At 38.8% G+C, this 144,179-nt stretch overlaps 1 protein-coding gene across 5 annotated transcripts; it reads right to left on the bottom strand.

The window, feature by feature from the left end:
- Nucleotides 1-54,412: 54,412 nt before the first annotated feature.
- Nucleotides 54,413-132,502, bottom strand: PIK3C3 (phosphatidylinositol 3-kinase catalytic subunit type 3). 5 transcript variants are annotated; one of them, XM_074812421.1, is made up of 26 exons: nucleotides 132,347-132,502; nucleotides 130,320-130,508; nucleotides 129,674-129,817; nucleotides 127,346-127,475; nucleotides 121,336-121,422; nucleotides 119,159-119,254; nucleotides 112,183-112,254; nucleotides 111,648-111,737; nucleotides 110,973-111,077; nucleotides 110,399-110,491; nucleotides 109,571-109,756; nucleotides 108,128-108,282; nucleotides 106,790-106,877; nucleotides 105,523-105,590; nucleotides 102,370-102,475; nucleotides 101,403-101,519; nucleotides 99,706-99,837; nucleotides 97,325-97,453; nucleotides 97,026-97,095; nucleotides 96,292-96,356; nucleotides 93,511-93,595; nucleotides 92,377-92,451; nucleotides 81,932-82,100; nucleotides 77,779-77,869; nucleotides 61,475-61,600; nucleotides 54,413-55,199 (listed from the first exon to the last, which is right to left on the bottom strand). In XM_074812421.1, the coding sequence occupies exons 1-26, from the start codon at nucleotides 132,412-132,414 to the stop codon at nucleotides 55,185-55,187; spliced, it is 2,751 nt and encodes a 916-aa protein (XP_074668522.1). In that variant the 5' UTR covers nucleotides 132,415-132,502; the 3' UTR covers nucleotides 54,413-55,184. The 5 variants fall into 5 exon arrangements, 4 of the variants coding, with proteins under 4 accessions (XP_074668522.1, XP_074668525.1, XP_074668526.1 ...); XM_074812423.1 differs by lacking the exon at nucleotides 54,413-55,199 and adding an exon at nucleotides 58,128-61,015; XM_074812424.1 differs by lacking the exon at nucleotides 111,648-111,737.
- Nucleotides 132,503-144,179: the final 11,677 nt, after the last annotated feature.

Raw genomic sequence — 144,179 nt, 5'->3', positions numbered from 1 at the left:
ATAGCCTACAAAAAGAAAATATGAATAGTAAGAGTTGCTTTATTTACCTTACATCTCACTTATGGCTCTGCTCTGGGTTAAGAAGAAAGAACTAAGGAAGGGCCTGAGATCGAGAATTATGTCCTTTCTCTCCATCAGCTAGTCAGCTGGTATGGGAATAGATCCTCAACTGTGGGGATTTAGGGAACTAACAGTTTTTGACAACCTAGATCTTGGTTTCCAAAGCTCCATTTATGTTGCAGATAACTGTACACTAGAGAGCAGTCCAACTCAGTAGGCAAATTTAAGGTTTTCCCTCCATTTGCACCAGGTGGTCATCTGAAAGCTAACCACTAGCGCCCAAGTAACAGTAGACATTGAGGACAGCTGGCAAATTAGGCCTTAGAGCTGCTTTTGAAACAGTGTGGGTGTAACCTTATGCCATAAATTTATTAAGAAGACAAAAGCAGCTCCCTATAGAGGACAATTATTGTCAGGATATCTCTAGCAACGATTCTTAGAGGCTGAAATCCAAATGAATAATTAAATACAGCTTGGTTTATGAAACAATAAAAAGCACATTCAATTTTTCAAAATCCTTTAACACTAAGATGCTAATGAATTCACAAACTACCTATTGTTTTCAAAGACCAATTCTAATCTGCATGAGATTCAAGATTAAGACACCTAAAAGCAGATTTTCACAGGTCAATGGACACCTGCTTAGTACAGTCAGTGGAGCTTGAGCTATTCAGCAAACTAGTCACTGGGGTCAGACTTCAGTTACCTACATGCAGGTCTCTGGTGACATGAAACATTTTTGGAGCATGGTGTCTGTCATATGGGACCTGTGGGAGGCTCCACCATTTTTCAGCAGCACTTGAAAGTCAGATAGACAACACCTGAATACATCTCAGATAACTCTGGATACCTATGTGTGAAAAACAGCTCTAAATCTCCACTGACCCTAACAGGAGCTACATGTGCACATCTACATGTACATTGGCTTTTTAAATCTGGAGCTAACTCTCATGTTAGCTTGCTCTTTAAAGTTAATCAAGTAAGAAAACACTTAGTTTCCCTGTTAAAACTGCCCTTAGTTAAACATCCTAACTCAACCAGGTGTCTTCTGAAATATAAAGAACAGTGATTTTGTTTCCTTGGCTATATCTGTGCTCTATTGAGAGCACACAGCTCAAGTACATCAAGACTGGATCAAATACCTCAGGGCTAGCTGACTCAAGTCATTGCATCTTTATTGTGTGCAGAAGCAGAGCAAGAGCAGGAGTTGATATTTACCTTTTTCTAAGTCTCCTTCTACTTTCTCACCATCCAAAGCAGAACATGAGTAGAATTTAGGTAGCTCAGACCATCTGAGCGTTCATGTTGAATTCATGACCAAGCCCAAGAAAACACTGGAATCTAGGTGTCACCAACTGTTTTTCAGTTCCTCAAACATAAAGTAGAGATTCTGAGGGTTTGGTTTTTTAATTTCAACACTGTAATCTTTGTGAGGCTGTCTTGGCTTTGCACTATGTGTTTGTGCAACATCAATTGAGAAGAACCCCAAGCACTGCTATAAAGCTTCCTCCCCTGTCCTACAGATAAATGAGGCTCACAAATTCTACCAGCACCACAGTGAGCTGCTCTTTGTGCTTTGACAGTCTGGGAGGAGATAGTCAATGAGCTGCTGCATCACATAGACATACCAAGTCTATTGGACCAGATGGGATATACCCGAGGGTGCTGAAGGAGCTGGCTGGGGTGCTCGTCAAGCCGCTTTCCATCACTTACCAGCAGTCCTGGCTGACCGGGGAGGTCCTGACAGATTGGAAACTGGCCAATGTGACGCCCATCCATAAGAAGGGTTGGAAGGATGATCCGGGAAATTACAGGCCTGTCAGCTTGACTTCGGTGCCCGGGAAGCTGATGGAGCAGCTCATCCTGAGTACCATCACACAACATGTGTGGGACAACCAGATGATCAGGCCCAGTCAGCATGGGTTTATGAAAGGCAGGTCCTGCTTGACAAACCTGATCTCCTTCTATGACAGGGCGACCTGCTTATTGGATGAGGGAAAGGCTGTGGATGTTGTTTACCTTGACTTTAGTAAGGCCTTTGACACCATTTCCCACAATATTCTCCTCGTGAAACTGGCTGCTCGTGGCTTGGATGGGCATGCACTTTGCTGGGTAAAAAACTGTCTGGATGGCCGGGTCTGAAGGAGTGGTGGTGAATGGAGTTAAATCCAGATGGTGGCTGGTCATGGGTAGTGTTCCCCAGGGCTTGATTTTGGGGCCACTCTTGTTTAACATCTTTATTGATGATCTGGACGAGGGGATGGAGTGCACCCTCAGTAAGTTTGCAGATAACACCAAGCTGGGTGGGAGTGTTGATCTGCTCGAGGGTAGGGAGGCTCTGCAGAGAGACCTGGACAGGCTGGAGCAATGGGCTGAGGCCAGCTGGAGGAGTTTCACTAAGGCCAAATGCCGGGTGCTGCACTTGGGCCACAACAACCCCCAGCAGCGCTACAGGCTTGGGGAGGAGTGGCTGGAGAGCTGCCAGTCAGAGAGGGACCTGGGGGTGTTGATTGACAGCTGGCTGAACAGGAGCCAGCAGTGTGCCCAGGTGGCCAAGAAGGCCAATGGTATCCTGGCTTGTATCAGCAATAACATGGCCAGAAGGGACAGGGAAGGGATCTTACCCCTGTACTCGGCACTGGTGAGGCCACACCTCGATGACTGTGTTCAGTTTTGGGCCCCTCACTACAAAAAGACATTGAATGACTCGAGCGTGTCCAGAGAAGGGCAACAGAGCTGGGGCAGGGTCTGGAGCACATGTCGTACGAGGAGTGGCTGAGGGAACTGGGGTTGTTTAGTCTGGAGAAGAGGAGGCTGAGGGGAGACCTCATTGCCCTCTACAACTCCCTGAAAGGAGGGTGCAGAGAGGGGGGATGAGTCTCTTTAATGAAGTAACAAGCAATATAACAACAGGTAATGGCCTCAAGTTGCACCAGGGAAGGTTTAGACTAGATTTTAAGAAGTATTTCTTTACGGAAAGGGTTGTTAGGCGTTGGAATGGGCTGCTCAGGGCAGGGGGGGAGTCCCCATCCCTGCAGGGGTTGGAGAGTCGGGTTGACCCAGCGCTGAGGGATCTGGTGGAGTTGAGAATTGTCAGTGTGAGGTTAATGGTTGGACTGGAGGATCTTCAAAGTCTTTTCCAACTTAGATGATTCTGTTATTCTGTGACATACAGTATCTTTACATTCATGTTTTTTTTCTGGTTTATGACTGAGCTGATTTCTCCATAGTGACTGCTGCCTCTTCTCAGGCCAAAAGGCAGTCTTTAACAGCTAGTCATCTTTTACACAGCAGATGTGTCTGAACAGCTGGAACTCCCTTCTTATTTCCACATCAGTGACTCTTCCTTTTAACACATCTTTTTGCTCATTGCCTCTTTTCTGATACACTTTTGCCAGGTCACCACATGAAGCTGATGGTAACATTTCATTTCAAAGGGCAGATGTTTGTGTGCCAGCTTATTCAAAGGTCTGTGTTTCTACCACATGCAATACAATGAAGAACCTCCATATTTCAAAATGCTTTGTATTTTTGTGTATATGTATAGAAAGATCACCTTGCCTCTGCATTGCTGTAATACAACAAATAAATAACAGAATCCAGAGATGGGAGGAGAAGTAAAATGTTTATTCAAATTGTGTGCTTATTATAGGAAAATACTTCTAAATCATATTTCTTAAAATCAGGAAAGAGAAGTAAGATGGCACAGTATTTTTACACTTACCTAGCATCTTATTTTGTTAGTAATGCCTCAGTTATTGAATTCCATTCAGTGCATAATCAGGTCTTAAGCTGTTTCTCCAAGTCATGGTTGGGGCACCAGACACTTAAAGAGGACACAGTTGGTTAATCGTGCCTTCCAGCTGTATCTAAAATCACAGAAGGTGTGATCTATTTGCTTATATTAGCACATCAATGAACTGTTAGTTCTTTGAAGAGTTCTGCAGACATCAGAATTAGCTATCAGCCACTTTAATGGGCTAATGGAAGCTGACTGTTTCCTTCTAAACCAAGCAATAATAAGAGTAGCATTTTTGCTCCTAGAAGCTTATGCTCACAGCAGAAATGAAATAGCTGGGCACATCAATTTGCCTGCACACTTCTTAACACACAGTAATGATATCCTGTATTGAAAAAAATAAGCCAAAGCTGTGCTCGCATTTGCTTCAGCTGAATAAACTCTAAAAGTGTTACAATATTCACAACTAAATATGAGGGAAAAAAAATCAAAACCCAGGGAACAAAAAGAGATTGCAAGATCATAACAAAAAAGAACACAACCAGTTACAGGAGTTGTAAAAACCTAAGGTATAAAAACCATAAGCTTAGTCCTTTGTATTTGTGTACAGTGGGACTTTTTGACAGGTTATCACAATGACACAAAGTATATTGGAAATTAGTTGTATTGTATAACTCTGGTCCTTCAGAAAAAAAGCCCTGATAGGCATCTTTAATCTATAAAGGCATGCAACAGCCTTCTTTACTCACCAGTGCCTTGGTTTGAGTTAAACCTGCATCTGCAGCTGTGTTTCCTCTGAGATCCTAGGTAAGGGTCAGGCTTTTGCTTTTTGACAGTCTGAATTTTGTGCTTGATTTTCAATGAAAAATAGAATTCTGAAGTCACTTCCTTATCCATGAACTTGGAGCATTTTAAAATAACCCAGCACTGATATCCAAGATAAAACTGTGAGTGTTGGCAACAGGATATTTACACAGGTCACAGTTCAGAGCTTCAGTCTGCTATGAGGAGGCTTTACTCACGTAAGTATCCTTAGAGACATCAATATAATGGATCACATTGTATAAAGGTTACAAAACCATGAGTGAAAAGACATTAATTTGGATAGTAGGAACAGAAATATTTTTTCTGATTTGTAGTTTTAGTATCTTTTTTTTTTTTTTCTAGCTACAAATGAAAAGTTACATGTTCATGAAGAAAATAACAGAGGTTCAATTAAATTCTTGGACTTCCCCATAATACTGTTCAAAGGTAGCATAAATAAGGACAAAGCCTAGTTTATTTAAAACATATATAGTTTCACTGAGTCCAGTGAAAAGCCAGTTTGCACCAATAAGTATCTAAACTATGCCAAGAAATAGTTATGTTCTTTCACACTAATAGCTCTTGCCTTGCAGACCCACCTGCAAAACACCCTTTACCCTTTCATTTTACACTATGGTAAGGAGTACAAATCTCAGCAGGAACTTCCTTGCATCAAAACTGTAATGCCTAAACTGTCCTTTTTTTGCAGTTAACTCAGTTTAATGAACAGTTTTTGTTATCATAGGACTGGCAGGAAGGAAACCAACCTGACAAAAGACAACCAGAGCAAAAAGGTTAAATTATGGCTAAGTGGAATGAAAGTGAAACCTCGTATTTGCTTCAGAAAGGGTATGATTTCACACTGAAGCATTATGAGAGAGTGAGGGAACAGAGATAAAACTTGCCAAGACTTAGGAGATGGGGTGAGCCTCATGGGTAACTTTTGTTCTCCTTCATGTAGTGAAATCTCTGTTCACTTAGGATACTTGATTTATTTTAGAGCTGCTTTCAGCTGCACTTGCAGGTTGAGCATGCTTCAGAAGATAACAAGGTTGCCGATGCTCAAAAACTGAGTGTAACATGTGGGAGACACGTGCCTTCATACATACAAAGACACAATGAGGTATGATATGGACTTTTCAAGGGATCAAAGTGCCCATCAAGTCAAGAGCATTCATTTTCTACAAAAACCCCAAAGACTTATTTGCTACTTAACCTGTTAAAAGCCCTTAACCTTCTGTCCCACAGTCTCCTAGAGTTTCCTTCACATTTGAAGGTCTCTAACTACTGCTCTTACTCCAAGGAGGTTTTTCAGTGAAATTACCTCTCAATCTCTTAGCTTAACTCCACCTCCCTCTTGCCAAAAATTGTGGATGTTTGAGTGGTGGTAGACCACCTCCTCCTGCCCGCAGGGCAACCACACGCATCTTCCCAGTGATTATAACAACAAATCTCTGGTGATAGACATGTCCCCTGAATTTATCAAGCCTGCAAAAAATTATATAGCATGCATCCCGTTAAACTTGTAAGACTTCAGCCACTGACACTTGAGAAATCATTAGCTCCTGATCTACACAGTAAGTCAAAGGATGCTGGATGGTTAATCAGCTATCTCTTTAAACATGTTGAAGATATTTAGATATCAGTTAATGGAGACCCTGCTCTCCTGACAGTTAGATAGTGAGCTGTGTGCCTTAAAATCACTGGTGTCTCCGAAATGTGTTTTACTTTGTCAGTGAAAGAACCATATTGTATTGACTTTTTAAGCATTGAAAATCATTACTTCTATTAATATTGGTTTGCATGCTACTTCTTAACATTGGAATGTAACCTTAGCAATTGTCAAATCTATTGCAACATTCTTACACAGAATACAGAAAAATAACAATTATCAACACCATCATATTTTCTTGACAAAATCTGTTCAACTGACGAGACTTGTTAAGATCAATCTTTATATTCTTCACATTAAATTTCTCCATCAGTAGCTGGGATGTCCAATATTGTAATAACATAAATGGCTATTTTTGCCATTCTTTTGTTACTCTAAAATAAATAATGTCTTTAGGACATACCGGTAAAAATCACAAGTAATCAGGTAAGTTTGTGGAAACAAAGGTAGTGGTTCAGCTTTTTAGCTTCCTTTCTTAATAGTCTTAGTACTTGCCTATACTATCTTCCAGGTCAGCTGTATCCCAGTTCAGTCATAGCAGTTTATTATTCATTATTTGCTTTCTCAGATCTTCAAAGACACATTCTTACCCCAGAGTCCTTTAACTCTTAGCTCCTTCAGTATGAACAACACTTAGTTCTTGTATGACAAATATTTTCCCTCTTCTTGTCATTGAATTTGTAGCAAATGTGTGCACTCCTCTGCAAATATTCAAGCACACTCTTGAAAGCCCATTACTGAAATGAGCAGTACTATCAGCACACACTCCTTCCCGTATTTATATCCCTTAGAGGTTCTGCCTGCAAAATAAACTGGAGACCCACCATGGCATTAGCTTACTTTATTTTTGACTCAAAAACTTTGACTGTTTTTAGGAAAATATCGGTGGAATCATCACTGTACTGGGGCTTTTTCCTAGTGACTTGCTGATGCATTGAACTTAATGTAAAACAAACTGATAATTTTGAGACAAAGGGAATAATACACAGAGTAAAACCTCTCTTAAAGAGCTGAAATTCACACTGACATCAGCAGAGGTAGGCAAGGATTATGATTACAGTACATTTGTAAGTAATTACACTCTAAATAACTGAAAGATTCAGGCTAAATGGTTAACAAGTATCAGTGACAGTCTTTACTTCTCTAGTACATTCTAGCTCAGAAATGCACAATTAACCTTCATAATGTCTTGAAAAAAAAATGTTTGGATTAATGAAAAAATTATTAGCTCCTGAGAAGTAAACAACTTTCAGTTGTAATTTTGAAGAGTGAGATATCATCCTTCATTTAAGATGGATTCTTTCCTACCTGCTGTTTTGACCTTATATCTATTTGAATTCTCTGTTAGAAGCCCTGAAACAGAGAAGCTTTACTTGGGCTTCTTACAGCAATTTTATTTTATTTTGTTTTATTTTATTTTAAAAAAGACAACCTTGGAACTAGAATTAGAAAATTCTTCAAGGAAAGTGTTGGAAATGCACAGACCATTTGCTTATCAATTCCCCTAAATTAAGGAGAATTTTATTACTGATTGCAATGAAAACATCCTGTCATTAGAGAGCTATTTTGAAGTTATTGAATTTAAGAAAAGTGTTTCACAAATATGATATGCAGTAAATCAGGAAAGGTGCACCCTGGAGCTGAGTATCAATAAAAATTTTAAGCAATTAACAAAATAAATATTGTAAATCTTTTCAGCTCTGATATTTCTCTTTTTTAAAAAAGAACAAAAACTGATTAAGGGCAAATAACATAACTGGTGTTTATGACATTTAGAGCATGTTGCCTCAGGTTACCTTCCAGTCAAGCTGGCAGTTTGCAATTTCCCAACCTGTTGTGCAATCCTTAGGCAACTTGCTCTGGGGGCTTCTAAAAGAGCTGCCTAAAAATTCGGGAGCTTGACACTGGACCAACTGATGGGCACTTTTTCCAGTGGCAGGGCTGTCGTTCAGTGTTGCAGATACAGCTTTCTAATCTGATGGAGAGGTAGATGACCTTGCATTAGCCTAGTAAAGAGCCGTGTTCCTCCTGGCATCCCCAGGAGCTCAGCCACCACCCTACAGCAGTGCCACTCTCCAAAGCCCTAAGCACTGTGATTCAATTCACTCTCATTTGAGGATTAATTAGCTGTTACTACAGCTTGCTCTTATAACTCCTCTGTCCTAATTAATTTTTGTAACTGTTTTGGAAATGACTGGATTCATCCAGGGAACTTGTAGGGGAGAGGCAAGTATGCCTCCTCCATGGGTTGGTAAGTTCATCTCTTTTGGCTCTGACTCTTATCTGATCTTTCTACCTGAGCCCCTGAGATTTTACAGTGGCTAAAAAAACCCAAAATAAATAAAAGAATAAATAGTTTAGAATCACACTATGTTTTGATTTCTTGAGTTTTTGCTTTGGGTTTCTTCAGTCTTTTTTTTTTTTTTTTTCTTTTTTACTGAAAAAATTGTCAATTTACAACATATGTCTTATAAAATAACTGATGTTTCCTTGCAAATGTTTATTAATATTCATTTGTGAACACAGTACTTAGCTCCATCCTCAGACATGTTGATTATTGCTCTAACTAGTGTTTCATTTTTCTGCTCTCTTCATAGCTAATAGCCTTTTAGATGAAGATAAGTTTCACTAAGGAAACTTTCTCCTAAAGGACTCACAAATGTGTTAATCTGTGAGCAACACAGCATCTGCAATGTGGTACAGTATAGGCACATATTCCCACAAAAGACTCTGAGAACCACTGATGGACAGGAAGATCATAGCCCAAATCCCTGACCAGCTGGGGAGGGAGGACGAAGCAGGCAGCAGTGAGAACAATACAGGACTCAGGAGAGTCTTGACTATCCTTTGGTAAATCCAGGCCTGTAATAGTCTGTGGAAGTGAGAACAGCAGGTCAGGAAATAGTTTTACAACTCATGTTTGGTCAGGTCAGACTGACAATGGGAGCTGCTCTGTCAACGAAATGTGAGGGGGTGAGAGACTGTGTGTGAGTATCAGCAGTTCTTAAGCAACTGGTTGTAATGGGGCATTCAGTAAGAGAACGAAAATGAATATTTTTTAAGCCTTAACTTTTTACCATTAGAATAAGGTTTCAGAGAAGATTATCCTTGTTGACCTGTACTCCACGTGTGTACAGCTTAAGGTTTAGCACCTCGGGAACTGTGCTACAGAAGTATAGGTAGATTGCATGTGGCTCAAGCAACTCATATCCAGCTAGCTGAAATGTACCTAGGCTACACTAGGAACAATGTAAATATAATTTTTGGCCTAGGTTTTTTCTACCCTAAAGCGCAAAAAGTGGTGAAAGAGGTCACTGCTTGTGAGCATTTGGATATTATGGTGAGGGTGAAATGTTTACATACTCTAATCAAGGTTTTGTGTGATTAGCGTTTGTAAAAGGAATAGAGGAAAATTAAAAGTGCTTCCACGATTTTTAAAGGAAGTCAACTATCAAATTCAGTAACTCCAAAATGGGGCGTGCTTGTCTTCTTTCACAGGACTGTGCCACGTAAGATACTTTAGGTAGAGGAATAACTGGCAGAAATAAACCACCATCTTATCTTTTTGGATATATCCACATGAGAGAGAGATTTTTTTTTTTTCTGACAACAGGTGACAAGACTCAGGAACTTGACTTCACCTTTAAGGTTCTGGAAATCCCTATCATCTGGAGGACTCTCTTGATTCTACTTTTTTTTTTTTTCCAAAGTTGATGTTTTAGTCTCTCTTCCTCTACCCATCTTTTGTCTGCCATTCCTCTTGGATAGCTAATCTGAGATAGCTAATCTGAGATGCATTGAGATAGCAGTGTATCACTTTTTATCCCATCTCTGTATCTTTGTACAACTTGTTCCAGTTCCCCTTCAGCTGCACTCTCAGCAGACATGTTCCCCATCAAATTTCTTTTCCCACATCTCCTAGTTCACATTCTCCAAATGCAAGTGACCCAGTACAGGAACAACCCTTGTGACATTTCAGTCCAAAGTTGTGCTGTTAAACTGCCCTGTCTGTACTCAGCTTGGAGCAGATGTGAGTCCAGGTAATTGTATCTACAAGCACAGACACCAAGCTGAAACCACTAATGGAATTAGTTATTTCACCAGGCTGTGACTGCAAAGTGGGGAATAAAATCTTCTTTCACCAAACAAAATTATATGCAGTGGCATGGAAAAAATTTTATTACGTCTGGTTGTGAAAAGCCTAAACTGAGGGATAAAGAGTTGTGATGCAGAGGGCAGCGGAGCTTCCAGAAAGACAGTCAACCACATAGGTTCTAAATCACTGAGGGATGCTCAATTTCCAGGATGCTTAGCCTTGCTCCTACCACTCTTGACTTATTAATAAACACCTCCCTCTCCGTATTTCTCAACGAACAAAACAAGATCTGAATAGCGGAGTCCATTATCACTCCATATGGTGAAGCGAGGCAAGATGGATGGGATCCAAAACACAGAGCAGTCACTTTGTTTTGTTCTTCTTCCACCAGCTGCAATAAACAAAGTGTGAAGGGAAAAAAAAAAAAATCTGCAGTAGAGAAAAACTATTTGTTAGAAGACAGACAAAAGAGATGTTAGCCAAGCCTATGTTATGATTTGGTTTTCTGATACTGAAGGCCTAGTTTTATTGCAACTTCCACTTCCCAACTAAATAACATTAACTCTGCTCCCTGGCCAAAGCAAGTAATGGCAATAAAACAATCTCTCTCTCCAGTTACAATGAACTTTGAGGGCAACTGGACTGTCATGTCTACCAACGTGCAAGTTCGGAGAATCTTAAAGCTTCTTGAATAAAACTTTTTCCCATTTCTTTTGAAATGAAAAAGTTTCATTTCTTAGGAGTAATGGCTTTGCACAGTGAGGTTTCCAAAGAAAATCTTATAAAGCCACAAACAGTGGAAGACATTTCAATTCCTAGACAAGATCAAAAAGAAGGTATCAGTTTAGAGAAGTAGTCAGTCCCAGTGGACACAGAATTTTCTTTGGGACTGTTTATTTTTCACTTGTTTTTTAATCAGAAAGTTGATGTTTTCTATTGCAGTGATAGATGAAAAAAAAAAAAAATTCCATGTTGAAGAATAGCCAATTGCACAGTCAGAAGCCAACAAGATACCGTATTGAAAGTTAGAGGCATTTTCTGGCTGTCAGATGAAGTACTGCACTCCAGTGCAGAGATGACAAAGGGACACATGTGCCACCAGAAGTGACTGATAGGCTCAGAGACACTGAAGCGGTCACCTTTTCCAGATACACAATTCACAGAACAGAAATATTACACAACATGTTCTTCAATCTCACTGGCAATGGATATTGACCCTGTATCAACCCTGTTCTAGTGGGTTTTTGTTTTGGGGGTTTCTTTAGTGAAAACATTAGGGGAAAAAATAAGTAAAATTAGGTGATTGGAAAGGTTTCACAAATTTGTCTCCTATGAACAATAAAATCTGTGCTTCTTAGACCAGGATACCATGCTGTTGAAACAATGGGCAATGAGGCCATGATGAGAGCTTTGTTCTTTTATTTCAATGTGTGAAGAAAGGAGTAGTTTTCTACCATTATTCTAGCTAATTCTAGCAATACCCAAACTTTTTATAAGTTTTTGTACATATTATTATTCCATGTGAGACAAGTCACATGTGTCTCTTAAGTCATGCCATAAACTCTACAGAAACACATACGACACAGCCCAGCATCATAGAATATGTCATCATGAGTCTACAGATTTAATTGCATGATTGCATCTAAATTAATCTCCATAATTTCCTTACTAAACTCCCCAAGCGTCCTCTAAGGTAGGCACTGTGCAATCCAGACTTACCTAGACTGATGGTGTAGCATGCTGTGATTGACTGAAGCTTTCACCTACTCACTGAGCATTACCTGTTGAACCTTGGTTTAAAGAGGGGTAAAGAAAAAGTAAATAAGCCATAAATAACATTCCCAGTGCTGTGGGAAATGCTGCCCCTTTAATGATCCAGCAGCTGGAACAAATGATTGCTCACTCATAACACACACATTGCAGTTGTCATAGAAACGCACTTAGCAACAAAGAATCCTTGACCTTTTCCCCATCTGTTTTGAATCTTCACAAAGGCACATTAATTTCTATATATTGATTTTTCCTTTTTCTGTTCTTTTTTTTTTTTTTCCCAAGAAGGAAATGCCACATTTTGTGTGGCTCCCAGATACCAGGAGAAGCCTTCAGTACCTTCAAGGGAGACTACTGCAGAGGAGCTGCCTCTCCTTACTCCTGCTCAGAGTGGGGCACCAGCTAGTCCCTGACAGAAAGATAACTGCAAAGGAAGCCGTATAACTGGAAACTACACCTCAGCCTGTAAACTTGAAAACCAATCTGTTTCACTTTGGGAGAAGTGAGGGAAGCTCAGAGCTCTGTGGTTTTGGACATAACCACCCAGGGTATGTACGGTCACAGTCTGTAATTAAATCAGAATGTCCCCTTCAAATGGATGCAGACCGTCCAGGAAACAAGATTGTATTATCAAAGGCCAATATGTATATAGCAACATCACTGAGATGAAAACAGCCTTGCTACAAAGGGCATTGCTAAATTCCCAGAAGAAAGAGAAATAGATGAAATTAATCCAGATTCTGAGTAATGGTGAAATCACTGCATGTTCTGAAGGCACAAAGATTTTAGATGAAGCTTGACTGACCTAACTGTATTAGCCATCAGATTAGATCCCTGGGGTTTGGGTTTTTTTCAACAGGTATGACCCCATGTTTATCATTTGGGATAAATAGTATAAACTTAATCACATATTCTCTTAAACTAAAGATAATAAAAGGGAAAACAAACATTTCTACAAACTATTTTTGAAACATTTTTGAAAGATTCTAGCTTTTGTTTTACATTTCATTATTTTACACCTTCTCTCAAATCGATGATGTTTTCAGTAGGATATTTTCTCTCCTCTCACAAAAAATTATATGAGGAAAAGAAAAAAAGAATGCACACACACACAAATGCACACACATAACCTAGATATCTGCAAGAAAAAAAAATAACAACTTTGAACACCTAGTACTGCTCATGGAAAATTATTAAATGTATCCTTTTCCTATTAAAACAGCTCTTTGAAATAATTTCAAATAACACTTATCACCCATCTTAAATATTTTGTGAATTATACAACAGAGAAGGGATTGCATAACAGAGCACAGGATGTGACAAGGCACTGGCCGCTTTACCAAAGCTTCCAAATTGGTGGATTACTGCTAAGGCTCAAAATTTTTCCTTCAAATAAATAAACATAAATAAATAAATAAATAATAAATAAATGTAAATAAATAAAGCCGATAAACTTTATATATAAAGCCAAGAGTTTGTTGTTAATATAACTGAAATCTTAAAGGTCTAGCCTTAGAATCATTATTAGTCTAGATCTAACTATTACAGAAAGAGAAATTCTACACAGAAAGAATGTATAATAATAATAATATACTAATAATCAAGTTGAAATTGTTATATGTGCACTTCTTTGGTTTTTACCCTTTTTCCTGCTGTTGCACTCACATTTCTCCTGCAGCTTTGGGTCACAAGGTCGGTAGTTTCTCTCTGGTGTTGGTGGTGTGTTATCAGGGTCTAGAGTCCTTCACTGGAAGGAATACGTTGTTCATGTAGATAATTTCTTCTTCCTCATTCTAGGCTCCACTTGGGGTCATTTTATGTTTCCTAGCACACTTCTACAACTTCCTCTTCATTGTTTTGCAGCTCCACATCTGAATTTATTACATATGCTACGTTGTCCATATGTCAAATATTATTTCTTTGTTCTCTTTGTTAGTCCTAGATCCATCTTTGCCCATCTGCAGATCTGCATTTCTTTAACCATTGGTGAGTTGTTTATACATGTGGGGGGTCCAGTGCCTGACCATGCAATGTCACACCCTGTGTCCCCACCTCTATTTCCTAACAAGTTAGAGTCTTAAAACCATGGTGGCACCACACAAAGATAAACAAAAGTAAAACTTAGAAAAATTGCAGTTTCAGCTAAACCAATTAAAACAACGCTGCAGGCAGGTCAAGAAAAGCTCAAACAGAGCAGGTTGGACAAGCCTGGACTGTGCAAACTCAACCCACAGCCTGTCCTAGCAATGGCAGCGTTGTACATACTTACAGTGTTATGGGCATTTGTGATGTCCGGATCTTTCTGCTGACTGGTTCATGTCTCTTCTTCATGCTCTCAGAGCTGAACCAGGCATCATATTTACAGCAGAACACTGTCCTATGACAAAACTGGTAGAAACTCCTTCCTTTCCTCCTTCCCTTTTTCCTTCCTTCCTACCTGGGGATATGACACACTCCCTATCGCCAGCTCACAGTTTAAACTGGCAAACTCCATAGTGTTACAGGCTCCTGACATACTCACCTCTCCTGCTATCTTATCTAATATCTGGATTAAGGTTTTTGAGATCTTATTACAAATTCCAGATGTCCTGGAGCATGCTGTACATTGTGTGCATGCGTGCTAGTGAGGTGTTTTCACATCCTGCTCGGATGAGGGAGACAAGTGACTCAGATTTGTAAATCCCCAGCTGAGCAGACAACAGTGAGACAAGTCTCAAAGTCCAAACATTTATTAACTTCCCACAATGTGCTAATTGGACACATGATAATTGGCTAAGTATATAACGAGTTGTGGCAAGCAATACAGTATGCCTTGTATTGCTTAATGGTAGTGAAGGAAAAAGGGAAAAAGGAAAGGAAGGAGATGAAGAGAATAGAGACATAGAGAAGACTGGTTTGGGTTCCTGCATCGATCCCACCAGCAAGGGTTCAAGGAGGCATCCATCTTCTTCACTTCACTTCACTCTCCAGGCTCCCCCCTCCCCCACCTCCACTTCATCCCCCCTCGATTTATACCCACTGTCCTTGGGTCTGTCCCCTAGGTCAACCCACATACCTACATATCCCATGTATGGGGAGGCATAAAGTGTTTCATGGGATGATGTAATTAGCATGATCTTGTTAGTCTTCATTAGCATAGTCAGGGGTGTTAACTTTAATATGCATTTCATGGATAATGAAGCAAAGGTCATTCACCGGACAGATGGCCCTTGAAGCTTGACCAGGTGCACCAGATCAGAGCTGTCCTGTCTCCACAGGGCTCCCCCCTCCAGCTGCATCCTGTGTTATTGGGGCAGCCTTATCAGCTTCGACCTCCACACTACCCACCCCATGGCTACAGCTTCACTACTTGTGAGTGTTTGAGACCTTCCCTAGCTCAGAGGGCCTCCACTCCCCCTGCTATCCTTTATCTCTTTCTCAGGCTGTTTTTCCCAGTCTTTGTTTCTTGCAGGCCTGTTTCTTTCAGGACCTGTTTTTACAAGTTGTATCTCACAGGTATGTAAGGGAGGGTGGTCAGTTGATTACTCCGGACTATCCTTCTACTGCACAATCGTTTGACATTTCCTGTTCCCTTTATCTGCTCCCATAGTCTATATTTATAAGCTTTCATGAGGTATATGTGTGACAATGTCCTAATAAGTGCAATTTACTTTTCCTGTCTGAAAAACAAGCAGAGCAGGGGAAAGAAAGCATGGTACTGTAGAGAGAGAAATTATGGATTTTCAGAGCTGCTCTTTGCTGATTTTTATACAAGATGGTTTGTGATCAACATTTTTTAAATGTTTGGGTCTGTGTCTGAATGGACATCAGAATCATGACTTAGGTTCCCACCTAAAATTAATCGTAGCTGTACATATTCAAATCAGTACTTAGGTGTTGACTTTGGGCAGCTCTTTCCTAAGAACTCTGAATGCACAATCAGAATCTCAAAAAACATCAGTATTGCTGTTTTGGGGTAGAGCTGGCTTCAGGTCTAGTTCCTTTTGTTAATACAGGTCAGAATCCTCTGAAACAGTTAATTTCCCAAAGAGTGCCAAAAGAAACTATAAACAAGGTACTTTGTAAACCTGCACCCTTGTTAGACAATTATAAGTTATTTTTCTTACAAATATTAATAAAATACAAGAACAAGCAAAAATATTTTTCATCTATGAGTCCCATAGGCATTCCTGAATCAAATTTTTCTGGTACATCGTGATGCCCAGTGTCAGGTTAGGTCATGTCAGTGAGTTCGAGTCCATTCCCCAAATGTTATTTATGTACCCAGGATACTGCCTGGTATCCTGAATTATACAAAAGGATGCAAACAACAACCATCGCAGGCTGTGCTGGTGGAGGAACACCACTGGTGACTCCCAGCATAGCTCAGACACCACATCACTCACTCCTGAACAGGGCCAGAAGAAAAACTTCAGGCACTGAGGAACTGTCTAAAACTTCCCATGGAGATGAGGCTTCTCCAAATATAAGTACCTGCTATTCATGACAGTTCAGTGTCAAAAGTCTTCTGTGTAACTAGTGTGTACGAGCTTGCCCAACTTTACATCAGAAGGGGCTTGAATTGAATTTTTCAAGTCCCTTCAGGGAGCTTGGACCAGCCCTCTGCCCAGACAGCTCAATGAGCCCACATGGATTTTTTCGGTTCCTCAGTTCTACAGCACTTTTAATCTTGCTGGTATTTAAGCTGATGACATGAAAGACAGTTACAGCGATTGCAGATGCTTCTGTTTATAAGGATTTAATAGAAACCCTCAGCATAAAATTCACTGAGCAGCATCTTGCTATTGGAACAGTTATATTTTAAACACCATTAAACTTGACAGAAATCACAGCACACATTCTCACATAAACCTTTCAGTAAACTTCAAATGCAGAGGCAAATTCCTCTCCAGGATGGGTGGGACATAGACACACAGTTTCAGAGAGGCTGTCTCACAGTTAATAAAGCCATTCAGCCTGAAAGACATTGTTTTTCCAGAAGTGTCTCTCCTCCATAATTTTTCTTCCTTCAAAAACCAAGGAGGGATCTACCCCTGAGAAATTAAGTTGCCAAGAGGCTGCTGATTCAGTGGGCTATGGGACACAGGGGAGTTTCTGCCACGCCAGCCCCAGAGAGCTGGGCTGCTGTTGTCTTCTGTCCCCAGCCAACTGGTGACACCTGGACCCTCAATCCCCTGAGACTCATGGTCCTGCACCAGGGTCTGTACTCAGACCTCTTATCTTGCTTCTGGCTAGTCCAGCCTGAAGTTGACTAGGTCACACACGCATGCTCTGAGAGTGTGCCCATACGAAACACAGTCAGAAATAGCATTTGATAAGGGCAGAGGACAAGTACAGGGGTAACGTTGCTAGTCAGTCACTTGTCTGCACTTGAATGGCCCCTTTTATGCCCTTTTCCTTTTATTTTCCCATACTTCGTTCCTGCCAATCTCCCTTGAACCTTGCTTCTCCACCTTTGGTCCTTCCCTAAACATACCATTAGTAAATCATGCCCATAATCCCCTTAAAACATCTCACCATAAATTTTACTCATTCCACAAATTCTTTTCTCCACACACTCTATAATAGGTCTTATACCCTTGTAGTCAATACAGGGCAACACAGAGTCCTGTACCCTTTAGTCTGAAAGGTTTTTGGGGAGAATTTATTTAGTTGTCTCCCTTTGCTGGGGTTCACAGGAGGGACACTGGGCTAATCCTTCTCTTCTGAGGGTCTCAGGCATAACCAGTTTAGTGTCCTCCATTTTCACCAGTTATGGGGGCTTCTTGGGTTCCTTCACCTGACCCTCTGCAGATCTGTTCCCATCATTTGCCTTTAATGAAAGAGAAGTTTTTTCTTCTCACTGCAAATAATATGTGGAAAATATGCAATGGAAAGAGAATATGTGCAGCATGAACAGTGAGTTCACTCTCTGTGAAAATACGAAACGCCAGTCTAGTCTTCAGATGGAAGTGAGTCACATCTACTGCCTGCTGCCCCCCCAGGCACTATTTAACTGTTCAACCTCACCACCTTCTGGTCCAGCACTCCCGATCATGTCCACTGAGCCACCTTGGAACAAAGGTCTTTGTTCCTTTCATCAAGATTTGGCCTGGACTTGAACAGGGAAAGGTAATTTATTAATTTGAAATCACAGTATCAAATAATTGCTTTTAAAATTCTCACCATAACCCTCAGGGCATGAAACACGGGGCTCGGAAGAACTGTCCTAGAACTCTTGTGTGTTGCTAAGGGGTAGGGAGTGCTTAAGGAAAAGTATTATCTGCTAGAGATGGAGAAATAGTCAAGCTTTCCAAAACACAAGCTCTTCTTTTGGTCTGAAAAGGAAGCAGCAACTGTCAGTGTTAAATTCAGGTTGAGAACAATTGTTCTGAATTGAACTTGATATGGTAATTAGTTAAATCATCCAAGAGAAAATGTTGCTGGTGTCTGTAAAGCAAAAATAAGCATTCGCAGGGAAAAGGGTGATGAAGCAATTATCTCCTATGGGAAGAGCAGAACCAGGTGATTTATCATCTCTGGGAAAGGTAGGAGGTAGCAAGGCAAGGGAGGAGGAAACCGAAACATACCTTAAGCCAGCGTCTCTCCTGAGTTCAGGATTTTTCGTATCCAGTGTAGTTTTAAATTCCAGTTCATGGACTCGTTTTTTGAGGGATTTGTGGTGGGGTTTTTTGGAGTGAGTGGGATGTAGAGTAGGTTTCCCTAGAGATTCAGGACTGAGAGGCCAGACTTAGAATGGTTATGCAGTAAGAAATCCCCTCTCCCTGATAACTTGATGTTTCTGTCCCTTACTGATTATCCTTAAAAGCTTGTGCTGGTGCATAATGGTTGTCTATTTCTGCACACACTGTTTCCAGGAGAACACATTTTGCATGAGAGGATGTACATTACATTCAAGTATTATCCAACTAAAACTCAAAAGTTTTGAAAGATGTATCATGAATATAATTTATCATGATGGCTGTGAAAATATGTTTTCAAACTTACACTCTTCAGGAACAGCCTGGCTTCATCCAGAGGGTGTGTCAACTGATGAGGAATTGGCTTTTGGTAAAGAGCTTTGAGAAGCTGGTGAATGCTTTGTAAAGGCTACAGAAATCTAGGAAAATACATGGAAAATCACTGTATATAAAACACAGTTACCACACTAAGCACAATGAAGGAGAGAATAGACTGTTGTTGATCCTAAGAAATTATTTCTACTATCTATATTATAAACACATGCAAACACATATGGGTTTACATGCAATTTTGTTATGCCAGTGACTGCCATCAAGTGGCTCCGAGAGGCAAAGACAATCAAACCAAAACAACTGCAAGCACGTTTCCTGCCCAAATAGGTGAGGTGATCAAGGATCTTGATCAAGTAAAACTGGATACAGATAGTGGTGCAACTTCCCGGAGTAAAGAAACCACATATCTCGAGTCCCCCTGTCTGCTTGAAAACATGGAGAGTAAATCATTAGTTTCCAAAATATGTACTCATGACCCCCTCCATCGTTCAGACTACACTTCTTCCTATTTACACTTCCAGCAATTACTGGAGTAACTGCACTCCTGTCCTCATTTTTGCTGGGATAGTGCTAATTGTTTGGGTTTTTTCACTTTCTTCTTAGTTAGAACAGTGCTGTGTTTTGGGTTCAGTATGGGATTTGAAATGAGAAGAATGTTGATAATACACTGATGTTTTTAGCTGTTGCTAAGAAATCAAGGACTTGTCAACTTCTCATGTCCTGCTAGTACACAGGTACACAAGAAGCTGCAGGGGGAGAATAGGCAAAACAATGGACCCAAACTGGCCAGTGGAATATTCCACATCATCTAACATCATGCTCAGCATAAAGACAAGGGTTGATTGGGGAGCTTCATTTGGGTTTTGGGGATGGTAGTTTCAGGATTCTTTTTCCTCTGGGATGACTATCCAGGAATGGGCTGGGCATTGGTCAGCAGGTGGTGAGCAATCAAATTGTGCATTAACTATTATTATTATTAGTAGTAGTACTACTACTACTAATATTATCATTATTATCATTATTATTTTTATTTTATTTTATCCCAATTATTAAATTGGTTTTATCTCAACCTACGAGTCTCCTTACCCTTACCCCTACAACTCTTTCCCCCATTCCCTGGGAATGGGGGAGTGTGAGCAAGTGGATGCGTGGTTTTTGGCTGCTGGCTGGGTTTAAACCATGACACCCTCTCATGCAGCAACACATGACAAATTAATGATGTAACACATTATAGTCCATCTTCTTAGATGCAACCCATCTAACTTGTGCAAGAGGGAAACAGCCTCCTTATGTCCTTCCCACCCTTCTGATCACAGCTGCACCCTGACCTATGTTGCAGGTGATAAAAACCAAAACAAAACCATGAAAAAAGATCAACATGAGTGGACTTCTGTCCTGTAATACTTTAGAAAGTGTAAGCTCACTATAAAACTGCTTTATAGTGGAAAAGCAAAAGAAGCTTTATAAACTTGAAAATTTCAAACAACAGGTTTTTATGAAAGAGCTAGAAAACCACAGGCTTCAGAGTTCCACAGAGTTTTTCTAGGTTCTCTTTTTCCTTCTTCATGCAAGAAAATAAAAAATGCAGTGGTCATAATTCTGATTTCACCTTATCAGCTTCACTGACTGTTAGAATTACTCCCGTTGACACTAGTACAAAAGGATATCCTGACAGATTCAAGCAAACTCAGACTTATTAAAAGCAATAAATAATTGTTATGATCCCAGAGAAGCAACATCTGCTACTCTATTTGTTTTGTGTATGACTTCAGAGATTAGGGGACCCTGCTACTTAATTGCTCAGAGGGACGCTAATCTTGTAAAGCTCTTTTCCAAGCAGAAGCTATCAAATAGAAGCAGGACTCCTTAATAAAATTAGAGTTGTTAAATTCTCCATTTTGCTGGGGAGTTACTAGGTCTAGAAACAATCACCAAATCATTCTTAGAAGAATAATCAAGCTACAATATCAAGATCTAAAAAATTTCTATAAACTAGGACTGAGGGTTTAGTTCACAGTTTTTTCTGTATGTTTATGTTATCTGATCATATATGCTTTTTCTTTCCCAGAAACTAAATTTTCATACCAAACCACAGTCATGACAGGGAAAATTACTTCTCAGCCTCAGCCATCCCAGGAAGGAGCAGGCACCGTCTCCCTGAAGGACAGCACCAAAGGCAGAGCCAGTCATAGAGCATTCTCTAACCAGATAAGGGGTTTCAGAAACGTGGTTCCCAAAATCTCTTTTGCACATGTGATATTTTTCAGGCCAAACATGCATAACTTCTGATACCACAGTTATTTGCCCACTGGCCCTTTGGCCTCTCTTGGAGAAATTCTGAGTAACTATGGGTTAGTGGTAAGAATGAGTTTTGTCTGTGTAAAAAGGAAATATTTTAAAAATAGTCTCCCTGAGTTTGTTCTGAAACAGTGATGTAGATATCTGGCCTGGAAAACATGAGGTTGAATAAACTTTGAGCAAGTTATAGGTTGCTTGAAACATGGTGGTGTAATATGTACAGGAGTGCATATCATACTTTCACCTCCAGAACTGGCCATTTGCAGATGACTAGAGAATAACAGGACCAGCATTTATGATGCACCTCCCAAATGCTCTCCATCTGCCTTCAATTGAATGGCAGTAACGGTAGCTTTAACTGCTGGAGAGTCCATCTGTGCTACTAATAATAACAGAAATGAAGGAAGGTAGCTCCTTCACCAGGTTGTGGGTTGTGTTTTGCGGGGAACTTTCTTTGAACCTGTTTGTGTAGTACCCAGAACTGGTGCTGTTGGTGCTACCACATTACATGGGATACATCAGCTAGAGATACCTGCCCGTTATCCACTCAGTTTGACAGAGCTTGACACAGCTCACACCACATTTGATCCATCTGTCAAACCTAGACCAAAATACACCATCTGACTGCTCGATCAAGTGGGATTTGCTATGGAAAATGGGACTTCTGGAGTCCCCTCTTTATTAATAATTATAGCATAATAAAAAGCAGACAGCTAATTGCTGTTCCTCTGCTATAACCTGTTAGATTAATAGAAACAGTTCTTCTCAGGAGACTAAGCTCACTTTCACATTACAAAAATAATTAAAATGTAGTCAAGTGCTGAAAAGTCACCCAGGAGGTCTGTACATAATAGCCCACACATACATTTTGCCTTTTGTGCCATAGCTGCTCACCAAGGACTAAATCTGTTCTGCCATCAAGTCCTGATTCCTGCCTTGCACATGAAAAAGAAGCAGAGGGACCACGATAGGACAGCTCTACCCTTTCACAGGGGGTCTGGCCCTATTGCTGGCCCTCCAGCTGCGGGCAGTCCCGATTGCACCAGATCATATAAACAGAAAAGTCTTCCCCTGTTAACCTATACCCTGTAATTGCACACCACTACATTTTGTTTTCAGATTTGAAGCTCTGGAAGGGGCTGCAACAGGAGGGTGTTTGCATGGCTGTCCTTCTGATACTAAATACTGCTACTACTATCCTTACTCAGGAAGCCCAAGCATGGAAGGGACAGAGAAGACACCATCCTCATTCAACAAGGAAGCTCTGGGCATGCTGTCTGCATCCCACAGAGGAAAATTCATCTCACTGAGCCCAGTGCCACGTTACTGTGAAGGCGATCACAGGAACTTGCATGTTCCCTGACCACATTTTTCCCACTCCTGGGTCACTTGAGCACTACCTTCTGTTTTAGTGCAGTTGTTAAAGATGCCTTCCCAGCATTTAAAATAAACCAAAAGATTGCTGCAGCTCCAATAAAAGCAGCACATACCCTGAGCTCTAGTCTCACTGACCAATAAATCTTGTTGGGTTTTTTTTTTTCCTAATTACTCTTTTAATCTCAGAAGTAATTTGCAGACCGAAGATCAGAGGAAAATTTCCACTCACACACATCTACTTCTCACTCTATAACCAATTTGCAGCTTCCTTTCACTCCAGGGTGAAAAAATACTGCAATTCTCATTGTTTCTCTTCCCTGCATCTGTGCATGGAGACAAAACTCCTTTGTAATCACCACAACATATTCACAGGCTTTCAGACTGGAGATATTCACTATCTTAAGCATGAGGTATTAAACATTTAATCACATATTGGTCTTCTTTAAAAAAAAAAAAAAAAATGAAGACCAAATGCATATCTAAAAGTTAAATGTGGTCATTAAATTAGAAAGAGAAACAATTTTCACACCCTTCATTTTTGATGTTCCATTCTGATTTTGGGACAGAGGAAGATATTATAAAAATAATAACTCACCAGAAGTACACAGGTTGAATTTCACAGATTTTTAAACTGAAAAAATGGAACCATTACTTTATCCTACCTGACTTCATATTCTACAGATCATTGTATGTGTTGTTCATATGTTATCTTGATCCCACGCCTCAGAGTCAGGCATTTCAGTCCTTGAGAGTCTAAACTATTGTCTATCCCAAAGAAAAAAAGAAAAACGTAGTTATTAATGCCCGAGGCCCACTGATTACTGAACAGAGATGTGTTCCGTATGTGAGCCATACCATAATGAAGAAAAAAAAAAAAAAAAAAAAAATAGAAAGAACATACTCCCCCCCAAATCTGAACCCAAACCAGTGATTTCCAGAAACAAAGCCTAGGGAAAACTTTTTTCCAGACATGATTCCAGCAGGGGTTTTGTTCTGGATGTGTGGACAACGACCCAGGAGTCTGGAGAAAGAGGATTCACCTTTCCGTTCTTCAATGCTATTCCAATTTGGGCAATGCCCTTGGTCTCCTGCTGTTTCATACTCTGAACCGTCTTCTGTATTTGGTGTTGGGACTCCCAGTTGCACCTGGCTTCTTTTTTGTCTTTACAGATCATTTATCTTTGACATTTTTAAAATGTTTTCATGCCATGCATTCAGTATCCCACTTTCCAAGGTAGCACATAGTCTTCACTATATCAGGCATCTTGTCCCCACTATAACTTGTCCCAAGTATTTTCAATGAACATGAACAGACCTGCTGGGTCAGGCAAAAGAGTGCCCTCTGGTATGAGAATCTCATTTTGATGCCATTAGGAATTTCTTACCAGGCAGAGCTCTGAGCAGGCCATTCATTCTGGCTTGGGTCAACACTCAAATAATTTTTTCCATTCGCACAAATGGGAATTAATACACCCAGGGAAGCTCCTTCAGAAGTCTCTATATGAAGAATGCAAATCCCATGTTTCTGAGATTATCAGTGTGGTCTAAAGAGTGGGCATAGAAGATGGAAGAGGCAGCAGCGTACCTGAATACTTTTAAAAAGTTTGTGCCTACTTGACTTCAATTTCACAGATATTATATCCAATTTTCACCTCTTACATCTGGAGTAAAACAGTAGTGCCACACTTCTCTAAAAGCAATAGAACAAGAAACATGGACAATATGGGGACTTTTCTGTAATCTCTTTTGACATGGATAACATGATGACTTTCACATCTAATTTTTTTTTCAATTACTGTCTGGTTGGTGATTATTTACATGAGATAAAGAATGTTTGAAGGTTTCTACAGTAATTAAGTTTCATCTTTTTAGATTGTTCTTTACATGTAAAGGTAATTGCTTTTAGTTGTTATAAATCTTGTGTAAAATTCCTCAAGCAATAAACACAAGCTATATCCCAGTAATTGTCTATTGACTACACTTTCTAGTATGAATTAATTTTCAATTACAAACTTCCTTCCTTACTGTATTAGGTTGAAACTCTGCATTTTGAACACGTAGATATTCTCATCTTGTGTAGATTTGTCTCACATTATACTGGAAAAAAGAGAGAGAGATTCACTGAGCAAACCATCAGTCTGAATATCAATGCAGCATGACAATAACAGTGTATATCAAAACTCAGATTTCCTCTGCAAATTCCCAGACAGCAACAAAGACACATTTCCAACCCTAATTATTTTTATTGCTGTTACATTATATTCTTCTCTACTGCTTCTTTAAAAGTTAATGGCTTGATTAAGGAGGGGATCTAAACTCAATGAAACTTGCACAGCAACCACAAATTAAATCTATTCCTAGCAACTTTTAGGGGATAAGTTCCTCATTTACCTAAGAGGGGTAAGTAGGTAGTCCTGGGCTGAGTTATCACACTCTTTCTGAAGAAGAAGTTGGAGACTATAGCAAGATTTTCACAAGTGTTGATCTGAAGTTAAGGGTCCAGTTTGTCGTTGTTTTCAGAAATGCCCCAAGGTACCTACCTGCATTTTTAGGTGTAGGATACTTTTTTCATAATAGCATCTAAATCCCACCTTCAAATCTGCGTGGCTTACCCAGCACCATCAAGTTAGCTCCACGGGGGATATACACCATGCTGAGGGAGATGCCAAATATCCTCCCACATCAAATCCGGGAGAGAGCTGCTGGCTTGGGGCCTGAAAACAGCCAGCTGGCCTGGTGGAGAGAGTGCCAAAGCCCTCCAAGGGGAGACACAAGAGATGCTGATTCAAATGTAGGAAAATGTCATAATGCACTTCTGCTGCCAGAAGAGGAAGTCTCCATCCTTCCTTGTCCCTCTCTCAGCACCATGAGGTCCTACCCTCCCTTGAGATGATTCTGGACCTGTGCTGTACCAATTTAATGAAATAAAATATCAAAAAACTACCCACTCTTCTCTTCCCCAAGACATTTGCTGACATTTTAGTCAGGTAAACTGGCTCCTGCAAAGGTCCTAAGAATGTTAAAGGCAGCACCAAACAAATGAGAGGAGACACCCAGGAGGGGAAGGTGGAAGGTGCCACACATAGACACTGATGTGAGCAGCCTGTGCATTCATTCCCTAGAGGACTGAGAGATCCTGAATTTACAAAGGTCTTGTAGCACTGAGGGAGTGATAATAATGCCATGTGGATTCCCACTCGGTGCCCATAAATTTTCCAATGGGATGTGCGTGCCCCATATTTCCTGTGTCTCATCTGCAGCACAGCAGATGTCCTGGATAACCTATGACATCTAAAATGGCCATGGACACCTAAGTTTAGGCACCTGAATCTCTCCATCGGTGACCTCAAGTCATGCCATTAAAAATTCGGTATTATCCATAACTTTAAAGGGGTGTATTTAGTCCAAGAAAAGGGGATGTATTAACTCTTCATTAAAGCATAAAGCATGAAAGAGCAAGGGTGTCTTTACAAGCAGTTCCAAGTAGAAGCATATTGAATTCTTTTTAAGGTATAAAATAAGAACTAATAAATAAAAGATTTCCTCCATACATCTATGAGTTCATTACATCTACATTTCAAATTTCTGAATTTCTGTGTAGGATTGTTAATAAGTTTATCAGGCTCAGCATTACCAAATTTCTGACACTACAGGAAAAAAAGTAGACACACACACACACACATACATCTCTAGATGATCGTACATTTGGGCACTTATTTAACAAGGGACATTTTTTTATTTTCTGGTATTTGCTGTAACTGAAAAAAAGGAAAAGGATACAAAAACTAGATATTCCCACCTGTGGGAATCCTGAGAATGGGACTGAAGAGAATGTGATGGTATAGGCACATAAAGTGAGGCTTGACCACATCACTTGACCACTGCAACATGAATAGCTCCATTAGCCAGAACTGGCCTTTTCCTTCTCTTGTGTAAGTTCTGTCCTTTTGTCTGTGAGATAAAGACTTCAGCTAACAGTGCCACCAGATGGGCCCTTGGTGGTACTGTATTCCCTGAGCAATATTCTAATGGAAAAGAGAAGAAAAAGAAAACTCCAAACTTCAGCATTTCTGTTCATTTCATCCTATCTTTTCATCTCTGCTCTGGAATTCTCTCTCCAGCAAGAAACTGAAGGCTTTATAGTATCTTACATAATAAGGTGAAAAGACCTTGGTTTTACTTTTCAATGCAATAACTTATTGGCTTGCAAATTTCACACTTGAGGTTAATTGTATCTTCAGAATGCGTGACCCACATTTCAGGCAGACAGAATAAAACAGTTCTGTATACTTTTAATGGATTTATTTAAAAGGATGAGCAAGCAAATGTTCACTTAAGAGCACCTATTAGTGAGCCAATATACTACATTTTTACTAGGACAATTAAAGACTGAACAACGCGATGGTCAAATTGAGGTCACAATTAAAATTAAATCAGTAAATCAATAGACTCAGAATGACCAAATCACTGCATTAACACAAAACATAATGAAATTGAATTATGAGGTTGATAGCAGATTAAATTACTAGATGATAGTCTTTGGCTTTGGTTGATTTTAACAGAGGTGGTTTCCTTCCAGGAAGACCCCACTGGTGTTGTACCAACATGGTGTTGACCCAGCAAGTAAAGGAAACAAATATACACACATGTGGTTCTGCTAGTCTCTTGATAATTTTTCCTGGTAGAAATCTAACAGGCAATAATGGAGTCTTGGCTTAGACTAAAAGATATAGCTGCTATTGTGTGATTTTAACAGTCCCTCCTCAACACCACTATTAACATTTTGCTGTGGTTGTTCCTAATTACTACCCTCTGTTTTTGCAGTGTAACATAGAATCTCCCTAAGGACTCAAAACAGAATTGATGATTTAGACATCTCTAACTATCTGTGGCTTTGGGATAACAGTTGTTCTCTAAGACAGAACAATTCACTCACTAAATCACTAAAAGCTTGCCGTTTATTTTAGGGAATTATTGAGGTGTCATCAGCACTACTTTCATAATGGTATTAAAAATACCTGTGCATATGGTCCTTCTTTAAATGAAAAAAAAAAAAAAAAAAAGGAATCCAGTTTCAGTCACTGGCAATATGAAAGAACATGAAAACGATGCTTATGTAAAATACTATATTTCATAAGGGTTATTTTTGTTTGCTCTGCCTTTGCAGTCTACAGGTACATGAAGTCAAGTGCTTTGAATATTCAACATGGTCCAGTACTTCAGTCAGTACACATTAATTTTTAAGGTTTTGTGTCACGGAAGAAAACTCCAGATTCAATTTATCCATTTCTGTCTGCCACATCACCTGAAGAAGAGATAATGTTCCAGAAGAAATGAAAGGTCTTTGATAGAAAGGTGTGGTGCCAAAATTTCAGCCAATACAACAGATGTGAGATCTTGAAAATTAAGTAAATAAATATACACCAATGAGACAAACATATTATTTCTGACTTCTTTTCATGGCTGTTCTCTCAGTATTTTTTAGCAATTCCTACTTTTTTTCTGGATTTTTTTCTTCTCAGATAAAAATCCAGGAGCAGAAATTAATGACTAATTCTAATGGCTTTTGATCTCAAAACACTTAGAAAAGCTTTTATATTTTTATCAGCATATACTGTATATATGATTACAACATTTGGGGTGTTTTTCTTCCCAGTTCAACTTAGACTCCTTACAATGTTAAGGAAAAAAGACAGGGAGTTTCAAAAGTAGTGTTAGTGACCCCAGTCTTCCTCTAAAGGCACCTGTCTCCACTGACTATAGGATGTTGACTACAGTCTAACTTGTCTGTCTCCATTAGCTAAGCCTAAAGTATTTACCCAAAAAGACACAATCAATCTGAATCAAAGCTGAGAGGCTTTACCCTTCCAATATCATCTCTGTTCTGTTAAAAAATATGCCATTCTTTCCATCCTTCATCACTTCAGAGCTCTGGTCCTAACTTCCAAAACTGCTTGACCAGGTAGTCTTCTCTGTTTAACCAGTGACAAAGGTTTCACGAAGAATTAAATAGTGCCATGCTGCCATTCCATCAGCTGACTGAAGAGATTTACCCTATTTTAAGAGAAAATATGGAAATGTTTCAGTAAAAACACTTATAAGTATTTCAAATGTTATTTTTCCCAGTTACTGATCCCATTAATGATCCACTTCATGTGTTCTAATAGGTATTTCTTACTAAAGCACTTTCAGGAAAAAAAAAAAGGAAATGTAATTTATCTTTATAACAATAAAATAATAAATATAAAAAAACAATGAAAATAATTTGTGTCGAAACATGACAGGATTAATGCTTGAATATTATTTCAGTTGTTAAGAAACAGGCTTAAGAAGTCAACTGCTAAAGAGGGGAAACGTATACCCTTCTTTGCATCATGGTATTATTAGACAGAACAGATAGATTATGGTCATAAAATGGGAACACTGACATTATGGACCACTCTTTTGGTGTTTTGTTCTGGGCCTGTCTCTAGTAGCAACACAGCTTTTTGCTATATTCCTGTAAGAAAAGAAAACAAGATTGCCAAATTTTGTTTGACAGTGGCTGCAGCAATTTGTTTTGGAGCTGTAACGATTTTGAGACAAATCCCCAAATGGTCTCTATTTACTCCTCACTAGCTCAGTTATCAGAGCAGTTTAAGATCCCACAGATTTCAGTGGGACAGGGAAGGAGACAATAACATTCTTGGTCAGGCACTGGCAAGGACCTTCAGATTTCTCCAATAAGACATGTATTTACTGTGTAAACATGGGTAGATGGTGCAGATTGCAATTCATCTCACCTAGCTTTGGTACGTATCTAGTCCAAGGCAGTCAAATGGGCTCCTTGTGCTCCTGTCCGACAACTGATTCAAGACCACATGCCTGTTTCTCCAGTGGATGACTGACTAAATTCCTAGCTTTTAAGGAATATTAACATGCACCTCAGTTCCTTGCCCATTTCTCTGTAAAACAGCCCCATCTTTCAGTGGAGAGTTCCACTCCAGAGTTGTTTTGGGTCTGTGCCAGGGTTTTTGTTTCAGGGAGATCACAGCCTAACAAACATGCAGAGAGAGAACTATTCCCAGGCTAAAATGTGCATTGCATGACAGAATTGCTATGGCCTTGGTGTGTCTCACGGGCTCTGTGCACAGCTGTCAAAGAGATTCTCCTTTATCTCTACCAGGATATAAGAAGGCAGAAACCTGAGCTTAAGGAGCAGGATGAGTTTAGTTTAATACCAATGGCCAAAAACATGTCAGATGGCCACCATCGCTGTGAACAGACAACCAGAAATTCCCAAGCTCTATGTGTCTTGAGCGGGTGCGGAGAGGCAGATAAAAAATCGTGAACTTCCTAAACAAACATCAAAACAGATTTGAATGCAAGAAGGTTTTGTACTATTATATTAAATAAAATCCATGATAGATAGCTAAGTCACAGGAGGCCAGTAGCAAGCCTTTGCTGCTGTCAAGTGATTAATTTCAGTAAGAACATCAAAGAGAGGAAACAAGGAAAATGGATGAGAGGTTTGCTGCTTAGGAAGAGACAGCAGTGAGGGATTTTGCCCACATTAGAACTGCAGCCCTATGCCCAGAGCTGCCATAACAGATCATAATTGCCATTGCATTGGATTCACATAATTGTGACAAGTAGTAAAACTCACTTTTCTTCAGAGCAGCAGTAAATAGCAGGACATATAGGCATTTGAGAGAAGCAGGGTAACAATACTGGTCTGCCCTTCCCCACCCCAAAAAAATATGAGATCAAGTTTTAGAATCACAATACTCAAAAAGAAAACAAAATTCTTGTGGTGCTATTTGCAACCTTCAGCTGCTTCTCAGATGGAGATTGGGAACTCTTCTCTGCAACTGAGAGAGAGATATTTTAATCTTTAAAAATAAATCAGATTTTTGCATGAATAAACTGAATCCAGCTGTCAGGGATTTATATACAATGGGACTGAAGAGCATGGCAGCCCTTAATGCTTCTGTCACAATTCTGTGGACAATACACTGTCTAGAAGACCCTCCAATGTTACTAATGTTCATAAGAAGCTCTCAGTATAGTCTAGAGAGGGAGAAAGAGGAATGCACACAATTTCCATGGACCAGTAAAACCTGGGGAAATTGTAGCAGACCAACTTAGCAGACAGAAGAAATTTTGAACCCTGACCCTAGCTTCAAATTGAACTTCTGGGGAAGCTTCAGGAACAGCATAGACTTCAATGAAGACTGAAGATAGTGCAGAAAGATTAGATTTTTAATGGAGGAGATCATGGGTTTTTTGGGTTTGGGGTTTTTTTTTTGTTTTGGTTGGTTGTTTTTTTTCCCTGTGGCAGAGAGTTGGACCTTCATCAGAAAGTGTGGATGTTTTTCTGACAGTGTGGAGAGACTGATAGTTTGGATAAACTTCACCAACCCAGCTAAGTGGAGTTTGAAGTCCCATTCCTGAGTAACGTTATGCAGAGCATCAGCCAAAAGGGTGGAAACTGTCACTTTTGGGGGGTGGAGGGGGGAAGAAAAGAAAAATGGACATACATGCCCACTGCTTTCATCTCACCTGCATTGGGTTCTTGTCTGCTCCACTTAGAGGAGTTGAACCTGTTTTTTTTCAGTCACTGGATTCTCCCTGAGGAGAATCCAGGCTCCCTAATATTGAGGCTGTAGAGCCCATTTGGATGATGGGGGACAAAAGCCTAAATTTGAAAGAGCCTGTGTTCAATTTCTGCTTCCTTCTTGGAAATAGAATTTAACCCTTCGATACTGTAACCTAGGGCTCTAGGAACCTGGGAGTGCCTAGATGACACTGCAATTTGCTACTGTTTGTATTAAGGCATATGTCTTCAAAGGCCAGATAATTTTTGAGAGATTAATATAACTGCAGGCAATTTCACATACAGAGGTCTGGAACTTCACATATTCTGTAAAACACATAGCAAATGGCAACCTTAAAACACCTACCAGCAGAGATTCATAGATCTCAAAAGAGACTTGATCATAGTCCTCTGCAAGCATGACCTTCTGTTTAACACAGGCCATAGGATTTCACCCACCATGGCGAAGGGAATTTTTCTTTCTTTCTTCCTAACTGAACACTATCAAGCCCAATAACTTGCTGGTGGCTGAACTATAGCTTATTGTTAAGTAAGACATCCAGTCTCAGCGTAAATGCTCCACTGTGAATTTACCACCTTCTTTGCTAAGCTTACAACGTGCTTAAACACCTTGACAGAATTCATTCTTTTCCATTTGAATTTATTTGACCTAAACTTCCTGGTATCCAATTCTATTATACTTTAGTGCACTGGATTGAATACCCCTTAATATCATTTCCCTGGTTAAGACTGTTACACAAACCACCACACATAAGACCTCAGGGACTGAAACGGGCAGTTCCAGTGCTAAAATATTCCATGTCAATAGTCTGAGATCATTCAAAGGTGCTACTCCATGGCAGAATAAGCTAAATTTGGACTGCCACAAGCAGACATCCTGCCCCACCCACCTGAGCCTGCTAAGTAAATCTGTTCAGTGAGTTTGGCCATAAGAAATCCAATACTATAAAAGTGATGGATCAGGTGTTTGTTGGCTTGCTCTCTGAACTGGGTAGACACATGACTTACCCAACTCTGGGACAGGGAAAGGCAGCTCTGACAGACTGAGTTAGGCTGTGATGAATTTGCACTTTGGGAGAACCACTGTAGATTTGGACTGTCTGTGTACACCATTTGCACCATGGTCACACAACAGACAATGACTGGTAGGTTAAAGCTGATCTCAAGATCTGAAGATGCAATCCTGAACTTAATGTAGGGCTTCACAAACCAAACCAAAACTCATTGCTCCAACTGGTGATTCCTAAATTAATCTTCATTACTGATCAAGGCATTTACCACCATGTACAGGAATTCAGGTACCAAAAGAGCATGGGAGGAGTGACACTTTATACACAGAGTTTGAAAACCAAGATGGAAGGCCAGCCCCAGAATTCCTCTCGCAGACAGTATATCCTGAACAACCACCAAAAAGGGCTTCTGTGTCTGAAGTAAACTAGTGCAAGACAGATTGATGGACTGGCCTGAATAAAGGCAATCCATTTTTCATATTCTTTTAAAATACTATCTTTTCCCCCTTCCTAAATAAAAGGTTGGAATGTTAAATCAGCTAAGTGCAAATCTTTATATATATAAAGGCACCATTTATAACACTGACAGTTCAGATAAAGGCTTTAGTTTTAGTTTAAAATATAAATTCCCAGTATGGAATGTAAATGCAAACATTTGCTTTATTTTACTTTTTTAAGTACTTTGTATTTTGTACTCTGACAGTTACAAATTGCTTAGATAATTTATTGAATTTTTCCCTCCCCACAAACCCAGTCCTCCCTTCTTGAAAAGACCCCCTAATATTATAGGAGCCTGGCTAGAAATACATAACTTGAGAGACAGTGGGAAGGAAGATAAAAAACACAGAGAAGTGACACAGATTAAAGTAAAATAAATAACAGGCAGCAGTTCAAATTAAAAAGTGCTGGGAGTATTAAAGAGGAATTCTTCATATGTGCCAGGAAAATGCATGCACTATACAGCATTCCTGTGCTGGTTTTTCCCTTCTAGCTTGGGGTCACAGTCCATCTTTTTTACATTTCAAAGGGAACTGGCTTTTATTAATGGGCCCAACTCTAACCCTTGCTTATCAAAAAAGCAAAGAGACGAGCAAGCAAGGATGAAACTACACACCTCCCTTCATTTTCCTTCTCTAAAGACTCTCATTGCCCCCATTTGCCTTGCCTTGCTTTGCCTCGCCTCGCCTCGCCTCCCCTCCCCTCCCCTCCCCTCCCCTCCCCTCCCTTCCCCTCCCCTCTCCTCCCCTCTGCTGTACCAGCACAACAGAGACCAGGATGATGCTTGATAAGGTAAAAATGTACAAAGGTGATAAAATAATTAAGAGAACAAGGTTTTATGCTGTTTGTTTTAACCCATATAATTTCAGAGACCTGATTTATACTGCAACCCCACACAGTTGTATCAACACAGCTGAAGGGATGGCTGCAGAAAAAATGTAGCATGTAACTACTCCCAGTGGAACCATTCAGTCAAATGGTTTGCCATGCCCATTCTGCCTGGGGACAACAGACTTTAGGACAGATTCAGTTCAATGTGATTGCATGGCAGTTAGGACCTTGCTCAATGCCAAAGTGTTGTGTGGTGTTTTTTGTTTTTTTTTTCGCCTGAGCTAATGTACATAAATGATCTTTTAAAACTAAAGTCTCTAAACTAATTTTGACTTTACAGAAGCTAAATGAGGATAAGAGGAAATTATACAGGAAAAATGGAAATACAAAGAGTCACCTAAAGACCCAAAACACTGTGTCATTAGATTGTGAATTAGATAAATACTCAGTTTATTACACACCAGAAACAGCAGAAACAATTTGTGTCTCCCCAAACAATGAAGTAGAAGGCAGGTTAGAAATCTTGCTCTCTAAAGACCACTCATGTATAAACAGCACAAAACTCACCTTTTCCAGGGTCTTCTATAAACTAAAAAATCTGAGCCCAGAGCACTTGACAGGTCTGCAGCCATTCCAGCACCACCAAACGTCTACAGTGAATGAGAAGCCCAATGTATTTCTTGATATTTAGGTGTCTGAAATCACTTAAAGGTCCAATTCAAAGAGAGGGTGTCATCATACCCTCTACAGACCTTTTTTTTAAAAAAAAAAAAAACAAAACCAAACAAACCACTATTCAGAGAAATAGAGCACTCCCTCCCCTGCCTTTTGGATCTTTTTTCAACATTCTTTGAAAAAGATAAAGAGCCATAGAAGAGGCAGCACATAGAGGTCTAAAACACTTCATTAGTTTTTTTCTAGGGCATTACAGAATAGTTATTACTTGATTACTTTAGAGCTTATTCTCCAACTCTAACATAGGATTAGGATTCAACACGTGTGTTTTCACTGGTTTGCCTGAAAAAAGCTGAACATCAGAGAGGTGGCTTGACAAAACTGTCAGTCTTTATCTCACAGCCTACATTTTGAAAGTCAGTAATACAGACAGATGGTGGCAAAACAAGATGAATTCCATGGGAAACTCAGAACTGATACCATTTTCACATCGTTGTTACGTTACATCAGTAAGAGCAAGCAGTAAAATAGTTTAATATGCACAAAGCAAAGACTCAGCCTGCAAACAGCTGAAAATTATAGCGGGTAACCACATGGACTGCAAACAAATTCTCTGGGCAGATATTACAACATCCTACAGCAATGGTACCTTGATGCAGGAGAGCTTTCAGGTTGCTAAACTTACCTGATTAGAAAGAGATGCTACCCCCAGGTCAGGATGTATCTCACCTTAAGTTGGCAAGCCTAAATTGAGACATCTTAGGTGTTTTGGTCCCCCTTTGTAATCAAGGGAGAAAGAGAGCCTCAGACTGCCACTCCATGTGTCCTCAAGTTGGCACTGGAGGTGGGAAGAGCCCAGCCCTTGTTGTGCCCAGCTCTCCACATGCTCCATGGACAACAGGTCTGTACTCCAGATGCACCTCAGAGCAGCTTTCAGACCGGCTTGTACACGGAGGAAAGTTACCTCAGAAGAGGGGCACAAGGAATGCTTTAGAAACCTGCCTCTATCCAAAAGGCAGGAGCGTTATTGCTGCCTGTCTTCTGTGGCTGTGTGCTCCCCACCCCCAACCTGACCTGTATTTCCCATAACCCCATTCAAGTGATAACCACCAGGGGCGGTGGTAACGGATGCGTCTGGTCTCTGTTGTGATGGCTGCATCCGACTCAGAGTGGATTCAGGGGTGACAGACAACATACAATAGCTAAGGGTTAATTTGAACAATGCGTCCACCTAGCCATCCTGCTGGTCAATGTCCGACTCAAGCCAAATTTGGAAGAAATTAACTTTTGTAGTTGGTATGTAAATATGCCTATAGGTCAGTTATCTCACTCCATAAAGAGTGGACAGTCCAGGGCCTGCTGAGCTCTCCTGCATGGCAGCAGGTGGCACACCAGGATCTCCCCTTGAGTAGGGACACCTCTCAAGGTTACACCATGAGGTTGAGACATTCCTTGCTCCAACACATTCTTAATAAGTGATTAATAGCGTGCCACACTTTGAAATCTTAGCTAAATTATAAAAAGGATTGATTGCACATATATAATCCTTTAGACATAAACCGTTGACCAAGTCTGGGACTAGGAGTGGGTCCAGCTGCACCAAGACTCCCCTCTGAGAAGAAGTTTAGAAAGCAAATGAGGTCCTTTCTGAACCTCATGAATCAATGGGAGGGTCTCCCTGACAGTTTTGTCTGACCCTGTCCTCTGTAGTAAATATCAAGTGAACCTTGACATTGAATCTTGTTAAACCACTGTTGCATTTACTATCAAATTTTGTTAAATCACCGTTTTATATCAGTAAATGCATAGCTACTTCTCTCTTGTGAGTGAAGTGCATCACTCCATCCACGTCTTCTCAAGAAAGATTTCAGCTGAGTGTGATGGGGATTGTAGAGCACAGATTCTGGGATCTCCTCAGTCCTTCCCTCCCCTCTCAGACTTCACGTCCAGGCTGTGGCTGGCAGGAAGTCTCTTCCAAACGCTGCCACTGAGCACCTGCAGTAGCAGCACCAACAGCATTGGGGTACCCCAGCGAGAAACAGCCCTCTCTGTGTGTCATCATGGGATTTTCATCAAATCCTACTGACTGCCCCAAAGCGCTGCACTGAGCCACACACTGTGCATTTTTTTTTAGCACTATCCCCCCTCCTCGCTGTAACAAAGTCCTTAATTTAATTATTCTTTTCTTTTGCTTTTCTCCCTCCCAAGCCTCCTTCCTCCTCTGTCAAAGCTTCATCTTGCCTTCACTCCCTGATCTAATTATTTCCCACAGAACACCTGGGTTCTGTACGCTGGACTGACATCTTTTGCGATTCACCAATCTTTTGCTCGATTGCCTCAATTAGCTTCCATTGTACACCTGGGTATGGCATTAATGTGACATCTGTACAGTTCAGGGAATGTCTGCTCCATTATGGAGCTTTTCCATCACTTCTCAGAGAGAAAGTGATTATGTGCCCTTAACTGTATCCCTGCCTTAGCCAGAGGGATCATTCTCTGCCTCCTTGTCTCACAGACAGCCACTCAGACTCTCTGCAGATGTTGAAGGTTGGAATGTCTGTGAGAGATGTGAAATCACAAACCATCAAGGCTTTGAAAACAGTAATTTATTGGAATGCTCAGCACCAGAATTGCAAAGCTGGGTAGAGCTGTCATAACTGTTGCACCGATTGAACTCTGTGTAATCCCAGCCAAGTGTAGCTCTTTGCACTGTTTGGGCTGGCTATAAAGTCAAGGGGTGTCCTGCTTTCAGCTGGGATAGAGATAAGTGCTGTATTCTGGATTCGGTATGGGATTTGGTATGAGAAGAATGCTGCTAATACACTGATGGTTTTAGTTGTTACTAAGAGATCGAGGAATCTCTAACTCCCCATGTCCTGCCCGTGAAGAAGAAGCTGGGAGGGAGCACGGCCAGAGCACCGGACCCAAATTGGCCAGTGGAATATTCCAGATCATCTAACGTCCTGCTCAGTATAGAGATGAGGATTGATCAGGAAGCTGGCTCTTGCTCTCCTGTGATTGCAGTTTGGGGATTTCCTCTCCTCTGGGATCACTAGCCAGGAACAGGCTGGGCATCAGTCATCAGGTGGTGAGCAATCGCATTGTACATTACTCATTTGTATATTTTATTAATATTATTATCATTATGATTTTAATTTTATTTCATTTAAATTATTAAATTGATTTATCTCAACCTATGAGTCTCCTTACCTTTACCCCTCCAACTGTCTCCCCCATCCCCCGGGATGGAGGAGGGTGAGCGAGAGGCTGCCTGGTGTTTGGCTGCCAGCTGGGTTTAAACCACGGCAAGGGACTCCTCAAGCTGCATAGCAGGACTTTAAAACCTTCACTAAGATCCGACTGCTCAAGTTGTTTGCAATAAATTGCAGACCAGGATGTTCAGGGGATAGGTCCAGACTTTATCACACATATTTTACATTTGCATCCATGGAACTGCTGGCCAAATTTGCCCCATGATCTTCAAAAGGACATTGAAGGACACTGGAAAGGGCATCCTCAGAAGGTGAAGCTGCAGACAATGTTCATTATTTTAAATTTGTCATTAACAATAATAAAAGGTGGAACAAAATAGTTTGTTCAGTGCAGGTGAGGAGAAGTGAGGGTTAATGTTTTCTATCAAAGATGAAGGCTTTCTCCCTGGATCCAAAATGATAAAATAGCATTTTTCAACAAGTCACTATGTTGGGTTCATAAATCAAATTTTTATAAAATCCAAGCTCCTAATAGGCCTTATCTTGGGTATTGGTAGTGAAGAAATTAGCTAGTATAATTCTGTTTGACAAACATCAAAGCTATGAATGTTTTTTGTGATGTTATGCTAAAGCTGAAAGGTTTATATTATTACTTTTCATCCATCTGTCCTTTTTTTTTTTTTTTTTGCAGCATAACTGCTGAAGCTGTTGGCCAGTTTCAACTATATGTGGTGGACCAGAGAGGTCTCAAAGATATTATATGAATGTATGTTTCATGGAAATGAATTTTTAATCAAGAAGGGAGACCTTATTAATTTCCCTGCTGATTAAAACAGCTGTAGTGTGAGACCAAGAATCATTAAACAGAGAAGCTGCACCAGAAATTTTTATGAACTTCCTAGCTTTAGGAAAAAAAAACCCAAACCAAAACAACAATCACTGTCATTATTTGCATTTTAACAAGCACAAGAAAATTCAGCTGAGTGACTACTCCATAACAGACTGGTCTCTTCGGTTTTTGAACACTTCTACTGGTCAAAGAAGTTGTTCCAGTGCATTATTTTGGGTGTCCAAGACACACCCCCTTGGATTTGGTTTGCACTGTGAAGAATGTAAAGTTAACACTGTAAGAAAGCAAAGGAGTGATGGGTGATCACTGTGTTGCATTAAACACATTTTTCCCAGTCTATCCATCCACCCAGTCTATGATGAGACATCATAGGAATTGCCATGAATTATGTGCCTCAGAACCTCAGCAACAGCTTCACCAAGAATCAGCATTATACACACAGTAACCCCCTTTCTAAATGGTGACCCCTTTTGCAGGTACCCAACAGGTATCCTACACGTATTTTCTCCTGTTCTTAGGAGAAAAAGATAATGATGCTAGAATAAGATGCCAGGTTTACTGTTGTTGATTGATTTTTGTGTTGTTGCCATCTTCTTCTACTGTGGTTGTTTAATTGCCTCAAGTAAAAAAAAAAAAAAAAAAAAAAAAATTCAACATCGTTTCCCACAGATTACTTCTACAGTAACTGGCTGCTCATGGCTTGGACAGGAATAATTTTTGCTGGGTAAAAAACTGTCTCGATGGCCGAGCCCAAAGAGTGCTGGTGAATGGAGTTAAATCCGGTTGGTGAATGGTTGCAAGTGGTGTTCCCCAGGGCTCAGTATTGAGGCCAGGTCTGTTTAATGTAATTATCAGTGATCCTGATGAGGGGATCAAGTGCACCCTCAGTCAGTTTGCAGATGACACCAAGTTGGGTGGGAGTGTTGGTCTGCTTGAGGGTAGAAAGGCTCCACAGGAGGATCTGGACAGTCTGGATCAACGGGCCAAGGCCAACTCTTAAGAGGTTCAACAAGGCTCAGCGCTGGGTCCTGTACTTGGCTCACAACAACCCCATGCAATGCTACAGGCTTGGGGAGGAGTGGTTGGAGAGCTGCCCGGCGAAAAGGACCTGGACAGGCAGCTGAACATGAGCCAGCAGTGTGCCCAGGTGGCCAAGGACACCTGACTTGTGTCAGAAATACTGTGGTCAGCAGATGAGGGAAGTGATCTTTCCCCTGTACTCAGTACTGGTGAGGCCACACCTCAAATACTGTGTTCAGTTTTGGGCCCCTCACTACAAGAAAGACACTGGGGAAGTGGATCATGTCCAAAGAAGGGCAACGGACTGGTGCAGGGTCTGGAGCACAGGTCTGATGAGAAGTGGCTGAGGGAACTGGTGGGGTTTAGTCTGGAGAAAAGGAGACTCAGGGGAGACCTCATTGCCCTCTACAACTATGTGAAAGGAGGGTGCAGAGAGGTGGGGGTCAGTCTTTTCTCCCAAGTAACAAGAAATAGGACAAGACGAAATGGCCTCAAGTTGCAGCAGGGGAGGTTTAGATCAGATTATTAGGAAAAATGTCTTCACCAAAAGGGTTATCAAGCATTGGAACAGGCTGCCCAGGGCAGTGGTGGAGTCACCATCCCTGTAGGTATTTAAAAGACATGTAGATGTGGCACTTGGGGACGTGGTTTAGTGGTGGACTTGGTAGTGTTAGGTTAACGGTTGGAGTTGATGATCTTAAGGGTCTTTTCCAGCTTAAATGGTTCTATGATACTATGATTCTATGCCTCTTCTTCCACAAAATAGAAACTGAGCAGTAACATGGTTGGTTATGAAAATCAGGCTTACTGAGGCCAGAATTTAACCCAAGATTTCTCTTTGGGTTCTTTGCTCTTTTTCTGTCTTTCTTCTCCTTTTGTAACTGATTGCCTCTGAGTTGTTCCACTGTATGATTATTAAAATTAAATGAGTGTCGAGCTGAATGGGTGCCAATTTTCTAGACCACCTTCAGCCCATGATGAAATTTCTGCAAAGCATCTCAGCCACTGCCAGAAAGCCCTTGGAAGGCAATAGGATAATGGAGAAAGGACAACGGTTGTTTGGAAAAGGAGAGCTCAGCTGCCTTTGGAGGAGGGAAACACCACATTGCTACATTCAATTACATTTGCGCTAGCAGGGAGAACTCCAGCAGTGGAGCTCTTCGGGGACTGGGCAAAACAGACAGCAGATGCTTGCAGGCTGCTGTATGGCAAGAGCAGACACATCCTTATTATTGCTAAGAAGCACATATGTGACCAGGAATAGCTACACGCTTCCAAAGTAGAGAGACAATCCCCAAGGGCTGGGGAAGGAGGAGCTCTGGGGTCTCCCTTTCCTCCCGTAGTACTGCTCAGTGGGTACTCACATTTCTTGTCATGGAGGGAGCCTCCTCCACTCCTATAACAGCTTTTTTTGGGGCCCTAAGCAGTGCACAGGAATTGATTTATGTGCATTTAAATGCTAACAAGGCATATCTTCCTTTTGACTATAAGTACTTTAACTATGTTCCTCACTTCTCTCAGATAAATTCTTCTCTCATCCCCTTTTTAAATTTGGAAGAGTCCTGGATTTTTTACTGTGTTTTGTGTGAGTTCAGATGACTTCATTACATACAATCTTACAGTATCACACGGAGGCAAGAATGAGATCTTAGGACAACGGAAAGAAAAGGCTATCCTAAACTGCTTTTGCTACTAGAGAAAAATCTCACGTGGAAATTCACTATGAGTAAGATCTGAAATAGATCTTCTGAGCCACAGCACAGGTGTCCTCTCCCCATCCTTTAGGAAGAAATAGAATTAAATAAGCCCTTCTTCTTTGGCCCCTGTGCTGAGCCAGTAAATCATTCCTCCTGGAAGTAGCACATCATTTTTCATGTCTCTCAGACCATGTGATCTTCAGACAGTAATTTCCTTTTGACAGAGGTCTATTTTACATACTGAGGGAGCACAGCAGATTGTTATAGTAAAACCCCAGAACGAGATCTGCCACCTTCAGGGGAAAACTATTCCTCCCAGAGAAGCCTCTCATGCAGCACTGTGTCACCCTGGAGTTTTTCCTGCAGCATATGCTATTTCCATATACTGTAGTTAATCTGCTGAACAGGACAGCTCCATCAGTTGAAAACATTGGTCTGAAAACAAACCTGAACTAAATATACGTGTACAAATACATCTCTAGTTTTGACTTTGTTTGGGAAAGGGAGAAAGCCCTGACACCCTCAATTCTGTTTGTCAGCATGGTCAGGTTTGCTCTCATAGCAAGTCCCTGCATGGAAGAATGATTAAAAAGAACAAAATCACTATATGCTCAGTTTTAGGGAAGTCTGTCTAAACTGTATGAGAGGCCATTGACTCAGTGGACTGTAGGCCTGACTTGACTGTTATGGACTGAAAGTGGTTTTTCAAAGCTCTTTGTGTTCATAAATGCTATCTATATCATCTTTCATGGTGCCTTTTCTGCAGTAGACGATAATGTGAGCTCACACACAGTCAATAATTAGCAGCCAATGGGCTAAGAATAATAGAAACAGTTCCCAAGAGGGGATTTTTCTTCTTTTTCTCTTTTGACATTTCAGGTGAGTATTTGAATACTCTCGGGAGGGATTATATCCCAAAGGTAGTTGATACCAATCAGTCATTAAAACTAGCTGGTTTTGTGAGCTTTAATTACCAAGGAGTCCAACAGCTTGGTGGATCATGCCACACAGCAGGGTTCTGGCCATCCCCTTGCTCTAGGTTCTGCAGTAATGGTGGACTTTCACTTAGTCATCCAGTAGAGAGTTCTCCAAGGGAAATCACAGAACACTCTGTGGAAACAAGCAGTGCTCAGGGAAAGGACTTCAGTCTCTGGTTTGCAGCCTAGAACCCAGAAAGGGCACAGACTTTGGCTCTCCTCCTTCTGGAGAAGTTTTATCATTAGCAGACAACTACTGGTGTGGCTGGTGTGACTCTGCGTGATGTCCGAGTTTCCCAAAGGGCACTTTTTTGTATTTCCTCAGAGCAAACCCATCAAATTGAGGATGTCATAAACTAAGAGGGTCACCTGCTCTCAGAGTCCTGATTTAAGTTTCAGTGTTGTACAAACCTAGCAAAACAGGCATAATATTGTGTTCAAACTTTAAGGTCAAAGAGAGCAACTGAGAGATTTGTCAAAGTCTTGCCTGACTCAGTGGGTGGTGTTAGCACCACAGACACTCAAATTCTGCTTAAAAACTATTTCAAGCACTCAGGTTCCTCCTCTTTCTTTCCCTAAGATCTCACTATTTAAAGAAAAGCCTTTTTTTTTTTTTTTTTTTTTTTACTGCAGCCAGTACTGCTTCTTCATGTTTCTTTTGTGCCTGATGCTTTAAATGTTCATCACACATGATGGAAAAATAGTATCAAAGCAATCAAACTATAAACAAAGGGACTTAGAATATTTACAGCTGCGTTCAGCCCTCCAGATGAAGCTCATGACAGCTGGAAGCTCAGCCAGCACCAGGCTCAGCTGCTGTCCACAGCAGGTCAGTACTCACGCAAGGTAGACGTGAAGAAAAAAAAAAAGAAAAAAAAAAAAAAAAAAAAAAAAAAGAAAAATAGTAAGCTGGACTATCCTAAATGAACTTAGAGGAAGTAATAGATGTGATATTACATGGGGTTTTTCCTACCCAAACAAAACTAACAGCCTATCCAGGTTAGTAACCTGGAGTTCCTCCTTTTTACCACCTTATTCCAAAGGCTTGCAATGCAGGCAACAGCAGGAAAAAAGCAGTCTTAAACCCATACCAACATATAATTGATCTGGGTTCCTAATCGCTGCTCCACAGGGATCGGCAACACTTTAAAAACAAGATGTATTTAATCACAGTGTCCCACTGACATCAGTTCAAAGGCAGCTTCCGCTGCTCTCATCTTCAAAATAGAACTTTCTCGCCCAGACTTCAATTAATCCTCATGATGTCGAGTTTTTCAACGTTTTCAACCTTGTACAGATTATTGGCACAAAATCTTGTCACTTCCACTTGTTCTTTCTTCTCAGTTTGAATATACAGGTCTTCAGTCAAAAAATAAATAATAAAACTCTCTTATCCGGACTTTTCCTTCCCTGCATTATAAATCAAGACTGTAGCTACTTTTTGATTTGCTTTATTTGTCATAATCAGCCCCAAAACAACCCCCAGGGCTCAGACTCCTCAATTTTAGTCCATTACAGTCGGTTTTCTGTCTTGTGCAAATCAAGTTCTTCATTATTTTGCCTAAGAATTAATTATGATGAACAATTTCTTCAGCATATGCTCTAGATTTGGCTTTTTAAAATGAGGAACTTCAGTCTCCTAATATAAAACTATACTCCTGTGTTTTGCAAAAGGAACAGATTTCCTAATTCCCATTTGACTGTAAGTAATTTAAGGAATTTTATTTATACTTACATACCTCAGAATTACACCAAGCCTCTGAAAAGCATATTAAATTTTCATTTGTGCTTGAATAGTTTCCGGTATGGAATTTCCTGCATTATACATTAAATATCAGTTTTTAAAAAGTCTCAAAATACAGCATTCATCAAAAGCAGGCATGAGAATGGAACTTGCTTGCTCAAAAAAAATCTGCCCTCTATGCAAATCATTTCTTCGTGGAAGCAATATTTTCTTTTTCTAAGATAATCACCCATTTCTCTCTTATGATCTTTTCACAGAGCATTTGCAATGAAATGGATCACAATGTGCACATGCATTATACTTCTAAACTTAAACTATGTAAGGTGAACTGTATTGTGTCATGTCTTCAACTGTGACCAGTAACAAAAGTCAAAAGAAGAGTGAGGAGAAGGGTAAGAATATATAAATATTTCTCTGCTGTATTCTCTCAGTTTCTAAATACTTGCAGTTTCAGGAAATGCAAGAAGTGTGGGTAATATTGTGTTTAACTGCCCTTGAAGACTGTTTCTTCCATACATTTATCTAATTGCTATTTAGCATCCACAAAACTATGGTAAGGAGCTCCATAGTTCAATTACACACTCTGTTAAAAGCACTTCCTTTTATTTGTTTCAAACCCTTCTCTTGATAATTTCCTTTTGATACTATCTGTTCATTAAGACAGACAAACCCCAATCCTTTCTTGTTCGCTTTTTTCCATATTACTCAGGATTTTCCACAGAATATTTTAGGATAGACAGGGCCTCTTGAGACCACTTAGTCCAACCTTCCTGCTCAAGCAGGGTCACCAGGTGTTGTCCAGGACTGTGCCCAGTTGGGTTTTGTGCATCTCCACTGATGAAGACTTCAAAGCTTCCCTGGGAAAACCTGTCCCCAAGTTCGACCACCCTCACAATAAAAACAAAACAAAAAAGAGAATGTTTTCTTGTGTTCAGATTGGTTTCCTGTGTTTTAGTTTGTGCCCATTGCCTCTTGTCCTGTTCACTGGGCATTACTGAGAAGAGTCTGACACCCTCCTCTTCATTCCCCACTCCCAAGTGTTTATACACATTGATCAGATTCCCCCAGAGCCTTCTCTAATCCAGGCTGAACAGTCCCAGCTCTCAGCACCTCTTCTCACAGGAAAGATGGACCAGTCACTCATCTTTGTGGCCCTTTGTGGACTTACTTCAGTAAGCCTGTATCTATCTTGTACTGGGGAGCCAAGAGCTGGACACAGTACTGCAGATTTTGAAGACCTCTCTCACATCCCTCCTCAGCCATGTCTTTTCCAGACTGATGCTTCCTGGTCCAGCTACTGATCCTAGGTTGGGAGTCATTTTGTTCCCTTGCTTACCCTTTTTACTCATCTTCATATTCTCTAGATCCAATATATCAATTTTGGGATGGGACAAACATAGCTTTGCTCGCATTCAGTGTGTGGATGAACATATATGAACACACACAATGGCATGAGGATGTTTTCTGAACATTCTCTATGCCTCTTCTATCAACTCCTAATGTTCGATTGCTCTTTGTTACTGAGCACGAAAAGATGTTTTCCTAAAACTACATATTAGAGCTCTGTGATCTTTTTCCTGAATAAGCCTTTTAACAGATGGGGTTGTATAACGCCAGCTCTTCTTTATGGTGGTATTATTATTAGAATCACTTTCAGATGATTCCCCTCCTATTCTTCCTTCAGTTTTTGCTTCGTTTTCTTCAACAAAAACTGAGAAAATATTTTGCATTAGCATTTTTGCCCCTGTGGTGGTGTGCTCCCCACCCCCAACCTGACCTGTATTTCCCATAACCCCATTCAAGTGATAACCACCAGGGGCGGTGGTAACGGATGCGTCTGGTCTCTGTTGTGATGGCTGCATCCGACTCAGAGTGGATTCAGGGGTGACAGACAACATACAATAGCCAAGGGTTAATTTGAACAATGCGCCCACCTAGCCATCCTGCTGGTCAATGTCCGACTCAAGCCAAATTTGGAAGAAACTGCAGTGGGTATGTAACATGACTGTAAGTCATAGTAAGTGAAGTGCATCACTTGATCCGCAACAGTCCCCTTTCAGTTATTTTCCTATGGCAAAACAGAAAAGTGAATGAAAGGGGGGAAAAAGAAAAGGATACAAAGTGTAAAAATGTATGTGTAAAGATGGAATATTAAAGTAATATATTGATCCTACAAGTGATTTTCTTTGTGAGATGGTTACATCATAGTTTATAGGAATGCCTTCTACACTCACATGCTGGTCTATGCAATGACAGAATTCGGTCACCTCTATCAACATTATGGTCACAATTTTAGAAGTATGTAAAGTAAGCAGTAAAAGAGGTGAAGACTTCTGGCTTGTGAAACAAAGAAGGAAGCAGAACAGCCATGCTTTCACTACCTACTTCTGCTATGTAACTTGCTTTCCAAAGCCAGATTGGCTACCATGACCCATAGGTCATGCTTGGAAAGGTCTGAAGTAGCTGGATCTCTTCGTACAAGACAGACAGGCATAGAGACTGTTTTACTGTAAATATTTGCATTGTTTTCTTTCTTTTCACATTTCCAGTAAAGTCTTAACTTTTGACGTGCAGATTAGTAGACACAAAACCCCATGGGATCTGATCAGAAAAGGCTGCTTGTTCAGGGGCAGGAGAGGTGCGTTATGCTCTGAATGAGGTAAGACTTGAGTATTTTAGGGTTTCATTCCAAAAGGATAAGAAGCACTCAAAGTACACTCAAGGCCAAAGACAAAACTATTTTGTGATCAGAGGGCTGGAGCACCTCCCCTGTGAGGACAGGCTGAGAGAGTTGGGGGGGTTCTGCTGGAGAAGAGAAGGCTCCGGGGAGACCTTAGAGCGGCCTCCCAGGTCTTAAAGGGGGCTACAGGAAAGGGGGGGAGGGACTCTTGATCAGGGGGGTAGGGATAGGATGAGGAGTAATGGTTTTAAACTAAAAGAGTAAATTTAGACTAGATTTAAGGAAGAAATGTTTTACAATGAGGGTGGTGAGACACTGGCACAAGTTGCCCAGAGAGGTGGTAGATGCCCCATCCCTGGAGACATTCATGGCCAGGTTGGACGGGGCTCTGAGCAACCTGATGTAGTTGAAGGTGTCCCTGCCCGTGGCAGGGGGGTTGGAGTAGATGATCTTTAAAGGTCCTTTCCAACTCAAACTATTCTATGATTTTGTTACAGACAAAGCTTGGCTACCTCTTTTTGCAATTCAACACACAGCTTCTTGGTGTGGAGTCAGAAATTCACAGGCATGCATTACTGCCACCTTAACAATAACATTTTCTGACTGAATTTTTAGACATTTTCTTCCAGCTCTATCCTACATAAAATGGTAAACTATCTAAATATGTTAACAGTTTTGTTCTCCACCAGAAGTCATCTGGCACAGTCTAGCAGGCAGACTAGAAGGATTTCACTGGGTGATTAACAACAGTAGTTAACAGTTCTTCTCACTTTGATTTAGAAAACAAAAAACCTGTATTTTTTTCCTCATATTTTCAGGTTGACAAAAGGAAAATGTGTGAGGTGAATTATTTCTAGCAGAAGGTATACATTTTCTTCAGAGGGCTTCTCCTGTCTTCAATGCAGCTATCTAGTGTCCCTTCTCATTTTACAGTTAATTTGAACTGTCAAGATCCAGCTATGCTATTTACATGTGCATCTTCATTTGGGCTTGGATTGCTGGTTTCTTCCATAATTACAATTTGTCTGAGGTAACAAAGACCTCCATGGCAGGCTGGCAAATATAACATGGAAAATATAGGTAACCCATGCTCTTCTGGAGCAATAGCTAGAGTCCAGGAGGGATCTTGATTAGATCTGGGACCTACCTTAAACAAACATCCTTTAGAAATCCTAATCTGTGATCTAAATATCACAATACAAAGCTCAGGTTGATGGTCCTTACCTTCTTGCCTGGCAAGACAAACGGGAAGGAAGAGGTTATTCAACAGTTGTCCAAGGGCAGCAAAGAACTGAACAGGATCCTGTAGATACTGATATCTACAGGATTAGAACATGTGTACAACTGGCAGCTTTAAGTCTAGTAGGATTAATTGTCCCGAATCTGTCCGTGTGGCACCAGTTACAATGGTCCCAGATTCCTTTTTCATGCTTCCATATTACAGTTCTGTATATTGGTTAAACTGTAGTCAAGTATTTGAGCAGTGATTGCATCTTCAGAGATATTCCAGTCCAAGGTCAACACACTGCAGTCACAAAAATTAGGACAGCTAGTAACTCTACCATCACACCCATGCTAGCCTTTGGACTAGTACCAACACCATGGCTGAAAATTGGCATGCTACAATAGCAATGCATTAGAACTCAATATGCAAAAACCTGAGTAACAAAGAGAACCATCTTTGTGATTGCACAAAAGGCTCAACACTAAAACTGCCATTGAGGAGCATTAGTAGGTACGTGACCAGAGATATTAACATGGGCAACAAAATAATGAAATAGTGGAAAAACATATGCTAAGTAAGCTTTTTGTATACGTACATAATGGAGATGTAATACTGAACTGTGTGTCCGGATTTATGCTGATTTACAAGTCTTAAATGAGTTGGTCTTCTTGCCTATTATATAGCTCTAACCGTAAATGAGAAAATAATCCTTAAAATTTCTCAGTTGTTCTTATACACATCTATTTACAACCCATATGGCGTTAGACTAGAAAAAAAAAATGTACAGATTTTAGCTATCCTTCTGGCTATATCTCTTCACTGAATAAAAGAATTTATCTGTTGCAGCATATTAAATCAGGATCAGGTGCCCATTAAGCTGGATGATGCAGATGCAGAAAACATGGACCCTGATAAAAAGGCCTGAAAATGTGTCTTGTGGATATTGCTTGCTTGAAAAACTGATCATCTTATTTTGCTGTATTTCAGATAAGCTTTCCTTTTTGTACGTACCGAATTTTAGGATTAGTTAATGAAAGCAAAGGATTAGTTAATGAAAGCAAAGAAACATTTTCACTCTTCCTATTTTTACTACAGCCTTGTAAGACAGAAGGATGGAGAGAACCACCAGAACAGTGTTTGACAGGAACAGGAGTTCCAGCAAGTAAAATTCTTCGAGCATCTTTCAACTCTAAGGTAGGGAAGAAATACAAGCCAATGAACCAAGGCTGAATGCAAAATGCAATTAAAACGCATTGCTGTTTGGCAGAGTATAATGGCACTTCCCAGATCCGTCTGGAATTAAAGCCCCAAGTACTTCTTGTGAGACAAGTTAAAAATGGCTCCTGCACCACTGATTTTACAGAGCTGGGAGGTTCAAAAAGTGAAAAATGTTCAAGGCCAATGGACAACAAAAGCCGTAGACAGGACTGTAATACAGAGTCTCTCCGTTATTATTTCAAAAGTAGTGTCTGTCAAGTTAGAAACAGAATGGGAGCTAAGACATGCCACCTCCTGTTTGCACAGTAAAATGCCACTCAGCACCTCGTTATTGGCATATTGTTTGCCACTTGGAAAAGATAAATGCAATATGGCCCAATATCCTTGAAAAGATACCGCCTACAGGTTTTAGTAAGTTGAGTGGACTAACCACACAAAACACCTCTGAACTACGTAACCATTTTTTTTCCCCATTCAGGATTTCAACAAGCACAGTTCTTGTACCCAGCTCTCTATCATGTATTTAATTTTTAAAACAACTTCATTTCTTATCCCAAGGGCTGTTGCAGTGCTTTCCCTTGGAAAAGAAACTGAATTAACTTCCAGTGGTAATGCTGCCTTGGCAGAACCTGGTCCAAGATCTCAGCTGAATCACTCCTTTGAAGAAAGAGCTACCTGCCATGCGTGCTGCTGTTCTCACCCTTGAGGTTCGTGAATGAATCAGGTAATTGTTACAGCATCAACCATCTCCACCTCTGCTGGGTCAGAAAACTTTGTATCTGAGCCCCTCACTGCATGGTCAGACTGGAGCGACAGAAGTGAAGCAGTCATCCACACAAGAATGGCTGCCAGCAGGGACAGTCAAAGGAAAAAAAAAAAAAAGTTCAAGCTGAAATGGAAGCTGCCTACCTCAGGGAATAGACACCACTACTAGACCAGTTCTGCTTCCTACAGAAATCTCTCCTTGGTATGTCAGCTGACAATGATACAGCATTAGAAAGGTGACAGACAGCTGACTGGACTGAATAAGTACAGCTGACTGTCTGGAAGAGGAAAAAAGCTCTGTCCCTGTCCTGGGGACACAGTGCCCCTATCGCAGGGGCTAGGCAGGATAAATAGGCACCTCTCTATACCTGCATGCAGACATGGAGCTTGTTATTCTACCTAAAGTTTAAAGGCAAGTAGTTTGCGAATGGTTTGTTAAAAGCAGAGATTTTCCCTAATTACTTCCCATCTTTTCAGCTAGAAAACTTTATGTATGACTGTGCCAGAAAAAAAATCCAAACTATTTAAAGAAAAAAAAGCCATTTTTCTTTCACAATATGGGTTCTTCAGTCTTTAATCAGCGAGATCATATTAAACAGACATGGGAGAGAAAAGATTTTGGTTACAATTAACTTCACAATCTGATTCCCAGTGAAAGAAAACACAGTCAAGGAAGGACAGCACAAGAAGTCTTCCTATTTTATAGATCAAGGACAGATGAAGCAGTTTGTTTGACACTGTGGAACGTGTATCCATATGATTTACCCATTACATTTTCCAATTAATCTCTAAGCACCTAGTGAGATGGGGAAAGTGTCATTATCCGACTGTCGCTGTGAGGGCGACAGGCTGGAGCAAACTGAATGGCTCGCCCATGGAAGACCTGATCCAGAGCTCCCCAGAGTCCCCACATTGGCTCAGCCCTCCCTTCACATCGCTTTACTTCCCGTGCACTGTAGTTTATGAATTGAATATCCTCCTCAGGGCAAGCCTGTAAAATTGCCATTGTCTGATCCCTCACCATTGATGAGGAGGATGGGGAAAAATTTAGGACAAACACATTTCTGTCAAGGGAAGCAATTCAGAGTGGCTCTATTAATTTTACACAATTTCTAATTGTGAAGAAGTTTTATTCAGAATTTAAGTAGCTCTCTGTGGTATAGCTTAATCCACTTTGGAAAGGACCATCCCACACACAGCTTAACTGATTAATGTCTGTGTGTAGATAAGCTATGAAATCCTCTCCAAGCGACGTTCCTGCCGTTACAGGTTTGAACACATGCAGGTGAAGCACGTCACTGCTCGATACTCTAGAAGCAACTGGGTTTAGGTATTTTACTCTCCAAATTAAAATTTGTTCCCCCCACCAGAGTCCCTTCTAAATCACAGATGCTTGGAAGGACAGGACAACAGCAATATTACACTTCAAGTAGCTTCACTATTACAAAGAATCATCACATCAGCTGAAGAGGTTACAAAAATCTATTTTAACACAATCCACCTGCAATCTGTTTTCAATGACTCCCTTAAGACTCCTTAAATGTACACGATTCAGATACTTCATAATAACCATGGTATTTTACCATCCACTGATGACCCCAAGCCTTGTGAGTAAAACCTCTGCCGACTACAAAAGGCAGGACATTTAGTAATGCTAACTCTCTCTGCCGCTACCCCCACTCTGTGAGGAGGCATTGAGATTCCCATTCTCTGTTCCTTCTTCCCTTTTCCAAAGCCATTATTCCCCCAAAGCCTCGCAAAAGTGCTTTTTGATTGCACACAAGAACAAAGCCAGGTAACTGTCTATAAGAACAAGGACATTTCTTGCCAAAAGGATATATGCTTTCTATTTTAAAGCAAAAATCCCACCCCCCTTTTTCCTACTCCCCTACCCCACCCCCCCAAAAAATACTACTTTTGACAATTACTGCTTCCTCCCCCCAGAAAGAAAAAAAGACAGCTGTGCCACTTTCTGGTCCTGAAGCACAGGCAGTTGAAAACAACCAATGACAATTCATAGGTAGGGAAGAAAAAAAAAAAGATGGAGCAATTTCTTTTGCTTCCCTCACTCTTGATCCCAACAGAAAGGCCACTAGAGATTCCAGAAGAAAGTAAAATCAGGATGAAAGCAAGATGGATGCTGAAAGTCAAATAAAGCACCCGCAGGCTGGCTTTATAGTACGTTTTATCTCTAGTTGTACAAAATACAACTGCTAGGTAAAACAAGCCCATAGCAAAGTTATTTTTTGACTGTTCTGTTTCTTTTTCTCTGCAGTGCTTCCTGGAGAGACTGAAAAGGATGACTTTTGTCAAGTTACTCTGTGACACGACTGGTACAACCTGGTTTCCTACCAACTACTGCACCCTGCTTTGACACAGGTGCTGGAGCTCACAGCTTGTCTCTATGGAGAATTCCACGTGTGTATGCAGACCCACATCTGCATACATACAAATACACGCGTAGGGTGAAACCGCTGTCTGATACTCCCCTGGGGACCTTCGTCTGACTGGGGACCTACTTTTGTGAAACATGTAAGGATTTCACCTTTAAGACTTGTACTCCCTCAAGACAAAATAGGTAGTAGTTATTCAAGGGATTCAGAAGCTACTAGAGACATATAATATACTCACAGTACTGGATTACACAGGTGTATCAAGCCATGATAGATAACCTATTAAACTTTAGACCAACATACCAAAAAAGAAAACCCTTCATTTAAAGCATAACATCTTGTTCCCGTTTTGTTTTTTTTTTTGTAAGTAGATGATGCTGCACAAAGTGCTGAGAGCCACGAGATTTTAAAAAACAAAGTCAGAACTTACTTTGTGTGAGGATTAAAAAAAACAGGAGTAAATCTATTGCTGTATAGACTTCTAAGAACGGTTTTCAACAAAATTCGGTATTTAGAACACAATGCTTAAAGTAATAAAATTACTTACATCTAGGATGTTGTAGCAGTCCCAGTGCTGTCCTGTTCCTTATGCTGTAAAGGTTCATAGGAGCTGGGAACAGAGTATGCAGATCAGCCCAAAAAAAGTCACTAGCTGGATCAGAGACATATCCAGTTAGTTTGTCAGTGCTCAGCTGGTACATTTTTTACAAAATTATGTGGAAAATACACTGAAAATATATGCAGGGCCACGCTACAAGCAGAAACACGGATGAACACACTGTTTGGGTTATGTTCCACTGCCTCATGCAAGCTTGCCCATTTCTGTGCCTGAAGTTCTCTATTTATAAAGCGGTCAGTGATTTACAGTGAAGTCAGGGTCTTCCTAAGCCTTACCTATCATACTCAGATTCCGTTTTGTGTTCACATGCTAACATTTATAACTGACTTAGTGGACAGTTTTAATAGGCTGTGGCACAGTCCAGCACATGCACAGGTTATTACATGAGTTTCAAACCACAAGACATGATAAACAATTGTGTATTAATTCATGATGTGTTTATAAAAGTTGTATTTAGCACTTTACAAACTGGAATGTGCTGTAGGATCAGGTTGATGATGCATTTTGGTTTTTAACAAGGAGTCATCCTTGGCCTGTCTGGTCAGTTGTGTGGCTCATGTCCATATCCTTCATAATTAGTCTTAGATAGAGTGAAGAGGAAGTGTTTTTTCAAAGGAAATACAGGAAAAATCCCAGAACATATACAGTGGAAAGTGTTGGGGATCAGGAGTCAAGAACTCAGTCAAATAAACTATGGCTACATCATATAAATCAAAGTTGTGTGAGCACATAGGATGCCCCTTCAAAACAAACAAAAAAGCATGCAATTTTTTTTTTCCCAGAATCATCTCTGAATGTCTGAAAAGTCCATGCTCTCAGAAATAGCCTTGAAAGATACAAAGTACTGTATGTAGAATGAGTTCACGGGACATGGAGTCTGTAGAGAAATATGTATTTCTGCCAGATGAAGCAAGACCAAAAAAAACCTGTGAGAAAACGATAATTACTACTTCTTCAAAGAAAAGTCAGCTAAAGGTAAGAAGTACTACTGTGGCTCCTCTGTGGCACTGTGTTTTGCCAGCTAACACAACCACCAAGTAATTAGAGTAATACAGTTCCTCTAAGTCGTGCATACAGGGGAAAAGAGGGGCTGAACCAATGTTGTACTTCATTGGCAAATTTGGGTAATATTCTGAAATAACTAAGGGCCCATCACAGCTTTAGTGGATTTTCCTCCATCAAAGCTCTTACGGTGTTTGCTAGCAAAAGAAGCACAAAGCAAGACTGACTCACAAACATCAGATTCAGATTTAAATCAGTCCTTCTTATCTGTATAATTGGGAGGAATTTCTTCCTTACTTAAAATTACTAAAAAAAAATACAGGAGTATAAGAGCGCTCTTTGAAGAGATCCACACATTTACGAAGAGCTAATTACATTGTTGATCATTCAAAACAGATTCATTATGAACTCAACATGTGGCACAAAAGTCATTTCATGAGTGGCCTTATTCCTGTATCAAGTGAACTGAGAAGTGAAAATCCTTGCAAAAAGCCAAGTTATGAACATAATCCTCTAGTACGCCATGTCTCAGCAGGTAAGATTAAAAAGACAAAACAGAACACCTCAAGACTGCAACAACAAAGAGTTTATTAGAGCCAAGAATATATAATCACTGTACAGAAAACATTCAGAGTTAAAGTGTGAAATACTGAACTGCTCACTGTGCATTCCAGCGGCTGAGCCTGTTAGTGATGATTTAATTGGCTGCCTACAGCTGGCTAACTTATCAGCACTTAAAAACATCTTTCTAAGCAGGGAAGAACTGATTGTCCTTTCTAAACGATAACATTGCCCAAGGTGGGAATAAAAGATCATACGAATTACATTTAAAACTTACTCAAGGAACAAAGTTGATGGGAAGGGAAGAGAGGAGATTGCCATAGTTCCGTGCTTTTTCTGCACCCAAGAACTGCAGCCTCACTGCTGTGACTTTGTACATACTTGTGTTCAGCACAGCAATGACTTCTATTTTTAAATAAGAAAAATCTATTAACACGTACAAGAATTTACCATCAAACCCAGCTTCTTCCAGTTATCTTTGGCTTGAGAGGAAGTTTCTTACTTCAACCTTTGAGGATCAAATGTTTTCAGTGGAAAGAAATGTTATAGCATCTGAGGCTCCAAGGATGGTATAAACAACCATTCTCCTTTAAAAAATGGTTGATTTTAAACCTTCAATGAACAGAGACTCAAAATGCTTCTCCACCTCCTGAGCTCTCAATTCTCCATGCTACCAAACCTGCAGCTTTTGACTTCCAAAACTGTCTGGTGAAGTCCACAGGGGCTTGAGAAAGTATCTTCCTTGAGCATTTGCTTGTTTCCACCACAGGCAGGCAAAAGGCTTATTTTCTCCAATACTAAAAGAAAACAAAACACACATAGCACAGCATTTACTCAACTTGGTTTACTCTCAAAGAACAGAAGTTATGCATAAATCGAACTCTGTTTAAAAACATGTTGAAATGCCTCAAGGCAGGTGATTTTCACAACCCTCCAGGAGAACAAACAGCATGGAAACCAACTCTATCTGCCCCTTGACATAAGCTTTCATCCAATCTACATAATCCTGCTGGCAGATGTTCTTTATTTTATTTTGGCATCCAATAGGAGGAAAATAGAAGCACTACCCTGAGCAAAAGGAACCACAGCTGCATTCTGGGATGCAGCAGCACTGGGACCACAGCCTGGAAATATTCTAAAGCGACGTAGCATTTAGAGCTTAAATTGAGTTTGCTCCTAAGCAGAGAATGGCCAAGCATTAGCACAATTAGCACAACCCCAAACTGTACAGCTACATTTTAGGTGGGACACCCCTCATCCCCCAAGCTTTCACTTTTTAAATTACTGCTTAACACCCCTTCAACTGGAGATTGTTTCTTTCCTCTGCAGAAATAAATAATGTTGCTAAAATGAAAACGACTCTCCAGGGAGAAATGGTTACTTCATTAGTATCAACTAAAATTAGTATGCACTTTTTCTCCTCTTGAGCACTACTGTACAACGCCATTAACTTAATCTAAATGTTAAATTTATTTACTTTTAAGAAAACAGTTTTTTGATAACCATTAAAAAGGAGACAAGTACTACATAAAAAGGTCTGTAAAATATGTGATAATTAGATACATTAGAAACAAAAGACTTCTTAACACAGGTCTGAGTTGAACTCAATTTACAATATTGTTAAAAAACAATACCAAGCTGATGCCAAAATATCTAGACTGCTTTATCCAAGAGCTTTACTTACTACAGAGTGACATATAAAATGCTGATACACAATGGTTACTACAATAACCAACCTTATTAAAAAGCTCTTAACTGCTGCAGTAGACAGCACAGATTCCTTGTAGGCCTATTTTGAAGGCAGTAAGAAAATAAACACCAATAAACAAAAAAACATGCTGAAAATGAAATGAAAAATTGTGTGGCATTAGGCTAACATCTGTTTAAGCATGTGTCATAATACCTGTGTAGTGTTGTTTTTTAATGGTTTTTTTTTAGACAACTTGTATTATTATTAAGAGCAAGGCTATTAACAATTCAGTGCAGCATTATGCGTGAACAAATTCAAAGCTTCAATTGGCCATTGTGTAAGATGACCCCTTTTACAGCAAATTCAATGATGCATTAATTGTTCATTTGTTCAACGATTTACAGACTCCGTGAAGACTCCAACAGCAAATTCTTAAGAGTGCCTCAAACAAAAAGGAGACACAATGATTTTGACTAATGAAGTACTAAATATCACTAAAGTGCCCTATCTCACTTGTAATAGGAAGAGAATAGACATTAATTGCATTTATTTTTGATGGATTTTTTGCTAAGTTTTCAAGAACTTTTATAAACAGAGCTCAGATTCTTAAGACTTGTAACTGCTGATTAATGTGTTACTACTCTTTTTGTATCCTCCTCACACTTATAAGCAGCCAGTATTCTTGCAGCAGGAAGCCTGCAAGCGTGTTTGTAGAACATGAATGAAGGCAGTAATCTGAATTCCAAAACTAGCAGAAGAATCCTGCATCCCATGGAAGCAAGAGATGCCTTAAGCACTTACAAAGCAACACACTGTTGTTTTGATTTTAGGCACTCAATCCAAAAAGTAGAAAGGAAAGCTAAAAGCACATAGGTAGCAAACTCTGCAGCAGTGCATGAGGAGAGTTCAGGGCCTCAGGAAAAAGAGCCCAGAAGTCTCCATGCTGGAATTCAGCATTGGCCAGCTGGAGAGGTATAAAAACCCCAAAAGGAGACAACTGGATCAGGCCTGCGTTAGTGGCTGTCACATCTGCTTATTTGGTATCCAAAATGCAGCACACGCTGTAGGCTTGCTTTTTAACTCCCAGAAATATGAATGGAGGATTCTGTTGGTGCCTGATGCTTAGAACACCGTTCCTGGGAGCTAGAAGCCTGGGGTTCAAATTCTTGGGTGCTTCTAAATATTCTGAACAAACCTGTCCTGTGATTTTAAAAACAGTTGTAAGTGCTGGAGAAAGGTCAAGCAAGAACAAGTCTGAACGGAAAAAGAAAAGGTCACATAAATCAAACCTGTGAACTCTGACTTACTAATACAGCTTCACAAATGCAGTAACAATTATCTGGGAGTCTGGCAGTCACCTAAGCCCAATGAAGTAAAAAGACATATCTTTAAAAAAGTGACTGTCAGTATGTGATTAAAAGAAAGGTTTATACACATATTGGAGGCATTTAAAATTTTAATCTTGAATCTTTGTAATGGCTTGTTTTTTTTGAACCCCATGTCCGACGCTAGGAATTTTTCACTTTGCCTTATGAAATTACATTCTCCATCCTATGATAACAGTAATCCATAATAAATGACAAAAAATTTTGCAACATTTTCATATAATTACACTAATTTTTTTGTATCACGTAAAAGACCACCTTTGTTTAACATACATGCAGATGAAAATGACATTTTTGCTTCTTGCCCTGCACTATAGTGCTGTTCTTCAAAATAAAAAAATTAAGATTGCAGGAAACAACAGATTATTTGGAAGACCTTTAGCAAAATGGGTAGCCATTAAATAGTTCTCCTCAATTTATATCAGCATTTGATCAGTCTTCTGAAGAAAGAATCAATAAAAAACCTGGGATAATGACTGGCTTTTCAGATCAGTTTCATTTTTCCTCTCAATTCCATTTCTTGTCATTGAGTCTAATACTTAAGGCAAACAGTGTAGTATCTTAAATCTCTGATAAACACAAACTATGTCAGATGGTTTTAGGGAAAAAAACATTGTAAATTGAAAGAAGAAATGCTTTTGTGAAAACAGTTTTATTCAACGTGAGGATGAAAACGTTTTATTGTCTTACTGTGGCTTGTAGTAAGACAGCATGCATACATGTGGTTAAACATTTCATTCTCTGTACTAGAGCAAGGGTAGATTCTAAGAATAAAAATAGTGGAGACAATAATTTACTGACACCCAGACCAGTAGCAACAATGAGATAACACGTGAGGGCGGATGGGACCTCTGGAGATCGCTTACTCCAAGCACCATGCTCACGCAGGGTCAAACACAACAGGTTGCTCAGGACATTGTGCTGTTGGATTTTACAATATCTCCACAGATGAAGACTCCACCACCTCTCTGGGAAACACCTGTCCCAGTGTTTTATTACCCTCACGGTAAAAAAAAAAAAGTTCTTTACATTTAGATGAAGTTTCCTGTCTTTCTGTTTGTGCCCGTTGCCTCTTGTTCTGTCACTGGGCACTGCTGAAAAGAATCTGGCTTCACCTTCTTTATTGTCTTCCATCAGGTATTTATATGCACCGCTAAGATCCCCCTGAGCCTTTCTTGTCCAGGCTGAAGAGTCCCAGGTCTCTCAGCCTCTCCTCCTATGACAGATGCTTCAAGTGCTTGATCATCTCCATGGCCCTTTGCTGGACTTGCTCCATGTCTCTCCTGTACTGGGGAGCCCAAAAGGGGCATGGCACTCCAGATACATCTCACACAGTACTGGTAGAGGGAATGATCACCTCCCTCCACCTGCCAGCAACCCTCCAGCTAATGTGGTCAAGGAAGCTGGTGTCCTTCTTTGCCATGAGACCATACTGCTGCACAAAATCATAGAGTGGTTTGAGATGGAAGGGACCTTTAAAGGTCATTTAGTCCAACCCCCCTCCAGTGAGCAGGGACATCTTCAACTACATCAGGTTGCTCAGAGTCCCATCCAGCCTGACCCTGAATGTCTCCAGGGATGAGGCATCTACCACCTCTCTGGGCATCCTGTGTAAGTGTCTCACCATCCTCATTGTAAAAAATTTCTTCCTTATATCCAGTTTAAACCTACAGTCTAAATCTACCCTCTTTTAGTTTAAAACCATTACCCCTCATTCTATCCCTACACCCGCTGATCAAGAGTCCCTCCCCAGCTTTCCTGTAGCCCTTTTAAGCACTGGAAGGCTGCTATAAGGTCTCCCCAGGGACTTCTCCAGGTGAACAACCCCAACTCTCTCTTTCTTCATAGCAGAGATGTTCCATCCCTCTGACGATTTTTGTGGCCCTCCTCTGGACCTGCTCCAACAGTTTCATGCCTTTCCTGAACTAAAGAGTCCAGAGCTAGACACAGCACTACATGTGGAGTCTCCCAAGAGCAGAGTAGAGGGGGAGAATCCCCTCCCTCGACCTGCTGGCCACACTTCTCTTGATGCAGCCCAGGATGCGGTTGGCTATCTGGGCTGCAAGCGCATATTGCCAGCTCACATCCATCTTTCCATCCACCAGTACCTCCAAGTCCTTCTCCGCAGGGCTGCTCTCAATCCCTTCATCCCCCAGCCTGTATCGATACCCGGGGTTGCCCCAACCCAGGTGTAAGACTTTGCACTTGGTCTTGTTGAATACCATGAAGTTGCCATGAGCCAACTTCTCGAGCTTGTCCAGGTCCCTCTGGATGGCATCCCATCCCTCAGGCATGTCAACCGCACCACTCAGCTCGGCATCGCCAGCAAACTCGCAGAACGTGCACTCAATCCCACTGTGTCACTGATGAAGATATTAAAGAGTACTGGTCCCAATATGGGCCCCTGAGGGACACCACTCATCACTGACCTACATCCAGACATTGAGCTGTTGACCACTACTAGTGGTCAGCATTCTGTGCAACTTGTCCACCAGAACCTTCAGGACTTTCTCTGAAAAGGTGCTTCCCACCTCATCACCCGACCCCCTTGCCTATGCTTGTGCAAGGGGTTATTCTGCGCCAGGTGAAGTATTTGGCACTTCGCTTTGATGAACTTCATAAAGTTCCTGCGTGGTCATTTCTCCAGACTGTCAAGGTCCCTGTGAATGGCAGCATGTGCTTCTGGTGTATCAGCTACTCCTCCCAGTTTTGCACTGCCTGCACACTTACTGAGGTTGCACTTCACACCATCATCCAGGTCACTAATGAAGATGTTAAACAATCCTGGCCTCAGTATCTATCCTTGGCATACACCACTAATGACTGGCCTCCAGATGGAGTTTGTGTCACTGATCACAACCTTCTAATCCCAGCACACCGGCCAGCTCCCAATCTACATCAGTATCCAGTTCTCTATATATTGCTCCAGTTTGTTTATGAGGACATTATGGAAGACAATGGCAAAGTCAAGGTAAAGACTACCTAATAGCTCTCACCGAGTTCACAGAGCTAGGCACTTTATCTTAAGCTGCTATCAAGCTGGTCAGGCATGATTACCCTTTTGTAAATCCATGCTGACTACTCCCAATCACCTTGAATCTATTCTGCAGATCCGCAGGTAGCACAGAAGCCATCCCTCCTAATACCAGAAGTGTCAAGGTTCCAGCTGTCACTATCCTGGGAGTCACTATTTCCCAAGTCAATGAGCCCAACATGTTCCTGTTTCTTCTTCAGTGCAGCTGAAGGTTCAGGCTCTTCTGTCTCCAAAGTCTTGGGGAAGATCTGGTCGATCTCCTTCTTGTCAGCCCTGATACTGTGCAGTTTGCCGACCTCTTCCCACAGCTCCTTTACCTGGTGATGCAGACATTCCACCACTGCACACCTCATGCAAGCAAGGAGCCTGATTCCCACTGTCCCAGCCCCATATCAGAAAAACTGCATTATCCCTCAGGACCTCCATCTGTGTTGAGGCCTCTGACACAGGTGACAGCTGTTCACATCACTGCTGGGGACCATGTTCTGGGGTACAACGTCAGCACTGCGGAAGATGTAGATGATGTTATGAGCAGAGTTCCTGCCCCCTTCTGTGAAAGTTGCTGTGTCTGTTAATCATCAAAATAACAAGCTGGAATGCACAGTTAAGGAAGTCTAGCAAAGGTAGGAAAGAAAGGAAGTTTATCTTCACTCATTTACTTTGGGAATGAAAGCTAAGGAAGTTCTGGATCCTTTTCTCAGAACTCCAGCTTTCCAATTTGCAGTTCCTACCCTTGGTAAGACAACCAGTTACTGCCCGCTTAGCATGTTTCCTAAGGTGCTTTAAAAATTACTTGTAGGATCACTAAGAGCTTGCTCTCCAGTCCTGGCAGCGAGGACACACTTTTAATTTGCTGGAAAATGAACTAAAACATCAGAAATAATGATGTTAAGCCTTGAACTTACCACTTATAACCTCTCACCTCACTCAGCTTTTACAGAAACCACCAAGAAGAAATCTCACCTGTGCAAACTTGTGTATCTGCTCCACCACAGCTGCAAAGAGGGCATGGACACTTTCATCAATTAGACTCTGCATATAATGGACAGCTTCTTCATCAGACAGGTCCAAACGAAACTTGTCCTGAACCTGGAAAGGGGGCAGAGATGACAAAAACTAGTTCAACAGTTAAAACATACACTATTCTATATGAAGCATATAGTAGCAGATATAATGATTTCAGTTATGAAAGTTTCTAAGTTACAGCAGAATATCAGAAATTTACAATGTCATGTAAAATGCATATTTTTAACCGTTTCATAAAAGGGAGTATTTAGAAGAGCTAGAAACAGTTCCCTACACTTCAACACCTCAACTAGTAATTTCAAAGCTTGAGAGAGAGGTACAAGAAAAGTACCTGGACAGAAGAGTTTAAACAGAACTAAAATGCTATGAGAAAAAGAGAAAACATGCTATGAGAAAAAGAGAAAAATATTATTCAACTAATCAAGAATGACATGTCACTTGAGAAAAAACATAAAACTTTGCCTGTTAAATACAAAGTTGGAAGAGTCTGGATGATCCTAACCATTTCTGAAAGTATGTAACACTTCCTGATTCTAAACTTATTTTCAGATATCACTCTTTCAGAAACTGTAAGGCAATTAAGTACAGAATACAGAATCAGACGGAGGGGCAAGCAAAACAACCCTGCCAAAACCAACCTTTATATGGCAGGTGAGAATTTCATTAAGTTTTGATTCTATCCACCATCCATGAACAGCTGGTTGGAGACACTGCTACCCCAACAGTGTTTTGTTTTTTTTTTTTGACAGCAACATATTTTAACTGTTGTACCAATAACAGATTTTGCTTAGTACTTGTAATTTGTATATGAAGTAAAAGCTGAATACACTGTAATTAACAACAGCACAACACCTATACTTTCCTATTTCAGCCTTGGCAAAGCCTTGATCCATGAATATTTACAAATATTCAAGGTGCAGTACACGCCTTTCTGTGAATTCCAAGTAATTCCATGGCAATTGTTCATGACTGGTCCAGATGGTAACATCTCACAAGCGCCATTACCACAGACACTCCTTAGGTAATACTCAAAAAACCCTCTATGTAGAACTGGCAAGAGCTTAAACAGATCTTTAGGGGAGGAAAAAAAAAAAAAAATTTTTGCTTTAGAGAAGCCAAGTAAGTTTTGCAGATGTGCCTTACCCCTCACAAGATTTTTGAGAGGCAGATGCATAAATAAGCGTTTTGGATGAGTTGGCCTTGGCCCATTGATCCAGACTGTCCAGATCCCCCTGTAGAGCCTTCCTACCCTCAAGCAGACCAACATTTCCACCCAACTTGGTGTCATCTGCAAACTGACTGAGGGTGCATCCCTTGTCCAGATCACTGATAAAGACTTTAAGAAGAATTGGCCCCAATACTGAGCCCTGTGGAACACCACTTGTGATGAGCCACCAACTGGATTTACTCCAGTCACCACCGCTCTTTGGGCTCAGTCATCCAGCCATCTTTTTTACTCAGTGAAAATACAACCATCCAAGCCATGAGCAGCCAGTTTCTCCAGGAGAATGCTGTGGGAAACAGTGTAAAAGTCTTTACTGAAGTCTAAGGTAGCCAATATCCACAGCCTTTCCTTCATTCACTAAGTGAGTCACCTTGTCATAGGAGATCAGGTTAGTCAAGCAGGACCTGCCTTTCATAAACCCATCCTGACTGGGCCTGACCTCCTGGTTGTCCTGTACCTGCTGCATGATGGCACTCAAGATGATCTGCTCCATAATCTTCCCTGGCACTGAAGTCAGACTGGCAGGCCTGTAGTTCCCCCGATCCTCCTTTTGGCCTTTCCTGTAGATGGGTGTCACATTTGCTAACCTCCAGTCAACTGGGACCTCCTCAGTTAGCCAGGACTGCTGATAAATGATTGAAAGTGGCTCAGTGAGCACTTTCACCAGCTCCCTTGGTACCCTTGGGTGGATCCCATCTGGCCCCATAGACCTGTGTGTGTCTAAGGGGTGTAGCAGGTCACTAACCATTTCCCCTTGGATTATGGGGGCTTCATTCTGCTCCCCATACCTGTCTTCCAGCCAGGGGGTTGGGTACCAAGAGAACAACTGGTCTTACTATTAAAGATTATGGCAAAGAAGGCATCAAGTAGCTCAGACTTCTCCTCATCCTTTGTCACTGTTTCTCTCCTGTGTCCAACGAAGGATGGTGATTCTCCTTAGCCCTCTTTTTTTGCTGCTAATGTATTTATAGAAATTTTTTTTTTATTGTCTTTTACAGCAGTAGTCAGATTAAGTTCTAGTTGGGCTTCGCCCTCCTAATTTTTATCCCTGCATAACCTCACAACACCCTTGTAGTCCTCCTGAGTTGCCTGCCCCTTCTTCCAAAGGTCATAAACTCTCCTTTTTTTCCTGAGTTCCAGCCAAAGCTCTCTGTTCAGCCAGGTCAGTCTTCTTCCCCAGTGGCTTGTCTTTCGGCACACAGGGATGGACTTCTCCTGCGCCTTTAAGATTTCCTTCTTGAAGAAGGTCCAGCCTTCCTGGACTCCTTTGCCCTTCAGGACTGCCTTCCAAGGGACTCTGTCAACCAGGCTTCTAAACAGGACAAAGTCTGCCCTCTGAAACTCCAGGTAGGAGTTCTGCTGACCCCCCCTCCTTATTTCTCCAAGAATGGAGAAAACTATCATTTTGTGATTGCTACACCTAAGACGGCCTCCAACCACCACATCACCCACAAGTCCTTCTCTCTTTGCAAACAACAGGTCCAGCGGGACATCTTCCCTAGTTGGTTCACTCACCAGCTGTGTCTGGAAGCTATCTTCCAGGAACCTCCTAGACTGTTTCCTCTCTGTTGTATCAGATTTCCAGCAGATAAATGGTAAATTGAATGGTAAATCCTCCATGAGAACTGGGGATAGTGACTGTAAGACTTCTCCCAGCTGCTTATAAAATTTTTTGTCTGCCTCTTCATCTTGGTTGGGTGGTCTATAACAGACTCCCACAATGATATCTGAGTTGTTGGCCTTCTCCCTGATTCATACCCATAAACACTCAACCCTATCATCACCATCATTAAGCTCTAGACATCATTAAGGTTTAGACAGTCAAAACACTCCCTAACATACAGGGCTACACCACTGCCTCTCCTTCCTTGCCTTTCCCTTCTGAAGATTTTATAGCCAGCCATTGCAACACTCCAGCAGTGTGAGTCATCCCACCATGTTTCTCTGATGGCAACTATGCCGTAGTTTTCCTGCTGCACAACGGCTTCCAGCTCCTCCTGTTTGTTGCCCATGCTGTGTGCATCAATGTAGGTAAACTTCAGTTGGGCTATTGATCCTGACACCTTTTTGGGGGGAGAAGCCCTAATTCCTATGTGATCATTCTGAGGCACCTCCCTGGTTTCTAACACATCAGTAACCCTTGTGTCTTTGCTGCCACATGGATCTCCATCACCGACCTCCAGAGACGGCAGACCAAAGGACCTCGCTAGTACCCCAGCCCTCAAACATACACGTGCTGCCCCCAGGCTTATCTCTAGTGAGACTAGTTTTACCCCTTTCCCCTTTCAAATCTAGTTTAAAACTCTTTCAATGGGCCTAGATCCTAGAGTTCTCTAATCAATTAAAACCCCGGAGTTTAAAACTACTAGTAACCTTGCAAAGTAGTGCTGATCACAATATGGAAATTACCCACCAAATTCACATTACTTCCAGAAAATTAATTGCTGCCATCTAATTACATGCTTTATTCTCCTAAAGATAAATTTCAAGTGATGTAAGTTCTTGTGGAGACCATCAAATTCATCTACTTCAGTCTCTTGTATAACAAGCTAGGTAAAGTGCTATCAAACAATTTTTGCATCAAATACGTAACCTGTAGTTTATCTGTGAGAATCTCTTTTACAGAGCCTTTATAATGAGACAGAATGCTTTACATCCTAGGCAAATTGTTTCAATGATTAATTGTTCTATTTAATAATTGTGACTTATTTCCTATCTGAATTTGTCCAATTTTCATCTCAAAGAGTTGAGCTCATTAAAACTTTTTACATTAAAGAACTGTCCATCAGAAATCTCTCTCATGTAGGCAAATATCAAACGATGTAAGTTGCTTCTTAACCTTCTCCTGGATATGACTAAGGAGACTGACTGTAAGACAGAATCAAGTCTTTCCTGAACATTTTCCATGCTTCCACTTTTTTTTAAGCATTGACAAAAACGTGAGGCAAATTACTTCAACAATGTTTTTAATAAGGTTGTATTTGTGAGATGATACTATCTTCTCTTCCCATTCTGTATTCTTTCTATGCACCAAGAATACCGCATATACCACCACCCTCTTTATGACAGCAAAATACTCTGAGATTTCAGGTTAGTACTACTCTGCATTCTTTTCAAAGGCAATGTATTCCAAAATAGTGCCCTGCAGGGCTACAATAGCAAGCATAAGTTAACATGCCAAGTATGGAAAGATAACACTGCCTCACTCAAACTACTGTTAAAATTCTGTTGCTGAGATGTTTGAAGCATAAATTGAGTATTTCCTCAACTTCCCCTCAGAAAGAATTTTGATCAATATGAAAGAATAGATTAAGGCAAAAAATTTCAGACTCTCATGGAAGCAAGTACAAGGGAGAGATTTAGAAGACACTTCAGGCTAACATTATAGAATTTTTATCTTCGTAACAAACATGATGAGAAGGAAGTTTATTATCTCCCATAGACATATTAGAAGCTTGACAGCAAATGAAGCACACGGAATCCTACTGAATTTAATGGACTAATCACATGCTTGCAATTATGTACAAGCTTAAATACCTCCTGAAATTAGAGCACAGACTTCTATCAGATCTATTTTCATGCTCACAGAAAATGTGATGTAATGAGAATTGAGCAAAACTGCTAACTGCAGTTTCAAAAAGAAAAAAAAAAATCACTGTAATGCTCTTTTACTCAACTCTAGTAATCAAGCACTTCAGCAACTTTCTAATTTGTTCATAGAACAACAACTCAGAAAGTTTTGCAGTTAGTGATATTAAGGTGCCGCTTCATTCTATGGAATTAATAACTAAACACACTTCCCACAGGATCAAATGCTGCTGAATACTAGACCTTTGCATGAAAGTTTTTCAGCAGTGCAATTAAAACTGACTGCTGCAGCCTAGCCAGGAGGAAACACAGCAAGATGACAAATTACCTCTTGAGATTCAACAGCAGCAACAAGATTAATATACATTGACTTCTAGTTCTTGTAACAAAACCAATACTAATTCTTATTTCAAAGAGTTCCAAAGCAAGCCACGTATTCTAAAAGCCAATAGTTTCTCACAGAGAAGGTGCAACTAGGAAGAGATTTTTGCATGGTGTAAAAAAACAAAAGTGAATTTGGGGGGGTTCAGATTCTGATGAGCTCTGAAGTTATCTCATTCTACACACTTAAGAAGAATGGCCACCACGAAGGCATCAAAAATGTTCTGCCTGAATTATTTACTTAGAGTTCTCACTTTGGCATTTAAGTGAATTGTTCTAGTTTAGTCATTAGTATTTGTCAAAGAGAAAAGAAATACCCTTGATGAATCTGCTTAACTTTTGCTTTGTTTCCAGAAAGTGAAGTTTTAAACCCCTCACTGCATACACACGTTGATTTTAAACATCAGGTCTCAACAAAATTTAAATGTTTAAAGATGAAAAGGTTGGATAAAGAATTAGAGAGTCCATGAAGATACTGACATTAAACTTTCAAGGTTTCAAGTTGTCCACTTCCTATCCCCCTGCACAGTGGATAGTTTAGTAATAAAGCATAAAAGAACAGGATTGCAGTTATCTGAATCTGCATCACTAGAAATTTTATTATACTTCAGTTAAATTTGAAGTGTCCTGTAAGAAAGCTACTGTCAGTTATCATGATGGAGCTTTTATTTTTTAAAACACAAATAAAAATTAAAAGGGGAAGAGGCCAGAAACCATGAGGTACAGTTCAGAAGAATACATGGGAGGCTGTGGGCAAGGGGAGAAGCATTTAAGTATGAATTACTTAGAGCTGAACTGATGAGAACAGAAAAAAGCTGATCATCACTTGCTGCAGAATCACACAGAGGACTGGAACTTAGCAAGGTAAGAAGGCAAAAAAGGAAAAAAAAAATCAAGAGTAAACCCACCAAGAAATAATGCTCTGCACCATGCTTATCCCACCTAAAATTACCAGTTTATCAACTACAGTTGAAACAAACTCAAGAAGACTACAAGAGGAGGAAATGGATACTTAGTGGCTCCCTCACCTTCCAGCACAGTGTGCAAAACCAAGACAATAACAGATGTACTGTTTTGGTGGTGGTTTTTTGTTTTGTTTTCTGTAACTGATATAAATCAAGGTCTTTGCCCATTCCATTACTGCTGCCCCATGCATTGAATTTTTCAGTATCTTAAGAGATTGCATATAAAAGCATTAACTAAAAGATCCTTATTTTTTTTATGCAAAGATGAACTTACACAGCACTTTTAAAACCGATCTTATACAGCATTTTTAATATGGCCTAAAGTTGCATTTACACATTTTATTTATAATCAAATCACAGGTTGCAGATACATTATTATGCTTTCTAGAACAGGTTAAACCTAAGAAGCTGTGGCTGCCCCCTCCCTGGAAGGGTTCAAGGCCAGGTTGGACGGGGCTTTGAGCAACCTGGTCTAGTGGAAGGTGTCCCTGCCCGTGGCAGGGGGGTTGGAACTAGATGATCTTTAAGGCCCCTTCCAGCCCAAACCATTCCATGATTAAGGTGCTAAGACACAGGAAGGTAGAGGGTGAAACAACAAAAACAGTTATCAGATTTGACTATACTTTGCTGAAAAAAACCCAACCAACCAACCCCACCAAAACAAAAAAAAAAAAAACCCAAACACAAACATCCTGTGAGACCCCCAGTCAAAATTAGAATTAACTTCTCTTCTTCTACCTGACAAAACCAAACAAAACACTTCCACCCAAAATCAAGTGGTCACTTCATCCATCTACTGTAAGAAACCCCAGGATCCTATGATGACACAGTCTGATCAAAGCAAAGACTAAATAGAATCCCACATCTTAAATTCTGGGGTAGGTAAAGGAAGTCCCACACCACAAATAATATGGGGAAGTAGAACGTCATGAGAGATAAGACTGCAGTACAGATTAAAATATTTCATGAAAAACACTGATATTTCCCACAAAAAAAAAAAACCCAAACCACAAAAAAACCCAAAAAACCCCCCAAACGAAAACCCCTGTTTTAAAGATATAAAGTTTCAAAACCTATGAACCTCATGTATATTTACATCTGATGTGACATTTCACTTGAAAAAGGGAAGTCATAAAGTTAACCGAGAGGGAAAGAGCATAACATCTACCAGAATAATGGGTACTGTTAACTGCTGGTAAACTCACACTTTATTTTTGCTTGAAGTGTCTTCAAGGAGAACTAAAAAGACTATAGTTTTGAAAATGCTAGCAAATATATTGTATGAAGGTGATTTCAGAGAAAAGTCCCAGTCAGGCCCACAGAACAGTGTACTGTATAAAAATCAGGATGGCAATAAAGAGGAGATAAATACTCAACAAAACCCTAATCATCATATTAAAAATTGCGGTTAAAGGTCTGAGATAATGGCAGGCCTGTGTCTTCATTTAGTTGAATTAAGTTCCAAGTTTACCCTTTTTTGGTATTTCGTATTTTTGGAAGCATGATAGGCATTGGCTTGAGAACAGCACTAGTGCAGGTAAGTGCACTGCACTGCAAATTTCCAGGAGTTTCACTTATGTGTTTTGCTCCTTAACCACAAGACTGCCCTTTCCCTCTTACCAAAGAGCAGAGTTGTACGGATTTTTTTTTTTTGTCCTCAAGTTTGACCAGCATAGTCCAGTTAGCCTTGTATTAAACTCAGAATTTTTTCTTTTTTACTAGCAAGTATCTTCTCACTGTTAAAACATTACCTAAAATGGATTAGGTACTTAAGGCTCAAGATTAAGACAAACTGTAGAAATTCTTCAGAATATTTTATAAACTTCAGGGTAGTATCCAGATCTCCACCTCATGAACATTTGTAGCTATGTTTTTCCTAAGTACTGAAGAAGGTAGTAATGCATTTTGAGGTAACATATCACACGTACATATGAGAACCATTTTTCAATCCTATCTTCAGACAAATTGCAAGTCAGCCATTCTGAAGACTGGTGGCTGCTCTAGTATTTATTCTTTCAGCAATATTAAGCAGCACTGCTTGTCTTTTCTATGAGTACTACATTGCTTAAACTTAAGAGAAACTTCAGTGTCCTTTTTCATTGGGTCATAATATGAATTGGATATAAGCACCCTGACTACTATTAAAACTTCAGATAAAAATGAATTGATAGCCAAAAAAGAAAACAACAAAATTTAGTGGTGTTTTCATGATTATTTCTACTCTTTTGCCTTTCAATAGTTACCAACAGTCAGCACCCAACATTCATGCAGCAGAAACTGGCATTAAATGTTTGGCTTAACTCTTATCACATTTCATATTCAACAAAACTTTCTTGCTTTCCCTGTTGCAGGCAGTCCAAACAACTCACACTACAAACTATTTGGATGCTGTATTTGCATGAACAATTTAATTTGAAAGACTATTCCAACAATAGCTTTTGTTTTCAAGGCTTCGATTTGAACAAACTGCAGTTTCTAAACAAGCCTGTGTAGGCTTCTTTTTTTTTTTTTTTTTAAACAGAAGCCAGTAAAGATGTTAGTGAACATCTCTAAATTGAACTTCCATGAAAATCTGCTGTTGCAGTACACGAAGATGATACTGTTCCAGCTCACAATTTCATCATATTGGCCAAAAACTTTTAATCACATACACAGCATGTGTTCTCACACCTGTTCCTATGTTGTGACGTCTATTCCATTTTTTAGTTTAAAATGAATTAATATACATGCAAAATCAACAGCCTAGAAATAGAAAAGCTTGGTGTGCAGCTGCAGTGTCACTACCCAAGCAGACAGAAAGATGAACTTCTGCCTAGGCAAAATAAGCTCCATGTCACTTTCACAAAGAATAAACCCCAGAGCAGCAGGCAAATATAAATCCTGAAACAAACAGACCTTAACCAAGCAAAACCGAGTTTATTTCTTCTACAAAAGTAAATTTCCTCTTGGCATTAATAAATTTTAAAAATGTTTCCAAGCTTCACCTTTTAACAAATACTCACATTTTCAGTCAGGTGAAAAGGGACAGATATCCACTGCCTAAAAAAGACATGTCAAGCACCAAATTAGAAGACCTTTCTGTTTTACTAATTTGTGAACTCAACTCTCAATTATCCATTGACTCACTCCTGTGGAGGAGAGAGGAGGGGGAAAGAGCACAGGGAGTTTTACTACAATCAAGATGAAGAAACTGGCAAGATTAGCTCAGGCTTAGAAACAAGCTAGCTCAGAAACTCTTTCTGTACCTCAAGTCACATTGTATCGTTGCTTCAGCTTTTATACCTGTAGAATAAAAAAAATCATTTTACATGTTTAATGTAAAAGGAACAAAACATGTTTGCTCTCTCTTGTTGATAGTTTCAAAATAATTATAGAACTCATGTTCTTATCAAGGGAGATGAGACTTAGTCAATGTTTGCATAGACTTGGAAACACAGAGGGTGATCTCACTATTACACTCTGTAGGAAGAAAACTCCACGCTCATTTTAGCCTCTTCTGTGTATGGCACTATCAAAACTGAACAGGGCTACTTTCACAAACAGCGTTACCTACTGCTTGCTGGAAGCCGGGTATTTGTGTGCCCAATAACCTTGCTTGTAAATAAAACAATTGCCACATCTTTGCAGCACCTTCTTTAATCAATGGCCATCTGAAACACAGCTCAGTCAATTAGGGCACTGTCCTTTAATGCCTGCTGAGTTCTTTGTGCAATGATGAATCACTGGTCCCTCATGTTTTCTAATTTAAAGGTCAGATTTGCTATGAAGGACAGATAGAAACCATCTGGCTTTCCTGTAGAAAAATCAAAAGCTTTTTTTGTTAGGAGGTGACAATGCTGAATACATTAGCTACAACTGAAGAGTGATCGTCTCCCTCTTCCTTATGCAAAACTGGCTATATAATTGACTCCAGATTTTAAGTCATTAATACCTAAATTTATAGCACCGGCTAATTTGAAAAAGACCCAACAGTTAGCAATTAGTGTTGCAGCTGTACTGGAAATGAAAAAGCAAGTAGCACTGGCAGAAAAAGGTGTGTGTGGGGAAATCTTCATTGTATTATCAGTTATGCATTGATAACTCAACATAGAGATTTCAGCCCATTGTTTATCCTGAAAACTGAGAAGTGGAAAAGCATAAGAAAAGAGTAGAAAATTTAAAGGCAATTACCTCAGAGGCCACAGAAAGGGACAGGCAAACTAGGGAGAATATTCTGCTACTTTTCAATTTAATTTCATTTTGTGACATTTTGGAGCCAAAGCAGGTTTTCAGAAAAGCCTAAATCAGAGGGTGGCAGTAGGAGATAGTCATGAACCATGAGGTGAAGACACCAGACTGACAGTTTTCTTTATAAATAGTATGGAGAGGACAAAAGGAGATGAAAGGATCAAAAAGACAACTAATTTTAAGCTCTGCAGCTGCTTTTTCTTGGTCAAAAATTGTCTGTCGTTTTACTATTAAACAAAACACTAGGAATTTGAAGAGGGTTCCTATGGTTTTGAGGATGGGGACAATTTTGTGTAGTTCATAATCACTGTTTTCTGGGATTTTCTATGGGGAAAAGTGGTGATCAAAAGTGGAATGAGGGAAGTGAGTCACTAAAACCTTTTCTTATAATTGAAAGGTACTAGCAAATTTATCTAGTGATATTAGGTATACACACTGAAAGTGGATAGCTAGTTGAAAACACATTCTTCCATACACTCTCAAAGAACAGTTGTGAAACTTCAAACAGAGCTTTTGTTTGTTTTCAGGCCAACTCTGACTCACTCATTTTCAGCCCAATTTTAGGTGTGAGAATGCATCATTAAAGTCAGCACTGATTTAATTTCTGAAAACAAATGTTATGTAAAGCCAGTCAGAAGATGCTGTCAAATTTTGGTACGTTCTAAATCCACATCTCCAGTTGAAGTCATTGGGAGCGTCTGGTTCTTTTCACACTAACAGGAAGGAAATACCCACATTGTTGTCTTTCTCTGGTAAGTAAAATCAGTCTGAGTACAGCTTGCTCTCTTTTGAACAAGAGTAATGTGAAAGTACCTTCACTGATGACAGGAACGAGCACCCAGCTCTGCTTACACCATCCTGTCCCATAAACCATGTCAAACAGGTGTAATATATGCTTATTAAACAGAAAGTTGTACGTGACACAAGCTGCTGTTCTAATTTTACCTTCACTCAATACATACTTCTCCCAAGACATTTCACAACTATTGGACAGAAATGACACCTGGACAATATGCTTTCAGTTACATTTTAAGCTTGATTATACAATTACGTTCTGCAGTTAGCTCCTTGGGATGTCACATTGTTACTGGGAGGTAAATGACATATTGGAAAAACAGTGTCCAACTATAAAGATCCTGCCTTTCCTTTTGTTCCTCAGATTAGCAATAATATTTAAGAGTGCTTTCTGCACTCGTTTTTCTAAAAGGTCTTATATAACATACCAGTCTGAAATTATTTAAAAAAAAAAAAAAAAAAAAAAAAAAAAATCACAATTCAAATCATCCAGTGCCTCACTGAAGAGGACACGTTCCACACAGTAGTTTCTTTCATGATCTTACTTTGCTTCCTTATTTGTCTGAGCATAAGAGAGTCCAAGGACTGCTGACTTCAAACCACCTTTTCTAACTAGACTAACTAGCAAGCATCCTGTTATAATACATGCATATCTCACAGGAAGTGACAAAAGCAAGCACAAGAAATCAAGCCATACAATATGACAGTAGTAATCTTTATATCAATTTGTTTTATTCTAGACATCATTATCATATATTATATGTAAATTTTGTAAACATATACATATTCTAAATAAAAATAAAAGTTAAACCCTCATTCTGGCTCTAAAACCTCAGTAGATTACTTTCTGAATGTTTAGAAAAGGGGAACACCAAAAATATTTCCAAAGGGGGCTTTACTCACTAGCATGTTTTTACATCTTACGTATTTCTCACTGAAACATAATACTCCCTTCAGTAAGCACTCCTTTGTTTAAAAACAAGCAATTTTTTTCTACTATATAATCTTCCTTGTAACTATAAACTAGTATTCTGATTTATCACAAAATTTAAAGGTAACCTGTCTAGTTACCTCAGTGACTTGACAATTCAGCTTGCCTGTGCTTGCCTCACTGGCTCACCAGCTCCCTAAAGCAAAAATGAGGGCACTACAAAACAGAGAATGAGGATCCCTACAGCACCAATAAGAAAAACGCTGTCTATGAACTTCTACCTACGCTATTAAGCACGATCTCTTCTTAGATACAGAAACATTTGTAAATCTCCATCTTTGTCTTCTGTAAAGCGGTATCACAGTTGAAACGGCTATTGACTCGACTCACACATCAAAGGTAATTTAATTTTGCAGGTCAGTCCAAAATGGATCTTTAACTAATTTAAGTCTGTTGAAATACACATGGATTTTTTGTTTAAAGCTTTAAGAAAAATATAAAAATCAATTGAGATGCTGAAAGCATTTATTCAATTTTCCTACAAGGTACAGTATTATCTTGTTAAATGACTGAACAAACTTGCCACTCAGCCCAAGAGATACAAGACACCTTGTTCTTTATTAGTACTAACAAAGCTCATAACTGAATTAATACCCAAAAGAAATTTTCCAACACATTATTTAAAAAACCCGATGCCCTATTCTTCACCATTCTATAATGGGTTAAGATGATTCTGATCCTAGCCCATTTACAGCTGATTTGCTGTTTTTTTTAAAAGCAAAGAAGTAAAACCAAAAATTGAGAACTAAAGAAAACAATTAGTGTCATAGGAGCTTTGAACATATCCATATGAATGTAGTAGATCATAATGTCAAGAACTGGTTTATGGAAGGGTTCTCTGTTCACCTACTCTTTAGGGATCCCATTATGATGTATTATTTTTGCACAAATTCTAGAAGTATATCCAAAGGGTAATTTTTGAACCATAAAGGACCAAACCTGAACAGTTAACAGGAGTTAAAAACAGATGAGCTGCCAGAAAAAAGAGTTTATGTAAAACAACAATACTTTGTGAAGGGCTGAAAAGTCCATGAACTACAAATAAAACATTTATGAACAAGCTAAATACCTTACTGTGTGGGTTTTGGTTTGTTTGTTTTAACAGAACAAGCACACTCTAAATGAACTTACAGAACTTGGAAAAGTAAAATCTTTCCCTCTCAAAACATCTGAAAATGTGTGATATGCAGTCCTTATCAGAAATACTTGCCTTACTGGTTCATTTCTAGCTCTTTTCACATTTTAAAGCCTCTGTGAATAGACAGACTTGAACCTACCATGAGAGTAAAAGTCACAGTTCACCAAGCTGCAGCACTGTCAGAGCTCAGTATCTCAGTAACTAATTGCTGCATTTGATCTAACAGTGATCTGTCCTAGAGCAACCAAGCTTATGTTATTTTCATGCAAAGGTAGCACTACTGTATTTTGTAAGGGAATTTAGAAAGAACCACGTTGATCTAATTCATAGCTCTTAGAACTTCCTTTTAGATTTTGCTTCCTTCCATGATCTCCAATCAGATACGATACAATCATGCTTTACATCTTAATTTTTAACTACTGTACATCAGTCAATTGTAACATACTTGGCAGCTGTAGAAGAAACTTCCTGGCCTTCAATTCTTTATGTCAATTTGCTATTTCAAGAAAATTATATGAGAAATTTATACAGAGTAAGAGTTTTAGAAGTGTCTGAAATACTTACATGTTGCTACATTAAGACAAACCTTTACAAATATTTTACAGAATCTGACATCCTATTAATTACAGAAAGTAATACACCCCTGGACAGCACTTCTACAGAGTTCACTAATATAAAACACAATACCAAGATACCAGTAAGAAACAAGGATATTGCCATGTTAATTGGCAGTGAACACAGGGAGACTCCATTAAATAAACATCAGGGCTTACGAGAGAGCATTCAAGGCAATCACAGAATCATTCAGGTTGGAAAAGACCCTTGGGATCATCGAGTCCAACCATCAGCCCTACTCTACAAAGTTCTCCCCTACACCACATCCCCCAACATATCATCTAAATGGCCCTTAAACACATCCAGGGATGGTGACTCCACCCCCCTCCCTGGGCAGCCTATTCCACTGTCTAAACACTCTTTCTGTGAAACATTTTTTCCTCATGTCCAGTCTGAACCTCCCCTGTTGGAGTTTAAAGCCATCCCCTCTTGTTCTGTCACTAATCACCTGTGAGAAGAGACCAGCACCAACCTCTCTACAATGTCCTTTCAGGGAGTTGTAGAGAGTGATGAGGTCTCCCCTCAGCCTTCTCCTCCTCAAGTTAAACAGTCCCAGCTCCTTCAATCTCTCCTCATAGGATTTATCCTCCAGGCCCTTCACTACCTTCGATGCCCTCCTCTGCACTCGCTCCAGCACCTCGAGATCTCTCTCACATTGAGATGCCCAACGAACACTATCATGTTAAGTGACAGTGAACACTGGGCAGAGATGAGTAAGATTAAAATACATATCCAGACTCAAACTTATTGCTGCAAACATGAAAGAACCAGCACTTCTGGAATTCAGAGAAATCATCAGTTTGATCTCTGGATGACTATTTCAGTCAATGACAAACTTTCCAATATTAGCCCTTGCACTACTTGTAGATACATATTTCAATTTCTCCCAGTATTTATTGTGCATCTGTTTGTAGACTTTACAATCTAAAAGGTTTTCTCCTCCTTAGGACATCATGAAAGAAAAAAAAAAGTACTTCTCCCCATTTTTCCAATAGGTAGCCAGAACCAAACATGTCGTCTTTATAAAGATGAAATTCACAGACATGTTGCAAGCATACGGTTAGGAAAGTCTCTTCCTTCAAAAGGTCTCTCTACTAAATGCAGTTACTTCCAGAACTTGGTAGGTATTGAACCATTTTGGTTTTCTACTTCAAGACTATCTTCCACATTTTATGTGAGTAATCTACTCAATCTTTGCAGGGCACCTAGGGACAGAGGTGAGGTTCAAATATTGATATGGAAAAAGAATTAGCTGTCAGTTGCTCAGGGAAACAATCAAGTGGAGGGAGGGCTGTCATCTTTACCACAAAATACAGCACTTCTGTATAGCTCAGCCCTCCTTGAAATGAAACTGAATAGCTACAGGAACTCTTTGTATCTATTTGAAACCAAGAAACTCTGAACAGAAATACTCCAGTTCTTGCAGGTGAAAGGAAAACCTTGGAGTCACAATTTAGTTTTCTTTTAGGCAGTTGTATTAGAAGATTAAATACTAATTTAAAGATTCTGAATCTCTGCTTTCATAGCTTATTGAAAACACTGAAGAACAGCCTATTTTAGAGACAAACCACTGCTCAAATAAAGATTATACTGAACTGTTTTCCACTGGATACACAGGCTCCACAAAGTCTTTTGTGGAATTAAAACAGATAGCCCTTCACTATAAATCAGGTTATAAAAGAGTCAACATTTGCCTAAAATGTAAGTGTAATGAAATCTAGAGGAACAGTTATCCGGTGTTTTTAACGTCAACTGTTGTTGAAACATCAAATGGAGAAGAATGATTCAGGCTGGTGCAAAGGGACAAAGTTAGAATTATGGGACACAAGTTCGTTTTCACAGTAAACAAAAATTTCTTGGCTATGGAAGATATACCAGTCTACTAGTTTTAAATCTTCAGCAGACTGGCTGTGTATCTACCAGTAAACTGGTTTTATAAAACTGTCCATGACTTACAGGATTCTAGACTAGACAAAACAATCTTTCATGATATAGACAGTGCTGATTGCTTCACTCATCAAAAGTTTCATCAGGTGGGATCAGTGTTCTTAGCAGAATGGAACAGAGTGCTACAGCAGACTGTGCACTACTGCATGGATGATAAAGAGCAGCTCTGCATTTACAGACACATGTGCTAAGTGATCTCAAAAGTATATTCTCCTGTCTTTAACTTCAATGACTTCAGAAATTGTGCAAAACTTATAAAACAGGAGCAAGTATTTTCAGGTCAGTTACAAATAAGTCACCATGACTGACTGAAAGTTTCATTACCTGATGGCTTGGGATACTGAAAGACAAGGAAAGCTTTCCAGTTACCTTTTTTACAGTCTTGTCAGGTTCAAGAGCAATATCTGGAATGTTGGCATCCACCATGAGGGAAAATAAGTTCAAGATCAAGTTGGAATACCTAAGCAGAAGAGCAAATTAGGTAAAACACTTTGTAAATTGTACAGAAGACATTCTGTAAACAGCTTCATTTAAGAACACATCACCATCTTAGTGTGAATTGGTAATGCTTCAGAGAAGATGCATTCATAACACTTCAGTTGAACACATTTATGTTAAAAGCATAAGATACCTGATATTAGCAGTGAAAGTTTAATCTGCAAACTGTCTCAAACTGCCAAAACTAAACAGACTGCTCTGGTTTTGTTGTAATTTTCTAAAAATTGTCAGAACATTTATTCAGATACACATCAAATATAAACTGTGGTTTCATATATTGTAAGATTCAGTGCCATTTTCTACCTCTAGTAGGACAAACATATGCTAGAATACTGATTCAAAGGTTATTTTTTATTAAAAAGGATATCGGTGATACAGCAGCATTATATAAATTAGCATTCAAACAGCTGAGGTCTTCACAATTACAAGAAATTATTTTTCAAGTTGCTTCAAGGGCTCTTGCCATAAGAAGGTGAATATAAGTGATTTAACCAGATCCAAGTCTGCAGTTGCTCAGTTAAGCTGCAGTAACATTGGTAGGCATGCTACACTTACAAAGTATAAATGTCATTTATAACCATTAAAAAAGACACGACAGAGTATAGTTTTCAGTTTTAATGTGGCGTTGGAAGTACTCACGAATCTTTGCAAGAACACCATTTTGCCCTTGCAGGAAATTAGCTGTACGTTGCTTTTTGAAAGGATAATTTTCAAGCTGTTCAACATAAACTGAAACTTCCCTTCCTCTGTAAAGAGATCTAGTCCCCTTTCAGAGACAAAGTACATAACTGACTTCAAAATCTGAATACTGCTTTGCTAAGAGCAGTAGGAGCTTCATAGATGATAGAAAATGAATTCTTAGCCGCAAAACTTGTTATTAGCAAGCTGACAATTGCATGGAGTACAAAGTATTTTAACTACACAAAAGAACTGCTTTCATAGCCATATTTTACAAAGTAAATACTGCTGAAAAAGAAATATCTCTAGAAAAGCAAAATTCCATAACAAAATCTTGACACTTCATTATTATCTGGAACTAGCACTATATAACACATTCCAATATAAGCTTTAACCCTTTATAACAGGAACATGTAAAATAAACTGTTTGGGCAGAAATTGTCATTGTCTAATTTGTTTCAGCTGTTCTGCTTCACATTCCCAGGGGCAAGCAGTTGGAATTAGGAAAATTATTTTCATCACGGATTAAAAGGAAAAACAGAAAAGTTATACTACCATTTGGTTTCAGATCTAGGTAAGAATCTGGCAGTCGAGTTGCTTTGGTGCCAGGGACACCATAGGTTTTAATGAAAATTTTTTGCATGAAACAAGCAAATATCACTTTAAACATCCTTAAATCTTACAGTTACATTCTCTCAAGTGTCTTCCTAGGCCACTGGTAGCCTCCATTGGTAGTTCTGCCTTTGAACTGACCCAGGAATCCAGACTAGAGTCCCTTTTGCTCTTGAACCACATACAGGAGAAGAGCTTATGAGCACTACAGGCTATTGGGGTTAAGTGATGGAGGTTTGTAAAGAGATTTCAAAGATCCAAGTATCATTGCTACATGCCAGTTAAGAGCTAGTTCTGTTCCACGCGATGAAGTCTTTGGGTTCTTGGTGCTTAAAGTAAAAACACAGGCCACACAAGATCATCTGAAGAACTCCATTAAAAAAAAAAAAAAAAAAAAATCATGAAAAGGTAATTTTGGGAGGAAGTAGGAAGTGGGAAGAGACAAAAATTAGGAAAGAGCTGCTCACTATATATTATCTGCATGTCTCTTCTCTGTCCCTCACCCCACCATTTCAATCCAGGAATAACTAGATAGTGTTCTAAGGATGAAAAGCAGTTTATTAAGTAAATTTTTTAGCTGCTTCTAGGATCCTTGTCACACTTCACAGATTTTTTAGAAAGATTATTTAAAAAACTGGGACTATTTAAAAAAAGAGGGCTAAGAGCTTCCTACTTTAGACAGCTGGCTGTCATCCTTCCCGTAGGCAACATCAATATCCCTGGCAAATATGCCGAGATGTTCACAACTGGTCAACTAACATCCCAAATTCATCCTAAGACTAGACATTTTGCTGAGATGCCAGAGTTATGCTAAGTGCTGAGACACCAGTACTGACCTGTAAAAAACCAAACGCCTTTTGTCAGGCAGGTTATATCACTCTGACATCTACGTTTACAAAGGCCTCTGGAATGGCTGACATCCATCCACAGCCAGAATGAAGTAGGAGTTCAGTTTTCCTAGGTTTAAGGAGCTTTAATTAAGCACCTAAACCAGACCCTAAATCCTTCTCAAGTAAATGCATTCTTTGTTTTCCTCAAAGCTCAGTATAAATTAATTTACAAAATAAATGAGCACTCAACTATGCCGGAGGTTGATTAAACTTATGGCTTGAACATGAAGTGCTAAAAACAAGGGGATTCTGTAAAAATTTAAGAAATCCAACAAAATAGAGGAGGCCTCATATATACCAAATGATACATACACCAGAAAAAAGTTCAAATTCTCACTGCCATCTTTTCTGAGAACAGCAACTTTTAAGTGTTTAATACCTCACCAAATATATGCTTGATCCTAAGGACTCCTTTATGTATTTTTTCACCATTTACCAGTCCCTTTGCATACAGATGTCCTAAACCAACTCAGTATTTAGGCTGTTGACACTGCAATACTCTATTAAATTTGAAGCCACAAACTTCCACTACAAAGACATGACAGGAAAGTATATAGTTATCTGCAGTCCCAAACTAAAGCCCTGTTTTCCTCATCTAACTCAAAAATTTCTAAGTTTAAAATCTGATCACCTTTTCTGCAGTATAACTTGGGACCCTCCAGGACTCATCTCTTCTCAAGACTACGCATACTCCCCAATCACTATCATGTCCCAGACAGCTATAATAAGGTATGGCATTTTTTCTTCCAGAACTAACTTCTTGCAGTCCAGACTCAAGCAAAACTGACATGATCCCATCCAGCTTCACCTTTGCTCTTCCCTCTTCATTATCTTCACTATTGAACGGATTTGTGTCAACATGCAGAACTGTTAGAACTAAGCTATTCCACCTCTAATTATTCTTTTTTCAATAAGCACATAATTTTAATCATTTTTAGTTCTGGCTGCTTGAAGTAATAGTTATAGTAATAATATTATCCTATGCTACCATTGTTGAAAGCCTTAAAGATATTTATACAGAACCATTTAAAAATACTTTCCTATTAAGCTGAACAAATACTGGAGAGACTATAATTACAACTACAATCCCAGACATTACAAATGAAACCATCTTGATTTACAGTTTAGTTTTATACCCTAATTACTGTTATACTTCACACAACGATGATCTTTATAGCAAATCATTACATAAATTAATGCAATGGACAATCCTTCACTGACGCAACAGACCTTTTCATTGGAACAGCTAGGTTTAAATGATATAAACAACTCAAGTATTTAAAAAATCAGAAATACAGTATTACGGAACAGATTTAAGCAAAATTTAGAACATGGAATATACATTATTCCACAGGACCTGAACCCATCTAAGCTTACGTATGCACCATCTTCAAGTCAAAGAATCTGATCATCACTAATGTATCCAAACTGGAAGAGGATAAAGCAGCAAACAAGTAATGACTTAAGTTAAAAGGACCATTACTTGATAATAATCAGAAAAAAAGTTGCTTAAGGGCAAAAACATAAACAAAAAGAGCAAGATTTAAGTTAATACCCCACAGGAGTTATAAAACCCCCTATTTTAGATATCAAACAAGCAAAATTGGAGGCCTTAACTTGAAGGACAATTGGAGGCCTTAACTTGAAGGACAATTACATTCAAGCTCCACATTACACCAGCTCTGTGATGTTTTCATTCTTTTGTTTCACGCAAATTCTTGTGTCTATGTTCATACTACAAACAAGTTTTGAATTTTCAACAAAAGTATTTTCTCCGATTCATTTACTCCTCTCCCGCATTATGGTGGCTCTAATAAATTTTATCATAAACCCAGTGTTGTTACCTGCGGAGATGAAGAAAGGCTGTGTAGCACTGCTTACGGAACTCCTGGTACTGTTCACTCTGCGTGCCTCCCATACCTTCCACCATCTCCTTATTCAGCTTCATCGGGGGAGGTAGAGGCTTGGGGTCCCGACCCAAAATATAACCAAAGTCAATGTGAAATAGTTTACCTGTGGAAGAAGGAAAGGCAGAACACTTCAGAGAGAATCAAATCTTGATGCAAAAGTTGGAAAAAAAAAAATCTTTCAGCGCAATCTCTAGAAGATGCTAAGCGGCTATCAAAAAAATACAATTCACTTTTCTGTAAGGCTTATAACTGTGTATTTTATATCTTCAGCTGCCAATTTCAAATTATGGGTTTCAAAAAGTAAAGCTGATTTCAAATTCATTAAGAGTACTAACAAACAAGATGAGTTTTTCTGTTTATTTTCTTTTTTTTTAAACACAGTATATTCACAAGACTGAATCAACGTTGAAACTGGTCAGTAGATATTAAATGCACAGTTATATAATAGATACTACTAATTCTTTGCACCTTCTTTACAATTCGTTAGCAAACTAAAATATTAATACACACATTGCGTTGCTTTTACTATCCCATTTGGTTGCTGTGGCACGAAATATGTTGGTTTAGCTGTATGTTAAATTTACCAAAGGGAGAATAAGACTTATGACCCTAAGGACGACCTTTTGAAGCCACTAAATACCAAAGATTTCAAAGCTGTTTCAAAATTGGGTTGAGCAAGGTTAAAATTTACCAACGGTTTTCAAATATACTGAAGAAACATCACTATAATTACGAATCTGAAATTGTATTTCAAACGTGCCAAGTCCAGTCTTACACTTTTCCAGTACTAAAACACAAGTTACATCACTTGATCACTACCTTTCCCTTCTCAGATCAACTGACTACATTATAATGTTTCTGCAGCATTTACATACATACATACATGTATTTCTGACAAACACTTACATACACCTCTTGCTTTAAATGCACAAGGCAACTTCCCTTCCTATCAAGAGTTTGCGTGCAGCCATGCTGATTACAATACTGCTCAGACTTTTATTGGGGAGTATTCACTGTATTCCCTTTCAATAGTACTGAACCATATGTGAGATACAACAGGTGGCGAAATGAACAACTGAAACACCAGCAAAATCAAAAAAACCTACTAAAGCATTTTTATAATCTGAATATCATATAAAAACCAAAAATGTGGTCAACAGTAATCAAAATAGTACAATTCGTAATTATTAGGAATTATTCTCGACTCACTTCTTAAGCAGAAAATATTGACCATATAAAGCAAAAAAAAGTTTTAAAAGTGCTCTGCAAACAAATTTTCAGATTGAAATGCATAATTTAAACAATTACTTGGGCCATACCAGAGCTGCACTATAAATTAAGATATATAAATTAAGTAGTACAAAAACATGTGTGTTCGAACTGTTAAGCAAGTTAAGTTTTGCTTCCAAAGCAAATTTCTTAATATCACTGGGTAGCTTTAAGTCTTATGTGACTAATTTATAGAAGAGGATGAAATGTAGATACAAGATGGAAGATCTTTTAAACAAGAAGATAGAAAATTATTAGCATGATTGTTATCTAGACAGTCACAGATAGCCCAGAACATAAGAGTCTTGCTTCAGAATTATGGAACTGAACAGCATTATGGACAGAGATCTATTTGCCAGGGGGTATTTTAACCTGCAGCATCTGTAGTCATTTTAGTATTTTTATAAGCTTAGGTGCTCAGCATTCTCAAAAAAAAAAAATTAACAGTCAGTATTTTTCAATTAGTCACCCCTCTTTGACCATTTTATTGAATAAAGTTCTATCATCAGAGAAGGCTGCTCGAGTTCTGTCCTAAGCACTCTTCAACTTGAGAAACAAATTCCATCACAGTCAATTTTCTAAGGGAGATCACAAGGATGCTTAACAAGCAAAGTATTTGCTAGTTGATAAGTGCCACAACCATTACATTTTGCATACCTAATTGTGCTACAAAAACCCCTCCCTTCCTTCAATAGTTTTTTTAAGCTGCCACAAGAGTTACTTTTAGAGTGCATTTTTGTACACTAACTTTTTCAAGTAGGCACTTTGATATATACACCCCCTCCCACAATAAGTTACAAAAAATGTTTAATTAAAAAGTTTGGGGGGTCTGTTTTCTGTTCACTTACTCAAGCCTGTCACCTTGAAGAGTCAAGAGACAATGTTTTGAATAAAACAGTAACTCATGTGTCAGTAATTAAATCTTTTATTTAGTTGGCTCTGGAGATAGGGAATAAGAGGCAATAATTAGTAATTTAAATTGGTAACAGAGACGCATCTAAAACATTCAAAAACATTTTAATAGCTGACTGATATATGTTAATATAAATTAATTAGGTATCAACTACTTACACATTTTTAGGAACAAAGTATAAAAGAAAGTGTAAGAGGAAGCCATTCTACATGAACATTACAGCTTTCCTAGCTGTACTCCAAAATTCAGTAGATTTTTAAGCTGACTCAAAATGTATGTCAAAAGCTTTCATTTAAATACATTAAATATATTTAATATTTTTCAAATCTATGTACTAAACACAGACTTAACTCATCTTCATTCGTGCAGCTCCTCCAAGATCAATTAAGCCAGCATACCATATTACAGAATACGGACAGAAAGCTCCCCTTGGTGCTTGCTTGAAGCTGTGACACCAGTAAAAACCAACCAGTCAAGCTTGAGGTAGTACTGCAGTTTTACAGCTTTCTACAGAGAAGCCTGACTTATGTTCTTGAGGACTTTATATAACTGGAAAAAGCGAAAAACAAGCCTGCTTTGGACATGTGAAATTGGTTGTATATTTAATACTTAAAATTAGGCAATAATTTTATTTATTAACATAATTAATAATATCAAGTTCATGAACTTAATGATTTGAAATCTTTTAATACTAAGATAGAAGGTTGCAAGTATCTCAAGTAATGATCTCAAGTAAAATTCGTATCAGGGTGTAACACTGAACATGCCACTTTCACAGAATTAATGTATGTGATAATCAGACTATTACTCAGTGTAAGCTCTATTACAAGAAAAAGGCTGGAGAAAGTTTCTGGCACTTATTTGACAAGGTGCAGTGCCAAAAACCACTAAATAGCAGCAGAGAGAATAGGATAAAAATCGGAACCTGAACATTCCAGCTCTATATAAAGCAACTGTTGTAGATTATACAAACTTCAAACAAACAAACAAACAAAAAAAATCACACTTTGGTCTAGAAATTACTGTACTGAAGATGTAATTTTTAGAGGACAGAAAATATATTTAATAGGAATTTTTATTCTGTAAGAATTTACTTTCACTGTGAATAGCATATTGTCTCCTAACACAGACATCACTCCCGATAAGCATCTGTAACGATGGAGGCAAAAACTGCCAGTAACAACTTATGAGTTATTATTTTGTCCATGTTTTTTTTTTTTTTTTTTCTTCAAGGACACAGCTCCTCAAAACACTACTTATTTGAAATTTGTCAGCCTCAGATATAACAATACTTTGTCTAGTAACCACAGCTGAAAAACAGTCTACAGGAGAATCAGCATCTTATTTAGGCAGGTGTTGAGGGAGTTTTTTAGTTCTGGAGTGTCACACAATTTGTACAGTTTGTATTTGAAAGTTCCTGAAAGTTACATAATTTGGTTGATAAGCATATCTTCTCAACTGGATTTAGTAGATGACTCTTTTAAACCTTTATTTCACAGAATTACAGAATGGTTGAGGTTGGAAGAGAATTCTGGAGAACATCTGGTCCAACCTCCCAGTCAAGCAGGGCAACAGAGCCGGACACCTTGCCCAGGACCACGTCCAGACGGTTTCTGCACATCTCTGAGGATGGAGACTGCACAACCTCTCTGGGCAACCTGTGCCAGTGCTCTGTCATCCTCACTATGAGTAATAAACTGTACTCATAGCATGCTATTTATATACAGTTATCATCTACCATCCAGTAAATCAGACTGCTTCTGAACTTTGTGTGTAACACTACTATTTCTAAAGGCTTTAAACTTCCACGTTTTATAAAACAATTACATTTCCTTCCTTCAATATACAGTGTTAGTGCCGTAACACACACACTTCGATCTCTTAGACCACTATGTTTTAACCTCAGCTTCTAATCCATCTTCTTCAGATTTATTACATCTTAGTTCAAAGGGCTCTTAATTATTAGACATGCTTATAAATTAAAACTGGACTTCTAGTTTTGGTTTATTACTGAATGACTCCTAAATCAGATGGGCAAGGTTTTTTTGTTTGAGTCATGTTTCAAACTAAAAGAGAAGTTACTTAACAGAACAGGTGAAACAGATTTCTTCCTCTGAGCCTCTTACATTCTTGTAAAGCCAGATATAAAAGCCTTGGGTTTCTAATATTTAGCCACTGAAACCATTAGACACCTATTTAGAAATCTGAGTTCCTTATAAAAATGGGGGATTTTAGGCATGTGAAAAAACAAAACAACAATTCAGGAAACACCTCAAGACCAGAGACAAGTATGCATGAACTTCCTGCCCTGTTTCAAGGCTAGGAGCGGGACTAAATGTAGGTACATACATATAGTTCAAAATATGCAGCTTTGTACAAACACTTCTGATGTTGAAAGTGGCTCACTCCTCAGATGACATTAGCACTCTTTCAGGAAGCTGGAAAAATACCTGCTGAAAAGACTTCAAATAGTGTCTCTCACCTTAAAAAACAGTGCCCTAATACTCACTCCCCACTCACCATTTAAGCTATTTTACTGTAGAAAAAGCAAGTCACAAGGCATTTACTAATTGGAAGAGGATGAGATGTTTCCAGGAATATGCAATAATGCAGCATGCACACACAAAATTATCTCCTTCAAAATCTAAAAGCTGATACTGTTGTGTACTTTTAAGCTTTTTTTTAAAAAAAAAAATATGAGGCTGACTACATTTTTCTACAGAACACCTGATTTTTCTGGCGTATGAAATGAAGAGGACAGGGCCTTGGAGAGTTCAAGGAAATGGCATCAAACATGGAGTTTCCCTGACTAGCAGTCAGGGCATGAGGGATTTGAAAGTCCATCTGAGTTCCTTTCATCCTGGAGAGTGAAGTGATCTTTGATTAAGTGAAGCATGGACTTGTGGAGACTGAAAATTGGTATCTGGTGTTTGCAACAGCCAATAACATCTGACTGCAGCTGGAGAGGCTGATTTGTCCATCACTTTTACTGCTAATGCCTAGATTTTAGTACAGGAGAGAATTCCCATATCACAGAATCATTTTATTCCCATAGCACAGAAATCATTTTATTTCATCAGAGGACTGTTAGGAAAAACTACTGAAAACCTGCACAGAACTCTGAACTCCTTGAACAAAATAAGTAAGGCAAAGCAAATTAGATGCGATTACTGAAATAAAATGAGTCTGGTAGCAATTGTCTTTTAACACATAAGTTCCAAATAATTCACTGGACTTTCTTATCTGTTCCCGCTTTTGGGAAGAAGGGGGGGAAAAAAAAAAAAAAATAATCCAACCACAACACAAAAGCCCCCAAGTTCTGAATTTCAATACATTTTCTTTAAACTGCAACTGCCACTATTATTTTTATCTGGCTTGTAGAGAAAAAGTATAGTTTAGTGACTATTTTAACTGAATTCCTATTTTAAATTTGAGGCAATAGGGTAAAAATTCCTCTGATGAAAATGAGTAGATGGATGGATGGGGTGCTTTCCTAGCTTTCCCAGCAAATTCTGATGTTACCATCAAGATTTCTCCTTTGCAAACAGAGCACTGCTGTGCTGAAAAAAATCAGAATGCCTATTTTATTGTCATCATTTTCATCAGCTACATGTTCTAAGACTACATAAAAATGGAATAAAGTAGCATGAATTGTTAGGGACTTATTCAGGATACAGGTTTTAAACTCAGCGTGCAGCAACAGCTGGAAATAAAGTTTATCATCGTCATCCATATAATGGGTAAGAGTCCAGCTTGGGCTAAGCATTGTAATTTTTCCCCCCTCACACCTCAAGCTGTCCATGCTCAAAATACAGTCCATGCAGGCATATTATAAGATGTCAGATACATATTGATAAATGAGAAATACTGTTCAAGATAGCTACAAGAGAAAATGCTTTAGCAGGCCAATAGCTAAAAGTTTATATTCTTTTTGGTAGGCATCACAGAAATTGGAGTTGCAGAGAGAAATTTAAAGGGTAACAGGATATGTTAGCTTTGTTTTTTTTTTTTTTAAATGGATTTTCCTCTATCAAGAGCAGTAACATTTAAAAACATATTTAAAATTCCACTTGATTTTACATACTATCATAGTTTGCAACATTAATAAATGCATTTATCAATGTACTTATCTAGGCACTGATATGGAAGGAGGGTTTGAATCCCATAGTTTTTCCATTTTTGTCATCTTCAAACCTGCTTTGGAATAGATGGTTTTAACTGAAAAGCACTGAAAGTACAAATAGTGTCATCTCACATATGGAACTGTTTAGATCTTCGCTGTCTTACCTGGCAACCCTTTCTAACTGAGACTAAAGAATAAATAAAATGTCAATTGGTGCAATTCATATTGAAGACAGACCACAAATCTACCTTCTAGCATTAAAAGAGAAGACAGCCCAGTTATTTCACCTACCTACACATGATGCTAAAAGCAAATGTCATTTTCAAGTTCCAAGCTCTCAGTCTTTGACCTGCCCTCAGATATTAATAACCTGATTTTATCCACATAGCATTTTGCTTTACTGCTACAGAGCAATTTCAGGTGTAGAGTTCAGAACAAAGCACCTGTATTTAGAAAACCTATAACAGGAACTGGAATTTACATGTAAGTCCCTAAAGGTTATTTAAAGATCGAGCTGACCAGTCACTAGAGTGAAAGTTAGTTGGTCAGACACACATGCAGTGCTACTCAAGAATGCTATTTAAATATCTACGATATCCTAAAATATCTACACATAGCCTGAAAATGTGACAGGACCTTTGTGAAACCTTTGTCTGTCTATAAAGCAAATTGAAGTTATTAAGATATCTCAAATAAGACAGGAGACTTCACTTGTCTATCATAGCTGAAACTATTTAAGCTCTAGTGATGACTGCACCAACTGTCTCAAGACTTTAAAAGGCTTAGCAAACATGAAGACATCCGTATCTGGGTGTTTTATCAGTAGCTAGATCACAACTCTACAATCAAAACCAGAGTGGAACAAATGCAGAAGAAAGTGTTCTCAAGGGAAGGCACGGCATAATTGAAACATACTAACATAACACATACCACGTGAAAGCTAACTGAACACCCTACATCTCCTGTATCACAATCCAGATTCACAACCACCCAGCTCTTCCTTCCAAGGCAACAAAGGGCACATTAGCTGGCAAGTCAGATGCTGGCAATAATATATATATATATATATATCAGTCTGTAACCCTACAACAAGGCACTGATGTTACTTAAAGCTGGGTATTCAGCTGCAAAACCACGTCTTGTTATTTACAAGTCACAGTGATATCTGCTGTTATAGATCTGAAAACAAGAAATTAAAACATACAGCAATTGATAACATACTCCTGGAGAAGCAGGAAATTGAAAGTTCTCAGAGAAAATAACATTCCTGTAACGCAATACTGACTATATAATGTGACCTTCAGGTTTCAAGCTAAGGCACATTTGTGAAACCGATGCAAGTATTCTTGTAATTTTTAACATTACTGATACATGAAATGTTTTGACTGAATCCCTGTATCTCTTTCCAAAAAAACTTCTACAGCTGCCTTTGGAGTACAAGCATTTAAAAAATCTGAAGTCTACGTATCTTATTTAAGACTACTTAAAAAAAGTCACCCTATTTCTAGAACTATAGGTATAAAACAGTCATGAAAGACAGCAGAAATTATTTCACCCAGAAAACAGACATTAGTGCAAAATAAATGTAGTTCCTATAGTACAAAAAAAAATATAGTTCTAACACCGAGTGGGAAACAATTTGTTTTCATGAACTTCAGTATTGCTTACTATTTAAATTATACCATAGCTATTATAAGCATAGACAATTGTATATTACAAGATGATGCAACAATTCTATCGGAAGTAGTCCAACACAGACGTGGCTAAACAAACTAAACTAAATCTATCACCAAACTAAAAGGCAGAGCCAGGAAAGGTAACGATATATATTGTCAAATAAATCCAAGAAAATTATGTGAACCCACAGCTGGTACTCAGCATTTTTTACCCTGTTGGAAAGCTTCAATTCATTAAATAAGTATCATCAGGAAAGGAGGCATATATGGTCATATAATTTTGAAGAAAGGTACTTACAGCTTCCATTCTTCAAGAGAAGAATGAAGTTTTTTTTTTCCAACTTAAGTCTAAGACATTCTCAGTAGCAAGCCTTTGTTGCATTTGGAATATAAGAATCTCTTGATAGCTCAAAAAACCTCTCTGGATATGTGACAGAGCATAGGTAGCAGTCGAAAACAATTTCAGACTCAGAATGTACCGTGGATGTGTGCTGCCCTCTGCTGTACTGCTTAAATTCTTCCACCAAGCCGTTCAGCCATTGTGCCGTTACTTTTTAACATAGACGGTTAAGATACACTTTACCCCACATCAAAACCCGAAAATATTACTACTTTGAGCATACAAGCAATGCCTGCTGTGGAAAGATTTCTATCCATCACCTTAGACAAACGACAGAGACCTCTCAAGACAGATTTTTTTAAATGCCAATTTGTACATTTCCAAACAAGCAAGGAAAAATACACTTGCTTTCATTGTTCCCCCATGTGCGTAGACCAAGATTTTCTACCCTAATATCAAGGCCCAATGGTTAATTTTCTACTCTTTCATATAGAGTATGCTAAGTAATACATGCTTCAGCTTTATCTATAAACTAACAAGCCTTCCATGGGGATGTGTCTCTTTTCCCCAAATAACATTTTTTACTTACATGTTTCTCATTCAATGAATTTTTCACTTTATTATAAACACTTAACCACAACTCCTAACTCTTTGTCACTACATAATGGAGGTAATTCAAGGTATCATAACTCCTATGGGAAGCTGTAGTTCAAAAGCAAGCAAGCAAAAAAACCCAAACGAAAGAACAACTCCAGAATATTTTTCCCCTGTTTGGTTTGGTTTGTTAAAACTTTGTAAGTTCATGCAGCTACACACAAACTAATTTTCAATGAAAACACCTGAATTTCCCTTCACCCCAAGGTACTGACTGTAACAGCTGAAGTAGCTTCATTTTCTAATCCTTCATTTCCTCTAGTAGAGAAATCATCTATTTATTTAGAATCAGTGGAATTATTCACTCTACCTGGTCTGCTATTAATCCATGCAGACGACAACAAAGAATGACACTTAAAAATTTGCAACAAGTCAAGGAGAATCAAAATGCCTATCTGCCATTTTGAACTTTCAAAATATATGGGTTTTGCTGCAAACTAAAGGATGTACTTGATTAAACAGTAACTTCTGCTACTTCCTCCCTCCCAGCTGTGAATTTGTTGTTTTTAGAAGAGGCTTAAAAAATACATATGTGTATATATATACGTAACACCTCAGTTACATGATGAACCACTTGGGTATTTGCTGTACATGGTTTCATTTCATCAAGAACACAAGATTCATAGACAATAGACAATACTGAATCCTATTCTGACAGGTCTCACATGACATTCCCACTGTTGGGACGTATCGTGTAAATTTCTTAGGAAAACATACAGACCTGGAAAGCTCAAAGAATCACTTTGTTTAAAAGAAAGTCAAATCAGAGACAAGAATTTGCATGGACATCTCAGTGAAGTCATGAAGATTATACCTAATTTCATATGACTACTGCCAATACTTGTCTGAACATCTACTTTACTTGAAATAGCTTACATAAAAAAGCAGAATTATTTGACAACTATTAAAATACAACTGGCATCCAATTAGCAGGTCATGAATTTGCATTCTGATAGCATGTTAAAAAAAGCAACTAAACAGGAATGTCACAATTTAATGGAAAATTAAATGGTTTGATTAAGAGCAATTAGGATATTCGGGGCTGGAGTCACTTTACAAATATTTTTTGATGCATTATTTTTTTCAGTTTCAGACCAAGAGCTGTGAAAAAAAAAGGTAATTATGATTTTAGCCAAGTTTAAGACAACAGTGAAATGTTTCTTGGTCTTAGGTAAAGGCAGACTAATTTTACTGTATACTGTGTCCATACTAATATTGTAAACCTAAACTTTGAATCATTGGCTCAAGTATTACCTTAGACAACATAAGTTTACATTTAAAAATATATTCTGATCTACAGTACTTGGTGGGTTATACTCACAAGGAAAATGGAGCAAAACAGTACCAACACATTAAAAATTAAACAACTGCTGTTACAAAATTATACTGTTAAAAAAAATTTACCTGTTTTTGTTAGCAAAAGATTATCCAGATGTCTATCTCCAACTCCAAGAATGTAAGTAATTACACAATAACCAGCTGTAACAAGTAAAATGTAAACATCAGTATAAGTACCTTTCCCAAAGAGCAACAAGTTCCACACAATTATCAACAGCATGACATTATCCTCATTCTTGTTCACTAGTAATAAATGTAATAGAGACTGGGGGCAGGGGTGGTACTGGAGAAGAATAATCAAGATTATCAGCACTATGAGGAATATTTGAAGAAATAAAACTCTGAAGTTTATTCAGTACTGCCTAGATTTTAATTTCTTACTACATAATTCTATGCCTAACACTAAAAGTCTAAGTTCATTCAATATTAGGATTAAGATACTTCAAAGGAAGATCAAGTATTTTAAGCAAAATGAACGTACACGTTCTGAAATGAAGATATTTTAAGGCAACTGTAAACAAGCATTAGACATTGATATGAATCTGAATGTATACCTCAGGAGTATTCACAAGCTAAGCAGTTAAGACAGGCTGTGATAAACAGAGAACAGTTTTGTTATGTTCACCCACTAACCAGAACAGTTTGAAGCAGTTCTAAAGACTGCACCATCAGAAAGAGAAGGGGAAAGGAGAAGATACTGTGAAGCAACAACTGAATTTATTTTTGTAGAATAAAGTTGCTTTCAATTTAAAGGACAGCAAGGGTGTTATTTTAACATTGTTGTCAGTTTACAATACAAGAACTATACTATTATTTTTTGTCATCCAAATGGAAGCAGCCGAATGTAGCCTCACCCCAAAAACCCCCCAATGTTTCAAAAACAAGTTAAAATTTTCTTCCTCAAATACAGATCATTTATTATTGTATAAATGCTTTACATCTCCCTGAATTATAAAGACCCCAACTCATGGAGGGGGCAGAGATAAGATTATTGCTAGAAGGCAAAGGAGAACAAAGAGAGGACTGAGGAGAAGAATTGTGTATGATATGCCAGGCTCAAAACTATTCTTTTTGCAGGGATTCTGACAGCAAGTACATGCACAGTGCCCTATCCACAGTCATTAAAACGTCTTAGTACCTCATTTACCCTGTCCTTTATACTTCAGACATTAAGTTACCAGCTGTAAGATCATAACTTACCACAGCTCTTAACATAAGTGTCCATCACCTCGGCACTTATTCCATGAGGGCCAGTCTCACTAGGTGCATGTTTTCTGAAGAAGTTCTGGAGAGGAAGACATCAACATAGTTAGTTATTCTGCATGATCTGAAACAGGACCTTTAGAACTGGTAGAAAACAACATTTAAATCAAGACCACAAATAGCCGTTATTACAATCTGTTAAACGAAGAATCACTCCCAAATAACCTAGGAAGAGCTAAGTTAATTTAATATCACTTTATTTTCTGTCTTAATCATCACATTCCTACACTCAGAAACAGATCTGAAGTTCAAACTGAAAAGCAGTTTTCTTTACTAACAGCTTCAGAAAATTAACAATGCATTGAAAAGTTACTAATTAATACCTAGGAGTGCAAGTACTTCCATAGGAAACTCTTTAGGTCTGATCACCAAAAACTAAAACAGGACTAACAGTCCAGATTAGTTACTACATTTGGCACAGACACCCTTAGAAACTTTATTATCATTATGTCTCCATATTCCTCAATACAACCAACTGCTACTGAGTTTAAAAGGAAAATCTAAGTAATCAAATGGAAACTTCACATCTCCTGTGAAATGTGGACAGGGCCACAACAGTCCTTACCATCACTCAAAAGAAAACTGTTTTTTCCTTGACTGTGATGAAAGATAACTAACTTAAATCCAAGCCTAAACACAAGTTTCTTCCAGTAAGCAAACACAAATCTAAGTAAGCACTGTAAGAGGAGCTTTGCAGGCATCTGGATGACATATAAGTGACTAAAATCATAATGAAAAAGGGAAGGGAATCTTAAAAAAGAGGAGGTACTGAAGGAAGGTACCTACAGGTTATTTAAGGTAAGTTTGCTTGAAATGCAGTCCTGTTGTAACATGTATCAGAGTTTTAAGGCCTGGAGAAAGTTTTAATGGCCTCTGCTTACAGAGAAATACGCCCTTCTGAGATACATTAAACAGTATACAGATTCTGTTAAAAATTTTCTTCCACATTTCACTTAGGGATTTCATTTAACTGGTACTAGAGATCTACTTTCAGTGCTCCAAAATTTTACATGCTGTACCTAAAAAAAACAACCCACCAAACAAAAATCAAAACATCACTTTCAGACTATCCAAATGCTAAACTGTGCTAAACTGTAGAGTGTGGAACAGAAATACCTCTAAAACATGAACTGTAATTTTAAGATTGTTGATAGAAGGTAAGTAGCACTCAAATATCAAAATGCCTTTTCTTTCCTGCAGATCTGCATTACCAGACAGTATTAAATTACTTGCTTGAAATATTTTCAGAAGTGAAACATTTTAAGATTTATATAAAGTGTCCATCTTTATTAAAACAGCTGTGACACCCAAAATGAACATTTATAAAAAGAATAAACCAAACTTTTACAACACCTGGAAATGTTCATTTAGTTTTTATTTCCTTGGCCTACAATGCCCAGCTATTTTATCATGCTTTGGGCACAGGAAACCTGGGCTCTAGAATGCATTTTGCCATTGATCTGTGAAATAACATTGGATCGTATTCCTTTGGCATCTTGCCTATTTAGATTAGCAGTTCTTCACAGGAAAAATTGCTCCATACTTCTAGACAACAACTAAACCAGTGGGGCACTTATTTCAGATTGGAGTGTGATAAGTAATTGCAAAATGACAATGGAGTAGAATACGAATATTACATTTCCAAGATTACTAAGGATTGCCAAGAAAACACTTTTAAAACTGCATGATTATTGAATGTGTAAATGTAGCTTGCCACAATCTTTATGAAATGGAAAGCTCAAAAAAAGTTATGCAACTTGATGCTGGTCATTCATTAGTGATAAGCTTTTTTTATAAATCATAAACATTTGATATACTTATTTGTTAAGCAAATGATAATGACAAATGATTAGCATTTACTAATCTCCGTATTTTTAATAGTAGCTGGGAGCTATTTGCTTTGGCTCTCAGTTACTGAGCGATGAACAAACACAAACTTCAGTATCAATTACAAAAAAGGTAAAAAGGTACTGTGACAAACTGAATCTAACATAAACATGCTGTGTTTTCATTACAAAACTTATTAGCTATATATCTCATACGGCAACTTGGCATATTTTTATCTAACTATATTTATCTCAACCAGCTGACCTCTGCTACCTTGCTTGTATTCTGTGCTTGAAACTAGCATGAATTTTGTGTGTCACTACTCAATTATGTATCCCTACTTCATTCCTTGACAGTTACAGGAAGTTTGCTTGAAAAATAATATATATATATATTATATATATTTAAAAAAAAAAATAATCACACAGTATCTACACATCCACTATGGCTGGGAAACAGAGTTCAGAAATTATATGAACAAACTATGTAATTGTTCCATCAAAAAAATCATTAAAATATACTTTGAGAAGGTATGAAGCCAAAACTACTGAACGAACAACAGAAACACTTTAAAACAAAACAGTACAGAAAAGTGTCATGCATCTTCCATTCATCATTACAGAAAAGCCATAATTTCAGTTTCACAACTAAATTACACTTTAATTACTTAAATGGTATTACTTTTAGGACATGAAATACTCACACAGAGATTTCAGAATATTTTTTTAAAGCAAAACATCTGATGTAAATATCCTTATGTTTCAAGCTGTAATTTGTCTTCTAATAGATAGAAAAATCAGTTGAGAGACTAATGACTTTTGTATGAGATTTAAGCCTGCAATTTATACTGTTTGATCAGAAGTTGACTTAAAAAAATCCACCATCACGTACCTGTATACTTTCCTCAGTAGCAAGAACTTCGGCAACTGGTACCGACTGAATAAACTGCATGAAGCCTGTGACAGAAAACATCCAAAAAGGAAAATCTCCAATGCATAAAACTTTCAAGCTACTCTGTAACACGTTTATTAAAGGACAACGCTAATACGCACCTTCATTCAGCTGCTTCACACTGGCAAAAAAACATGTTTTTTCCCAGTTTTCTGCCTTCAGTAGTTTTAAAATAACTTGTCATTAACACCACATCAGCTTGCAAAAGCTCTGTTGTCCAAGTTTACATAAGAAGAGAAAGTAAACCAATGGCTTTCTAAATATTTATCCAGAATGTATCTAAAAGCATAGCCAAGTTTGATTTTGTTTTGTCATTTTTTTCCTCCATTTCAAGCAAAGATCTATAAATAGGAGTGTTGAAAGTTACTTGTCCAAGACCACACAGCAAGATAGCAGCAAAGATAAGACTACTGATTGTCACACACTCCAAAATGCAGACCAGGCTTCTTTTATGAAGATATTCGAGTCACCTATGGAATACTGTTGGCACTGAGGTTGTTTAATTCCATGACTTATATTGCAGCAAGATTTTCTTACACATGTGAGCTCCTTTTTCAGAATGCTGCACTAAGTAAAACATCTCTTATGAAAATAGTGTGGCGTAACACAGCCTACAAACAGAGGGAGAAGATTCCTCCCAATACTGTATTTTTAGGAAACAGAAGTATTCATACCATGTTTTGTACTAGTTGCCAGCACTTTATAGGGTGTCAGCTTCAAATCCAGGTTCTCTTTTCTCAACAGCTGGAAAAAAAACAACACACAAAAGCAAAGATGAATGCAACAGAAAGGCAGCCTCTATTTCTAAAAGAAATGTGTATTACTGGACATTGATCTCCACTGTTCACCTAAGATCTGAGAACACTGGAATTTATTAGGAACATAAACTGCATTAACAGTTTTTAACAGTCTTGCTCCTGAAAAGGAAAATCAAGAACATAGGTGATCAAGGATATGGATTAATAATTCCCACCTTATCCATGAGTGAAATAATCTGAAGAATAAGTTGATCTTGACGTAAATCATCACCATGCTTAAATATTACAGGATATTTGCCTCCATCTTCTGTCTTGAAGAATAACTGAGCAGGCATCAAGGCACTCTGCAAAAAGAAACTTCCGTAAACAAGTATCAGGTCATACAATTCAAGTATCAAATTCAGTTACAGAATGGATTAGAATAGTCCAATTTGAATACGAACAGTGTGGCAGTGAGCACCAGAGCTCTTATCTTCCTCAAGTTTGATAGGAAAGAAGCAATTCTACAGCTTTTAAAGAGCAGTTACTCACTGTCTAGGATTAAACAATTAGAACATACCATTTCCAGTTAGCAAAAGTGTGATCTAGGCATATTTTTAAAAATACAGTACCCTAAAGCTTTCCTTCCTTTTTAGTAAGAAGTGTGAAGGATACATTCCCCCCTGAACCCTCCCCCAGCAGCAGAGGAGGAAAGGACAGAGGTATTCAAGTTTTGTTTGTATGCATGTAATTCCAATCAACATAGAAGCACCATGCAAAAGGTCACAACAAAATAAATTTAAGCTGACCAGACCAAAAAGAGTCACAATTATAGGATAAACATCAAAGAAATGCTAGAGGCAAGACATCTTAAACAACTGCTTCCTTAATCTATTCAGTAAAAGCAGAAGTGCCTTTTTACATTGTTGTTTGAGAAAGCCAATTTAATTGCTTGCAATTTCTCTGCATAAAATGGGTTGAAAGGGATCAATTACCTACATGAATGATTTAATCTATTGCAACTGACCAAGCCACTTCCCTCAAAACCAAACCAAAAAAATCCCAGTCATGAACACAGAGTTTAATATTGGTCAGTTACATTAGATTTTCACATGCAGTTAATGTTTCAAAATTTTTAAGTTCCATAAATAAAGGAAAAATGATTCTTTAAATAGTCCTACAAAAGCTGTCATGTGATGTCCAAGAGCACCAAAAATTAGTCATTCTTCCCTCTTTGTGTTTTTTTGTTTGTTTGTTTTTATCCAACAGTACAGAATAAGATATTAAATGGAAATCTGTAACCCTTCAGAATCAGGAGAATCAAAACTATCTCTGATTTTGGAATAAGTTACATCTCATATTTTTGGTCCTAAATCTTCTACATTGCTACAGAAGACCAATATGCAGAAGACTTATCTGACTTGAGTGTGTCCTTATTAAGCTACGCTATTCTCAATAGGAAGTATTTAGGTGCTGTTCTAGCAGTCTTTTTGTCAACATTCTTTCCCCATCCCTGAAGTCATATTCATGCTAAAAGTTGATTCAGGTTTGTAAAACCTTGCTTTTATGACAAGATCTCCCAATGTTGGCTCCAACCTGAGGTGCAAGCTTATGAAACTGCAGAAGCGTACTCTTCAAAGAGACTAACTGCTATATAACAAAGCAAACCAAAGCTGGGAAACCACGAGATAGTAGAAAACAATGTAAAAATGTTTATCTCTCACTTTCAGTAAACACAAATTATCTCATGGTCAGTAAGAGCCTGTGAAAGTTCGAAACTACTGGGCATAATAAATACATTTATGATCTAGTAGAGATAATGGATTAACACTAGTTGTCACAGCATCTTGAATGTGTTTTAACTGGCAGAGAATGACTCCTGGAGATAGGCCAGACTTGTAAAAGCATAGTTTGGTCATCTTAAATTAGATCAGTCACCTATATGAGTTGAAAATAAATCTATAAAGAGGCCCTACATCACTGGACACAGGTAATAACTTACATTCCAGGCAGTAACTTACATTTCAAGTAATATAGGAAGCAAAATAACCCCAGCCCTTTCAGTAGTATATTGACTGTTTATAAACTAGATTAAGAAACGGCCATATGATCACAAGCAACGGCTCCGGATTGGTTTAAGGACTTACTAGTCGTAGAGATATAGGATCTACCTGTCAGCTCACTGCAACTGCATGAAATGGACCACCTTATTGCTTTCCAGCCTCTACCAATTTAACAGTTTTATTTTGCAATGGAATAGACACATTCATCTAGCTGAGATGCAGCACACCTGACTTGATTTGTATGATTTTGATCATAAGTGGTATTCCTGTTGCATAGTCTAACCTAAGTTCAGAGAAATTCTGAACTAGGAAGCACACCTTGAGCTTGGGGACTTCATCAACTTTATAAACTGTTATCAGTCCTATAAAAGCTGCTTTAAAGTTTCCACACTAACTTGAAAAAAAGAGTTTCACAAAGAAAATAAAGAGTTGTTTAACCACCTTACAGTTACATTTTGCCTATGTCAGCCCCTTTAAATCTTTCAACTCATGTTTCTAAGCTTAGTGATCATAAGATTTGTTTCTATTTCAGCTACTAAGAAGATCTCATTTACCTTGAAGAGAGTGGCTTTTTCAGGGATTATCCCTTTAATTTTCACCTGAGGTTCCAGAGGAAGAGGAATAAGTTCCATATCTGCTAAATTCATCTTCTCATTATCTGCTAACAGTGCCTGAAGCCTCTCATTCTAAAAGAAGAATAAAGACTTGTTTCTAAAAAAGCACCATAAAACATATACTAAGTATATGCGAACAGTTAAAGAGTCTTTTAACAAAGGTTGCATTATTAATAACTATCCAATTTATTCTTTACTCTTCCGAAGAATCAAGGTTCCACTCTTAAAATCCAGTGAAATATAAATTCTATCTGCAGCAATCTGAATAAGGAAGAAGATATTCCATCTAGTCTGAGTACAGCCAAGCAATTTTGTAAGTGTCAGATATAACAGTCTTACAAAAATTTATTTCTAAATTGTCTGAACAAGTAACAGAATGATTTGTTTTCCATACCAGTATCAACTGTAGTGCTGTTTCAGAAACTTGATTCAAGTCTTTAGCTCGGATCCTTTAAATCTCTGAATTCAAGGAGATCCCCTACCACCAATGAACCAAATTGCCAACCGTTTGCACAGATGTGATTTCAGACTTTGCTCTACATTCCTACATCTGTAGTTACCAGAAACACACCACCAGTCAATTTTCAAGTACTTTATACTTGGTGTCCTACATAATAAAGGTTGAATATATAGAGGTCTCTAGTCTTTTACCTCTGCTGAATGAAACAGTTATAAAAACACAGCAAGGTAGACCACTAATGTTAGGAATATGTCTAATGGTTAATTGTCACTAGCTAGATTTTAATTCAAATATCAAAGCCACGTTTTTTTTAGTTTTACAGAAATATCCTGGCAATTATAGAAGAATATATGACAGAATGCTACCAATGTACTGCAGAAAACATATTCTTACGAATTGAAAAACCTTCCTCCTCTTTTAGCGATTACACCTTTATTACCAACACATGGAACGTTCACAAAATTTCATAAAAATGATGCAACACTTAAGTGTTTCATTTTCCTGCAAACATATACCCCACAAATTCAAAGGGAAGGTGACAAAAATCATTACACTGAAAAGTCCGTGTTTCAAAATACCAATGTAGTTTCTTTTCCTGTGATACACACAAATAGAAATCCCTCTGACATTCCTGCCTCCTCCCATTTGTTTGTCAAGTTCACTTAAAAATAATTTAACCAAGAAGGACAAAGTTTCTTAAAATGCACCTATCGTAGAAATCCTTTTCCTCAAGATGCAATGGAAGGCAAAAGTTCTGCTAAAACACACACCTCATAAAAGAATAGTTTAGTTGCTCTTGGAACAAATGAAACCTTGCTGCTAGTCAAATTTCACTATCTATCCTGGCTTAATTCTCACACCACAATAACCTCTGCTACCTTCCCATGTCCCCCACAACTTGTTCACTGTTGTATCAGCAACTATTTAATTATTCTCCTATCTTCCTTTTGCCAAAATATCCCAAGACTTTTCTCAAGGGCCTCATCTACAAACTTTCAGAACACATTGACACTCTGACCCATCTAAACCTCTCCAAAGTTTGTTTAAAGTTAATTAAAATTGTTACGGGACAGATGGACATCAGTTATAAATTATCAGTGTTAAGAAATTTTAGTGAAAAGCTAACATTCCTATTGTCAAATTCTAGCCAGAGCTAAGTTTTCCAATCCATAGTTACCTTTTTTTTACGGTTCCCACTTTCACGCTGTACTGCTTTCATTACATGAACCAGCCGATCTACAAATGTCTGCTGGGCTGCCAACAATGAGCGCATAACTCTGACAGACTTATCACCCTAAGTGAATTAAAAGAAACAAAATTAGTTCTTTGTTCTGCAATTATTTTATCTAGAAATTATTCCTTTATTCTTAGACCTTTGGGCTTTTAAGAGGTAAGTGAATAACGATCAATTTCCTGTCAATTCAAAAGGTACTTTCTGTAAAATGCAATCAGAATCACTGTAGCTGGCAATTAATTATCTGACCTATCAGTGCACTTCAATTTGCATCAACAATTTCAGTGGTGAACAGTCATGCATGACAAACCTATTCACACAGACAAAATAAGTTAGTACGGATAAGCACATAGAACATTCGTATGAAGCGTAAGAGTCAGATTTGAGTAATGTCCCTAAAAATCTGAATTAGTGTGAAGCGTGAGATACACAAAGATCAGGAAAGACTGCATATCTGCTATAAATTATAGCTTGCAATTCACGAAAGTTTGGGATTTTTTGGTTTTGCTTTTTTTCCCCGCTGCTCCAGCACCCTCTGCTGCTGATACACAGAACAACAGTTTGTGAATTCAAAAGATGGGTCTCTTGTCTTAATTTGCACTGCAAGGACAAGTGTTCCCAATAAAGAAATACTAAATAAAATAGACTGATTACACAAGGCAGAGGATTTTAGGCCCACCATGTTACTAAGAGGAACAAGCAATAAAACTCAGGAAAGAGTTCTCAATACTTGTTCTTTTTTCAGTAATTTCTTTGGTTTACCACAAACCCAAAATTCAAGCAAAAGTGGAAGCTTTTTAAAAATTTCAATACATATGACATAGAAAACTGTCATCCTCCTAGACACCTGTGCCTTTGTAAAAAATTACTACCCCAAACCACTATGTATTTCATTATGCAGAGGCATTACCTTCAGCAAAGCCTGACTAAATCTTCTCATCACATTTAAGTACATTTCGTGAGTCTTTGGGTCCCTCTGCTGAGTGTCTTGGTCTTCACACTCCACTATTACATACCTGCAGCATAAAAACAACCCAAGTTATGCTGTACTCTCATGCTACACAGCGAGTGAAATACACTAGCCCTGTATTATAGGCCTGGAACTAAAAATAAAGTTGATCTTTGAATGAGATCTCTATGTCAACCAACAGGTGAGATCTTCAAAATTGCATAGTCACAAATTCCCACTTGGACCAGGAGAACCTATCAAAGTTTCTGAGGTCTGTCACTTACAGTGAAGTGGCATCACTCAAACAGGGCAAGTCCTGAGTCCAAATCACATGAACGCTCCAACCAAGCAGTACACGTGGGACGAGAAGGCATTCCACTGTGCTACTACCCTCTACATAAGGCAGTAGCTGCAAACTTGTGATTCAAGTATACCTGCAAAACCAAAAAGACTCTCACCCTACCTGGTCCCTATTTTACCATCAGCAATGGTGGAAGAGATGATATTGGTCCTGAAGCAGCTCTCCGAAGTCTACATTCCAAAGTAAGTTTTCATTTCTAAAATTATGATTCAGGTACAAGATTTAAACAGTGCAATTTGGGACAGTTATGCTGAAAATCTGATATGGTGAGCAGCTGTTTGGAATGCTTTTGTGCTTATTTCTATTTGCAGCAGTGATAAGCAAAAAGCAGCTACGCACAGAAGGTCTTCTTTCTGCTATCTCCTAGTACTACACAGTAAAAACATATAAGCCTACTATTTAAAAAACAAAGAAATCAGCAAGTCAGTCCATTTTCAAATACTACATTTGGATTTAAAAGGGACTCTATAGATTCAACACACACACTTGGACTTTACGCTGGCAGCTAGAAGTACCCCTTCCTTATGCACTTGTGCAGAGTATCTTTGCAACTGAATGATTATGGGTCAAGATTAGAGGTTGGTCATTTGCAGCTGATCAGATTTGACTAGTCTTATTTATAAATACATAATATATTATATACATTAAAATAAGGCACATGTAGCTTATTCCATGAGCATTATCTCACTGAAATCTGTAACTAAAGATGACTTCTAAGGACCTTGCTAATACATTGTTCTACACTATTCGTTCCCTAAAATGACAAAATTAAATTGCAGTAATATCTGTGTAAAAATAACTCCACATTTACAAAGTCTGTGCACCAAAACTTCAAGGAAAACAGGAAGTAATTAGTTGAAACATGCCATTTTCATGTCCATTTGTTAAAAAGCCCTAGACAGTTTCTCAAAGATATCTTGCAACAGGGAGTAAGAGTAATGCTTCATACTTGGATTGGTGTCTCATACATCCGAAGAAGAGACAGAAAAAAACAGTAGCACTGACTTCTTGTAGCTGCTGTTAAAGTGTAAAGATGGGATAGCTTTACAATGACAAGTGACTGAGCAGGAGGCTTGATTTTCAAGGGTTATTGTACTTTTTCCATTGATTATTTTAGGTGCATGCTGTGTCTGGATAGTTGAAACAAGCAATTGATCAGCAGCCAAGAGGATTTATGGCTACGTCAGCTCAAACAGTGGCTGCAACATTTTTATTTTGTCACTGAGAAATTGAGATGTCTGGAAAGAAAACAAAGAATAAAGAGACTAGGTTTTTTGGTTTGGTGGGGATTTTTTTTTTGTTTGGGTTTTTTTTTTGGGTGGGGTTGTGTTTGCAGTTTTTTTAAGTCATAAGACTTCAGAGTTCTGGATGTTTGAACTTTCTGTAGACTGAATGTCTGAGATGTTGCTGAAACATAAGTGCATAGTTTCTATCAAAGTGATAGAAATAAGCTAACCTACTAACACTTATCTTGAGAAGTATTTGATTAGGTCAAGCATTTGGCTTCTAACCACATCAATTCAATCATTTCAATTTAATAACACTTTTTTCTGAAGCCAAGCATTATCATTGGCCCCTGCAATAGAAGTATGTACACTAAAGAACTATAGTTAAGTCATACACTTAAATATTCTTAAATTCAAGATACTGAAAAAGCACTGAAATAATAAAAAAAAGACATTTACAAATGTCATTGCTCTCAGGATAGGCTAGGATTCTTTTAAGAATTTTGCAAGAACAGTTTGGTAGGTTTATGTCACATATCCCACTCCATTCCCAATTCATGACTTATCTGTGGCTAATATTCATAGCACATTATGATCATACATATTAGTATTTCTGATTATTAGATGCATCTACAAAGGATACAAATGAGAACCATTTGACTAATTTAGCCACGTAAAAGGCACCTAAGCTCTCTATTTTAAGATAGGTATGAATATACAAGTAAATAGCTGGCTGTGTTGTATATATGCATATATATGTACATTAATACACATATACAGAGACTTTCAAAGTACAGCTCTATTCATCTCAGCTTTCTTCAAATGAGAATTCCTGTCTGCAAATGCTTACTCAGAAGGTGTGCAGATGACTAGTTTAGGCATCTAATTTAATTCTTAAACCACTGAAGTGAGAATAGAACCTTAGCTAAGTAATCTTAGCTGTCCACTATCTAGATGAACTATTCATAACTAAAGCTCCCCCTTAAGAAAGCACATATCTGCAATGACATTTTGTTTGTGCTCATAATATAACCACAAATGGAATCTAAAAAAAATAATGAGCGCTTTATGAACTTTCATAAAGTATACACTTGATTAATACTAAAGTGTGTAAGTTCAATATTCTAGCCAACACCGTCAAAAACTACAAACACAAATCAAACAGAAAAACAGAGCAGATGATGAACTTTATCTCCTCCCCACCACCACAAACAATTCGAATCACAACTTATAAACCATAGTTAGGCTTTTTTTTGTTTGTTTTGAACACTGTACTTAATGCCCTACAAATCTCCTTTCTTTGTCTAACAGTAAAGTGTATTTGTGCGTTTTAGAAACCAGTCCTCTCCTTTTACTAGTTACTCTGTTCAAATGCATATGGTTTTAAATTTACTACTTCATACTAAGAGAAATTGAGATTCTCAAGTTCTCAAGACAGGTCACCTTTTGCTGTGCATCCTTCTGGGCATTATAGCTTTGATTTCAATTAGGCATTGATACAGCACGAATGAACAGTTTCTAACATACCAGTACAAGTAGTTTGCCAACGTGGAATTTTTGCACGCTCGTGATATCAAGAAAGTACAAAGGTCTTGCTGGAAGAGATTGAAAAAAGCAAAATTAAGTTACAAAGAAGTCTAAGCACTTGAGAGAGACATGAAGTTAAGGAAAAACCCCAAATAATTGTAGGGACTTTTGAGAGATACATTCCCTTCTAAAAATCTAAATCCAATCCAACCTAATATTTAAATCATACTAGTTTTAATATTACTCCAAGTCCAGCAACAACACTACAAAAGTCTGCCACTACAGTAATATACTTACCAACATATCAAAAGTACATGTTCTCCAACAACAAACCTTTAATGTAAAGTTTCTATTTACAATATATTACATTTTCCTCCTATGCAATTATCTCTTGCTGTAAGATTCAGCCCTGAAAGGGATGTGCTACCCTATTTTGCATTCAGAAGACCTAAAACTCTTTAAAATGTTCTACATCTTAACATAAAGAAAAAGATCTGTAGAAGATACACAGCATTTAGCTGCCTTTTCAACATTTAATATTCCAACTAACAAAAAAATCTGTGTATCCTCACTGATATGCTCAATTTGAGGCTTATTTTCTATGCAGTACTGAGACACAAAAAGGAAGATTTGCAACAGAGAATGGATCTTTAGTTCAAAGACCAATTAACTGAAAATCAGACTAAAATCACATTCCCTCAAACTGTCTTTACCTTCCATATTTCCCTCACTCCAGTCCCATTATTACTCTTCCACTTGTGGTATAAATTGAGTATAATCCTTGGCAGACGTAAATCAACACAGTGTCTCACTTAGGTTCAAAAAAGATGACACCCACACCAAAAAATATGGCTACAGGAAGAACAGACTGCAGAGATTAAAACATTTGGATAACAGTTTTCCATTAAAAAACCTGCTTTAAAATACCTCAAACACATGCAATTGTCAGTATCTAATCAGCATGTGATAGCCTTCACAGTAATTTTCTCCTTTAAAGGACAGTACTTTAATTTTATGAAGAATTCAATGCCCAGTCCTCCAATTTTGGTTAGTGTGACTACGTACGTAAAGAGATGGCCTGTAAAAAAAATTAAGTTAAGGTATTGCTATTTTCTTAGCATTTAGTTTACGTTTATGTTCTCTGAGCACTTTAAGTATTCAGCAAGATACAGCAGAAAGACCTAAATATCCACAAAAAAACCCCCTAAAAACAGTACCAGATCACTAAAAAAAGTATCAAAAATACAAGGTAAAGCATTTGACTTACATCCAGGTTTTCATTGTCTGCAAGGTCCTTTGTCTTAGAAGTAAGAGGTGGTGAGGAAACAGGTGGAGTAGGACTCATGATCTGGGAACTACAAAAAGGAAAGCACGGAATTGGCATGATTCAAAATTCTTGCTTGGGAGTTAGGGGGCATGCACGGAAATAGCAATGCTTTTCACTTTCACAGCATAAGAAATTCAGAAAACGGGAGGAGAAGTGTATCTTTGAAGATAGCATCTCAACCCTGTTTCAGAATAAACTGCATGAACAGCAACTTTGACAGCTGCAGTTCCTGAAAACGGCAAAAATCTGTGCCTGGGTAGCTACAGAGCTTATGCCTGTGAAGGACATTAACTTATATCCAACTTAGCATTTTGTTTCATCTTCCATAAAAATAAGCAGACACAGATGGGAATTTAGCAAATCCGCATTTTCAGGATAAGCTTTTTTTTTTAAATGTTCTTAAGATGAAATTGCTAATACAGAACACCTGCAAGCACTTGTCTCTGGAATGCAATTACACATAACAGAGTAGACAAACCCATGCTTGCAAGGCAAAATTATCAGACAGTAAATTTACCTGAAAGGAAGTAATCAAACAGCTCTACTAATGTCTAAGTGTCATTGCAGCCTCAAAATACACCATATATCCCAGGACACCCACTCTACAGCTTAGCAGCAAGATCAATAAAAAGCAGTATACTTGTAAAATGGAAAGTATACCCTAGTGATACAAGTGATTAGACATTGAAGCTTAAGACTAAAAATCCTGAAAATCTGTATTAAATATTCACAGGAGACTTCAGTTAACCAAGTTTGTTTGCATCTTGCTTAATGCTATGTTAATTAGGTATTTCAGTCCTTCTGGATTCCTGCAAGAATAAAAAGCATGCTCCCCCAGCTCCTTTACATTCACAGGACTCTCCCTACACCTTCTTCTGCAGGACCAGAAGAAATTTCTTTCCATTTCAGACTGATTGGACTTCTAGATTTGTATTCTTTGATGAAAGTGGGAAGTGGAGTCTCACAAAACTTCACTGAAGACATCCTAACTTTTGCAAGGACAGGAGGAAGCAAGTTTTTCCTGCTCTCTAGAAGTTGTTTTCCTTTTGTGTAGTAAGGTCAAAGGCCACAACTACGAGGTTAAGAATGTTTGCTCTGTAAACCATCTGTAGTCAGGAAATATCCCCTGAGTTTTCATGGAAGGTAATTTTTTTTATGTTATTGCTTCAGATTATAAAATAGAATGTTGAATATGCAATGGTCCCTAAAAAGGAAAAAGAATTTGAGGGTTTACAATGTTACGTTTCTGCTTTTCTACTGCAAATCTAAGCTTCTTACCTGTCTATTTCTGCACCATTAGTTCCAGATGTTGCCATGCTTTCTGACATTGAACCTTGACTGTCCCTCTTGCTAGGTTCCAGTCCATTCTTTATGTCATCAAAGTTTTCGTATTTCAATGCCTGGACTAACTGTAGCAGGTACATCAGCAAATCCTCGTGAAGGAAAAAAACAAAAATCAATTGAGGGGCGTCAGTCAAAGCTGACTGGGACTCCATATGTTTTCAAAATTCTAGTTTATAGAAAAAGTCAGGATTTAGTGACCTATGAAGAAATGGAAATTGGGGTCTCCCTAGCAAGCAATATACAATAGAAAAAACTGGTGTAGGATGGAGTTTGACTCCCAAAAGATACTGAATTATCATACTAATTCTTTGTTACTCTAAAATAGTAAGTGCTGATTAAGTAAATACTTAAGTGCAATTACTACTTTAAAGTTCTGTTTAGTTAAGCTGCCCTACTTGCTTCCAGCATCCACAAACTAAACCTCTCAGTCTGTGGCTCAGGAAGAAAATTCAAGCATAAGACATGAATCATGCTACCAAGAATTCAGATTCTCTCCTCCCTATGCACTATCTTTTTTTGTTGTTGTTCCCTTGTGTAGCTGATGATCCAAAAAAAAAAAAAACCACCACATCTTATCTATTTTAGATTGAAGAATAGAATTTTAATCACTTGGTGTTTATAATAAATTTGTTCCCTCTACTACTCAACTGCTCTGTTTAGTTGCCTTCAAATGTTTTGTGAAATGTACATTTTTAAAGTCAAAGCAGTATGACCTTGGCAACTGAAGCAGGCTTGCAAAAATTTGATATATTTATGTTCCCTATTTTAAACGCTATTGATTGCCAAGGATTCAAGAGTTATGGTAATATATTCAAAGTATATTTTTTTACTGTCAAAATAGATAAATAATTAAAATTTAAGAGATCAGCATTTATTAAGTGGGCTCTACTCACAAATCACAGCTCATCATATTCTGATCAGTATACAATTAGAAACACCTTATTTCCACAGATGCTCTTCTACCCTCTTCAGCAAAAGAGTATGACAATATACAGTTTCAATTTACCAGGTGGATTTGTTGAAAATCTTTTCATAGACTATTTAAGTTCAGAGCACTTCTATGCAAGTTAACATTCAAAATTTATCACTGGATTCTGGGGAGAACATATGGTTGTTTCACCTTGTTTGACAAAACCAGCTATCACTGGCTGTTCACACTAAGACAATTATCAATGAGTGCCACTTAATAATGTGAAGACATTGCTCCATAAAGAGCTGGTAGTAAATAGCATCACAGTGCATTTCATTTTTCTTTAGTTTTCCATCACTATTACTCACTTAAATGCCTTAAAAAGTAGCAAACCTTTCAAGTACTCAATTAGACTAAAAATCCCGACACCAGCTGACTTTCACATGTACCCACAGATGAAGGTATACCTCATCATCAGCCTGCTGAAGCCTGGCGACAGCATAGCGCCGAACTGTTGGGTTTGTGAAGTGAGATGACAGAAGTTCTAGAGAGTCTTCCACATCCATGGGCTTCCACTTGCCCAGTAGCTCCAGTGCTTGCTTTGCCTCTTGTGGTAGCTCCCAGTTGACACATTTTAAGAATTTTGTCAAGGCCTAAATAGAGATAGGACAATTCATCAGTGAAAAGCCAGGTTAAACAAATGGTTTCAAAACTTAAGGTTTCATGTTAAGGTAGAACTAGATTCAGACTATATTTACATCATCAAAGACCTGGGGAACCTTACTGATATAAGTGGACCATACAATATTGGATTGTTTTAATACGTCCCAAAAAACTGCAGCTGAGTTATCTTCTAAGTAAAATGTAAAGTCAGTGGTCACTGCTCTACCACAATAGCCACTACACAAAAAATGCCCACTACTGGGGACTTATTTGGTTATTTTATTTACTTGGGGCTTATGTGCTGCTACTTATTCTGGTAAAGCTAAACCTTGTCTAAAAGGGTCTAATAACTCTTCTTTGCTGAAGACAGAATTGGCAACACTGGTATTTTAAGCTGACAGTCAGTGTTTGTAGAAAGACTGCTGTAGTAATAGCCAGTTCACGTGATTTAAGAGGGAAAATTACAGTCACTAATTTTTATATCAGTAACACATTACAGAAAAAATTAAAATAACCTTGACTAGCTTCTAAGATACTGAAGCTCTGTGTCTCTGCAAGGACAGGACATTGTAGAATGACTGCCAGATGAAGCACCTCTTGCATTAAAAAGTCCTCTCAATCATTCAACTTACCTTCTCCTGATTAGTAAGGTAATATCTGAACTTCCAAACTAGATCCTGTTCCTCATATGTTAGCTGCTTTGTCGGTGGATAACTCACTATGATCTATTAGATACATAGTCAGAAAGTCAGTTTAAAAGCATGAACAGGCATCATCAAGTCAAGAGACTACACTGTGACAAAGCACAACACTGACAACACAAAAATAGCTAGAAAAAAAAGCTTTTCAACAATACAAAGTTCTCATGCTATCACAGTGATGCTCCTCAGTTATGTGGTTGATTGGACTGGCAGTGTAGGCAAACATACAGCTACTTTAAGACTACCATTAACAACCTACATGATATGTGCACAATACGCATTCTTATCCCCCCCAAACTGTTTTACATAAAAATAAGCAAGTACCTTCTGCTCCTTTCTGAGTTGGACCCATCTATCTAAGCACTTGTAAGAAACACTTAACAACATTTCTTAATTAATGACTTTCTGTAAACTAAAATGAACTGCATTTTCCTTAAATTGTTGCCATAGATAAATACCAACCTACCTAATACAATTGAGTTTAGCCATCATATGATTGACTTACATTAAGCTGATCTCGTGTAGCTGCATTAGGCTTCAGATCATGATCAGAAGGTCCACTTCTTAAACTTCGAGCAAGCTTGTGATGTTTGCTTTCTACTAAGTTCTCCTAAACGCAGAGGGTCAGTATATATAAATACTTAAACTCCAGAGAAACTTACTATTAAAATGAAACCACCTAGCAAAGACTCACCAGTATCTTGAATAATGCATGGCAATTAAAATACACATCTAAAACTACATTGTCTTCTGGATTATTTTTTCTTGTTGTTGTTTTAGAGGGAACTCCTTCAATAATATGTGGAGGGTTGTTGGGGATTTTGAGTCTTGCTTTTGTTTTACTTCACACATTTGCAAACCCTATCTTGCCTTTTGGTGAATTGCTGCAAAATGTAAGCGTCTCAGTCAACACATCCGTGATTGACAGCACCCAAACGTGCTAGCCACTTTATGAACATTTTTTAGGATGATGTTTGCAGTATAAAGCTTTGTATGCAAGAAAAACATCTCAAAAAGTTTTCCCACTGTTAATACCATGTTAGCAACAGTAGGAGCCACAATAGGAGCCACAGTGTCAATGAGATTTCAGCAGCCAAGGCAGTTTTCAGCAGTCAGACTTGCTCTTGCAGTGTTAGATTACACAGTGCTCAAACAGTGTTGCCAGTAGAAGCCCACTTACATTAAGGTTCCCAAAGCTGCCAATACCAGTCCCACTGAATTGGCATCCACAATAATGGAAATCTTTTCTAGAACTGTACTTAGGCACTGTCTACATGAAAGACAACATACAAGAGAGTGTAGGGAGAAAATATTTTAACAGACAAAGTGACCAAGAGTTACTGTACCATCCTCTAAATTTCTCTTTGTCAGCTCCCTCTTACCTTATATTCCCACCCTCTGACCTCTTTTGCCAACAATCCCCCTTCCCTCTGCTTTCCTACACCTCAGAAGCAAGAACATTAGGTATACAAAGGAGGAGATGAACATAAGCATTAAATCAATTCTTGTATTTTAATCTAACAGCAGTAGCAAAAAACAAAATAAAAAAAAATTTAAAAGTCAAACCCAATGATATTTCTCAACTGGTCAAACACATCTTTCCAGTGGAATTTTAAAATATTGAAGACAGCAATATAGGCAAGCTTTCATCTCCATTTATGAAAACTTCAACAAAAATACTGTAATACAGATGGCATTACATGGAGCATGCTTACCATAGACATCTGGGGATCTGGAATCTTAACAATTTCAGAACTTGTTAAAATTGGAGATGACTCATCACCATCCTGAATGACAAAAAGTTGGAACGCATATTAAACATCTCAAGTTTTAGGAAAAAAACAACATGCCATATTAATGTATTATGGATTATACTACAGTGAAAGAATGATGCAACTACAACTTGCTGATTTTTGATAGCTATAAAGGGGAAAACAGAAAATAAGAAATGGATTTTTTTTTTTTTCTTGTTTTTGCTAGATGATAAACAAGGTGGCAAAACAGATTAAGTTCATCTGAGGAGATGGAGCTTGGAAACTCATTACTATGCTGGCACACAGGTGAGTGGAGAGATTTGCCATTATCATTACATGTGTCCTTTGCAAGTACAAAGAGAAACCAAAGCGGAGCACATATTTCCACCAAAAAGAAGTAATTTCCTAGAAATAACAACCATGTTGAAGAAAGTATCTCCTAATAGTTCAACACAGATGAATTTAGGAAGATACCCGTGTGCCTGTGTATCATGGGTTCCACATGGAACCCACAGTCTCTTCTACAGGTTTGTGCTGTGCTGCTCTGGAGCAGTATTGACAGGAGCCCTCTAGTTTTCCTTAGGGGAGTCTAACCTGCTGCCCCACAAGTGAGGGAAGGGAGAAGCTAAAAGTTTCCTATTTGAACCAGGGAGAAGGAAAAAATACAAAGCCTGCCACCACATGACAAAAACAGAAACTCTCTCACTCTTCCAGTCACACCCAGCAGTTTTTGGGTTTTTTTAACTGTGAAGTGTAACTAAGCATTAGTTGACATGATCTACAGAAAATTTCAAAGACAGTAAAACAGAAAAAACAACACAATTTGTGCTATGCTATATTTATACTTAGTTTGTTTCCATTTCTTTTGGAGTAAATTTCAGTTCAGAATAAAAGGGTTTTTTAACGTATCAACTTTTCCCTCAATAATGTAAGTTTTGACAGTTTTGAGATAACTCGCTCAGGTTTGCTTCTGCTCCCACCCTCTTCTTTGTTTTTCTCCTGTTTTTCCAATCACATATGCCTCTCGGGATGGCTTTGCTTTATACTTTTCAGAGGTAACTTTCAAAGAAGTGAGAGGCTTGTATCAAGGGAAGAAAAGAATCATTTGTCACTGTGGGAATACAACAGCAGATTGGCAAGGAGGATTGTAAACATGCTGAAGTGACTTGCAGGTGGGGTGTCGAAAAACACATATCATACTAATTGTTGTTTAGTTCTTGACAGGTAGAATGTCTGCGTTTAGATAACACAGGCCTGTGATAGACTCAGAGGCAGCTTATCGAACATCCTGGAGATTCCTGCTCTGCTGTGGGAAAGATCAAAGTGGAAAACTACGCCCGTGAAAATCCCTGATCTATACAGGCAGAAGGAGCAGGTTTGAGACCTTTTCTTTCTTCTCTTTCTGTCTAAGCAAGTGTCGAGCTCTGTGGTGCCTGTGTCCCCACCTGTGTGCCTCTGCCTGGGTGCTGCTGCAGAGATCCCCCAGGTCACCAGGTAATGAGTAGATGTACTCTTTGCATTTCATCTGTGGTGCTGTGGTTGTTCCCGAGTCCTGCCTGTGCAGCCTCACACAGTCACCAACAAGACACAGGAGTTAAAACTGCCATTAACCTTTCAGGAGAAACATTTTTTTCCAGCTATCTAAATGTTGTGTTCCTGACTACAGTAAAAGATCTCTTATTATTAAAATGCACATTCAGGAAGGCACTTTTATTACATTTATTAGTGCCCTATGCCTTTTTGAAGTAACAATTTTATAGTCAAAATAATGTCAAAATAATTACAGTATCTACACACACATCCTTTCTAGTTAAGGGAAATATAAATACAATCTGGCTGTGGCTGATGATGGTCCCAAAACATGAGCAGGACTGCTTTACCCATTACTCTTTCAAAAAAGTACGCATGCAAATGCTGAAGAGGATAAAGAGGACATGTACTTACAGCTTCCCTGTTTTAAAACCTTATTGCCTAAATAATGAACTTAGCTTTAACCTGATTGTATAGAATTAATAGCATTTCCAAAGTATTTCTATATTATATATTTCTATATTATCAAAACATTTCCAAAGTATTATAACAAAATACTACTGCATCACTGTAACAGTAGACTGAACTGGATCCACGCTGACAGATCAGCACTTGCCTTGTACTAAAACCTTTGCCACCTCATCAGACAGAACTTTCAGATCGTGTTATACTAGTCTTAAAGTCAAATTACATAAAAAACAGTTGATTTGTTTTTGGGGGAAGTCCTTCTGAAAATAAACACATCTGATGCCAAGAGGTGACAGACTGATCTCTATCTACTAACTGGTTATTTTCCTAATCAAAACCTAAGACTGCAATCTGACTTGCCCTTTATAAAACAAAGGATTACCAATGCCACAGTGACAAACAAGTTTATATGCCACTTAGACCCTTCACATAAAAGCGCTCTAGGAAAAACTTGACACAGGAGTGGATTCACCAATAAATGTTTAAACTCCTACCAAGGTGTTTACAACATCCATATCCCATGTGAATTCTCTAGGGATAAGAAGTAATAACACCCATTCTACTACATCATTCTCTCCGTGAACACATTCAGATAAAATAGCTGTAAAGGGAAGGAGTCTGACAAAGCTTTTAGGCTGGTAAAAACAGAGCACCTACCCCACAATCAAAAGCCTATGACAGCTATTACCAACTCAGAACTTACAAGGATGAGAATGACAGCATCACAATTTCCTAAAATTTGCTTACTTACAAAACTAAAAAAATGCACAAAGCCTTCCAGCGCCTCACGTCAAAATGTTTGTATACCCTCTAGAATGAAGACTGGGGATTTTTTCCAATACTAGTGTTAAAAGAATGATTTCTAAACTCATTGCTGGCATCATTTTTAACTTTTCAAAAGAAATATTGTAATGACAGTGTTTTAAACTCTCCAGATGCAGTTAGATTATGCTGAAGAGCCAAGCTGAAAAGCTAGTTATTCAGCTCAGGAAAACTGTTCCCACTGTTTCACTGCATTTTAGAACAAAGCCTTAAGTTTCAACCAAAACTTGCTATGAAACTAAGTTTTGCCAAGCATTTGTAGGCCAAGTTACTGTGTTGAGTTAACATTTTCAACAGACTGTTTCATGAAATCTTCAAGAAGATACAAGGCCTGTGAATGATGTCAGCTGTTTCACTTGCCTTCCAACTAGATGAACACGCAGCTCTAATTCTCCATCACGCTTCGAGAGCATCCTGTGGATCACTGTGACCCTGACCATATGAACTCACTAAATGAGGGCACACCAATGCTGAGAGTCGACTCTAAATTAGCATTTGAGTTTGGTCAAGTGCTTGCTTTTGAAGTCCCTCTCCTCATCATACCCACGTAGCAAGCTTTAGTTCGCATCGTGGAAGTTTTAGAAATACCTAATATCCTCCAACCACCACCAACAGTCATTCAGTCCATGGGACCTGATTAAAGTGTAACAACACAGCGCAGATGTTGGGCCTTCAGCAAACTCTTCACTCTGTAAATCTGCTCCTCTTGCTAGCACAGCCAGAACCCAAGATGACCTGCTATTTTGCCACTGGGAAACAGAAGTAACGTCAGTACTAAACAGCATTAACTTGCTTTAAACTACGTGACAGAGCTACAGAGGTATTTCACTACATTAAGGTCTGTGTGTGACTTTATATAAATATTAAGTCCATTTAAGAAAGCTAGCAAAATTGCAGAATTTTCTAAACCAGCAAAGTGGTTCCGCACTTTCCTGAAAATCAGTTTCACAACATCAATAAATAACGAAGTTCTATTTATCTTATTCTTTAGTCAAAACATCATTTCAAGTACACCAACAGAATCCAACTTCTCCCACACAAAAAGTAAATGGACACCTAATGCTGTAGACAGTACTTTTTCTTTCTTTCAAGCTATGAAAAAGGCTCTGATAATCAGACTACTTGTTGTTTGGGTTTTTTTTTAAGAAACTGGATGCAGCAATACAGTCAACTTCTTTATTCAAACAAAGGTTTCACTTGAAGCCTGCACAAAAACAGTCATAAACGTTGGTGTTATTTGCACTTGGAAAGTCACACTGAATTTTTGCCTAAAGGGAGAATCAGAGCAATGCTCTCGTTACTCGCAGACTGCTATCCTTCACATCTTGAATGCTGTATTAAAATTAACAGAGAACAAGGAAGGAGCCACTGCCACTTCACTTCAATGTAATTGAATGTTGAGTCAAAGAATCTCAAATTCTATCAGCCACTGTTTAACAGGCTAGTTCTTCGTAAACACTTGAAAACAAATTTATCAACAAAACTGTGACAAGTAATCTCCACTTCGACTATCGGTCACAGGCAGGTGACAACAGAACCTACTTTCATTAGACTCAATATACTGGATTGGTGATGCCAGATATGTATACTGTACACTGTAATTGGAAGCATGACAAAACTCAGTAGACAGGCACTAATTTATGTATTGTTTCCTACTGCTGTCAGAGAAGGGTCAAGAACTTGTTGAAAAGCTACTTCATAACAACCAATCCCTCAAACTGCAGTTAGTTATAGCATTAATATGTACTATAACCCATTCAATTACTTTATTTCCAGAAGAGTAGCCAATTCCTAGTTATTTTGTTCCATCACTTTTAACATCTATTAAAAGAAACAGATGCATGCTTGAAGACTGACTCTTCTTTCCCTCATCTCGCACATCTGTAAAACCATACTGATGACCAAAAAAAAAAAAAAAGTGTGTGTAAATGAGCAATAATTCAACTATAATAGTAGATTCCTGGAGGTGAGGGAGAGAAATCATTTTTAGGAATGCCACACTCAACTATAAAAATAAAAGAGCCAAAGACACAAAGTTGCACAGTAGCCACACTCATCAGTTTGCACCTGGGAAAAGTACAGCACATTATCATGTAAAAAGCTAATAGTAAAAGGTTTCAAGATTTTGATCATATTCCATTATGCTCTCTGGAAAAATACTTCCTTGATTTCCACAGAAGTAAGTAACTTTATATTGTTTCATGGAGGAATCTGACATATCGTAGGTTTCATTCTGATTTGAAACACAAGGGAGTTCTGTAATAGTAAGGTCCTCTACAATAGCTGGTTCTAGAAGTGTATAGAAGCACTATGAAACAAGCTATTCTAAAGGCAAAAAGATATGGAAAGGTGGGGAGAGGTCCCATTGTCAACTACAGTCCACAAAAAGAAATGCAAAAGAGCTAACCTAGACATCTGCCTAATGTATAGTTTCACCAAAATTATGAAAATTCACCACAAAAACCCCAAACAAAACCCAAACCCATACCCAAGCCCACCCCCGAAACCAAACCACAAACAAATGCCCCCAAAAGAAAAAGAAAAAACCCTGAACAGAAATACAACACACAAAAAAACCCTCAAGCACAAAACACCCCACATGCTGCCCAAAACACACCCATCATATTTGCCTCAGACTGTGGGAGAGGACACTAAGTGCCAAGTGGAACTGCTATTTGTAAGTGTATATTGTAATAGAAGCATTACAAAGGCATCTACTGCCGTATGGGATAGAACGTGGAAACCCACAGGCATTATTTTTATATCATGTCTGCAAGACAAAGCTCTTGCAAGGGCTTAGAAAATTTCTTAAAAGTGCCAGTCATTTTTGTTATGACTACAGCAATTTGAAAAAACAACCTTAACAGCTTCTTTTGTAGTGACATCTCTGTTACAATAAGTTCTGAGATTACTGTTGTTAATAGTTTCAGATATTCAACGACACCTTTATTCAAAGGGCTACACTAATAGCATTTAAACAATTATTTTTTCAAACATCCACAAGCTTTAACTTGCAACAGATCATACAGTTGAGGCAGATTCTGATCTGTTTCTTCTCAGAATTATTTTTGTGGAATCCTGCTTTTTGCCATTTACTACTGTTTTTCACTACCTTCTTCAAGAATCTTAAGTTAGATCACAGTTTTTCTGTCCAGATCAACTGGTAATGTTGTCACATACATGGAAATATTTGCTGTTTTTTACTGTATTAACATTCTGTGTACTGAATTACAGATTTTTTTTAAATTCTCAGAATAGACGCTGCTTAAAGTTAGTGCCTCTGATCTCAACAGTACTTCTGTCTCTTTTTCTACCTTTTTTCTCCTTCCCATAAAGCTGCATTATTCAGTAACTTTCTGACTTCTTATGAATCTAAACAGGCTGAAAATTTTAAGAGGCAGTTAATGACAATTTTTTTTTGCAACCAAATTATAGATATACTACTTTTTCTGTTTTAGGCCATTTTTCCACAACACACAGGTCCATACAAGTACTGATAATGCCTTCCAGTGACACACTGATGTCTGTTAAACTCATGAATCCTTCGTTTCATTAAAACTGAATTAATAAAAAACACTGAAGGCACTGTTTTGGCGATCTGCTTTGGAAACAGAAAGAAAAGATGCAAGACATTCCAGACCAGAAGTCTTTTACTTAATTGACTTTCAAAACATTTTCAGCATGAAAGACTAAACTTTTACATTTGTTCCTTTTAGAGAAAACGTTCACCAGCAGAGCTCCTGTGCAAAGTTTTAATAACTTATCTTTTACAAAGTTACCAGTCAATACAGGTGCATTTCTTCCTGATATAAAACATAATTTTACATACAGCTACGCTGAAACTACTGCTGGATGACTGAAGGAACCATAAATCAGAAAATTTTTAATCACTCACATTTATTAAATTCTGCAATCTTGAACTGTATTACACGAATGATTGACTTCTGCAATCTTGTTGCATCTATGCTATTTGATTTGTATGTACATAAACAGTTACCACTGACAGCTGTCTGCCACTATCCTGCAGCAGAGTATTTCACCTCAGTAGAAAAACCCATCCATTTTAGGTGCATATGTTGCTTTTTAAAGAAGACCATAAAGCCTGCAAGGCACATACCTTTTCGTAGTAAACTATTCCATATTCTTTATCATCACACTTGACGCAACGGAATTCAATCATCAGGTACATAAAATTAGAACTTCGTTTTTCCCTCTGAGAAGAGAACCACCACAGATGTGTATCATATATTAAAGTGCATCAATCTTCAGCATTCTCAGTAGACCAATTACCCTACTTCTTTTGTGCTATAACTGATTAATTATCTATTCTTGTAGCAATTATTCAGTTAATCATTTCATAGTGCTATTTGAGACCATATCACCTTCTTCCTGACATTCTTACTTCCTCACATCCCACGTCATGATAAACATCCACATGTAACAGATAAAATCACATTGTTTTAATCAGAGACTTGCAACTGTGGACTAAAGGTCTGAAAAAAGGCAATGAAGAACAACTAGATAACAGTTGGTTTTTTTGCGTTTGTCTTTTTTTTTTTTTAAATCATTACACACATTTATGCATGTCACAAGTCAAAAAACAGAAGACATGACAAAAAAAAACATTTTTAGGTAACAGTATGAAAGAGACAAATTAAACTTGGGCTACAAGATTAGATACGCATTCACTTTCAGAGGCAGATTTGCTCATGTACGTGTTTTTGAAATGTGTTACCTAAAAAAAGTGCTTAGAATTTTAGGGTCTAGGTGGGAAACAAGAAAGAAGTTATACATAACCACCACCAGAAAGATATATTTAATGCAAAAAAAAAAAAAAAGCATTCCCTTTAATAACAAGCAATTCAAGTTCATTTCATGCATTAACAGTGGATTGACTTTCCAGAACAGTCAAAGGGGTACTGCATTTAAGGCACAGCTCTAGAAATCAGGAATTTTTAGTTTTCTGTACTTTTACAGAAAGGGAAGAGGAAAAAATCAAAAGGGATAGGCTGAGTTAAAAAAAAATATTCATAAGGGTTTATAAAAAACCACAGATTTAAGTTCAAAATGAATCTGATTCCCAGAGGTCTAATTATAAACAGGACAACAAAAATCCCAGAGCACAAAGAAGAAAACAATGGAGTTCTGTTGTGCAAGATGAATATAACCTTTTAACAGTTTGGGGGTGATTTTGCTCAGTGAGCTCAATGCTCACCTCATTCAGGTATTTAACTACCACTTTTTTTTTTTTTTTTAGTATTTATTCAAATCTTACAAGTGTTTTTCCTCAGCACCCAAAATCAAAACCCATAAAGCTCAACAGGTCTAAAACCAAGGAACAGCCTGCATGTCCAAAAAAGCATCCCATCTCAGTCTAAGTCCTAGAGTTAAATTAGTCATACATAACAGCATTTGTTACAAATCATTCCAAATATTAATAAATTCTGTCTTTTGTGATCAAGTTCACTTGAAGCTGAAAACTTTACAAGAGAGCTACCTATTCTGGTGGATGAAGAGCTGGACATGAGCCAGCAATGTGCACTCGCAGCCCATAAAGCCAACTGTATCCTGGGCTGCACCAAGAGAAGTGTGGCCAGCAGGCTGAGGGACAGGATTGTCCCCCTCCGTTCCACTCTCATGAGATCCCACCTGCAGTGCTGTGTCCAGCTCTGGGGCCACAAAGATGCTTGGGGGGCTGGAGCCCTCCCCTGTGAGGACAGGCTGAGAGAGTTGGGGGTGTTCAGCTGGAGAAGAGAAGGCTCGGGGAAGACCTTAGAGCGGCCTCCCAGGACTTAAAGGGGACTTATAAGAAAGATGGGGAGGGAATTTCTAGTAGGGCCTGTTATAACAGGAAATGAGGTAATGGTTTTAAACTAAAAGAGGGTAGATTTACACTAAGTGTAAGGAAAAAATTCTTCACTGTGAGGGTGGTGAAGCCCTGAGACAGGTTGCCCAAAGAAGCTGTGGCTGCCCCCTCCCTGGCAGTGTTCAAGGCCAGGTTGGACGGGGCTGTGAGCAACCTGGTCTAGTGGAAGGTGTCCCTGCCCATGGCAGGGGATTGGAACTAGATGACCTTTAAAGGTCCCTTCCAATCCAATCTGATTCTATGATCCTCATTATTGCCAAAGTAAAATCCACTTTGGATGCTTAAAGAATTATTTTTCCTTTTATCATATACACTACCAGTTGAAGAAAAATAGGACAAGTGCTTAGAGTTAGCCTCCTAAGCAAGCAAAGGTTCCATATTAACAAGATAAAAAAAAAAAAAACCAGATCTGATGTAGAATGACCTACCTCATTGATCATTTCTATTTCTCTAAAGGTCAGTCTGTCCAGCCAGTCCACTTTCACCATGTGACCTTGCCGATGAGACTTGGTGAGCTGCATGAAAAAACACAATTACTACATTTAAATTGCTCATATCAAGGAAAAGAATATCAAAGTTATAATTTAACAGAGACACTAACATGAAATCAGGGGAAAAATAAACTGAACAAAATGTTCGTATAGTACACACAGCAGATCCTTGTAAACAGCTAAGCCATGCCATAAAAATAATTCTATTATTTAAAACACCAATCATGACAAAGACCAAAACCACATTCCAAGCACACCACCTCTGCATTTTTAACACATTAGAAACAGGAACTTATTTTTTAAGCAAGGTCTAACAAAGATACTTAATTTTTTGTGTTACTAACCTTCATATAGTAAAACTTACCAAGCCAAACAAAAAGAAGGTATTTAAAAAACTACCCAAATTGAATAATTCTGCCCTTGGTTAGCCTTACCTAAACAAGTTTTCAGACTGGGACTTACATATCGCAAAAGGTCAGCTGAAGACTTACAGCAAGTCATAGAGAGCTTGTTCTCCATTTCTTTTTAGTCACCTGAAAAGTAGTTCAAGTTTTACTCCTACATCTACATACTGCTGTAAAAATACCATGGAAGTTGAGTTGCTTAAACGACTACCTAACAGCAGAAGAGTAGAAGAGAAGTAAGATACGAGCCATAATACCTGTAGTTTCAGATGCACTGACACGCAATAGTTTATGAAAAATTCAGCAGAAGACCACACACATATGAACAAGGATCATCTTTTCAGCTCCTAAGAAATTGTAAGTGTTGCTCAAAGCATTAGTAATTCTTGCAGTATGCAAGAAGAGACACAAAGCGACTAGAAGACATCAAGTTCTTTCATGTCATTATCCGTCTAGAAAACGGCTAGTGAAGAGACCTTCGGAATAACTCCTGTTAAGGGAAAGGTTACAACTACTACTTCAGCAACTTTGTTCTGTGGGCAACCAGCCCACCCATAAGCATTTAAATTTGAATAGGCCATACAATCACACCAACTGCCACTTTCTGCCTAGCTGACAGCTAAGGGACAGGCAATACACATGGAGTACTGGGACAGCACAGGAATGGCATATCCTGTATGTAGGAGAACACAGGATACACAAGTCTACTTCCTCCATATAGAACTGGAGATCAGGTTACTACAAGAAGAGACACAGAAGACTCAGGATTTCCTATATGCTGGGAGTTGTCTAGGTTGCACATTTTGTCAGATACCGGCACTAGACTTTCAGCAGCTCACTACTGTAAGTACCAAAAAAAAAAATCACTGTGAGGAAAAATAGTTAAGAGTTTGCACCAGACGTACCATTCCATTATTCTCACTCAAACCCCCAGTAAACTGATGTCTTGGCAGTACAAGTATTACAGCACAGACATCCTATTGCAGTTTCTGTCTACCAAGAATAACCTGGGCTAAATATAAACCCCATCACAATGTGCTCTGAAAACAGCATCAACTTCATGTCCAGATACAGATCTTGACAAATCTGGACAGTACATACATGACAAGTTCACAAGAACTCAGAAATTATGTGATTCGTTGGAAGGTTTTAAAAGGTAGCAATGCTGACATAACAGCAATTAAAACCATTAATGAAATTTTAGTGTTCTACAGTCTCCCTGCAGGTGTTCTTCTACCAGTGGAACTTATCCATCAAAGATCACCTAAATATTTATCCTTCCGTTTTAACACCTTGATCAACTGCCCCTTCATACCCAACAACAACAGACCATTTTGCTTGTTGATTTATCACAAAGTGACTTCTTGCTTTTTAAGACAAGTTCATTGGGTTTTTTTTATCTCTTACTCACCTCCACAGAGTTTAATTTGGTGTTAGGGTCTGGCAACATTTTTGGATTCTGGTTCTTACCACTAAGCAGGAAACAAAACTCCCAATTTAGTTTTGTTGCAATCACTTTATGTTAGAAAGAGTTGGAATACACTACAGCCCACACCACGGCCTCTGCGCCCTCTCAAGGCCTGAATTACATTTTAAGGCAGATTACTTATGAAAGCAAGCATGGTATTTAGCTATGAATGCCAATACTTGCTCGTTTCACAAATATGTTATCTAATTCAGCTTTTTTGATTCTTGGTTCCTACTAAGTCTATGAGAGATGAAGTTTAAAATTTTCCACTGAATATTAATCCTCAACTATAGTAATTGGCTTTACCAAAGTAAAGGACTACACAAAAGCAGTCACAATTTACAAGGCAGTTAAAAAAATCCTATTCAGTTGGGAGGAAAATCCTGCCTTTTTTTTTTTTTTTAAACTTATTTCCAGATTGGCTAGGAACTAGACATTTCAAGAAGCACTAAATAGTGAATTAGCCATAAGCATCTGATGCCCTTTGTTCTGAACTCATTCCATGAAACATAATGCCATAACATCTATGAGATTGTTTGCTTGAAGCAGCTAATTCACCTAACATTTCTTTAAGATCTAGACCACAGTATAGCTTCACAGAAGTAGTAAGATTTGATGCAAATTTTCGAAGACCACTGCAACTTCTAAGAATTAATTAACTCCGTTCAGTATGTAGTAGGGGCTTCTTAAAAATTTGTTTTATATCCAGTAAATTCTGGGACAGCTAATCTTCAGATTGCCTTCAATAAACTGCAGAAGCTTAACAGCACAAAAGGAAAAGGAAGGGCGGGTGAGGGCAGGGGGGAGCAGCAGGGAGCAAAGTATAATTCTTAATAACATTTCAGGATGCTGAATTTAACCAAAGCACAGAAACACAGTCTTTGTGTTATTTCAATTTATCAGCAGGATTGTAAACAGAAGTACAATATAGTAATAATTTTTTTGCTATCTTATATTCTGCAGCCAGTTCATCAAATTCTATCTCAGCAATATAAGAGAGTCAGAATGTGCCTGGACTATACTGAAAGGATAATGCAAGACTTGGCCTTGGCCTCATATGTGGCTTTATACTATATTTCAAAGGTAGAGAACCAGCTGCATGCAGACCAGTTATAACCCAAAATGCTGTTTCAGGCATGCTGGACATCATCACTCAATGCATTCAAACACGTCCTACCTAGTTCACAGAAAAGGTCTCATTCTCAGCAATGAAGAAATCCCTTACCCTTACATTTTAGCCACTTCTAAACTACTCCCTATTTTTTTTACCTAACAAAAATATATTTTTTTCTTACTCAAGGTAGCCCTCTTATTTCTATTATTCTAATATCTTCCTCTTATTTCAGAATACCACGTATTCATATCCAGCACTAATACACAGCTTCAGGATAGCACTTCTCAAAGTCTTAGCAAAAAAAGGTTATTTAAATACCTTGATCACAAATTCTTAGTTCATTTTCTTGTTCAGTGCACTACAGAATAAAGAAAAAATTCATTCTGTATGTTTCAGAGGAAAATTATTAATCTCTTAAACCTGTAAACCCCCCTTATAGAGGAAAAGAAGTCATAATACAGCCACTAGTTAGGCCTGCACACAAGACCCAGAAGAACTGTATGCATATACATACACATGAAGAACTGTTCTCGGATTAACTTTTAAAGCTTAAAATAAGAGAGAGGCTAGTGCATTCCCTTCAGGGAAAGAAGCATTCATCATCTGCTACTTAAATAAGAGGCATCCCTTTTCATACTATCTCACCATTGTTATTATCTAATTTCATTCAGCCAGCACAAGGTGCGAGGGAAATTAATGGATCAGAGAGAACTTAATAGTACTTTTTGTTCAAGTACAATGAATTAACACACCACTCATGGGAGAAACATCTTAATGTCATTAATATTTGAGTGCACTAAGGTATTCCACACTCCTACCATTAATATTCCTTAGTACAGGAAAAAATCTGCATTCACAATGACCCCCAGGACGCAAAGCCACGGCTTTTTCATCAGTAGCAATTTTACAAGCAACTTTCACATGTTTTGTCAGAGCGCCACCATATGACACCTCAACACAGAATCAGAGACTTGCCATAGTATCAACTATTTAAGGTAAAAGGATGCAACTCCTCCAGCAGCCAGTCACTGACTTCATACAAATTCCCCATAATAATAAATACCACACAAATACACACACATGCACTCAGAAGCACATCAAGAAAAGAAAAAGTTATTTTTTAGATGGAGAAAAGGTCCTTCAGCAAGCTCTTATCAAAAGTTACTTATTATCTGGAGGACAAATTTGGCCTCTGGTATCAGACATCAATCAATAGCATGACACTTATAAATGTTAAGTCTGTCCAACAAACAGAAAAAACCCAAACCAAGACTAACAAAGTCCACACAAACTCATCTTGTATTTAATTAGTCCTACTCCTCTTACCTATATTTAAATGTACCTTCACATACAGTAGCATCAGGAAGCATTCAGCAACTGATGAGTAAGTCATAGAAAAACTGAAGCTGACTGTGCTCAAACAATGGCTATTTAGGAATAATACATCACAAGAACCTCATCTGCTGTGTAAACAGCTGTGCAAATGCAAGCTCTCACAGACACACTACGCAGAAACCCTAGTCACTTTGCTAGCATCTGATGGTAAACTGTTTTTATAAATGAACACAACAAAATATCAGTTAAAACACTCATCTTTCAGAAATTAATCTCCCAAAACAGCTTTCAGAAGAGAAGATGGGGACAGTGATGTTATTAGTTTATTATTAGCCATTAACTAGAGCTCTCAATTGTGATGTGAAAGGAGAATTCCCTCTTCTTCCTAAGCAGCCTTGAGCCCTAATCTCCCATATGCCAAAAGAACAGGCTAGAACAGAGTCAGGTATTTCAAGACTGAAATACTCTACATTATTTGTATTTCTTGAGCTAGGAAGCATAAGGGAGTGAAGGGAAGAGGAAAAAAAACACTGGTAGGGTATAGCCATGTTTGTGTAATAAAACTAACATGAAAGGGAAGGCCTACACTGTAAAACCATTTCTCAGAGACCCAATGCCTACATCATGTAACTATCTGACAAACTATAAACAAGCCTTGATATTTAGTGTCTGTCTACAAAGCCTCCTGAGGCTGGAGGGGATTTGTTCTACTATGATCAAGAAATGGGGCACCACCACTGGCAGAAAACTTTAATGAGTTTTCCATTATTCATTCAAGGTGAACTAGACTAATAAAGACGCTAAATGAAAGTTAGTTTATTGCTGTGATAAATCTTTAGATGAGAAAATGCACAAATTTGTAACACTAGACCTGTCTTTCACTAGGAGTTGCACAATTCTGAGGATGAAAACTAGAAGACCAAAATTAAGAAGTACACTGAGTAAGTGGATTGAGCCATTTGGCAAGCTTGGGGTAAGCTTCCCTAAAGAATGAGGGAGATCAGCTAGTAAAACAGTTCAAGAACTAACATTTACTGATCAATTCCAGGAGTACTTTTGATGGCAAAAACACAATCTGCCATCAAGCTGGGACAAGAAAATACTAATATACACACATATCCATGAGCTTAAATGAATGAAACTTCACTTAATTGTTGCAGTTCTACTGAAATCCTTTCTAGTGTAGAGGTATGTCATACACACCTGAACACTACACCAGCCAGCCTTAAATATAAAGGCTAGCTACTGAGAAACAACTGGACTATCCTCACAAGTTACTGTTAGGAGCTGCTCTTACTGAACCTCATGGAATTTTGGTTTCAAGCATATACAAAGTATGGTCTCGTTTTCATTCTTTACAAAGAATTAGGATGTTAACTGTTACAACAGAATGCTATGTCTATTAAAAAGGTATTTATTGTCCCCTTTCTAAAAAATACTTCAGAAGCAAGTATTATCTAGTTTACTCATCTGTATAAATGCTGTGAAATATCTAAACAATCAAAGGAAGGTATCTTTCAGTTGAGAAAACAAGATGAGACATCTGTCTTCATTAAGCCTGTCTTCATTTCACTGCAGTGGAAGTGCAAGCTTTCCACGTACATCTAAAAGGTCACTTGCCGTTACCTTTGCCAAGCGGCTCATCTGATCTTCAGAGACTGTGCTGCTGGTTCTCCCAGGAGTTTTGGTGGGCTCTGAGCCATCAGCTTCTACGTTGGGCCAGACTTTCAAATCATGCATTCCTTGACGAAACATACTGCAGGGAAAAATGCAGAATTGCTCCAGTAAATTCAAAATAATACAACTGTCAGGAATCAAAGTATAGCAGCAGCTGCAAGAAAATGGAGTCGCTTCTGTTGCCAAACCTACAAACATGGACTGCCATGCATAATTTAACTGCTGCAAAAGTGTCTTGCACCTTGTGCCCTCTACAGCCTTCATTTTTATTGGCACACGGAGTTTAGAAGAAAATGAGTAAGTCTGAGATAACTTATTTGGCAAGTGGAAGAAAAATGGGTAATTCCCAAAGTCAGTGGGGTGGTACAAATGCAAACTGAGGACAGATCTTGACCTTCCTCGTTTTATTACTTGCAATGAATCAGAAAATATTCCTCTTGACTTGCAAATTATAATACTGACTTTAGGTCTGCCAGTCAGAAAAAAATTTAAACTAAAAAACTACCTAAGTTTCATATGAAGGCCAACTGATAAAAAGCAGCTTTCTGAGCTGCCAAATAAAAAAAAAAACACCACAGCCCTCCACACACCATTTTCTTCATCTACGTTTGAAATTGAATTGCTAATTGAAACTGCAGTGAAAAGAACTTTGCAGAGTAACTGACCACACCTTTTCTCTTTAAAATCCTGCTTCCCTTGTGTATTTATACTGATCCATCTATAAAAGATCCCCCAAGAAATCAAGTGCATTACTTTTGCCAGTAAGAGGTGATCACTTACCTCTTAACAACTTCAGGTAAATACAACTGGAAGGAACACTTTAAAAAGTCAACCATTAAAAATGAGAAATATCAACTAGAAGGACTATCTGACCTTGAATTTACCCATCACTTTGTGGAATACTACTACAAGGGTTTCCATTTACAAGCAAATACAAAACTTCAAAATTATTTGCTGCTTGCTGTTCATCTATTTCCCCTAGGCCCCACACGCTGAAAATAAATGAAATTTACTTTTATAAATTCTTTTTCCAGGAACTATGCTCCAATACTTTAAAAACTGCCAGCAGTCTTTGGGGCACAGTCCAACTGATTCAGTTCTATCTTCTGCGCTAAGACAATGTCAGTCTTTTTGTCAAAGCAGTATCTTCAGTGACGGAGATATAACCTCTACAGCTGTTTTCTGCATTCAAGTATCACTAGAACTGCTTTTCTAATGCTAACCTAAACTCTTCCTGCTCTTCAGTTTAGCCTTACTTCTTCTTATCCACCACTGAGACAAAAAAAGGCTATTTCTCCCCATTTTCCAATGCTGTCTACATAGTCGAAAAGTGTTCCTATTAGTTTGTTCTTCAGCGTCACTAGTCATTACTCCTCCTCTACCTATGTGCTAGTCAATCAATGATATGGACTCCCTTAGGCTCCCAGTAGTCAGCAACGTGCTTAAAGTCAGTTAAATAGAACTGAACATACCCCCAGATGGATGAGTCAGACAAAAAGGATACAGCATAGTCCCTGATGCACATACTTGTACGACTGTTCATATATTCAATGTTGTTTGCACATTTCACAAGAACATCATGATGCTGAATCACGCAAAACTTAAGATTCATTCTAAAACCCAAATATTTTTCTCTGTTTTCCTGGGCAGCTGTCTCCATTCTGCATTTGACTAGAATCAATTCCAAAAAGTACCAGTGCCTCATACTTTTCCTTAAACCGCATCCTATTTTTTTTTTCAGTTGCCTTTGAACTTAGTCAGGATTCTTTTGATGTACTGTCACCTTCCAGCATGCTTGTAATCCTTTCCATGTTAGTGCTATCATCCACAAATTTATTAAACTATTGAATCACAGATTATTAATTTTGAAAACTCCTGATTTACCGAGTTACACTTTATTCCTTACAAATAACACTGGCATTAGCAGCCCATTTGCAAGCCAATTAATTAAGTAATCAGTACTGGCATCCATGCATTATAGAAGTATAATATGAAGTGATTTCAGCATTTGCTATTTTAAAATCCAAGCTTACAGAGCTAAAATAAAAGGTCTGAATTTTGGTGTTATACAGAAGAGGTTTTTTTTACAACACTGTAGCATGTATGAAGTTACACTCAGGAAGAAACAAAGTAAATCATCTATGTATCCGATTTCTCAAACATGGAACTGATAACTTGATTTAAAAAAAAAAATTTAAAAAATCTCTTATAACGACTGCTACCTTACTATTCACAAGTGAGCTTCAAATCTGTACCACAGAAGAAAAAGCAGTATACCCATATTTCCCGAAGAGCGAGACCGTTGTTCCTCCCACAGGAACTGCTTTACCGGGTCCATACACATCCCAGATGGTCAGAGCCACCTGTGCATTGCGAGGCAAGTCTGGATACTTCACAGGCAGTTTCAGCCATTCATTCCAGCTGCAGAGGAACACTTTCTATTAGTCATAAAGCTTTAGAATTTAAGTTACTCTTTATGAGTTTATACAACCTAGATTCTCCTTAGAATATGAATTTCTAAGGACAGATGGACTATTTACCTATGGGCTTTAACCAAATACTTGAGCATGAATAAAAGGCTAGATAACAAAGGAAAAATACTCTAGCTTGACAACTAAGTACCAAAGATCAATCTGTCCAGTAAACAGTACAAAAGTGTGCTAGTCAAGGCCCCAGAAGTTATTTAAGTAGTGAGCCATGCTCAAACACACAAGTAACAATTTCATTACCCATTACACAAAAAAGTTGTTTCATACTACCAGGGCAACACTTAGTAACCACACAGAGACTTGCAAAAACATAAGTTATTTGAAGAAGACAACAGAACACAAATCTTTTCGACACAAATAAAAAACATAATTTATTTACATAACTTGATGCCCCAGTAACTAAGAGGAATATCAAATAAAAGTCAGCCACTTACTTCCACCTAGTGCTAAAAGCCTTGTAGGAAGTTCTAACAGGAAGAGCAAGAGGCTTCCCTTCTGCAAACACCTGACAAGTTACATACAAGTCAGAGCAAGTTTCTTGATACAGTCCTGAGAACTTCAGCATTGGATCTTCTAAGAGAGCTTTGTAACTCTTCTGTTCTCTTTTCCCTTCCAGACTTCCTCTAGGTGGGGAGGGGAGGAGGAAGGGAAAGAGAAAAAAATAAACCAAAATTTATTTTATCCACAGTAAAAATTCTATTTCCATAGCTTATATTTAGATCACCCAGTACTGAAGCTACCCTCACTCTGCATTACTAGCCAGTAGTGAAATCCAAATATCGGAGAGGAACCCAGGACGTGAAGTGATGAACAAACACAGAATTTATTGCTTTAATGACTTGGGGGGGGGGGGGGGGGAAGAAGTGAAGGGAAGGGAAAGGAAGAATTACTGGTTTATCTTTTCAATGGAGATAGAGGATCTACAGGTTGTAGTAGAAGTTAACAGCATCAAATGAGATATCCTAAGCAGGATAACAGTAAGATGACGTATACTGCTATTATTAAAAGATCAAAACATCAGATTACACATGCTCCAAATGCTACCTGAAAAAAAAAACAAAAACAACAAACCCACACGATAAGAACACCCTTATTGGTAAGCTGTATGAAATGTGAAACATATAACTGGCTTTGGATGCCAGTTATCCCTCAAATCAAGAACAAATGGAACCTCAACTAAGCAGTCTGTTCAAACCAAACTTGATTAAAGTCCTGCAACAATTTGCAGGATGCTAGTGTTAGTAATTCGATGGAATTTCTCAGGCCTCAGCTCTACCATGATGAAAACAGTGATACGTATTAAATATCTGACCGCAGATGCAGACGTGAAAACAAAAAAGGAATTGTGGTGGTGATGGAACACCACGAAAGATCTTCCAGAAAACAAAAATCTATCAGTACCACAAAAACACTTCTGAGTAGATGAACAAGTCTTTTTGCAAGAAACTAGCATAGCATGTTACAGGACATACACTCTGCTGCACTAAAAAAAACCTAGTTTGGCAGAATTTCTGTTTGGCAGAATGAATTAGCAGAGAGGACACATGCCTCTGACTTCAGATATCATCTTCCATTCAGAAGTTAAACAATCTCCAAATAAGTTTCCCTAAGTTAGTTTTCCAAAAACACGCAATATACCTTAATGTAGCAACAGCCCGTATACTACATTTTAGAGCCAGCCACGTCCCTCCTACACAAATGTAAACATCCCATTGGTGTGATGCTGAAAAATCCCAAACTTAAAAATTAAGGAATTAAAAAATGAACAAGGAAGTGCATCAGCGCATGGTAATACCAGCTTCCACAAGAGCACCTGCATATGCCCAGTTAGGAACATACTTACCTGTTGCAGCACCTGACCTGCCTACAACAATGAAACCGACCATGAGCAACTTGCTTTCAAAGGAGCATTCAAGCAATTAGTAAAAAGTGTTGGCAGTTTAGCTCCGTCCCCCAACACTGAGGGGTGAGCTGTGACACCAGCGCTGAACTGACAACCAGTTTTTGCCTTACAGCACCGTCCTGCACTGCGGGACACAACGCCATGAACGTTTGTAACGCGTTTAGAGCGAAGCTTACAACCCTGGCCCTGCTGCTGCTGCGCCGCAGCTCCTCGGCCGGCCCCCGCACCCCCCCCCCCCCCCCCGGCTCCTCTCGGTGCGGCGGGGAACGCGGGCAGGGACGTGGCCATGCTGCCTCCGCCCGGCCGCGAGCCCGGCGGGAAACCGGCCACGGCGGCAGCATCCAGGAGCTCCCAGCGCTGGCAAGGGGAGACAGAGCCAGCACCGCGCCGCAGCCGGATCCCGGGGGCTGCCAGGCCTCGGGACCCCGCGCAGCCCCAGGGAGCGGGCGGGCAGTCCGGCCGCCCCCAAGGCGGCAGGGACCGGGCCGCTTCCCACACAGCCCCGGCCGGCCGCGGCGGAGCAGGGGGACGCTGTACGCCCCGGCCCCCCTCACTCACATCTTCAGCTGCACGTTGATGTCCAGGTCGCAGCTATAAACATAATAAAGCTTCTCGGTCTCGCCCATGGCTGCCACCGGTCCCCACCCGCCGCCTCAGCGGCGCCCGAACCCTCCACCACAACAGCCCGCGGGCATGAGCGCCGCCCGCCCCGCCGCCTGGGCCCCGCGCCGCCGCCCTCTGAGCATGCGCCGCCGCCGCCATTTCGCTTAAGGGAGGAAGGAGTGGGGATGCCACTGCCTCTCGCTGTAGCGACCCCTTACCAAGATGGCCGTCAGCCGAAGTCAGCTGACCTCGCGGCCTCAAGATGGCTGCGCCCACGGCTCTCTCACTGCTGTGGCTGCCGCCGGCTGTACGGCACGCAAGATGGCCGCTTCAGGGAGAGGCACGGCAAGATGGAGGGTGCCCCTGCAGGGTGCGAGGTGGCGGGCTGTCCCACCTAGGACCAGAGAGAGCCGGGCCGCGCGGTAGCTGCCACCAGAGTGATGTGCTTGAAGGCTTCCAGGTTCTGCTTCTGTTCTGTTTTCCAGCAGGAGGCCCAGCAGCACTTGGATTTCTCAGCATCTCTTTCCTCAGGCTGTGACTCTCTGTGCTGCGACCGAATTCCTTGTCTCCAAAGCCGTTCTGTGCTCTGGAAGGCAGGTGCCGTTTCTCTGAGGCATACAGCCTGTATGCTTCATGTTTCTCCAGGAGCAGTCGCACACCGGGTAACTTTATACTTAATGGTTCTTCCTTTATGTTACCGACACCTCCGAAGGAGGCCCAGCATGCAGCAAATGCAGTGCAGGGCGCCGACATTACAGGTAGATCGGTGAATTCATCATAATGATTTTACCATGAGTCTCACCACACTTTGGGAGTATTTTTTGCTCATTTGTTATGTTTTTCCTGAAGCCTCAGCTGTCAGCAGCAGTAGGTGATCAGTGATCATCACCTAACAAAACAAAATTGCAAAATACAAGTAGAGAATGACTCTACATCTGGCACAGACAACTGAAAATCACCCACAACTTACATATTGCAAATAATTGTATAATTTTAAACGATCCTTAGGGTTTTGAGGGTTAATAAGGATTGCAGGCGCTTTTAAGTGACAAAAATATACTTGTCATTACTATCCTACACTTACTCTGTCTATGTAGGCAGAGCAGCCGGGGCTGACTAAAGAGGGCCTTTGTGTTTTACAATCCACCACAGCCACTGAACTTCTCAGCGCTGCTAAACAAAAGTATAAAAAGTGCTGTTTTGGTGTAGCTTGCTGTACATACAGCAGCGCTAGTCTTGAGGAAGCATCAAGACAGAGGTGCTCTCTTCCAGCATGCGCTGCTTGTATTAAAAAAGATAATTGTCATTTGGAACCCGTACATTCTCCTCCATTTTCACAGCAAGAACTGTTAACGGGTGGATGTGGAAGGACATGTCATCAGCTAGTCCTCTTCTCTTGCAAGTCAGCAGCAATGGGGAAAGACGCCAAAGCAGGGGAAAAACCCTTCTTTAAGGAAAGAAGGACTGTTTCACCTCAACACTATTTTTTTTTTCCCCGCAAGTGCCGTGGTCAGGAGGTCTTTTCTTCCTTTTTCTCCAAAACAACTAGGAAATTAGAGAAGAACATGACCCAAAACCATGTATCACTAAAATGAAGCCTTTGCTTTCCAGCACTGCCAAGCTGGCATGTGTCATGAATGCAAAATGTAATTTAAACATAATTAACAAATTCCCAATGCACAGATTATGTTAAAATTACTTTTTAAAAAAATATATATATATTTTTTAAAAAAAGGTAATCTTTCACCCAGCTTTTCCTATCATAATTTGTCACTTTTTGATCACATTTACAGTTTCTACAGCTCTGGCAGCTGCCATTCATTCATTGCCTGCCTCGTAATTTTTGATGGCTTCTGTTTGTTTGGTTGGTTCCAGCCCAGTTTTTTACATAACATCTCCGCTTTCCATAACAAAGATAAACAAACGTATTGCTCTTCTTGGCTGTGGAGAAGAAGTGAAAGATAAAACTGTAAAAATGTAAAAGACAATTTTAAAGATAAGCAATGTATATCTCTGTGTGTACCTGTTTGGTTATTTTGTCTCAGGAAGAAATTGGATCCTTTTTCAATTAAAATCAGTTAAGTAATCTTGACATCGATTTCACCATTACAGCAACATTTTCAGGTTATTATTCAAGTTTTGTTTATCACCAAAAAAAAAATAAGGGAAAAAATTACAGAAGACCTCTGAAGTTGCCATTGAAAAAAGTTTTTGAAGTGGTATATTTCCCAACTTTCTCAGATTCCAGTGTGTCTAACTAAATAAATAGATTAGGTCTGTGGGAGGCAAAAGAGGAGAAAAATGTTTAGGAAAGACATTTTCGACAATAAAATTGCAGAAAGATGCGATTTCAATCAAAAATGTCACTTTATACTATCTCATATTAATATCCTTACATTTATAAGTTCTCAAATACTGCCACAGAGGCAGATAGAAAGAGTACTTTTTCACTTTGAAGCACTACGAAAGCACAGTGATGAACATACCGTACATGCCTGGGAATTGTTGCCTACACTAGTGACACAGATCTTGCCGGAGGTGACAGATGTCTGAGCGGGCGCAGTGTCTGTACGACATGCCACATTGCTACAACCAAGGTAGCATGCTAAAGCTGAGCAGGGCCATTTGGTAGGGAGCAGATGCAGAGCTAGATAAGGGCATTATCCCATTTACTGTCTGCTGCCGGTTCTCTGGATCCTTCAGGGCACTCAGCATTCATGGCAACATCTATACTGCTAAAAACAGCCACCGTAGGCTGTTGACCCTGAATAAAGTAGTGTGTGTGACGCACGTCTACCCTATCTTGACTTGGCCCCTGCAGACTGGTCCATCTGTATCCCAACTGCAATAATATTTGGTCCGTCTCTTCTCTAAGCTTCACTGACCACTCTTGTGGCCAAAAGACACAATTATTTCTGTGTGTTTTCCAGCTCAAAGTGCTTGATGTAATGTAAGGGTTGTTTTGCAGCCTGCAGGAAGGTTTTTATAGTGTGACATCTAGGGCATGGCATGAAGGCACATTGCAGTGGCTGAGTGTTTCTGGCCTACTGAAGTCGGGCAGGATTATTTCAAGTGCTGGGTGTCAAACAAGGAACATCTGTTCTCATGTTGCCAATCTGCAGCACACGCATAAGCAAACTTTCCTGGCAACTCTGCTTGGGTTTCTTCCTTAAGAAGACTAATAAGTATATTCCAGAAGGAAGTCTGGGAGTGAACTAGCACACACTGTACAGGGAACTGTGTGTGTGGGATAGCAGGAACAAGTTCTGGAAGCAAACTGGAGTGTCGACATTGCTGACGCTCCAGGTACATTCTGAAGCAACCTCTGACCTTCATTGTGCCAACAGAAAAAGGGCATCTGTCCCTTCTAGACTTGAAGTGAAACTGAGAGGGACCTGAGGGACCAAGAGGCCTTACTGGTCACCCATCTACCCTGCTCATGGCCCAGGATCCCATTTCAGGGAGTTCCATGTCCCAGCAATGCCATAGATAGTCTCCTGCTCCACCACAGCCCTGCCTAGCTCAGTCATGGGCTCTACTGAGACAACTCCCACTCGTGGGCTAACATCCCATCCCCATGGAGGTGCCTGATGCTGCGGGCTGGAGCTGCCCTGGCCACTCACCGGTCTGCTCTGTGGCTGGGGCAGTGGCACAGGCCCTGGCTTTCTGCCACAGCACAGCCCAACAACACATTCCTGTAGCACGCTAATGTTTCCCTGAGTGTTTGATCTTGAAACACCAATTGACCTCAAGACACGTAAGCGTTTACAAACTTTCCGAGGAAAAGTGCACAAAGAGAAATCTATTTTTTCTCATGAAGACTATAAGAAACTGGCTGGCTACACCTAGATTTAGTTACTGATATTATGCCATTCTTGTCTTTGGAAAACCTATAGCAAGTATGAGATTGACACTCTTGATTGCTTTGCTCATGCATTAAAATCTACCCCATCCCTTTTCTGGTTTTCAATCTGATAGTTTGTCAGGTCCCAGAAGCGTGATGAGGTGAAGCATCGGGAAAACAGTGGGAGCAGTAGAGAGCTCTGCTGCTGACACGATTCTCTTTGGAGGGAATGGGGCTATTTTTCTTGTTTTGAAGCAACAGTATCACTTGCAGTTCATATTTGATTGATATCTACAGAGAAATATGTAACCTCTCAATCCTACTAAGAAATATATACCATCTTCCAGAGGACAGCATTGCTTCCTCATACACCATCTATTTTCTGCTAATGGGACTACCACGATAAGCAAGAGTACTGATCAGTTCAGATTTTCAGCCAGGTCCCACATTCTTGGTAAAGACTTTCAGCAAAGTTGCTGAAAGTAGCTGTGTTGTCAGACTTGCTTTGTTTCATCTTTTCTGAATGTGAACATCTGTCCACTAGAAACTGGACTGAGAAAACTAAGAGCTATACATAACCCTTAGTAATCTGTCAGATGGTAATGACTTTCGGTCACTAATGAACTGGAACAAAACTGAATTGGCAACTGCCTTTTTCCCTCTAGTAATATCCCAAGAAAGACTTTACATTCTGGATGTACAGCAGAGAGAGTTTCTGCTGTTCCAATACCACAATGACAGGCAGGTTTTTAGAACTACAACGGAGAGGTGGTTAACACACTGGCTACCATTTTTCCTTTAAAAATGGATAAGAATGGGGTTTAAGAAAAAAAAAAAAAACTTTCCTCAGATGTATGTTTTACATTTATTTATAGGTGCTTTAAAAGGCTATTTATTCATATACTGTACATATTGAATAATTTTAAGTATCTGTGCAGGACATTAGTTAGCTGTAAAAAAAAAAACCAGTTAATTTGGAGTTAAAGTCAAACCTAATAGTATCATTTGGGTCAAAAAACTGGACAGAGTTCCTTCTCAAAATTCTAACCTTGAAACAAAACTGTTCCTGTAATGTTCTCAGAAAACATTCAGATCTAGAACATATGGAGCAGGGAGCAAATATCCAAAGTCTAACAAAGACTGTTTGGCCAGCAGCATATACTCCTAAAGAGAGCTGAGACTCTCACAAGGGTGGCCCTACAATTTCTCATCCAGATAACACAAATACCTGCATAAAGCTCTATTTGAAAACTCACAACACCAATAATTTAGATTTATGGAATGATGTTTTACCTAATAAGGTTCACTTTCTAGCTGATTTTGTACTTTTCCATAACTAAAGACTAGTCGAGTTCTTTGAGGAAGAAGTCATCTACCCTTCTGCATTTCTACTGTGCTTTGCTGTTATAGGACTTAGCTCCTAAACACTACAGTAGAAAGTACAGTATTTTCTGTCTAGTGTGTGCCAAGCCTTTTCTCATTAAGTGACACTACCACCAGAAAAACTTTCCAAGTTCTTGTTTCCCCAGCCTTCTGACAAGAACAACAGCATCATTCTTTGTGCTCAGAGAAATCCAGGACTTGCGGGCATCTCTTCACATGTTCAGTCCCGTTCTTACCAGCACCAACTGTTTCAGTCTGTCTCAGTGAGTTCCACTTTCCAAGCAAAAAGGGTTTTGGCTCCACTGAGATCGTGAGAAGGTTGTCCTAAAACACTCCCACTTAGAAAACACCTTATTTTTTTTTGTCCCATCCATAAGAGTCTGTTTTCTCTGATCCTGATCCAGATTGGTGCTGCATTTCTGCTATTTTAAGGAGCCAGATTCTCACAGTCTCACCTCGCTCCTGGGACAGATGTCATACCAGTCAGTGAACCCCTCTCTCACTTGCCATTGATAGAGATATGGTGGAGAAGGTGACCATTCTGGTTGGCCATACAACTCCGAGTGCTCCAGTGAGTAGGTAGACATGGGCAGGAGTATTATTAAATGTGTTTTTGATAATAGTAAAGGATTTATTCTAATTGAATAAAACAAGACATGATTTTACCTTTTTGTGCTCAGTACCCTCACATTTCATCACATCAGCTGAAGATTAAAGCACTGGGCTTCTTGCAATGTTTAATTTCCATTGAAATGACAACAAAGCTGTGGACTTCTCTTTTATTATAGAATCAGTCTCTGCAATAACCCTCTTTGGAGGAGTCCCTGAACTCATTCATCTCTATATAACTTGAACTCAATAAAGTTGCACTAGGGAAGAGTTTGGCCCATTAACTTTAGTTTTCTAATGCTGTTTAGTCAATAAGCCATATAATTCCTGAAACAAAGAAGGAGAAGGAATAATAATAATGGGAAACATGAAATGTCAACACAGCCTGTTCAGAAGGGGAAAAAAAAAAAAAAGCTATAGCAAAACAAAAATACTGAGTCAGGTCATCAGCTACAGAAAATCAGCGTAACACCAATGAAATCAATTACATAATATTGGATTACACCAGATGAAGACCTTGTATGTAATTTTCAGGTTTTTCTAGTTCCTCCTCCCCCTCCCCCCATTGTAAAATTTGTTTTAAAAACCGCCAGTCTGCCAGATTCTGCAAGTTCAGTAGTCTGTTAACTGAGTAAGTAAAGATATAATGAAAGCAATAAGTGCTGAAACATCACACATGCAGTACATATCTCCAGCCAGTCCAATTTTATGCCTAAGGAGACTGGCAGAGTTCCTGCTGCGATTCAAATCTTATGTCAAATTTATAAACTTGTTTTCTCCATTCTACTCTCCCATCCCCGTCTCCCATCAATCAGAGCTTATACCTGCACAAAAGGCTGATCCATCATTAAGGAGGCAGGTTGCAGCCAAATGTAAATTTGCACTTTAAAAAAAAAGGAATAATACTCATGCTGCAGAGCAGGGTCACCCTCTGACCCTAGGCAATCTGCCTCTCAATCTGCAGAACACAGGCTAAAATAACGTGTCCGCCGAACAAGCAGTAAACTTTTCTGCTTCTGCCTTTTTGAAGATTCTTGGAGTTGCTGCATCTGCTGGCTGACACTCTGTCTGTCTTTTAAAATATGAAAATCTCCTCCATATGCATTGAGCTCAGTTTTCTACTTAGCATTTCAAGAGCCCTAAGGACCTTCAGGGAAAAAAAAAAAAAAAAAAAACGTATTCTGAATTTTCAATTTTGATGACAATTTGCTTTCCCTACAGGATGTGCAGAAACACCTTGAAAAACCTGTCAGCTGCACTAAACGAAATGTTCCTTGCCATGGGAATGAGGGCACATCACTTTCAACTAAGTTAGGGAAAACAAGTTTGACTCTTTTATAAGAGTGGGTCATATTTTCACCCGCACCCCATGCTTCCTTCCCTGAAGTAGCTGAATATTTCTTTTAGATTGTTCCAAATAAGAAGCAACAATAATAGCAACTTTTAAAAAGAAAATCAAAACACAAACGTAAGTTTTCACCATGCATCTAATGACAAAATTTAGTCTGTCCATCCATCCATCCATCCATCCATCCATCCATCCATCCATCCATCCACCCACCCACCCACCCACCCACTTACAGAGGAGTCCATTTTTATAACATCCAAATCCAAATAAGGCTTCAGGCCATAAAAAAAAAAAAAGATTGTTAATTTCTTTAAAATTGTTGTTATGTTGGGATACATAGTTTTACCTTGTCTAGGCCAGCCTCACCTTGCTTTAGAGTCAAGGGAAGGAGGCAGTAACATTTAAGAGCAATATAATCACACTTGCCTTAATTAATTGCCTGAGGCTGGGCTGTACCACTATTTGCAATTCCTTTTTTCTCAAAAAGTTTTAAAGGCAACCTAGATGACCTACTTGTATTAAACACTGCTTTTATAAGCTAATATTAAATGAGGTGAATTCCACCCTTAAGCTGAGATTTATGTAGTTTCCCTGTAACCACCAGTCACTAAAGGGTACATTGCAAGTGTTAGTTCTCTAAGCACCAGTTACATCCAAATTGTTGAGAGTGCGCTGGGTTTTGTTGCTTCCCTGCCACAGACAGGAGGTGCTGAGGGACAGGCAATATGAAGTTTGGTGTTTTCTTCTCCAATTGAAGTTAATGAGAAAACCATAATTGCCCTTTAAGGGCTCAAGAACAAGTTGTATGGGCTGACTGCTCGGAAGACCCAAGGTTACAGAATTCTGGATGAAATCACTGGATTTCAGTATTCTGGATGCTCAGTATTCAGCCTTCATTAGCTCCTGACAGATGAACCACAAGTTGAGTTAGGAACAGGGGAGATAAGCCTTGATTTCTGGGCTTGATTTCCAGCCATTTGACAGCCCTTATCTTTAATGTGAAACTCCTAGTTTTAGAGATGGGACTGATGACAATGGTTTGGTTTGGTTTGGGGTTTTTTGATATTCCCAGTATCTCCATGTTCTACATGGACTAGACAGGACTGCATGACTTCTAACATCATTTAGTATTTCTGAGGCTAATCCTGATTTAGCCTTGACACAGACAAATCTGGTATTAAGCAAAGGAAGATGTTGCATAAACACAGTAAATACTGCCTCTCTTCCTTTCAGTGGACTCAAAAATTCACACCAGAGCAGTCAGAATACACAATTTATAATACCAACTATTTAAACGTTTTAAAATGGAAGGGTTCATTACAAATGCCTTTGCTAACCTTTTATCCAGGGTGAGATGCAAATACAGCAGTGACTGATAAAGACAGACATGTAAATGAATATGGATGTTTGCATAAACTGTATTTCTTTGCTGTTGTGGAACAAATTCTGCTCTTAGTTCCATTTAAGCATCTGCTATTTATTTCAGTGTAGTTATGAGTATGTAGCTGAGGACGGAATAAATCCATCCATCCACGTATTGACTGATCAAACCATATTTTTTTATTATGGATCCTATTTCCATATAGACGTGAAGCAGGCCTTGATCTCAAGGGCAGGCTATACGGCATCATTGCTGCAGCCCAGTGACACGATATGCATATATGCCTCACTCCAGCGGGTGCTCGTGTTGGCTACAAAGGGAATGAGGTCCCCCATGCCTCTCTGCAAAATACTGAGGGACAGAGAGACACCAGCAATTTGAAGTTTGTTATTTTCTTTAAGAAGGTATTTGACAAATAGTCTAAGCTCAAAAAGCAAGTTGAAAACTCATAATCAATTTTGTCATTCTTGCTTTTCTATCTTATTTGTAGGAAAAAATTAATCACTTTTCTCCCACCCTCCGATAAGACTAGGCTTTTGCACTCTATTAACCCCAAGGGCTAAAAGATAGACTGTTTTCTAACAGGTGAATTAGTGCTAGATAGCATTACCACAAATGCCAAGTCATTAAACATGTAATTGGAAATTTTTTTTTTGCTATCTTAACTTCTCTACATTATAAAAGATCTTTACAAATTAATGACAGAATATGAAGCTGCCCTGAGAGCTATTTGCCCATTAAAAATAGGCATGAAAAACTCCCATCCCCATCACATGAAGAACTATCCCACCAATTTCCAATTACTTCTGCCACTGACAGTTCACTGGACTGTTAAGTTATATTCTGCACCATGCTGCTTAATGTGGTTAAGTCAAGCAGGTATTTGCTACTCTCCTTTTTTTCTTTCTTCTTCGTATTTCTAATTTTTTTTCCCCTGATTGTAAAGCAATTAAGCTATGTCACTAGAGAAAAAGCAGAATTTTAGTACTATAAAGGCACAGTTAATTTAAAGATGAATCCCTAGCAATAACTAAATAAATTCTTATAGTACCCTGGTCCAGAAATGTTTCTGGAAGTTTATTCAGGACCTCCAATAAAAGCCTTTCTTATGGCACTCACAGATATTCTGAGGCAAGAAGCCTTAGTACAAAGAACTAAAGAACTTACATTTATGTCAGGTAATGACAATGATAATATTAGTGATAATAGTAATAAGAAGGAGAAGGATTCACTGTGGAATTTTTTTTTCTTCCATTTGATGAAAACCTTCAATTGAAAATTCAAAAAGAGATTGACAAATGTGATCACTTATGTCAAGAACTAAAAACAAAAAATCTAAGGCGTTAGAAGTGTAAGCAAAATGCCACTGATTCAGAGTGCTCTGAAGCACTATGATGGAGAAATCTAAGTGGCAGTGTAGATTTATTATTAGATGATGGAGACTTTAAGCAGAGATGTTAACGGTGTCACTGGGAATTGAATAAGGCAATGAAGCATCCTAAACTCATGGATGCCCCTGTCTGAGTTAGAGCTACTGGGGCAGTTGTGTTCTGTGTGTCTTGTGCGGTTTTACTTCTCACATACAACCTCCTTTAGGTGCTTGCAATGTATCTAATCAGGCATCTGGTCTCTGTAGATTGGTGATTAAGTAACACACAATTCAGCAAATTGTTGTATTCAATCTCTATGATTGGGAATATTTATTAAATAAAAAGTAATCCGTTTTAACATGGACAAGGGTAAGATGACCAAAATGTAAATGGACTTTATCAAAACATTGTGTCAGATGTGGATCTTTCCTTCAGGTTGCTGATAGGATCCATTTTGAACCAGTTCTGTGATATCATTCATAAGCTTTGGAGGAATTTTAACCTAGTCAGTTCTGATATAAATAGAGAGATTATCAGTTATTACTTTGAAAAGGGGAAAGACCTGAGCTTTCAAGAAGTTTTGTGATGTCTGTGAATCATTACAGTGATTCAACTAAAAGAAAGGCAAGTACAAAAAAATTCTGACAGGAGCTCTAAGGCACTAACAGTCACAAAAAGACAAATCCAAAACAGAGTGGCTACAGAGAGGGTCTATTAAAATTAACAGGGTAATATAGAATTTATTTTATGTGGAGAGATTAAAAGAGGCTGGGCTCTTAAACCAAAAGGGATGGGGACAAGGCAGGGAAGTAGTATTATTACTGTATAATTATCTTTCTTCGTGGGGACCAATCCCTGGAAGGAGGAAAAGATATTCAAGTTAAAGAAAAAAAATTAAAAATGAAGATAAGTGCAGATAAATTGCATAGCTGGGTGCAACTGTCCTCTGGATGGAGAGCTCTGGAAGCATCCACATGCCTCTTCGAAGCATCCTCTTTGAACATCACTATATATTCTGGAGTTTCTCCTTATCACATACCCTCTACATATATACTTTGGGGTGTCCTAATAAGTGTCTTCTTTAGAATTCTGAACTTCAGTTCTCTCAAGCAGATTAATGCTGGTATATTGCTGGATAAGGTGATGTTTCTACTGGAAACAGCAACTCATTCCATGCTGGCTAAAAAGCAGATTTACAGGCCTGATGCTTTTCATTGGAACTGCTACTTCTGCAGCCTGTTTCATTTGCCAGACTTTTTCTTTCTCCATCTTCAGCTCTCTCACTGAAGTTTGACATTTTCAAAATTTACCTTGGCGCTCTGATTCTGAGGATTTAGTTTGGCTTACCCAACTTAACAGAAAAAAATAACCAACACATTAATTCGGTAGAAAGCATTTTCTCCACTTGTTGTTTTTCCTTTCCTTGTATGTTGTTCTGACTCCTTTGGCTTCTACAGTCTGAAGGGAGAGATTTGAGTGCAGGATTGCTAAACCAAGGGGACATGATTTAACACCCCTTTTCAGTGTTCAGAATGATTTACCAAGGCTAATCATTTCAGAGATGAAATATTGCTGTTTTAAATACCCATGTTCAGTTCAAGCACCCCATTGCTCCTCTACAGAGCCGTATACAAATGGTATAATTTAATAATGAGCGGAAAACCTCCTGCTTCAACCTGTAAATTAATAGTTGAAATGTATTCTTGTGCAGGCAGCTGGTGTCTGGGACAGGTCACACTGGCATCGCATCCGGGCTTGTGTGAAATTCAGGTGGGCCACAGGCTTTGTGCTGGGTTTTTGAGCAAGGCTATTTTCACTCTGCAACAGGCGAGTGCAGTCATATGTTTCAATAA

Source organism: Strix aluco, chromosome Z (genome assembly GCF_031877795.1).
Source record: "Strix aluco isolate bStrAlu1 chromosome Z, bStrAlu1.hap1, whole genome shotgun sequence".
NCBI lineage: Eukaryota > Metazoa > Chordata > Aves > Strigiformes > Strigidae > Strix > Strix aluco.
Note: the sequence above shows the minus strand (reverse complement) of the source record. Positions and strands in the feature narration are given on the sequence as shown.

What these genes read in the sequence shown, in the direction of transcription:
- PIK3C3 (XM_074812421.1), bottom strand. Translation starts at nt 132,414, where the DNA reads ATGGGCGAGACCGAGAAGCTTTATTATGTTTATAGCTGCGACCTGGAC. An exon ending in CAGACAATGAAAACCTGGAT is followed by an intron (nt 105,591 to 106,789) that starts GTAAGTCAAATG and finishes AATCTCTTCCAG; the next exon opens with CAAGACCTTTGTACTTTCTT. An exon ending in GCCTTTCTTCATCTCCGCAG is followed by an intron (nt 77,870 to 81,931) that starts GTAACAACACTG and finishes TCTTCTGCTTAG; the next exon opens with GTATTCCAACTTGATCTTGA.